The following is a 110,468-nucleotide window of genomic DNA, read 5'->3' as shown; positions in this document are numbered from 1 at the left end:
GTTATGGTTTAATTGTAAGTTAATTACACAACACATTGTATGCTTGGGTTTCCAACTTGGCACCTCTGCTCTAATTTGAATCAATTATTTTAATGCTTTAACATTAATTGTTTACGTGCTGCTGTGCGTTTTGTTGCCAACCTTACTTTGCTACCTGACAACTTTACGGTTTTTACTTTTTAATTACCGTTTATATTTTTAGTTTTTCCCTCACTCAACTTTTTCACTCTGGACGTTTTATCTGGACATGGTTCGTATCTGGACAGGACTTCCAACAGCCGAAGCTAAGTAGTAACATTAACCTGTTTAGGATAGAGGGCAGTATTTTCACAGCCGGATAAAAAACGTACCCGATTTAATCTGGTTATTACTCCTGCCCAGAAACTAGAATATGCATATAATTGTTTGATTTGGATAGAAAACACCCTAAAGTTTCTAAAACTGTTTGAATGGTGTCTGTGAGTATAACAGAACTCATATGGCAGGCCAAAACCTGAGAAGATTCTATACAGGAAGTGCCCTGTCTGACCATTTCTTGGCCTTCTATAGCCTCTTTATCGAAAACAGAGGATCTCTGCTGTAACGTGACATTTTCTAAGGCTCCCCATAGGCTCTCAGAAGGCGCCAGAACGGGGAATGATGACTCTGCAGTCCCTGGGCGAAAAACAGTAGGGCATTTGGAAAGTGGTCGATCTGAGAACAATGACACGGGCGTGCGCGTGCATGTGAAGAGTCCATTTTACATTTTCAGTGTTTGAATGAAGACAAGGTCTCCCGGTCGGAATATTATCGCTATTTTACGAGAAAAATCGCGAAAAAATTGATTTTAAACAGCGTTTGACATGCTTCGAATTACGGTAATGGAATATTTTGATTTTTTTTGTCACGATAAACGCCGGCGCGTCACCCTTCGGATAGTGTCTTGAACGCAAGAACAAATGCAGCTATTTGGATATAACTATGGATTATTTGGAACCAAAACAACATTGGGTGTTGAAGTCCTGGGAGTGCATTCTGACGAAGAACAGCAAAGGTAATCCAATTTTTCTTATAGTAAATCTGAGTTTGGTGAGTGCCAAACTTGGTGGGTGTCAAAATAGCTAGCCATGATGGCCGGGCTATCTACTCAGAATATTGCAAAATGTGCTTTCACCGAAAAGCTATTTTAAAATCGGACACCGCGATTGCATAAAGGAGTTCTGTATCTATAATTCTTAAAATAATTATGTTTTTTGTGAACGTTTATCGTGAGTAATTTAGTAAATTCACCGGAAGTTTCGGTGGGTATGCTAGTTCTGAACGTCACATGCTAATGTAAAAAGCTGGTTTTTGATATAAATATGAACTTGATTGAACAAAACATGCATGTATTGTATAACATAATGTCCTAGGAGTTTCATCTGATGAAGATCATCAAAGGTTAGTGCTGCATTTAGCTGTGGTTTTGGTTTTTGTGACATTATATGCTAGCTTGAAAAATGGGTGTCTGATTATTTCTGGCTGGGTACTCTCCTGACATAATGTAATGTTTTGCTTTCGCTGTAAAGCCTTTTGGAAATCGGACAGTGTGGTTAGATTAACGAGAGTCTTATCTTTCAAATGGTGTAAAATAGTCATATGTTTGAGAACTTTGAATTATGACATTTTGTGGTTTTAAATTTGGCGCTCTGATGTGTCACTGGCTGTTGAATAGTGCGGGACGATTTCGTCCCACCTACCCTAGAGAGGTTTTAACATGATGCCTTCTAATTGCAGTCGCTGTACTCATAATTTACAGGAGAACGATCGCCTTACGGGGTCTGAGACGCCGAAGCTTCCCACCATTAGCTCTGACAAATTGAAAACCCTAGTCATTTGCGACTCCATTACCCACAGTATTAGACTTAAAACGAATCATCCAGCGATCATACACTGTTTACCAGGGGGCAGGGCTACCGGCATTAGGCTAATCTGAAGATGGTGCTGGCTAAAGCTAAAACTGGCGAGTATAGAGAGTATAGAGATATTGTTATCCACGTCGGCACCAACGATGTTAGGATGAAACAGTCAGAGGTCACCAAGCGCAACATAGCTTCAGCGTGTAAATCAGCTAGAAAGATGTCGGCATCGAGTAATTGTCTCTGGCCCCCTCCCAGTTAGGGGGAGTGATGAGCTCTACAGCAGAGTCTCACAACTCAATCGCTGTTTGAAAACTTTTCTGCCCCTTCCAAAAATATAGAATTTGTAGATAATTGGCCCTTTTTCTGGGACTCACCCACAAACAGGACCAAGCCTGGCCTGTCGAGGAGTGACAGACTCAATCCTAGCTGGAGGGGTGCTCTCATCTTATCTACGAACATAGACAGGGCTCTAACTCCCCTAGCTCCACAATGAAGTAGGGTGCAGGCCAGGCAGTAGGCTGTTAGCCAGCCTGCCAGCTTAGTGGAGTCTGCCACAAGCACAGTCAGTGTAGTCAGCTCAGCTATCTATCCCCATTGAGACCGTGTCTGTGCCTCGACCTAGGTTGGGCAAAACTAAACATGGCGGTGTTCTCCTTAGCAATCTCACTAGAATAAAGACATCCTCCATTCCTGCCATTATTGAAAGAGATCGTGATACCTCACATATCAAAATAGGGCTACTTAATGTTAGATCCCTCACTTCAAAGGCAGTTATAGTCAATTAACTAATCACTGATCATAATCTTGATGTGATTGGCCTGACTGATACATGGCTTAAGCCTGATGAATTTACTGTGTTAAATGAGGCCTCACCTCCTGGTTAAACTAGTGACCATATCCCCCGTGCATCCCGCAAAGACGGAGGTGTTGCTAACATTTACGATAGCAAATTTCAATTTACAAAAAAAAACAAAAAAACATTTTCGTCTTTTGAGCTTCTAGTCATGAAATCTATGCAGCCTACTCAATCACTTTTTATAGCTACTGTTTACAGGCCTCCTGGGCCATATACAGCATTCCTCACTGAGTTCCCTGAATTCCTATCGGACCTTGTAGTCATAGCAGATAATATTCTAATTTTTGGTGACTTTAACATTCACAAGGAAAAGTCCACAGACCCACTCCAAAAGGCTTTCGGAGCCATCATCGACTCAGTGGGTTTTGTCCAACATGTCTCTGGACCTACTCACTGCCACAGTCATACTCTGGACCTAGTTTTGTCCCATGTTGTGGATCATCCTATTTTTCCAACTTAATTGAGGAAAATAAGAACAATCCAAAATTTATTTTTGATACTGTCGCAACGCTGACTAAAAAGCAGCATTCCCCAAGAGAGGATGGCTTTCACTTCAGCAGTAATAAATTCATGAACTTCTTTGAGGAAAAGATCATGATCATTAGAAAGCAAATTATGGACTCCTCTTTAAATCTCAGTTGTCCTGAGTCTGCACAACTCTGCCAGGACCTAGGATAAAGGGAGACACTCAAGTGTTTTAGTGCTATATCTCTTGACACAATGATGAAAATAATCATGGCCTCTAAACCTTCAAGCTGCATACTGGACCCTATTCCAACTAAACTACTGAAAGAGCTGTTTCCTGTGCTTGGCCCTCCTATGTTGAACATAATAAACGGCTCTCTATCCACCGGATGTGTACCAAACTCACTAAACGTGGCAGTAATAAAGCCTCTCTTGAAAAAGCCAAATCTTGACCCAGAAAATATAAAAAACTATCGGCCTATATTGAATCTTACATTCCTCTCAAAAAAAATTGAAAAGCTGTTGCGCAGCAACTCACTGCCTTCCTAAAGACAAAGAATGTATACGAAATGCTTCAGTCTGGTTTTAGACCCCATCATAGCACTGAGACTGCACCTGTGAAGGTGGTAAATTACCTTTTAATGGCATCAGACAGAGGCTCTGCATCTGTCCTCGTGCTCCTAGATCTTAGTGCTGCTTTTGATACCATCGATCACCACATTCTTTTGGAGAGATTGGAAACCCAAATTGGTCTACACGGACAAGTTCTGGCCTGGTTTAGATCTTATCTGTCGGAAAGATATCAGTGTGTCTCTGTGAATGGTTTGTCCTCTGACAAATCAACTGTAAATTTCGGTGTTCCTCAAGGTTCCGTATTGAGACCACTATTGTTTTCACTATATATTTTACCTCTTGGGGATGTCATTCGAAAACAATGTTACATTTCACTGCTATGCGGATGACACACAGCTGTACATTTCAATGAAACATGGTGAAGCCCCAAAATTGCCCTCGCTAGAAGCCTGTGTTTCAGACATAAGGAAGTGGATGGCTGCAAACGTTCTACTTTTAAACTCGGACAAAACAGAGATGCTTGTTCTAGGTCCCGAGAAACAAAGAGATCTTCTGTTGAATCTGACAATTAATCTGGATGGTTGTACAGTCGTCTCAAATAAAACTGTGAAGGACCTCTGCGTTACTGTGGACCCTGATCTCTCTTTTGAAGAACATATCAAGACTGTTTCAAGGACGGCTTTTTCCATCTACGTAACATTGCTAAAATCAGGAACTTTCTGTCCAAAAATGATGCAGAAAAATCAATCCATACTTGTGTTACTTCTAGGTTGGACTACTGCAATGCTCTACTTTCCGGCTACCCGGATAAAGCACTAAATAAACTTCAGTTACTGCTAAATACGGCTGCTAGAATCCTGACTACAACCAAAAAATGTGATCATATTACTCCAGTGCTAGCCTCCCTACACTGGCTTCCTGTTAAGGCAAGGGCTGATTTCAAAGTTTTACTGCTAACCTACAAAGCATTACATGGGCTTGCTCCTACCTATCTTTCCGATTTGGTCCTGCCGTACATATCTACACGTACGCTACGGTCACAAGACGCAGGCCTCCTAATTGTCCCCAGAATTTCTAAGCAAACAGCTGGAGGCAGAGCTTTCTCCTATAGAGCTCCATTTTTATGGAATGGTCTGCCTACCCTTTTGAGAGACGCAGACTCGGTCTCAACCTTTAAGTCTTTAGTGAAGACTCATCTCTTCAGTAGGTCCTATGATTGAGTGTAGTCTGGCCCAGGAGTGTGAAGGTGAACAGAAAGGCTCTGGAACAACGAACCGTCCTTGCTGTCTCTGCCTGGCCGGTTCCCCTCTCTCCACTGGGATTCTCTGCCTCTAACCCTATTACAGGGGCTGAGTCACTGGCTTACTGGTGTTCTTCCATGCCGTCCCTAGGAGGGGTGCGTCACTTGAGTGGGTTGAGTCACTGACGTGGTCTTCCTGTCTGGGTTGGCACACCCCCTTGGGTTGTGCCGTGGCGGAGATCTTTGTGGGCTATACTCGGACTTGTCTCAGGATGGTAAGTTGGTGGTTGAAGATATCCCTCTAGTGGTGTGGGGGCTGTGCTTTGGCGAGGTGGGTGGGGTTATATTCTGCCTACTTAGCCCTGTCCGGGGGTATCATCGGATGGGGCCACAGTGTCTCCTGACCCCTCCTGTCTCAGCCTCCAGTATTTATGCTGCAGTAGTTTATGTGTCGGGGGGCTAGGGTTAGTCTGTTATATCTGGAGTATTTCTCCTGTCTTATCCGGTGTCCTGTGTGAATTTAAGTATGCTCTCTAATTCTCTCTTTCGCTCTTTCTTTCTTTCTTTCTCTCTCTCGGAGGACCTGAGCCCTAGGACCATGCCTCAGGACTACCTGGCATGATGACTCCTTGCTGTCCCCAGTCCTGGCCGTGCTGCTGCTCCAGTTTCAACTGTTCTGCCTGCGGCTATGGAACCCTGACCTGTTCACCGGACGTGCTACCTGTCCCAGACCTGCTGTTTTCAACTCTCTAGAGACAGCAGGAGCAGTAGAGATACTCTCAATGATCGGCTATGAAAAGCCAACTGACATTTACTCTTGAGGTGCTGACTTGTTGCACCCTCGACAACTACTGTGATTATTATTATTTGACCATGCTGGTCATTTATGAACATTTGAACATCTTGGCCATGTTCTGTTATAATCTCCACCCGGCACAGCCAGAAGAGGACTGGCCACCCTTCTGGGTTTCTTCCTAGGTTTTGGCCTTTCTAGGGAGTTTTTCCTGGCCACCGTGCTTCTACACCTGCGTTACTTGCTGTTTGGGGTTTTAGGCTGGGTTTCTGTACAGCACTTTGAGATATCAGCTGATGTAAGAAGGGCTATATAAATACATTTGATTTGATTGCAAGAATCAGCTCTGTGTATTGTTAGTTGCATATGGTTCATTTTAGAAACGTGTTTCATTTTAGTGTCAGAAAATGGTGATGCCTATGCTCACTACCTGGCTAGACCCAATGACTTATATATACAGTGCATTTGGAAAGTATTCAGACCCTTTGACTTATTCCACATGTTTTTACGTTACAGCCTTCTACAAGTACCCCATAATGACAAAGCGAAAACAGGATTTGTAGAGATTTTTGCACAAAAATACAAAACAAATGTTTTTTATGTAAGTAATCAGACCCTTTGCTAGGAGACTCGATATTGAGCTAAGGTGCATCCTATTTCCATTGATCATCCTTGAGATGTTTCTACAAGTTGCTTGAAGTCCACCTGTGGTAAATTCAATTGATTGGACATGATTTGGAAAGGCACACACCTATCTACAGTACCAGTCAAATGTTTGGACACACCTACTCATTCAAGGGTTTTTCTTTATTTTTAAGATTTTCTACATTGTAGAATAATAGTGAAAACATAAACTATGAAATAACACATATGGAATCATGTAGCAACCAAAAAAGTGTTAAACAAATCAAAATATATTTTATACTTGAGATTCTTCAAAGTAGCCACCCTTTGCACAGTCTTGGCATTCTCTCAACCAGCTTCACCATGAATGCTTTTCCAACAGTCTTGAAGGAGTTCCCACATATGTTGAGCACTTGTTGGCTGCTTTTCCTTCGCTCTGCGGTCTTACTCATCCCAAACCATCTCAATTGGGTTGAGGTTGGGATATTGTGTAGGCCAGGTCATCTGATGCAGCACACAATCACTCTCCTTTTTGGTCAAATAGCCCTTACACAGCCTGGAGTGTTTTGGGTCATTGTCCTGCTGAAAAACAAAAGAAATTCTGACTAAGTGCAAACCAGATGGGATGGCGTATCACTGCAGAATGCTGTGGTAGCCATGCTGGTTAAGTGTGCCTTGATTTATTTAGAATTCACTGACCGTGTCACCAGCAAAGATTCCCCCACACCATCACACCTTCTCTTACATGCTTCACGGTGGGAACCATACATGCAGAGATCATCCGTTCACGTACTCTGCGTCTCACAAAGACACGGCGGTTGGAACCGGAAAAATCTCATTTTGACTTATCAGACCAAAGGACCGCTTTCCACCGGTCTAATGTCCATTGCTCGTGTTTCTTTGCCCAAGCAAGTCTCTTCTTATTATTGGTGTCCTTTAGTAGTGGTTTCCTTGCAGAAATTTGACTATGAATGCGTGAATCAGGCAGTCCTCTTAACACTTGATGTTGAGATGTGTCTGTTACTTGAACTCTGTGAAGAATTTATTTGGGCTGCAATTTCTCAGGCTGGTAACTAATGAAGTTATCCTCTGCAGCAGAGGTAACTCTGGGTCTTCCTTTCCTGTGGCGGTCCTCATGAGAGCCAGTTTCACCGTAGCGCTTGATGGTTTTTGCAACTGCACTTGAAGAAACTTTCAAATTCTTGAAATGTTCCGCATTGACTGACCTTCATGTGTTAAAGTAATGATGGACTGTCGTTTCTCTTAGCTTTTTTGAGCTGTTCTTGCGATAATATGGACTTGGTCTTTTACCAAATAGAGCTATCTTCTGTGTTCCAACCCTATCTTGTCACAACACAACTGATTGGCTCAAATGCATTAACAAGAAAATAAATTCCCCAAATGAACTTTTAACAAGGCACACCTGTTAATTGAAATGCATTCCAGGTGACTACCTCTTGAAGCTGGTTGAGAGAATGCCAAGAGTGTGCAAAGCTGTCATCAAGGCAAATGGTGGCTACGTTGAACAATCTCAAATATGAACACGTTTTTGGTTACGACATGATTCCATATGTGTTATTTCATAGTTTTGATCTTTTCACTATTAATCTGCAATGTAGAAAAACTTGAATGAGTAGGTGTGTCCTAACTTTTACTGGTACTGTATAGGTCCTACAGTTGACAGTGCGTGTCAGAGCAAAAACCAATCCATGAGGTGGAAGGAATTATCCGTAGAGCTCTGAGATGGGATTGTGTCGAGGCACAGATCTGGGGAAGGGTACCAGAACATTTCTGCTGCATTGAAGGCCCCAAAGAACACAGTGATCTTCATCAATGGATGAAGTTTGGAACCACCAAGACTCTTCCTAGAGCTGGCCACCGGGCCAAACTGATGAATAGGGGTTAAGGGCCTTGGTCAGGGAGGTGACCAAGAACCCAATGATCACTGACAGAGCTCCAGAGTTCTTCTGTGGAGATGGCAGAACCTTCCAGAAGGACAACCATCTCTGCAGCACTCCACCAATCAGGCCTTTATGGTAGAGTGTCCAGACGGAAGCCACTCCTCAGTAAAAGGCACATGACAGCCCGCTTGGTGTTTGCCAAAAGGCACCCAAAGGACTCAGACCATGAGAAACAAGATTTTCTGCTCTGATGAAACCAAGATTTAACTCTTTGGCCTGAATGCCAAGTCTCACATCTGGAGGAAACCTGGCACCATCCCTACGGTGAAGCATGGTGGTGGCAGACCCTAAGCACACAGCCAAGACAACGCCGGAGTGGCTCTGGGACAAGTCTCTCTAATTGTCCTTGTGTGGCCCAGCCAGCGCCGAGACTTGAACCCGATCGAACATCGCTGGAGAGACTTGAAAATAGCTGTGCAGCGACGCTTCCCATCCAACCTGACAGAGCTTGAGAGGATCTGCAAAGAAGAATGGAAGAAATTCCCCAAATACAGGTGTGCCAAGCTTGTAGAGTCGTACGCAAGAAGACTCAAGGCTGCCAAAGGTGCTTCAACAAAATACTGAGTAAAGGATCTGAATACTTATGTAAATGTGATATTTCCTTTTTAAGTAAATTTGCAAACATTTCTCCAAACCTGTTTTTGCTTTGTCATTATGGGGTATTGTGTGTAGATTGATGAGGGAAAAAAACTATTTAATCAATTTTAGAACAAGGCTGTAACGTAACAAAATGTGGAAAAAGTCATGGAGTCTGAATACTTTCCGAATGCACTGTACACTAGATGACTAATGGGCTGCTGTTTTGAAGCCACCGCGGCTCCTTGGAACTTCCCCACCGTGGCCCAACATTTTTTTTTGGAAGCAATAGAGATGCATTTATTGATTTGTTTTTGCACATTTATTTTATTATAGACACCTTAATGCCGTGTTGTAATGGTGCCTCTGGAAGTGGGTAACCAAACAAAAGTGTGACTTTCATTTGGTTACATTTTATATGTCTAAAATCTCCCAAATGGCCTGCCCAGCGAAGGATAGGTTATATGAGGAACAGTGGTATACAACTCTGAATGAACTAAAATTATAAAGCCCATGTTGATAATTCAGTCAGGCCAACCTAAGCTACACTGTGCAAATAGGCTAATAGTAGGCCTACTATTGAAACAGATAAATGAGGCTGTCAACTGAGTCAGAAATTCACCGGTTTCTGATTCTTCTCATTTCTTTCAGGGTTTCGCTCTCAAAGTCACACTTTTGTAATAGAAAAACGATCAAATTGGTTGTTCTAAACCCATAACAATATTTAAACCACATCAGGAGACCACTTTTTAGGTTTGCAAAATTTTTTGGTTTGCAGAGTTTCTGTAGCACATGAGATGAAGTTTTCAGTGGTGGAAAAAGTACCCAATTGTCATACTTGAGTAAAAGTAGAGATACCTATATTATCACAATTTGTTGTCGCATCTTTAGCTCTTCCCTCTTTCTAAATTTCGAATGGATATTTCCATCAGAATGTTGGAATGGATTTTCAGTCCATCACTCCACTAGTAAACCTGAAAGCATAGTCAACAGGATTGGGTGAGTACTGGGTGGGATGTGCTCATCAGGGCTTGCATGGAAACACCACTGGACAGAGCCACGCACCACCATATTGCTGGTAATGTGTCTGAGACCCCCAAGGACTGTTTCTCTCTGTCTCTTTCTCTCTCTCTTTGCAGCCCCTGGTCCAATGCATGGTCCCATCCCCTCATTGTCATTTAAATCCCTTAATGGAGGAGCAACCGTGAGCCACCGGCACTGCAGTGACTTAGCATGATAAATATCATTCACTTCTGTTTGACTTTAATCAAATTGAGTCACTTCCTTTACAATAAGCAGTGGAATGCACACAGAGATCATAGCTTCATATTCAGCTAGGGGGCATGTTTTCAAATGTGGTCCCATCAGACTGAACCAATATCTAAGAGAAGGACTGTAAATCATAATTCTACCTCAAAGACTTTGTTGCTATGCTTTGTGTGTCTCAAGCACTTTCTGTGTCTCAAGAAATAGTTGAATTAATTTGTCATTGTTTCCAGTCTGCCACAGTATGCAATTTGTTTATCACATGCAGAGGCTTTGGCCTTTAATTTTAGATGGGTAATGCTGTCAACCAGGCCTTTCCACATGCTCCCACATGCCTCACTCTGTGGCCCTGTCATGTGAGGTCAGCTCTGTGGCCCTGTGGGTACCTGGGACCACGGCCCGGGGGTGCAGCTGTGACTCCAAATGTGAGTTCAGTCCGGCTCACCCCAGAGAGAGCTCCAGGCGCCAACACTGAGCATGCAGGGCAGGGAGAGAGGCAAAAGGCTGTGCTCCAGACAAACATGCCTGCAGACAGACAAGAGAGTCTGAACCTAAAGCTTTTTTAAAAATTATTATTACTCAATGCTAAACGTGACTATTTGGCATGTAAGTAAGCTATATTATAAACTGGGTGGTTCGAGCCCTGAATGCTGATTGGCTGACAGCCGTGGTACATCAGACAGAAAACCATGGGTATGACAAAACATTTATTTTTACTGCTCTAATTACGTTGGTAACCAGTTTATAATAGCAATAAGGCACATCCGGGGGGTTGTTGTATATAGCCAATATACCATGACTAAGGGCTGTATCCAGGCACTCCATGTTGCGTCATGCTTAAGAACAGCCCTTAGCCGTGGTATATTGGCCATATACCACACCCCTTGGGGCCTTATTGCTTAAATATACCACCATGAACCACTGGGTTTCTTTATGCTCAGCAGTTAAGCCTACAGCCTAGATAAAGCAAAGGAACTGATAGGGGAAGGGAACTGACCAGAAGATAATGTTAGATTGGCAGACAAAAAAACAGACAGACATTGATAATCAAATTGATCTATATGCCAACTACTACTAATAATGATCAGATAATTACAATGGATCTAACACCCATAGAATATTTATCCAGCCAATAACATCAGCAAATGCCTCCCAAGGTGCCTCCCCAATCTCCCCAAGGTGATTGTGTTTTGTCAGCGCATTGACTTTTCCCCGGGTAGTCGGGGCACCTGCTACTGCTTCATTGTTACCATTGATTACCGGTTTCAAGACGTAAATAAATACACAAAATAAGTGTTGTAAGAGCACTAGCCAATTCATCTTGGTTTATCAGTGGAGAGAGGGAAAGAGACAAAGGAAGGCAGGCAAGTGGAGGACACTTCAACCTTGGAGGCAGCAGCAGCCCCAACCTCTGACAACCCAACCCCTGCTATTAGATTAGAATGTTTTTTTATTATTTAACTAGGCAAGTCAGTTAAGAACAAATTCTTATTTTCAATGACGGCCTAGGAACAGTGGGTTAACTGCCTTGTTCAGGGGCAGAACAAGAGATTTGTACCTTGTCAGCTCAGGATTCGATCTTGCAACCTTTCGGTTACTAGTCCAACGCTCAAACCACTAGGCTACCTGCCACCCCAGGTATGGCTTTCTCTCCCTATTCTATTCGGTGTCTTGATTAATTTCCTTTCTGTTGCAGTCAGCAGGTTTTACTGGATCCAGCATGAGACACCACGCGTGACCCAAGCTGCGTGTAAGAGACACAGTCAGAGCCCTGGGGTCCAGAGTATTATCAGCAGTTAGCGATGTTCTGCACAATGTCAGGAGATGTTCTTTCTGTCGTTACCTATGAAACATATTATACATTATTATGTTGTCATTTCTTTAGCATTAAGCTGTTTCTTTTAACTGGTATCTTGTAGATACCTTATCATTTGTTTTGTAAAGGCTGAACTTGTATAATGTAAGCTACTAAGCTAATTCATTTCAAACCATCTTCTCTACTTTTTCTCTCTGGTTCCTCACAAGGCCCTCCTTTCGGTTTGCAGATGTTGTTCTGCAGCATCTTTCACATGCAGTACAGCATGAGAGTGATAATAGACTGCTGGGAAACCACCGTTCAGATCCAATTAATAATGTGTTTCAGGAACACCCCCTAAACACAGAATGTCTGTGTGTCTTTAAAAAGTCTTCACACACAACAGTATACTTACATCAGGCATAGGCTATGGTTATTTTAACTAGGCAAGTCAGTTAAGAACAAATTCTTTTTTACAATGACGGCCTAGGAACAGTAGGTTAACTGCCTTTTTCATGGGCAGAACGACAGATTTTTACCTTGTCAGCTCGGGGATTTGTCCTGCAACCTTTCGGTTACTAGTCCAAACGCACTAACCACTAGGCTACCTGCCGCCCCACTACCTGCCGCCATACAGTAGATATATCTAAATTTTTCCTGGATTTACTTCACTCACGGTCAATAATGTGACCGGAATTATTTAAATATTGAAAAAAATCTGTCTACAGACAGAAACAACATAACACAATCGAAGTCATATGGGTCTTACAAGCAATGGAAAAACAACATTGGGTGTGATACGGTGGGAATTTGTGTGTCTGAGCAAGTGTGATGTCATTAATGTTTGTTGAAATGTTTGTAAATGTTAAGTTGTCTATTGTTTTCGTCTATGTATGCTTTTTGTTGATTTTCAAATACAATATATTAAAAAAAAACTGTGACCAGAAAGCAAAGCTAACTTAGTAAATCTGTTCTAGAAGTCAAATCTGATCATTTCCTTCAGTAGAAATCAAATTAGTCTGTTAATTACAAGTTTGGAAATAATGGCAGTGGGGGACTTTAAGAGACTTCTGGGAGTCTCAGATGACACGAGTGATAAGAAGCCATTTCACAACGTCAGCTTAATTTTCCTTAGTGATATTTATTCCCAGAAAGGCACTCACTTCATTTGATGTAATGTTTACACAAAAAAAGACTGAGCAAGGAAAATCCACTCTGGTTCTTAGAAAGGTCATTATCATGGTAAGCCATTTTTATGATAGAATACAAGAAATAGAGGTTACAACCAGTACTTACATTATTCATTATCAGGATTACAAGCTTTTCAGTCAATCCAATATGTATTGTTGTTGTTATGAGTGAGCCTAAGTTCCGACCAGCATCTGTTTCTTCTTTGACTATGCAGAAGACCAGAGGGACCAAAGACAGAATTCAATGTTCCACCGTAGAGGAACATAACTAGACTACCAAAAATCCAATAATCATGTGTTCCCTTATTAAATAATGGAGAGGCTAGCTCATTCATACCAAAAACCATTATGTAATTGTGTTTGACAGAGTAAAAGTTGTTACCACCATTCACATAATTAGTGTTTTTGATTACTGAGCACCCACTGGGCACAGACGTCAGTCCAACGTTTAGTTTCGAAATCATTTTCATTGGATTTAGGTTAAAAGTTGAGTGAAAAAATACGAAATTCCCTTACGTTGATGACTTTTGCAAATCCCAGCAAGTTTTTCACGTTCATTCAATAACATCACGTAGATTTTTTGGGTTGAAATTACATGGAAATAACATTGATTCAACTAGTTTTTGCCCAGTAGGTAAAGCTTTAGGAAGCACATCAATGACAAAAACATAGCAAAGGACCAAAAACATTAGTCATCTGTAAAGTGGCTAAACCCATATGGTAAAGTTCCTGCCTCAGTATAGGTAAATGCAATACTTGATCTGATTGTGTGAGAGAAAAACACTAACACATGTAGCGTATGGTGGACAAATATAATTGTATTCTCTTTTACTGTGAAAAAAAAAGGATTGCAGAAATTGATATTACATAGATACTGTACACAGACATGCTGTGTAAAATACAATTAATAAAAAACATTAAATTCATAATCAATCTTAAATGACAGAATAAAGTAACAAAATGTCACACTAATAAATTGTTCCTATGATGTGCAGAATGAACTGGGTCCAATGGCCATCAAAACCTCATCAGTAAAAGTAGTTTAAATTGAACCGTTCCTTTTGAGATCAGATTGACCCCAGCCCTTAAAATCCCTTAATTGTTTCTAGTTCCACTAACAGTACAGAGTGAATTCAGTACATTTACTTTAGTTAAAATTACAACAAACAGGACAGCTCGCCCTGAGCTTTCAAGTTTTTAGACTTCATTTTGACTGCATTGGAACACCAATGTTGTTTCAAAATCATATACAGAGTGTAGTGTAGGGGTTGTTTGTTATAAAATATGAGTAGATTATCTTTGGGCTATATTTCAAAACCAATGTAGGAATAATTGTTGACAGTTTATTTCAGTAAATTCACACATTGTATATTGATCCAATTCCCCCTTAAGTCATATTTGTTGCAATCCGTTCATCAGCCTGGGCTAAAAGTATAGCTTGTGTGAAATGAATAAGTAAGGTTCAATATCATTGGTGAAGATTTCACTAGGACGGAGCATATTTCGTTTTTTACCCAAGGACTACAGAGATTCAAATAACCAACTCATCTTATTTGAATCAGCTGTGTAGTGCTCGGGCAAAAAAACAAAACGTGCACCTAGGGGGGGCCCCAGGACCGGGTTTAGGAAACCCTGCACTAGTTCACTGGGTTACTTGCTCACATAAGCCTTGGGTAAAAAAGAGAAGCTATCCCACATTGCGTCTGCTTTTTTGTCGGTTGGGGGTGGGGTGGGGTTGGATCGGAAGTAGGGTGCTCTGAAAAGAAAAAACAACAAGGCACAATTTGAGACATCAAAATAGGGACTTTTCTGGGGCTCAAGCTCTCTTCCTTCCAACATTCTATCGTTCTCTCTTTCTTTGGCCTCAGCATTCGTCTGCATACTCTAAATTCGTTGAGCTGGTATTGCCCTCCTTCCTCTCGCCCCCTTCCTCTTCCTCCTCCACCTCCATCTCCTCCACCTCTTCCTCCTTCTCCACTCCCTCCTCCCTCCTCCTCTCCATCGCCTCACAGGCCCTCCGCACGTCCTCAGGAATGTTCCTCTTCAGGTCGCGGTTCTTGTGTCTCTTGGCCAGCTTGGTGAGGGAGCGGAAGCGGAGGTTGAAGAGATTATCCTCTGACGAGGCCTGCTGTGTCTGCTCGCTGCCTCTCCGCTGGTCATAACAAAGATCCCCTGCCCCTTTCGACCTCAAGTTATTCAGCTTGGTGTCGATGCTCTCCTGGGAGGAGGTTTTGAAGCGGCCCTGGTCCAGGCTGGCAAACACAGCCCTCTTCTCTAGGGAGAGCATGTCCAGGGAGTGGGCCCTCTGTTCCAGGCCCAGCTGCCTGCGCTCCATGCTGCGGATGGTGGCGGCCCGCTGCAACTTGTCGTGGATCTCCACACTCAGCCGCCGCCGCGTCTCCCGGAACTCGGCACGCACGTTGGCCTTCCACTCAGCCGCATGGACCTTGAACTCCCCCACCTGCAAGTACACAAAGATGGAGAGTCATTAGAGACAGGAGGGTGGAAGGGGTGCATTACATCAGTTGTTGGATCTTCTACAAATTCCCCTTCAGACAAAAGCCTAGCTCCTTCCATGGAAAGCCAATACCACAGTATCCATCCATATTGTATGTACAGATAAATAGCTTAGTAAGCTCACTATTAACATGTCAGCCTGAACACTAATGACTGCATCTCTAACCACTTCTCACACACAGCTGTCTCTCGGGAGTGTCTCAAGGGCTCCAGATAGGGGCATCAACAAGGCATAATAGCAAAACAGACACGGAAGAAAGGTGGGTAGGGTAGGAGATGAGTCTAGTAAGGAGTGACCTTTTAGTTTCCACTGCTTTAGATAATGTAATGACAGGCAGTGTAATTTAATGAGCAGCACCCACCTCCTCTTTGGTCTTTTTGGACAGCACTCTGAGCCAGTCTCCAATCATGCTCAGGACAGCTGCGAAGTAGGCCAGGCCCACCAGGATCCAGAACCAGACCAGAGGCTTGTACCACTTCATGTACTCGATCTTCCGATCCCCACCTGGAACAACAAAGGAAGAGTTGTTACATTGCATGCCAACTATTGGATTATGTATGTATGTATGTATGTATGTATGTATGTATGTATGTATGTATGTATGTATGTATGTATGTATGTATGTATGTATGTATGTATGTATGTATGTATGTATGTATGTATGTATGTATGTGCCTGTTACCATCAAGTTATTGTCAACAATAAAACATTTACCACCCCAAAAATATTTTCATTACAGACAGATTAGTAGGACAAGGAAAGGTTCAGTTTGACAAACACAACATTTGTAATTGGGTTTTGAAGAGACTTTATGTTATATCAGCATTATTTTTGCATTATTCTTGCCATAATATTCCCCAAGATAAGTCTTCCTGAGATATAATTACCGGCAGTCACTTTTAGCATCATTATTCAAGGGATTATCAATGTAATGCAGACACAACAAAACACAAGCAAATAAAACCTTGAGTTGATGGAGAATCCAATGGATAATTTCAGACTAAAGTCACAGTTCATAAACCTGTTTTACCGTAACACTATCATACCTGCCACATAGTCCCCTATGCCAATCGTTGATAGCGTGATGATGACAAAGTAGATCGCATCCAGAGTCGTCCATCCCTCGATGTGTTTGAAAATTACTGCCGGGATGCCAACGAAGACTATGCACCCGGCTATGATGAAGAGTATGGTGGAGGTGACTCTGATTTTGGTCTGGCTGATCTGTTTGTGTTTTTGCTGCAGTACAAACAAGACATGGTCAGAGGACGACAGTAAGACAACAATTACAAAGTTGTCAAAAAAAAATAGAAGAAAGTTAGCTATACACAGTACATTTCTAGCTAGAAGACACTAGGCTTCAAGAGATGCTGTTTCATCAATTACTTAATGTATCAATACCCATTAGCCAAAACACTCCAGAGCACCCCAGGCACCAAGAAAGAAAACCATACAAAACCACCCTTCCATTGATCCAGCAGGAAAATCCTAATTCCCAAACTCCCCTTATGTCACAGAAACTCAAGTCCCCAGGGGCTTTCAGAAGTCTGAGGAGGGGCTTAGCTCTACATTTTGGCTTTTAGATCCCAATAAACAAGATTACATGGACAGGGATCAGCACTCCTACTCTGAGATGCTTGATACATACAGCCTGCTCACAGAATCTCAATCAGGTCCTGGCCCTCTACCTCCCCTGCCCCCACACTCTATCAAACACCTCTGCCCTCACTACAAGGACCACATCGTAATCTCAGCCTAAGCTAGCCTGACTCATGTGTTGACTCCTTGGGGGGGGACAAGAGTCCAAAACCATTCACTGAACCTAGTATAATACCTGGATAACAGACATAGCTTTTACAGGGATGACTGTGTCACCCTGTAATCACCCTATTCATTGTGCTGTTCACAGTGAATGGGGTGATTATAGGTTGGAAGTAATATCCCTGGTTTTCACTGTGGGTAGCATATTGGTTTACGAAAAATGTATCAAGCCCTACAAAAATGTCTATTAATTATAATAGAATATTTTCAAATGTCCTGTTGCTGCAGGATTATGTTCCTGCTGTAGCAAACAGGCTCCAATCAAGATCCTATATCTGTATATAACATGCCCCAAATACTAATTTTCAAAGACCCCTTTCTTCACAAAATAAGTAATCAAACATGGTGTGTCTAAATTAATTTGAATAAACGTATTGAAAGTTAACTACACTGCTCAAAAAAATAAAGGGAACACTTAAACAACACAATGTAACTCCAAGTCAATCACACTTCTGTGAAATCAAACTGTCCACTTAGGAAGCAACATTGATTGACAATAAATTTCACATGCTGTTGTGCAAATGGAATAGACAACAGGTGGAAATTATAGGCAATTAGCAAGACACCTCCAATAAAGGAGTGGTTCTGCAGGTGGGGACCACAGATCACTTCTCAGTTCCTATGATTCCTGGCTGATGTTTTGGTCACTTTTGAATGCTGGCGGTGCTTTCACTCTAGTGGTAGCATGAGACGGAGTCTACAACCCACACAAGTGGCTCAGGTAGTGCAGCTCATCCAGGATGGCACATCAATGAGAGCTGTGGCAAGAAGGTTTGCTGTGTCTGTCAGTGTAGTGTCCAGAGTATGGAGGCGCTACCAGGAGACAGGCCAGTACATCAGTAGATGTGGAGGAGGCCGTAGGAGGGCAACAACCCAGCAGCAGGACCGCTACCTCCGCCTTTGTGCAAGGAGGAGCAGGAGAAGCACTGCCAGAGCCCTGCAAAATGACCTCCAGCAGGCCACAAATGTGCATGTGTCTGCTCAAACGGTCAGAAACAGACTCCATGAGGGTGGTATGAGGGCCCGACGTCCACAGGTGGGGGTTGTGCTTACAGCCCAACACTGTGCAGGACGTTTGGCATTTGCCAGAGAACACCAAGATTGGCAAATTCGCCACTGGCACCCTGTGCTCTTCACAGATGAAAGCAGGTTCACACTGAGCATGTGACAGACGTGACAGAGTCTGGAGGCGCCGTGGAGAACGTTCTGCTGCCTGCAACATCCTCCAGCATGACCGGTTTGGCGGTGGGTCAGTCATGGTGTGGGGTGGCATTTCTTTGGGGGACCGCACAGCCCTCCATGTGCTCGCCAGAGATAGCCTGACTGCCATTAGGTACCGAGATGAGATCCTCAGACCCCTTGTGAGACCATATGCTGGTGCGGTTGGCCCTGGGTTCCTCCTAATGCAAGACAATGCTAGACCTCATGTGGCTGGAGTGTGTCAGCAGTTCCTGCAAGAGGAAGGCATTGATGCTATGGACTGGCCTGCCCGTTCCCCAGACCTCCAATTGAGCACATCTGGGACATCATGTCTCGCTCCATTCACCAACGCCACGTTGCACCACAGACTGTCCAGGAGTTGGCGGATGCTTTAGTCCAGGTCTGGGAGGAGATCCCTCAGGAGACCATCCGCCACCTCATCAGGAGCATGCCCAGGCATTGTAGGGAGGTCATACAGGCACGTGGAGGCCACACACACTACTGAGCCTTATTTTGACTTGTTTTAAGGACATTACATCAAAGTTGGATCAGCCTGTAGTGTGGTTTTCCACTTTAATTTCTAGTGTGACTCCAAATCCAGACCTCCATGGGTTGATAAATTGGATGTCCATTGATTATTTTTGTGTGATTTTGTTGTCAGCACATTCAACTATGTAAAGAAAAAAGTATTTAATAAGATTATTTATTTCATTCAGACCTAGGATGTGTTGTTTAAGTGTTCCCTTTATTTTTTTGAGCAGTATATAACCAACTTATCTCTGAAAGCATCATGTGCTTATGCAGTTCCAGTAAATCCCCTGTACATAACAAAACCCAAAGTTCTCAAGTAATCCAATTTACCCTGTATATCTTCTCCACCCTCAAGACGCTCTTGACAAATATGGTTCCTAGCTGGTCTCCGATGCCAGCCAGGAGGAACCCAAACAGCGGGATGCCAAATATGGCGTACAGGATGCAGAAGATCTTCCCTCCCTCCGTGCTGGGTGCTATGTTCCCGTAACCTGTCACAGTGGTGTTTTGTTATGTAAAGCCTGTGTTATATTCCTGCAGGTGGAGGTCAGAGGTAAATAAGCACTAAGAGAGGAAATAATCAGGTTGGGCTCAGAGAACATGACATGAATTACAACCTGCAGTGAATGGAGAGACAAAACAGGGCAGGGATGACTAAGGCACAGCTTCATCTAAACCAGCACGGTGGGATGTGTGTCCCTCTCCAAAGTGAGAGAAGCAGTGTAATTGTGTAAACAGATGAAATGGTATTCATATGTTCTGCTAAAAAGACAACCTGGTGCCACTGTTCCTTCCCACCTCCCGACAGGATGCTATTATCATCAGTAAATCATATACTGTGAAGACACACACACACAGACATTAGCATAAAGTACATCCTGTGAATGACGTTTGTTTTATCCATTTCCCAGCAAGCTCATGATAAATAGCACACATTGCAATACAGTAGTGTAATGCTGACAGAACTGCACTTGAATTAGCGAGTCACAGCACCCGTAGGTTACCTCATAACTTTCACGTCAAAGTGATATTGCTTTATTCTACTCAGTTAAGAGGAGGAAGTAATGAGTTAGTAGGTTGGTGATGGAGATTACCTATCGTTGTGATCACGGTTCCAGCAAAGAAGAAAGCACTGCCCAGATCCCAGTGACTGGAGTTGTAAGACGTGTCTCCGATCGGACTGACTCCTGCACTGACAGCGTCTATGGAATGCTAACAAAGAGAGAAACAGACAGAGAATAGGGTTGGTTATTTTAACTGGTAGGCTACACAGCAATTCCATACAGTTCAATGTGTAGTTAATCTGCTTAAACATACAAATGATGAACAAAATGAACCCAGAATCAACCACAGTCAAGCTCTTTGATATCTTGGCACCAATGGAATAACCTGTGTTGTCTTTGGTCTTTCAACACATGCTACATACAGTAAAGAGGACAGTACCATGCCACACTAAGCCCTCAGCTGATGGAAAGACAAAACCATACGCCTAACATGTGTCTTGACTGCATTTAATTGCCACTATAAACTCATCATGGCGTAAACGGCCGCCCCCATGTGTGCCATACACAGCATGGGTTATGCAATGTACTTGAGAGCGAATGACTGATGATTGTGCCAATCTCTTCAGATGAACCTTGAAGGTCACCAGTGGCAGGAGGATGTGTGGTGGGGAGGGAGAGATGGCCGGATGGAGGGGGGGGGGGGGGGGGGGGCACTGAGGAGTTAGGCAGGACAGGGTGGGGTGGTGTTCAGGGTTTTCCACTGTCCAGATGGCTAGCTGTGTGCTTGTGGCGTGCAAGGCAGGCAGCAGTCGAGGTCCGCCCCAGCACTTCTGCACTGCTGAACATGCCAGGTGTGTGAGAGTCAGAGTCAGTAAATCTGACGGGTTGGGTACCCACTGTCCGGGCACAGGGCACATTCATAAGGAACACTTCCTTTGTAATAATTACTATCAGGGCATGGGCTTTTTTTCTGAGTGGTGGATGAAAAATGGCTGCATAGCAAATGTCTGATTAGTCCATAATATCAACAACATTAATGTATCACAGTCAATACTCACACCATGCAACCCCATACTTAGCACATTCTTACAGGAATGCCAACTTCCTCTACTACAAAGACTGTTCAAAGTGTTTGGTGGTTTGTTGTGTGTGTGTGGCCAAGCTTAAAATACTAGCGTTTTGGCATTTCCTCCTACACTCAGCGAACGTCCGAGGAGACAGTCACCTACAGGAAGACTTTTATATTTTGTTCTCTCTCCGATCTCAGGTCTTATTAAGTCCCTGACTTTTTTCTTCTGCTCTATGTCAGAGGCAGAGCATTAACATTAGAGAACTACAGTCTCCTACTGCCTCTCATTGTCTCCTTAATCTGTACTGTAGCAAGTATCCAAACAAAGTAGTACATTATCTACATTTTCTCCATTATATAATCACAATGTTTATGTGCGTTATACAATAAGGACTTATTGTAGAAATTAAACATCTTTTTATATTTCCCTAAGGAACTTCAAATTGCCTTAGAATAAACTGCACTTCTGCTGAAGTAGAGCTATTTCAGAAGAGGGAATCGTAGATTAGAATGAACAATAGAATGAAATTGCCTCAGCACTTGTAGCCTTCTTGATGGGAAAATACAAATACAAGACCAACCCATGCCTGCCTAGTAAACACCTCCTCACTTCTCCTCCATGCTGTCAGGTGGTAGTGATGAGCACTCCCTCATGAATATGGATCCACCTACCCTGCTGTCACATATACAGAGAGAGACGGAGTAAACAGCACATCTTCAGCAGAGGAGCACGACTTTCTACACATCATTGCACATGCCCTCTAATATATATGCATGTGTTGGAAGTAAGAAACAGAACATTATGTACGGTGTGTGTATCTAATTGGGCTGCTTTCAGTATTAAAAACATAAATACCCAGTTTATTCTATAAACCTGATTACCTGGATTGCTACTACTGCCCTTTGGCACCAACATATGTAATCATGAAGTGCTTTAAAAGGCTGGTCATGGCACACATCACCTCCATCATCCCAGACACCCTAAACCCTCTCCAATTGACATACCGCCCAAACAGATCTACAGACAACGCAATCTCAATTGCACTCCACACTGCCCTCTCCCACCTGGACAAGAGGAATACCTGTGTGATAATGCTGCTCATCGTCTACAACTCAGCGTTCAACAACAAAGTGCCCTCCAAGCTCTTCACCAAGCTCGGGACCCTGGGACTGAAAAACCTCCCTCTGCAATTGGATCCTGGACTTCCTGATGGGCCGACCCCAGGTGGTGAGAGTAGGCAACAACACCTCTACCATGCTGACCCTCAACACGGGAGGCCCCCAGGGGAGTGTGCTCAGCCCCCTCCTGTTTACCCACGACTGTTGGCCACACACGACAAAAACTCCCTCATCAAGTTTGCTGACGACACGATGAAACAGCCGGTGATGAGACAGCCTACAAGGGGGAGGTAATAAAATTGGCAGTGTGGTGCCAGGACAACAACCTCTCCCTCAACATCAGCAAGAAGAAGGAGCTGATCGTGGACTACAGGAAACCAGGGGGGTGCACACCCACATCCACATCGAGGGGGCCAAAAAAAGGCATGGCGGTGCCTCTTCTCCCTCAGGAAGTTGAAACAATTTGGCATGGCCCCTCAGATCCTCAGGAACTTTTACAGCTGCATCATTGAGAGCATCCTGACTGGTTGTATCACCGTTTGGTATGGCAACTGCACCGCCCGCGACCGGAAGGCCCTACAGAGCAGTGAAGGCTCCTCAGAGTAGGAAAGGGAGGACCATACTAAAACTATACTAAATATATTCACATCACCAAATAATTTATTAAAACACAATGTTTTGCAATGACGGTCTACAGTAGCCTTAACAGCACTCTGTAGGGTAGCACCATGGTGTAGCCGGAGGACAGCTAGCTTCAGTCCTCCTCTTCAATAGAAAACCTAGGAGGATCATGGTTCTCCACCCCTTCCATAGACTTACACAGTAATTATGACTAGGGCTGTTGCGGTGACCGTATTACCGCTACACAGGCGGTTACGAGTCATGAAGGCAGTCAAATTCCACGTTACCGTTTAGTCACGGTAATTAGGCTTTTTCAAGCTCTGATGCTGCTGATAGTCATTAGGAGCCTACCATACTTGCTAATGGCCTGGTACTCAGCACTCTAGTGGTTAGAGCGTTGGGCCAGTAACCAAAAGATTGCTGGATCGAATCCCCAAGCTGACAAGGTAAAAATCTGTCATTCTGCCCCTGAGCAAGGCAGTTAACCCACTGTTCCCCAGGCACTGAAGACATGGATGTCGATTATGGCATCCCCTCGTACCTCTCTGATTCAGAGGGGTTGAGTTAAATGCAGAAGATACATTTCAGTTGAAGGAATTAAGTTGTACAACTGACTAGGTATCCCCATTTCTCACTCTATTGTCCCTCTAATCACTCTGATATCAATGCAAATGTAATCGAAAATCTAATCAAACACTTCACGAGAGCCCATGAGCTCATGATGCGCAACATTTCTATAGGCTATGCAATTGCGCGACAAAACAGAGTGATGGCCTCTTAAAAAGAGGAGGATCCCATCAGCTTTCTATAGGCTAGGCCTACTATATTTATTTCTCAACTTTCCTAAAATTAAGCAGATTGCTTATCTTTACAACAGGAGTATAGCCTACCTGGCTGGCATGAAAATTAACCACAGAAGAAGTGTCCTCCATTCACTATTTAAGTGCACACGTAGTGAGTAGTTGACTCAAAGAGAGACAATAGTTGAACAGTTTTGAACAAATGAATATCTTCAAAAATGAAGGAGAAGCAAGCTATAGCTATATTTCGTTGTATTTTTTGTAAAATTTAACTTAGCTAGTGAATGCAGCTAGCTAGTTTAGCCTTCTCAAACACCCGGCTCAAACAGAAAGGAATGCTATGTTAGCTACTGTAGATGGCTATGGCTATCCAACACTGGAACTCTTCCAAGTCAAGGTAAGCATTTTGGTTTTATTAATTTATTGCCACCGGGGCCCATTGGTGTAACTGCTAAACTGCTTGCTGCCTACACTGTACTGCATGATTGTAGCGGGTTTACTAACGCATTAGTTCTAGTAGCTACGACGATGTAGGTAGGCTGTGTGTAGCACGTTATTGGTTATGATATATTTGGCTTGGAAAGTTTTTTTCGCCTGGTCACAGAAAGCTGATATGTTGTGCACTGAAGTCCACAAGCAAAGGGAAAAGGTTCAGAGGAGGAGAGCACGTAGATGTAAGAATGAATAGTACAATGATAAAAAATGATCATGCTGTTTGTATGTGGCTCCTGTGAAAGTTCACTGTGTTTGCGTGTGATCAGGGGTGTATTAATTCCGCCAATTCTGTTGGAAAATGTTTCTTTAACAGAAGTTTGTTGAATAGAAACTTTCGTTTGCAACTGTTGGACTAAAGATTACACCCTAGATCAGCTAGATGCAGACAAGAGTGTGCAAGGCGTTATTGAATATGTCACTGTCTGTCACCTTGAGTACTCAAAACTTTCTCTCAGCCTGTGTACCTACGTTGTGCATTTTCAGTCAGAGGCTAGGTTGTAGCAATATCATGTAATAGCCTAAACCTATTGATATTACATTGAGCTGGGTATGAATGACAGTCATCCAATATGCTGTAATAGAAATAAAGCCATGCTCATAAAAAACTATAATCATCCTCCCTCATTTTAAACGTCACCGACCGCCACTGCTACAGAGGGTGGTGCGGACGGCCCAGCGCATCACTGGGAGAGAGCTCCCAGTCATCCAGGACATACATGCCAGACGGTGTCTGAGAAAGGCCCAAAGAACTGCCAAAGACTCCAGACACCCGAGACATGGACTGTTCTCCATGCACCTGTCCGGCAGGCGGTACCAGTGCATCAAGACTCAGACAAACAGACTCCTAAACAGCTTCTATCCCCATGGCCATACGACTGTTAAATCACTAACAACTACTGCTCTTTCTCTCCCAAAGGCTATCCACACTGACACTATGCCCATCCACAGGTCTCTCTCTACCTGCTCAGGCACAACCTACGCTGCTGCTAATATGATTATTGATTAGATGTATTACTCCATTAGGCTGCTGTCCATTGATTATTACTATTACTACTGTTGACTGAACAAAGTTTACTCCAATGCTTCCCACAGTTGTGTCAAGTTGGGTGGATGTCCTTTGGGTGGTGGACCATTCTTGATACACATGGGAAACTGTTGAGCGTGAAAAATCTAGCAGCATTGCAGTTCTTGACACACTCAAACCGGTGCGCCTCACACCTACTACCATATCAAAGGCACTTAAATATTTTGTCTTGTCTATTCACCTTCTGAATGGCACACATACACAAGCCATGTCTCAATTGTCTCAACGCTTAAAAATCCTTATTTAACCTGTCTACTCCCCTTTATCTACATTGATCAAAGTGGATTTAACAAGTGACATCAATAAGGGATTATAGCTGTCACCTGGATTCACCTGGTCAGTCCATGCCACTCCAGTATCCCTGCACACTGAATAAGGTACTGGCACTGACCTGTATATACTTGCATTCTTAAGTTACTTTTACTCTCATTGTAGTTCTTGTGTGGTTTTTATTCTTACTTTTATTTGTATTCTATTTTCTATTATTATTATCTATATTATTATGGGGTGGCAGGTAGCCTAGGGGTTAAAGCGTTGGGCCAGTAACTGAAAGGTTGCTAGATCGAATCCCTGTAATGGTTGTCTGGAAGAGGGAACCAAGGTGCAGCAGAGGATGTGTTCATCATTAGAATTTTAATTCAAATAAACAAGAGAACACTACAAAATGAACAAAAACGACAGCAAACAGTCCTGTTAGGAAAATACTCAAAACAGAAACAATTACCCACAAAACCCAAAGGAAAAACATGCTCCTTATGTGTGACTCCCAATCAGCAGCAACGAGCTTCAGCTGTGCCTGATTGGGAGCCACACACATGGCCCAAAACAAAGAAATACCAAAACATAGAAAAAGGAACATAGAACTCCCACCCAATGTAACACCCTGGCCTAACCAAAATAAAGAACAAAAAACCCCTCTCTATGGCCAGGGCGTTACAATCCCCGAGCTGACAAGGTAAAGATCTGTCGTTCTGCCCCTGAACAAGGCACTGTTCCTAGGCCGTCATTGTAAATAAGAATTTGTTCTTAACTGACTAGCCTAGTTAAATAAAATTATTATTATTATCTATATTGTTATTATCACTGCATTGTCAGAAAGAGCTCTCAAGGTAAGAATTTCAGTGTACTGTTTTACACCTGTTGTATCCTGTGCACGTGTTGAATAAACGTTGAAACTTGGATTGGTTGCATAGGGCCGTAGGTTTTGATAGCATATGATTGAACATGCCGTTTTTAGGATAACTTGTACTGTACTCCAATGAATCTGGACATCACCCATACATCACAATATAGGATAGAAATTCATATGTTTCAAGACCAAACGCGACAACTACATTTTCTCCCAGTATGTCTGAATATATCATGTTCAGATTTACGCAATGCTGCCTTATTAGGGATAAAGCATAAGGCAACACTAACGCTGAGGTTTAGACTCTCAGTGTGACTAATGATACCGGTGCTGTCCAGGCTAAAACAGCAGTAGGTTCCACTGCCCAGGTAAGTCTAGTTGTCTATTTCCCTGCTTCTCTTGACTAAGCCAAGATCCACTTCACACTTGAGCAGTTGAATATATACACCAGGTTATTGTAAAAGAGAATGTATTCTCAATCACCTATCATGGATAAATAGAGGTATGAAGAAAAAATATGTGCAACAAAAGAACTGACCATAGACAGAGGAAGCATAGAGGAAATAGATTCCTTGAGAGCACTTCCCTTGTTGTTAGCAGCACAGTCTGGAATATTATCTCTGTCCAGGTTTTACTAACAGATATTATTGTTCCCCTCAGACTAAATCCTTATACTAATTCCATTCTCAGTTTAATTCTAACAGTATTAGGAATGATGTGGTCATTGAAGTAAGATTTAAAAGGTTTCCATAGGTCCACTGTGCCTGGCAGAAATAGATTGTCCATAACTACATGTTCCTCAAGCAAGCCTTCCACCAAAGGAATTCTGGATCTATAGGTGGAACCACAGACGGAAAGATGAGTTCCCCCTCTCCTTAAACGTGCATTACAATCTCCACATCATTGAATTTAGGGTAGTGCATCAGTGAGAGGCACTCTATATTATAGAGGCTCAAAAGGTTAGACATGAAATGTCTGGTTTTAGCTCTGTCAGCGCAGCCTGAGTACCTCAGGACAACATTTGTTTTATTTTTTTATTTCACCTTTATTTAACCAGGTAGGCTAGTTGAGAACAAGTTCTCATTTACAACTGCGACCTGGCCACGATAAAGCAAAGCAGTGCGACACAAACAACAACACAGAGTTACACATGGAATAAACAAACATACAGTCAATAATACAATAGAAAAGGTCTATATACAGTGTGTGCAAATGAGGTAGGATAAGGGAGGTAAGGCAATAAATAGGCCATAGTGGCGGAATAATTACAATATAGCAATTAAACACTGGAGTCATAGATGTGCAGAAGATGAATGTGCAAGTAGAGATACTGGGGTGCAAAGGAGCAAAATAAATTCAATAAATAACAGCATGGGGATGAGATAGTTGGATGGGCTATTTACAGATGGGCTATGTACAGGTGCAGTGATCTGTGAGCTGCTCTGATAGCTGGTGCTTAAAGTTAGTGAGGGAGATATGAGTCTCCAGCTTCAGTGATTTTTGCAGTTCGTTCCAGTCATTGGCAGCAGAGAACTGGAAGGAAAGGCGGCCAAATGAGGAATTGGCTTTGGGGGTGACCAGTGAAATATACGTGCTGGAGCGCGTGCTACGGGTGGGTGCTGCTATGGTGACCAGTGAGCTGAGATAAGGCGGGGCTTTATCTAGCAAAGACTTATAGATGACCTGGAGCCAGTGAGTTTGGCAACGAATATGAAGAGAGGGCCAGCCAACAAGAGCATACAGGTCGCAGTGGTGGGTAGTATATGGGGCTTTGGTGACAAAATGGATGGCACTGTGATAGACTGCATCCAATTTGCTGAGTAGAGTGTTGGAGGCTATTTTGTAAATTACATTGCTGAAGTCTAGGATCGGTAGGATAGTCCGTTTTATGAAGGTATGTTTGGCAGCATGAGTGAAGGATGCTTTGTTGTGAAATAGGAAGCCGATTCTAGATTTAATTTTGGATTGGAGATGCTTAATGTGAGTCTGGAAGGAGAGTTTACAGTCTAACCAGACACCTAGGTATTTGTAGTTGTCCACATATTCTAAGTCAGAACCGTCCAGAGTAGTGATGCTGGACGTGTGGGCAGGTGTGGGCAGCGATCGGTTGAAGAGCACGCATTTAGTTTTACTTGCATTTAAGAGCAGTTGGAGGCCACGGAAGGAGAGTTGTATGGCATTGAAGCTCATCTGGAGGTTAGTTAACACAGTGACACATACAATCACTATATAAATTATTCACTTTTCCTCTTTGTCTTCCTGATTAATTTTAGTTCTCACAAAACCTCCCCTGGATTAATCAACCCGCTAGCTACATCATTCAAGCTGTATGGTTTGATGTCTGTATGATGAAAGGAATACATTAATGTGACAAAAGAATATCTGTACTGGTGGACATTTGATTCTCTGCATGCTTAGTTAGCACTGGTTTTAACCCTACATTAAACCTACATATCATTAGAGATATTATTATCCAATCATTCCACCTGGATTTAACCTTGAACCTCGGTTTAATCAATTGTCTATTGCTAATCAAATTAATCAGTGACTAGTGCCACAAACAAGTAGTGACTGCAACTATACCAAGGGTATTGTAATGTTTCAGGAGTGTGTTAATGCCTGCAGGAGGAAACGCTTGAGTAACTGGTAATAGAACAACCCATTATAGCTGGGCTGTAAATTACAGCTTTTCTACCCGATAAAGACAAATAATATATTTACTATAAAAAACAACTGCCTGTGGACAGTATAACATTAAAAAGCTCTATTTCAGAGCTAAAGCTCTTAGATAAGAAAAACAACAGGTCTTGACTGGAGTAGATGACACCATGAAGTCCCATTGTGCCAAACACACTGAGTCTTACAAACCCTGCCAGGCACTGCCAATTAGGCCCAAGGTCCCAGTGGGCACACAGTGGGTGGGCAGCAGACACACATACAAACACACGCGTATTCTATGCTATTCTACGGGATCTTAGTCACTTCATATTTACATATCTGGCATTACTCATCTCATATGTATATACTGTTTTCTATACTGTTTTCTATACTGTTTTACAGTATCTCATTCACTTAATAATGTTTACATAGCTTGCATTACTCATTTCATATGTATATATTGTATTCTATACTGTATTCTATACTATTCTACTGTATCTTAGTCCGTTCTGCTCTGACATCGCTCGTCCACATGTATATAGTCTTAATTCATTCCTACTTAGATTTGTGTGTATTGGGTATATGTTGTGTAATTTGTTAGATATTACTGCACTGTCAGAGCTAGAAGCACAAGCATTTCGTTACACAACATAGCAATAACATCTGCTAATCACGTGTGTGTGATAAATACATTTACATTTTAGTCATTTAGCAGACGCTCTTATCCAGAGCGACTTACAGTAGTGAATGCATACATTTCATACATTTTTTTTTCTGTGCTGGCCCCCCGTGGGAATCGAACCCACAACCCTGGCGTTGCAAACACCATGCGTTGCAAACACCATGCGTTGCAAACACCATGCATTGCAAACACCATGCATTGCAAACACCATGCTCTACCAACTGAGCTACAGGGATGGCCAATCTGGGGTGAGGACACAAACAGCAAATACAATTTGATTTGATTTGATACATGCACGCACACACACTCTTCTCGAAATTGCCATCTCGCAACAGACGCCCCTGTCAAACAGCATGACAACAGTGAGACACCGAAAGCTGGGCTACTGCCCATGGCCATCAGGATGAATGATGGCTGAATGATAGGCTTGACACAGCACTAATGGCTGGGCTATAGAACCTGTTAGGGGAACAGATAAATCCCAGTCATATTGATGGAGTGCTTGTTTTAAGGATGCACGCCCCACAGGTCATCTCTCAAGTGGGCACAGTTACTACTTTTACTGTAACCTCCTTTTGCTGAGCTTCAGACATGGATGTATCTGTCAAATGAAGGCTAATGTCTAGATGTGACTTGTTATAGAAGATGGACATTGTTGTAGCATTGGCAATCATTAAATGTCAAGACTGTTATATTATCAAATCAATTCTCTACAGTGAGGGAAAAAAGTATTTGATCCCCTGCTGATTTTGTACGTTTGCCCACTGACAAAGAAATGATCAGTCTATCATTTTAATGGTAGGTTTATTTAAACAGTGAGAGACAGAATAACAACAAAAAAATCCAGAAAAACGCATGTCAAAATTGTATAAATTGATTTACATCTTAATGAGGGAAATAAGTATTTGACCCCCTCTCAATCAGAAAGATTTCTGGCTTCCAGGTGTCTTTTATACAGGTACCTGTCCACAGAAGCAATCAATCAATCAGATTCCAAACTCTCCACCATGGCCAAGACCAAAGAGCTCTCCAAGGATGTCAGGGACAAGATTGTAGACCTACATAAGGCTGGAATGGGCTACAAGACCATCGCCAAGCAGCTTGGTGAGAAGGTGACAACAGTTGGTGCGATTATTCGCAAATGGAAGAAACACAAAAGAACTGTCAATCTCCCTCGGCCTGGGGCTCCATGCAAGATCTCACCTCGTGGAGTTGCAATGATCATGAGAACGGTGAGGAATCAGCCCAGAACTACACGGGAGAATCTTGTCAATGATCTCAAGGCAGCTGGGACCATAGTCACCAAGAAAACAATTGATAACACACTACGTCGTGAAGGACTGAAATCCTGCAGCACCCGCAAGGTCCCCCTGCTCAAGAAAGCACATATACATGCCCGTCTGAAGTTTGCCAATGAACATCTGAATGATTCAGAGGACAACTGGGTGAAAGTGTTGTGGTCAGATGAGACCAAAATGGAGCTCTTTGGCATCAACTCAACTCGCCGTGTTTGGAGGTGGAGGAATGCTGCCTATGACCCCAGAACACCATCCCCACCGTCAAACATGGAGGTGGAAACATTATGCTTTGGGGGTGGACAACTTCACCGCATCAAAGGGACGATGGACGGGGCCATGTACCATCAAATCTTGGGTGAGAACCTCCTTCCCTCAGCCAGGGCATTGAAAATGGGTTGTGGATGGGTATTCACGTCACCCCGCTCCTCCGCACACTCCACTGGCTTCCAGTTGAAGCTCGCATCTGCTACAAGACCATGGTGCTTGCATACGGAGCTGTGAGGGGAACGGCACCTCCGTACCTTCAGGCTCTGATCAGTCCCCACACCCAAAGAAGGGCACTGCGTTCATCCACCTCTGGCCTGCTCGCCTCCCTACCTCTGCGGAAGCACAGTTCCCGCTCAGCCCAGTCAAAACTGTTCGCTGCTCTGGCACCTCAATGGTGGAACAAGCTCCCTCACGACGCCAGGACAGTGGAGTCAATCACCACCTTCCGGAGACACCTGAAACCCCACCTCTTTAAGGAATACCTGGGATAGGATAAAGTAATCCTTCTAACCCCCCCCCCCCCCCCCCAAAAAAAAAATATATAGATGTACTATTGTAAAGTGGTTGTTCCACTGGATATCATAAGGTGAATGCACCAATTTGTAAGTCGCTCTGGATAAGAGCGTCTGCTAAATGACGTAAATGTAAATGTATTCCAGCATGACAATGACCCAAAACACACGGCCAAGGCAACAAAGGAGTGGCTCAACAAGAAGCACATTAATGACTTGGAGAAGATCTGCAAAGAGGAGTGGGACAAAATCCCTCCTGAGATGTGTGCAAACCTGGTGGCCAACTACAAGAAACGTCTGACCTCTGTGATTGCCAACAAGGGTTTTGCCACCAAGTACTAAGTCATGTTTTGCAGAGGGGTCAAATACGTATTTCCCTCATTAAAATGCAAATCATTTTATAACATTTTTTACATGCGTTTTTCTGGATTTTTTGGTTGTTATTCTGTCTCTCACTGTTCAAATAAACCTACCATTAAAATTATAGACTGATCATTTCTTTGTCAGTGGGCAAACGTACAAAATCAGCAGGAGATCAAATACTTTTTTCCCTCACTGTATGTGTAATTATTCCGTATGTGATTAAACTAATCATGTAACTTTAATTAACTAGGATGTCGGGGTACCACAGGAAAATGTTTATAGAGTCTCTATTTCCTGAATTAACTCTTCAGATATTATCATATCTTATCAATTACAATCTTCTATCAATGTATTATTACCTCATCAATCTCATTCCTGAATGTTGCAAACCATTGGATATCTGCACGAACCCTAGCATCAAATCATGAATCAGCGATATACAAATTGGCTTAATTATTTATTTACTAACTAATCAATCACAGAAGTACATAAACACACACACAATACTTATACATTGGTTACTGACATGATACACCGAAAAGTCCCTAGTGGGCTAAGCCATTATGACAGCTTGGTAGACAAAGGAAAGGGGTGGGGCCAGCTCAGGAGCGGAAAACTCAGAGTGGAACCCCGTACATACACTACAGTCATGGAAATGCTTATACTTTGAATATGAACAACCGCTCATTCGAAAATAAATGGCAATTTACATATTTACGAGTGTATGCCTTTGTTATCCCTCTCTGCGATTGCCGGTCCGTCTGCTGGATAGACTGTTGACAGAAATCTCTGGTTTGTCCACCAGAGATCAAAGTCTTTCGGAGATGTAGCTTGTTATAATGGATACGTCATTATACCATTAAGTACCATTAAGCCGTTCGACTGGTTGCGTTTACCAGACTAAAGTACTTAAACAGCTGCAGCCTGAATAATTGTTCTGTAGTTTGTCGATTTCTTAGCCATTTCAAAGTGGGAATGATCTCCACGTTCTCTGATCTTGTCCTTTGGTAGAGTTGCCAACCATTTCAACATGTAGCAACAGCTCCGTGTTTTCTTGTCAAATGTACATTTTGTCAGAAGTGGTTTTTATACTGGAGAAAAGGGGGCGTTCCATGACACCCATGTAAATGTCTGTGCTCACGGGGGCGTGGCCACTGACTGATCATAAGTTACTATCATTTATTTTATACAACATTCAGATGCAAACCCCATAATTGAGAAGTGTATACAAACAAAGAAACAGTATTGTGTATCTCCTGTCCTTCATGAGGTCACCAAATGAAAGAAACTCGACATGACTGTTCCTTAAGTGTCCACGGACCACTCCAACTGCTTGGAATACAGAAATACTGTTCAATTATTCAACCTTTTGATGTCCAAGTGTCTCTCTGTGTTAACAAAGGGATTCTCAACTTTCATTTCGGCAGAGTGGGGAAAGGATTTTTGGTATTTACGACAGTCATAAACCTGTGGTGGGAGAGAGAGAGAGGGGGGGGGGGGGCTATGCTCCTCACCCAAAGGGGCACGTCATGACAACATGTACTGGAAATCAATGCATTTGGTTTGCTCTGTCATCAATTAAGGAGTGACTCAACCTAGGGCTGTGGCGGTCTTGAAATTTTGTCAGCCGGTAACTGTCATGCAAATGACTGCCGGTCTCACGTTAATTGACCGTTAATTAACATAAACACGTTTAGCATCTCCAGGCCTCCACACATACAAGCCACTGATGTGCGCATTTTGACATTTTTTTAAAGGTATTTTTAATATACACCATCACAATAAATCCATGATTTATTTTAGGCAGGTATAAAGAAACATTATGATATGAAGAAAATGTATTTCAGAAGAACAAAATAGCATCTTTTGAGTCAGTGAGTACATGTATGTTATCTGGCTATTTGCCATGCCATTGGCAGTCTAGGCTGTAGGCTAGTTCATTTAGCAGACAATATATTTTTATAGTGAGAAGAATATAATTCAACTTGGATGAATAAAACAGAAAGGATATTTTTCACATTCCTTAGTGAGGTGGCTATGTTGAGCATAAAGGTGAAAATTTGAAACAGGTCCTTTTTACAATTAGTCTATTTGGCATCTTTAGTTGTGAATGACACAAACCTTAGAATGTCTTAAAAATCTAAACACATATGGGTTGCATGATGTGCCTATATTGATTAATTTAAAAAGTCACAAAAAAAGCTTGCGCTCTGTTCCTTGCGTCAGGCTGCACACGCTGTTCTCTCATCAAGTGATAATACTCTCACCCATGAGACTATTCTCAATTTAATCTTGTCTTTACTAATATGTGAAATTAGTTTGGATTTATAATGGGCCATTATCAACTGGAGAGGACAACGGGCAGGGGAAAAAGACATGTCATCCATATGCACTGGAATAGCGAATGGAGGCTGCGCTTTCCCATTCTTCCTTTTTCAATCATGCCGGGTAGGCAATGTGCTTAATATTAGCAGCTGAGAAATATATATAGTAGCAGCTGGGATCCTCCTCTTTTTAGTGGCAACCATCAAAACATTCACACGGGATTGCATATAGAAATGTCTAGCTTAGAAGAACCCTTATTTCACACCATGCATCAACCACTGTTTGAGTAGTAGCCTTTGCTGCATGACAGGTGATATTTCGCCCAAACTCTGTATGCCATGGGCTCGCCAACCTTGTTCATACAGCTACCCAGTGCTTAATTTGTTTAACCAAGTGAAATCAGTTCAGGAACATCGATAGTATAACTTTTTTTTTTACAACAAAACATATTTCATTAAACTCTTACAGCCCCTCTCTCTGCGCGCTCGATGAAGGAATGAAGGAGAGAGAGGAGGAGATGGAAACGCATGGCAGTGAGATATTCTGTAGCTAAATGTCAGCCTATTACTTTTGAAAATATGACTAGTCTATTCAAAATCAAATACAAATTCACTATAGTTGTAGGCTAACTCTGTATGCGGGCCAGCACAATCAATGAACCAACAGCATCACCAAGGCCAAGCTCTCCCTGTGGCTCAGTTGGTAGAGCATGGTGTGTGCAACGCCAGGGTTGTGGGTTCAATTCCCACGGAGGGCCAGTACAAAAAAAAAAATGCATGAAATGAAAATGAAATGTATGTAGTCACTCTGGATAAGAGTGTCTGCTAAATGACTCAAGTAAATGCCTATAGGCCTAAGTGGTAGGCTACTAGGCTATGTGTTGTGTAACGGCACAATAATTATTTTAATTCAGGCTTTTTTTCAGCCTTGGGCTCATAGGCCTATGCATACAGTATGCATAAGTTCTAAAATGCGTATGCATGTCCTACATGCGACATCTTAAATGCTTTGAATCAATCATCACCTTAGAAATATTTGGCCATTATGTTGTGTTTTTTCTTTGATACAAGATCCACATATCATTTGCATTAACGTCAGAGGGATTAGAGGGACAATAGAGTGCTGAGTACCAGGCCATTAGAGTCCTGCCGATCGTTAGCGAGTTGGGTACTACAAATGCATCAGCCCCATTAATGTACAGATCCCATAGGAGGAGGAGATTACCATGATGCCAACGGTCACGTGTAATTTGACTGCAGTCATGACTCATGACTGCTGGTGTGGTGGTAATACCACACCTGCTGGTGTGGTGGTAATACAAAATAGCCTCCAACACTCTCCTCAGCAAATTGGATGCAGTCTATCAAAGTGCCATCCGTTTTGTCACCAAAGCCCCATATACTACCCACCATTGCGACCTGTATGCTCTCGTTGGCTGGTCCTCGCTACATATTCGCCACCAAACCCACTGGCTCCAGGTCATCTATAAGTCTTTGCTAGGTAAAGCTCCGCCTTATCTCAGCTCACTGGTCACCATAGCAACACCCACCAGTAGCACGCGCTCCAGCAGGTATATTTCACTGGTCATCCCCAAAGCCAACACCCCTTTGGCCACCTTTCCTTCCAGTTCTCTGCTGCCAATGACTGGAATGATTTGCAAAAATCACTGAAGTTGGAGACTTATATCTCCCTCATTAACTTCAAGCATCGGCTGTCAGAGCAGCTTACCGATCGCTGCAGCTGTACACAGCCCATCTGTAAATAGCCCATCCAACCTACTACCTACCTCATCCCCATTATATATATATTTTTTTCTGCTCTTTTGCACACCAGTATTTCTACTTGCACATCCTCATCTGCACATCTATCACTCCAGTGTTAATTGCTAAATTGTAATTACTTCGCCACTATGGCCTATTTATTGCCTTACCTCCTTACTTAATTTGCACACACTGTATACAGATTTTCAATTGTGTTATTGACTGTACGTTTGTTTATCCCATGTGTAACTCTCTGTTGTTTTTGTCGCACTGCTTTGCCTTATCTTGGCCAGGTCGCAGTTGTAAATGAGAACTTGTTCTCAACTGGCCTACCTGGTTAAATAAAGGTGAAATACATAACAATAAAAAATACGGTCACCGCAACAGCCTTGACTCAACCTCATATTTCCAATGTATTCCTTTATACGGAAGCAACAAAAGCAAAATAGCACTTCTTCCAAATCCTAGATATCATTTGGATACTATGGCATTCACAAATAATCTCTATAGTTGCTCAATACCATTATAAACCACAGGTAATGCTGGGTCAGCTGTAGATGCTGCTGGCTGATGCTGCTGCTTATTGGGAAGGTCTGTGACTGGCGGCCCATGCAATGAATAATAGATTCCCAATGCTCTCCGCTGGGTCAGATGTGGATGCAGCTGGCTGATGCTGCTGCTGCTTATGGGGAAGGTCTGTCACTGGCAGACCGTACAATGAATAATAGATTCCCAATGGAGGAATCTAGGAACACCATGCTAAAGGTTTTTTTATGTCAACACCTCCTTCAGGAAATACTACACAGCAGTTGGTTAGTTAGCCTGTTTCCATTCCTCTTAAGAATATCAGCCACTGCAGAAATAATGAAAAAGATGATACTCCACTTATCTGAATGTAACTGGGTGTGGAAATAATATAAATAAAGCGGGCAAAAGAAAGACGGGCACTCCGATATTCACTGGAGCAGCGTTGATTCTGTCTTTGGGGTCATTTACTACCTAAAAGCTGAGACTAATGAAGAACCTATTCAGGAAGAGAAAAGTGAAGCTTGCCTCTGCTATTCTCATTCATCACGTGAATTACCTAGCATGGCTCCTGGGCTTGCTTGTTGGCTATGTCATATGTACAATTGAAGTTGGAAGTTTACATACACCTTAGCCAAATACATTTAAACTCAGTTTTTCACAGTTCCTGACATTTAATCCAAGTAAAAATTCCCTGTCTTAGGTCAGTTAGGATCACCACTTTATTGTAAGAATGTGAAATGTCAGAACAATAGAAGAGAGAATTATTTATTTCAGCTTTTATTTCTTTCATCACATTCCCAGTGGGTCAGACGTTTACATACACTCAATTAGTATTTGGTAGCATTTCCTTTAAATTGTTTATACTTGCGTACATTTCGGGTAGCCTTCCACAACCTTCCCACAAGTTGGGTGAATTTTGGCCCATTCCTCCTGACAGAGCTGGTGTCACTGAGTCAGGTTTGTAGTTCTATAGGATTGACTTTGTGATGGCCACTCCAATACCTTGACTTTGTTGTCCTTAAGCCATTTTGCCACAACTTTGGAAGTATGCTTGGGGTCATTGTCCATTTGGAAGACCCATTTGCGACAAAGCTTTAACTTCCTGACTGATGTCTTGAGATGTTGCTTCAATATATCCACATAACTTTCATACCTCATGATGCCATCTATTTTCTGAAGTGCACCAGTCCCTCCTGCAGCAAAGCACCCCCACAACATGATGCTGCCACCCCCATGCTTCACGGTTAGGATGGTGTTCTTCGTCTTGCAAGCCTCCCCCTTTTTCCTCCAAACATATACGGATGGTCATTATGGCCAAACAGTTCTATTTTTGTTTCATCAGACCAGAGGACATTTCTCCAAAAAGTATGATCTTTGTCCCCATGTGCAGTTACAAACCGTAGTTTGGCTTTTTTATGGCAGTTTTGGAGCAGTGGCTTCTTCCTTGCTGAGCGGCCTTTCAGGTTATGTCGATATAGGACTCGTTATACTGTGGATATAGATACTTTTGTACCTGTTTCCTCCAGCATCTTCACAAGGTCCTATGCTGTTGTTCTGGGATTGATTTGCACTTTTCTCACCAAAGTACGTTAATCTCTAGGAGACAGAACGCGTCTCCTTCCTGAGCGGTAGGCTGCCTGGTCCCAAGGTGTTTATACTTGCTTACTATTGTTTGTACAGATGAACATGGTACCATCAGGCGTTTGGAAATTGCTCCCAAGGATGAACCACACTTGTGGATATCTAAAAAAAAAAATCTGAGGTCTTGGCTGATTTCTTTTGATTTACCCATGATGTCAAGCAAAGAGGCACTGAGTTTGAAGTTAGGCCTTGAAATACATCCACAGTTACACTTCCAATTGACTCAAATTATGTAAATTAGCCTATCAGATGCTTCTAAAGCCATGACATCATTTTCTGGAAATTTCCAAGCTGTTTAAAGGCACAGTCAACTTAGTGTAGGTAAACTTCTGACCCACTGGAATTGTGATACAGTGAATTATAAGTGAAATAATCTGTCTGTAAACAATTGTTGGAAAAACGACCTGTGTCATGCACAAAGTAGATGTCCTAACCGACTTGCCAAAACTATAGTTTGTTAACAAGAAATTTGCGGAGTGGTTGAAAACGAGTTTTAATGACTCCAACCTAAGTGTATGTAAACTTCTGACTTCAACTGTATGTTGGGGTTTGGTTGGATTCACATAAACATGCAGCCATAGCTTGTGTTGAGGGTAGGGTCAACACACATAGACCCTTGACCTTGTCTCAAATTACCGTAACGACTGTCTGTTTCCAGGATAATAACAAAGATCTCAGCAGACACTCACTAAAACAGTGTGACATATGCAGTTTCATCAGTTGAAAGTGAAAAAGAGCTGTCTAAGACAAATAACCTTACATGATCTGACATACGATATCCCCATTATGTTTCTGTTACATTTTCTGTGTTACAGCTGTATGATCCAAAAAGGCACTATCTAGAACCTAAAAGGGTTCTTCAGCTGTCCCCATAGGAGAACCCTTTTTGGTTCCAGGTAGAACTGTTTTGGTTCCAGGTAGAACCCTTTTGGGTTCCATATAAAACCCTTTCCACAGAGGGTTCTACATGGAACCCAAAAGGGTTCTACCGGAAACCAAAAAGGGTTCTACCCGGAACCAAAAAGGGTTATCCTATGAGGACAGCCGAATAACCCTTTTGGAACCCTTTTTTCTAGGAGTGTACTGCCAGCTGAATCAACAACCACTACAACAGCACTGATCTCCAGTCAGCTCTTTCCATTATCTGACTCCTTCATACTTCACCATTTAGCTCAGTCAACTGCAGCAATAGATCTCAAACAATTTTCTAATCCCGGTTCTTTGCTTGTCAGATGTAGGGATTCATTTTTGGCCTCAGTAGGCCTATTTTTAGGTGTGATTTTACAGTACAGACATCATGAGAGCACTGTAATGGTGTGAACTGGTTTACTGGTAGGATAAAAAAAAATACTCTGGGATTTTCTGCTTGTTATTTGATTCAGTTCTGGCTCAGGAATTGGCGGTTTTGGAAGGTTCATGAGCCTACAGAGCAAATTGTGCAGTGTTAAATCAATACTTAAAGAGTTACCTCAGATAACATATGGTCCCACTCTATGGCATGTAAAAAGTACTCTGATGTTAATGTAACACAAAAATAGCACACATGCCAATGTTGCTCAAATTTAACACTATGGGGTAATTAACATTCCCAGTGTTATTTCTACTCAACACTAGCATTAATCTTGAGCAGGGCTCTCCAACCCTGTTCCTAGAGAGCTCCCATCCTGTAGGTTTTTGCAACACCAGTTGTAACTAACCTGATTCAGTTTATCAACCAGCTAATTATTAGAATCATGTGCACTAGATTAGGGTTGGAGTGAAAACCTACAGGATGGTAGCTCTCCAGGAACAGGGTTGGAGAGCACTAATCTAGAGTTAACTCCCATTAGTGTTATGGAAAAACACTTAAGAGTAAATGGTTTGTTTGAACACTATATGGGTTAAGCCTCATTTGCATATTTCCCATGGTGCCTTTCCGTTTTGAGTGCATTGTAGAGTTACCACCCATGACTGTATTTGTTAGTGACAGAGACATTCTTTAATTTTAAAGGCCTGTGACTTCACCAATTGAGTACCTAGGTGAATATTATAATAAAATAAAAAAAACTTTATGACATTACAATAATAATTTATAACATTTTTATGTGGAACTTTTCATAACAATCTCAATCCCAAAAGCAGAAAACAAACAAGCAATACAGGTCCATCATCATGAGTAGCCTAGCTCAAGATCAGGAACCAGGTAAAACAAAAAAGCTATAAGGCCTTACTTTGAAGGCCTAGTTTTACTCTACCATAACGGCCTGATTGTTAGAGTGCTGCAGCGATGGTTGTCCTTCTGGAAGGTTCTCCCATCTCCAAAGAGGAACTCTGGAGCTCTGTCAGAGTGACCATCGGGTTCTTGGCCACCTCCCTGACCAAGGCCCTTCTCCCCCGATTGCTCAGTTTGGCCGGGCAGCAAGCTCTAGGAAGAGTCTTGGTAGTTCCAAACTTCTTCCATTTCAGAATGATGGAGGCCACTGTGGTCTTGGGGACATTCAATGCTCCAGAAAATTTTTGGTACCCTTCCCCAGATCTGTCTCGGAGCTCTACGGACAATTCCTTCGACCTCATGGTTTGGTTTTTGCTCTGACATGCACTATCAACTGTGGGACCTTCAACAGACAGGTGCGTGCCTTTCCAAATCATGTCCAATCAATTGAATTTACCACAGGTGGACTCCAGTCAAGGATGATCAATGGAAACAGGATGCACCTGAGCTGAACTTCGAGTCTCATAGCAAAGGGTCTGAATACTTATGTAAATAAGGTATTTCTGAAAACTTGTTTTTGCTTTGTCATTATGGAGTATTGTGTGCAGATTGATGAGGAAAACAATGTATTTAATCAATTTTAGAATAAGGTTGTAACGTAACAAAATGTGGAAAAAGTCAAGGGGTCTGAATACTTTCCGAAGGCACTGTATAGCCATTAACACTACATTCAGAATTTCGGTTCAATTTCGGGTCCAATTGGTAGGTATCAGTTTCAGTACATCTTTCATATTAGGTGAATATACTGAGACTACATTCCTACCTAGCCAAACTATATGGCTTGAAGACACAGATGAATGTTTTACACAATTAACTAATGTCTGATACATAAACAACGCTCTCTTTCTACAGCTTGTTGTTATGTTTAAAGAAATATGAACTCTGCTATGACCAGTGACCACCAGCTTGTTTTCCTGATTTAGCGACGTGTAGCCGCCGTTAAATAGCAACAAATCAATACACAGCCTTAATTATTCACAGGATCAGGCATAAAAGGAGATTTTCTAGAGGTCCAGCTGTTACAACTTTTTAGGTAAGGCTGAATTTCTTACCCAGACGATCACCGATCCAGTTATTCCCCCAAGTCCTTATTGTTTCTCTGCTGACAGTTTTGTAACAGATGACTGCTGGTCGATTGTGTCACTTACCATGATGCCTGAAGTGAATGTACATGATGTGTAATTGTGCATTATACTGGCTAATATTATGGTTACACTCTTAGACTTAAAAAAAAATTAAATAAAAGGGTTCTTCAACTTTCCCCAGCGGAGAACCCTTTTTTGTTTCCTGTAGAACCCTTTTGGATTCCCTGTTGAACCCTCTGTGAAAGGTCTTCTCCATTTTTTACCTGGAACCAAAAAGGGTTCTCCAATGGGTTCTCTTATATAGGGACAGCTGAATAACCCTTTTAGGTTCTAGATAACATCTTTATTTTTAAGAGTGTACTGACTCAGGCCCTGGGGGTCTTAATTGTGCTTACTGTAGGAAGGATGGCTTGACCATAGAATTAGGAATTATAGTACAAAAATATTAATTCAATAGGATGTCTGTGGACCTGACCTGTCAGTCTGCACATTACATTTCCTTATCAATTAGAACGGCACACAACCACTCACTTACATTACTGACTACATACACCATTGTTAACTGTATATAGTTAATAAATATGTTTTTGTTATTCCTTGATCTCTGCGTTGTCTTTTTGTTACAGGCTACAAGCCGGTTTGTGACAAGTGGGGGCTCGTCCAGGATTATAAGGTTTGTTCCTAGATATTTTGGTGGATAGTGTTTTATTAATGGGTAATGCTAATTGGGATGTGCTTTGGTAGGTATTCACTGCATAGTCTTATAAGTGTTCGGTATAGTGCCTTAGAGACGCATCAGTGATTTTTGGTTGTCCGGTGATGTCATCAAACGGTGCGTTGAATGGAAAAGTATGCCAGTAGGCCTACTACTAGTGAGTGTTGAGCTAACTGGTATGAGTATTTTGTTTGGGAGGAAATGTGGCGTTAGGTGCTTTATTTGAATATTTTTATTTAAACTGGTAGGCCCAGTGTTGGTTGCCTTTGTTTGTTTGATAAATGTGCCACTGCGGTGGCTAGTTGGTTGTGTGCTGCATTGGAGAGAGTAACATTCGTTAGTTTCCAGGCCCCTGCCCAGGCTGGAAACTTTTCCTCTACTTGCTGTTGGGACATTGGTCCGAGGAGGTTAGTACAATCTGCTGAGACTGATTCGGGGAATAGTGTTTTAATTCGGGGAATAGTGTTTTAATTAGGGGAATCGGTTTGAACACGCTGTCAATTCCATTGCATAAACTGATGTTGGATTCTTAACTGGTGAAAGGTGAGGTTGTTGTAGGGGTGCGTCCTTCGTTGCCTGTTGAGGGTATCGACGTTATCCTTGGGAATAACTTGGCTAGTGAGCCTGTATCGCCTGTCGTGTCTTCATCTCTAATGGTTTCCACTAAGCCACGCAGAGGTGTTCTCTGCGTACGCGTGACGGGTTCCATGAGCCGTGGCGACTTGGTCACTGCGCCGGCTAATGATGATGTTACAAAAAAATCTGTCACTACTTTCCCTGTTATTCCGTTATCTGTGCCCCGCTCTGATCTAAACAAGGAGCAGCGGGCTGACTCTACATTAGAAGAGTTCATTACCAAACTGTAGCTGTGGAACAGTTGGGAGATGTCACATGGCTATTTTCTCCAGGCTGATGTTCTGATGAGAATGTGGGTGCCTCATAGTAGTTTTGTGGGGGAGGTTATTAGTTTGGTTGTTGTTCCAGTTAAGCTTCCTGAGTTGGCGTTAACTTCCCACGACGATGTTGTTTGACATCTGGGTGTGAGGAAAACCTACAGTTGCATACTGAGACATGCTTTTGGCCTAGGTTAAAGAGGGATGTTTCTGCCTTCATCAACCTGTAACACCAGTCAATTAACGGGTAAACTTAATCAAGCTATTAAGCAGGTACTGCTGTTTCCTATTCCCGTACTCAGCCAGCCTTTTGAGTATCTGATTATTGACTGTGTTGGTCCTCTGCCTCGTTCTAAGAATGGTAGTAGTTACTTGTTCACTGTGATGTGTCAGACCACTAGGTTTCCTGCTGCCTATCCTCTCTGGTCTATGACGACTAAGTCTGTGCTAAAAGCTTTGACTCAGTTTCTCGCTGTTTGGAATCCCTAAGGTTATTCCGAGTGACCAAGGTTCTAATTTCACCTCTAATCTGTTTGGTCAGGTTCTCCAACAGCTCCATATTAAACACAATTTGGCGCAGAGTCAAGGACCGCTGGAATGTTTCCATCAAACACTTAAGTCTTTGTTGAGAGCTTATTGTACAGAGATGGAGGAGGGGTTGCCTTGCTTACTGTTAGCCGCCAGGGAGGTTTCACAGAAGAGCACAGGTTTCAGTCCAAATGACCTAGTGTTTGGACATAGTGTGTGTGGGCTTCTAGCGGTGCTCCAGGATGACTGGAAGTCTCCTGAGCCGCCTCAGTCCTTGTTATCTTGTGTGTGATTTCTGGCGACGCCTGTACACCACTGGTGAGATGGCTAAAGAGAAGCTGTCATCTTTACAGGGGAGGATGAAAGGCATATTTGATCAGCGAGCTGAGCCTCGTCACTTTAGTCCAGGTGACCAAGTTCTTGCTCTGCTGCCAATTGTTGGTTCTCCTTTTCAAGCCATATTTCAAGGTCCATATACGGTTGTGCACCAGTGCACTGAGCAAAACTATCTAGTTGTCACTCCGGAATGGAGGAAAGCGCACCAACTGTGCCATGTAAATCTGCTAAAACCCTATTATGCACATTCCTCTGGGGCCGAACTGGGAGTCTGCAGAGGACGGTAAACCTGTTCTTTTGGCCGGTACTGTTACATTGCTGGGTTCTTCTTTTTGTCATGCTAGATCCGTGCATGGTGAGGAGGATATCCCTGGTCCTGACGATTGCGTACTGCAGGGTAGATTGAAAAATTCAGTCACTGGATGTTTTGGATAGCCTTCTCGCTCATCTACCAGCTGATAGGCAGGACGAGTTGGTCGGTCTGATTGAGTTTTCCAGTTGTTTTCTGATACACCTACACGTACAAACTTAATAGAACATGATATTGACGTTGGGGATGCTGACCCCATCTGTCAGCGGTTCTGTAGTTTCTTCAGAGAAACAAAGAACGCAAAGGTTGCTGAGGTCTGGGGAAGATGAGGCTGGCTGGGGTAGTGTTAACCAGGGCAGTAGTTTGTTTGGTTGGTGTGGTGTTCCGAGGTCCTTCGTGGTCTCCAGTTTTATGGGAGGGGGTGTGACGACCCTCTCATTCAGTCTGACGAATTCTTTCTCTGTGCTCCACCGATTTGCCGTATTTCTTTTGTATTTCTTTTTTTACATTTATAATTTTTTTTAATTAAGCATTCAGTTAAAAACACATTCTTATTTTCAATGACGGCCTAGGAACGGTGGGTTAACTGCCTTGTTCAGGGGCAGTACGACAGATTTTTACCTTGTCAGCTTGGGGATTCGAACCACCTGCTTTACATTGCACTCCACAAGGAGCCTGCCTGTTACGCGAATGCAGTAAGAAGCCAAGGTAAGTTGCTAGCTAGCATTAAACTTATCTTATAAAAAACAATCAATCAATCAATCATAATCACTAGTTAACTACACATGGTTGATGATATTACTAGTTTATCTAGCCTGTCCTGCGTTGCATATAATCAATGCGGTGCGCATTCGCGAAAAAGGACTGTTGTTGCTCCAACGTGTACCTAACCATAAACATCAATGTCTTTCTTAAAATCAATACACAAGTATATATTTTTAAACCTGCATATTTAGTTAATATTGCCTGCTAACATGAATTTCTTTTAACTAGGGAAAATGTGTCACCTCTGCAACAGTCAGGGTATATGCAGCAGTTTGGGCCGCCTGGCTCGTTGCAAACTGTGTGAATACTATTTCTTCCTAACAAAGACAGCCAACTTCGCCAAACGGGGGATGATTTAACAAAAGCGCATTTGCGAACAAAAAGCACAATCGTTGCACGACTGTACCTAACCATAAACATCAATGCCTTTCTTAAAATCAATACACAGAAGTATATATTTTTAAACCTGCATATTTAGCTAAAAGAAATCCAGGTTAGCAGGCAATATTAACCAGGTGAAATTGTGTCCGTTCTCTTGCGTTCATTGCACGCAGAGTCAGGGTATATGCAACAGTTTGGGCCGCCTGGCTCATTGCGAACTAATTTGCCAGAATTGTACGTAATTATGACATAACATTGAAGGTTGTGCAATGTAACAGGAATATTTAGACTTAGGGATGCCACCCGTTAGATAAAATACGGAACGGTTCAGTATTTCACTGAAAAAATAAACGTTTTGTTTTCGAGATGATAGTTTCCGGATTCGACCATATTAATGACCTAAGGCTCGTATTTCTGTGTGTTTATTATATTATAATTAAGTCTATGATTTGATATTTGATAGAGCAGTCTGACTGAGTGGTGGTAGGCACCAGCAGGCTCGTAAGCATTCATTCAAACAGCACTTTCGTGCATTTTGCCAGCAGCCCTTCGCAATTCTTCAAGCATTGCGCTGTTTATGACTTCAACCTATCAACTCCCAAGATTAGGCTGGTGTAACCGATGTGAAATGGCTAGCTAGTTGTGGGTGCGCGCTAATAGCGTTTCAAACGTCACTCGCTCTGAGACTTGGAGTAGTTGTTCCCCTTGCTCTGCATGGGTAACACTGCTTCGAGGGTGGCTGTTGTCGATGTGTTCCTGCTTTGAGCCCAGGTAGGAGCGAGGAGAGGGACGGAAGCTATACTGTTACACTGGCAATACTAAAGTGCCTATAAGAACATCCAATAGTCAAAGGTACATGAAATATAAATCGTATAGAGAGAAATAGTCCTATAATTCCTATAATAACTACAACCTAAAACTTCTTACCTGGGAATATGGAAGACTCATGTTAAAAGGAACCACCAGCTTTCATATGTTCTCATGTTCTGAGCAAGGAACTTAAACGTTAGCTTTTTTACATGGCACATATTGCACTTTTACTTTCTTCTCCAACACTTTGTTTTCACATTATTTAAACCAAATTGAACATGTTTCATTATTTATTTGAGGCTAAATTGATAGTATTTATGTATTATATTAAGTTAAAATAAGTGTTCATTCAGTATTGTTGTAATTGTCATTATTACAAATAAATAAAAAAATCGGCCGATTAATCGGTATTGTTTTTTTTTTGATCCTCCAATAATCGGTATCGGTGTTGAAAAATCATAATCGGTCGACCTCTAGTCAGCAGGGTGTGTTCCCATGCACTGCATGAAAATAAGTGTTTACGGGTATTTTATTACCTGTACACATTCAGTGAAATTTGACGTGAGCGGTAATTTCTCAAATTTGTGTGCAGATTGCTGCACACTCCTGACCACGCACTGACAAGTATTTCCAGGATCGTACATTCTTGATTACACATTAACAAGGATTTCTGGGATCATATACTCATTATTGGGCATTAACGTAATGACATTTTCGGGTGTGTAAGCTGCATGACACTCGCGCTTGCAAAGGGTTGTCACTAGTAAAAATTCATGAACATGTTCTGCTTTTTAGTCTTAATTTAAGGTTAGATTTAGTCATAAGGTTAGCCGTGTGATTAAGGTTGTTTAAAGTCATATTTTAATAAAACTTGTAGAAAAAGGCAGGGTTTAACCATTTGTGGCTGTGGTAACTAGTGATAACCCTTGGAAAGAGGAGACGTCATAGCGTCACGTAAGTACACACCCGACCAACTGGCTAGTACCACTGACGTTGGGGCGGGAATATTTGAATTTCAGTGTCAGTTAGCTAGAGAGATCCACTCACTGTCTTAGCATAATTCTTTTAGCACAGTCTTTCAAAATAAATGTCAAGCCTCTCCGCAATATTAGCTGTTCTTTCAATTATTTACTAGCTAGCTAATGTTAGTCAGCTGAATGAAGTACCAGATATTAATAAACATATTTTATCAAGCTAGCTAGCTACTTTGTGTGAAGCAAGCAGGAGTTTAGGGGTAAGAGTTGTTGCTAGCTAATGTTAGCTAGCTAGGAGTCAAACGTTATTGTTCATCAGGGAGTTGTTTCATTTCCAAGCTAGTTAGCTAAGAAAGTTAGCTGGCAAAGCTAGCTACCGATAATAACCCTGACTAGCTAGCTAGTTCCTAACTCATATCTCATGACTCATGGACACAGCTGGAGGAATTATAATGAGCTACTAAAGCAGGATTGCAAATGTAATATGGATATAAACAACCCTTTTTTTACATTTCTCTAGCTGGGCATCTACGTAACTCATCATACATATATGTACCTTTGCACTAATGCTGCACACCCAGAACTTTGTAGATATGACAATACCCAAGTCCATTCACTATAACAGAATTGCTCCAGAACATAGAATATAATTGGAAAAGATTAGTGTTCATATGAACAGACCAATACTTATAGTAAGCACATGTTGACCCTAAGAATTCTTTGAGGATCCCATGATCATCTATCATAAACAGATCCCATTATCTGCCAGATCACATAAATTATTAATTCACCATAACCATCACTATTCAACGTCCCAATGATCCCTTATGAAAGTCAGCCACACACGCACGCACATACACTACATGGCCGAAAGTATGTGGATTTGGCTATTTCAACCGCACTCGTTGCTGACAGGTGTATAAAATCGAGCACACGGCCATGCAATCTCCATAGACAGACATTGTCAGAAGAATGGCCCATACTGAGGAGCTCAGTTGGCTGGAGTGGTGAAAAGCTCACTGTCATTGGACTCTGGAACAGTGGAAACGCGTTCTCTGGAGTGATGAATCACACTTCACCATCTAGCAGTCCGACGGACAAATCTGGGTTTGGCGGATGCCAGGAGAACGCTACCTGCCCGAATGCATAGTGCCAAGTGTAAAGTTTAGTGGAGAAGGAATAATGGTCTGGGGCTGTTTTTCATGGTTCGGGTTAGGCCCCTTAGTTCCAGTGAAGGGAAATCTTAACCCTACAGCATACAATGACATTCTAGACGATTCTGTGCTTTGTGGCAACAGTTTGGGGAAGGTCCTTTCCTGTTTCAGCATGACAATGCCCCCGTGCACAAAGCAAGGTCCATACAGAAATGGTTTGTCGAGATCGGTGTGGAAGACCTTGAGTGGCCTGCACAGAGCCCTGACCTCAACCCCATCAAACACCTTTGGGTTGAATTGGAACACAGACTGCAAGCCAGGCCTAAACGCCCAACATCAGTGCCCGACCGAAAAAATGCTCTTGTGGCTGAATGTATGTAAGTCCCCGCAGCAATGTACCAACATCTAGTGGAAAGCCTTCCTAGAAGAGTGGAGGCTGTTATAGCAGCAAAGGGGGGGACCAACTCCATATTTATGCCCATGATTTTGGAATTTGATATTTGACAAGAAGGTGTCCACATGTAGTGAACCATCACCACCACCAACACTCACCTTGATGAGTGCCTCCAGTTCAGCAGGCATTACACAGCGATGCCTCTGCAGGAACAAAGCTTTCTCCAGAGTGATGCTGTCCTTCTGGTTGCTCTCGAAAGGCTGCTCCAGGGCCCGGAAGGCCAAGCCGCCTCCCACCAAGTAGGCCACCACCACCACAAACACCGCCACCACCGTCTTCCACTTCATCACAGAGTGGAGGGCCAAGAGGTCACCGGTGGTGTCCATGCTGGCCACCACGCTGGCGGAACGGGAGGAGACGGAGAGCCGGGGTAAGGGACAGTGGCCGTTGGCTCCCTTGGGATCACAGCCCATCGGGTTCTGCATGGCCGCCACACTGGCCTGGACAGGGCTGGATTGGACCATCCCTGACTGGACCTTCTTGGGAGGGACCAAGTTGGTTTGGACTGCCACTAACAGGAGGAGAGAGAGTTAAAGTGTTAGCAAACTATTGTTTAATTAACCTCTAGGAATTTAGCTTTTTAGTTTGTTATTACAGGGCATTTTGACAATGTTGTCATTGACCTTACCTGACCTGAATAATACTCAAAAACAGTAAAAGTTCAAGTATGGTGCATTGTCCTCTGCAGTTCTAGACATTAACGGAGAGGCAGATGGGATAACTGTATTCATCTATCGGAGCAGACTTATGATTGAAGCCATTAGTGTAGTACTCAGCCTGCAGCCCTGGACTGATGCCCCATTCCACCCTAGGGTAGAATAGCGTTTCATCGCTCTCTCTCTGAGATCCCAGCAGGCCATTGCGATATGTAATAATGTTACCACAGTGAGAATAGTTTTGTATTCAACCCTCGATTCTAATTTCCACAGCCGTATCTAAATGGCATTATGCGGTGGGTGTTTTGATATCAAGGGAAGGACAAGTTGTTGTTGACACACAGAGACACTAAGAACCTTGACGAGAGTGTGCTTAAAAAATGTATATGCCTTCCTCTCCAAAAGCAGGATTCAATCTCTCTAATAGACAAGCGTGGCCCGTAAAAGAGGGGGATAACTGCCACTGGGTCATTGCTTTGCGAATGGGGTGTGCAATAAATGCATGTGAATGGGGAGGGGGGTGGGGTGGGGTCACTCAAGGTGGGGGATTGTGTCAAGGAGGCATCCATATTTAGATCTCCTCCTATAGGAGATTGTTCTGACTGAGCCCCAGGGGGGGGGTGGGAGGGGCCTGGCTGGGTTTCACCATGATGCAATACCTAACACTCTGTTTTTAAAAAGAGCTCATTGTTCATAGGGAGGTGCTTCTTTGTTTAATTTGAGAGATTGACTGGCTATATGGCTATGTAACGTGCTAGCTCATTTTTTATTTATTTTTAAAGTGACACAATCTAAAAAGCCCCTGTCAGTATTCTAGAAGCAAATCTCTTATTGTACTAAAGATATGTTTGTGTAATTGAAACAAGAAGCATTGTTTGCAAGATATGTCATACTTTGCATACTATATGTAATGTATTCATTTAATACATATCTGGGAGAATATGCGTAATTTGTGAAGAATTGTATTTTTCTACTTAAACTGTAGACTTTTTGTGTATTTTACTGTATTATACATTTACTACACTACCACATACAATGTTCCTGGAACAACTGTCTAGCATCCTTCAGTATGAACACCAACACAACCTGTCATGAAGACTCAAGAACATCAAGGAAGTTTCACTCACTTACAGGGATCGAAATCATGTTAGTCCATCCTTTGACATGGATCACAGCTTAAATTGATCAAAACAAACTGTCATCAGGATGGGAAGACACAGCCGGAGATTCACCAACATCAACACCAACATGGCCACATTGAGTTACCACATTACCGGTGCCTAGGAAAACATTTTCAAGCTATTTTTAGGACATTAAGGGCAGTTTGCCAGACACAGATGAAGCGTGGTCCTGGATTTAAAACTACTTTCGATGACGATTCCCCATTGAGCTTTCTTTTTAGTCCAAGACTAGGAGTTCGGGAAGCCGGCCCAAGAAGACTAACTTCACAATTAAGGAATTCACAATGAACTTCTTAGGGTGGGATTATTTTTAGGAAGACATTTGGTGTAATATTTTCAGACCTGCAAGCTACAGAGAGGGGTCTGCTGATGGACATTATAGAACCTCCAACTCTACAGCCCACCCATTCAAGTGTCTGACTCCTCGGACAAAACCATGAATTGGTTTGCATCGTTTGTGATAAATGAGTGGAATGGAATAAATGGGCACTACAGTTTATCATACTTGGATGAGTACTTTATGAAAGGGGTTGAGCTATTTCTCTATCACTAAATCTGCATCTGTCTAAAAATAGCCATTCAATTCCAATCACAAATGGTTCCATCATTATTAGCATAACTCATGGTTGTAATGGCGATCTAGATTTGAAACCTACCGTGGCTTTGAAATGAATATTGTGCTCCAAGTTCAGCTTTCACAAAATATATAATAGTATTCAAAGCACTGAATCCGCCTCCTGTTGAGTTCCATAGTTTCACAAGATTTGATTATGCAGGAGAGTAGGCTAACGCTTTTATCCAATACATTCCTCCTCCCCATCTTCCACCCCTCTCTCTGTCTCTCATCCAGACGTTACCAGAGGAATACAAAGTTGACAGGACAAAAATAAGTGTGATGTGATGCACTGGAGGATCTTCAAAGAAAAGCTATATTAAACTGCATGGATTATAAAGATGATTTTTTTTCTTGTGCTCATGTTGGTAAATCCTGGATATGATGATGCCATCCACAGGCCATTATGATGATGATGATTGGTGATCATGATATGATAATTTCATACCTCCTATCCATGTTTACAAAATAAATATCTTATACCGAGCCACACAAATTGCAAGTGTTAAATCTGACACCTAAACTTTTTGTATACTGTTGTGGCACAGTAGCCTGACGACTCAAACTCAATTATTCCGCTGCTCTGTCGTTAGCTCAAAGAATAGTAGAGCATCCCTATATAGTTTCCATTATGGCGTCTGTGAGCACAGGGGGCAGCTCCATTGAGGCAAACTCCATTTTGAAGTAGTCGATTTTCTTCTTCACGATTGGCTGATTCCTCCTGATGACCCAGTTGGACATGACTCCAACGGGGTCATTAAGAGGGATCAGCCAATAAAGTTGGAAGTTGTACCCAGTTGACTACATTAAAATGGTGGAAGCCCTCAATGGCGTTGCCCATGCTAAATCGGCCTTTTGGCCACTAGAGGCCTCTATCAATCTCTATGCGTTACATACTTTAGTCTGAGACTGCCATCACTGAAGTCATTTGTGGTGACGAGAGGCGTTATACAAAACAAAAAACAAAAAGTCATCAGCAATTGGATTGTGCCTAAACCATCAGAAAATCAAAGCCAATGACGAATTTTCAAACCAGCGCTTTACCCACGTGTTCTTGCTCTGGCCGAATCCATCGGTTTCTGGACCAATCAGACATCCCCGAATGTGTTCGCATTCCTTCGGTAACCTAACATAGCAGGTGTAAAAGAAACGCCTGAGCGGCGTTTAATTACTTCTGATCTTGACGAACCAATCCAGTAAATGTGGAGGAGGAGTTATGACGGAGTGTAGCTTTATTAATGTCCAAAAGTGGAAGTTGTGTCACAGGTTCTCCTTCCATTTCCCCTGAAAACCAGATGCTCAACCTATGTTCGAGTCAATGTCTTAAAGGGATACTTCGGGATTTTGGCAATGAGGCCTTTTATCTACCTACCCAGAGTCAGATGAACTCGTGGATACTATTTTTATGACTCTGCGTGCAGTTTGAAGAAAGTTGCACTAGCGCAATTGCTTATTTGTGTTAGCGTAATAACTGGGAGTCTATGGGTATCTGATTGCATGCTAGCAGATACCCATAGACTTCCAGTCATTAGTTAGCATTGGATCCCAAAACCTACCTCTAACTTCCTTAATACTGGATACGGAGTCATAAAAATGGTACGAACGAGTTCATCTGATTTTGGGGGAGTAGATAAAAGGCCTCATTGCCAAAATCCTGAAGTATCCCTTTAAAATAAAACTGTATTCATCACATGCGCTGAATACAATAGGTGTAGACCTTACAGTGAAATGATTACTTACACGCCCTTAACCAACAATGCAGTTTTAAGAAGAAAAAAAATATATATAACAAATAAGGTAGAGGTAAAGTGACTATGCATGGATAATAAACAGAGAGTATCAGCAGCGTAAAAATGGGGGGTGGGGACAATCCAAATAGTCCGGGTAGCCATTTGATTAACTTTTCAAGAGTCTTATGGCTTGGGGATAGAAGCTGTTAAGAAGTCTTTTTGACCTAGACTTGGCGCTACAGTACCGCTTGCCGTGCGATAGCAGAGAGAACAGTCTATGACTAGGGTGACTGGAGTTCTTGGCAATTTTTGGGGCCTTCCTCTGACACCGCCTGGTATAGAGGTCCTGGATTGCAGGAAGCTTGGCCCCAGTGATGTACTGGACCGTACGCACTACCCTCTGTAGTGCCTTGCAGCCTGAGGCAGAGCAGTTGCCATACCAGGCAGTGATGCAACCAGTCAGGATGCTCTTGATGGTGCAGCTGTATAACTTTTTGAGGATCTGAGGACCCATGCCAAATCTTTTCCGTCTCCTGAGGGGGAATAGCCGTTGTCATGCCTTGGGGTGTTTGAACCATGATAGTTTGTTGGTGATGTGGACACTAAGGAACTTGAAGCTCTCAACCTGCTCCACTACATTACAGCCCCGTCAATGAGAATGGGGGCGTGCTCGGTCCTCTATTTCTGTAGTCCACAATCATCTCCTTTGTCTTGATCACGTTGAGGGAGAGGTTGTTATCATGGCACCACACTACCAGGCCTCTGACATCCTCCCTATAGGCTGTCTCATCATTGTCAGTGATCAGGCCTACCACTGTTGTGTCATCAGCAAACGTAATGATGGTGTTGGAATCGTGCTTGGCCATGCAGTCATGGGTGAACAGGGAGTACAGGAGGGCACTGAGCACGCACTTCTGAGGGGCCCCTGTGTTGAGAATCAGCGTGGCAGATGTGTTACCTACCCTTACCACCTTGGGGCGGCCCATCAGGAAGTCCAGGATCCAGTTGCAGAGGGAGGTGTTTAGTCCCAGGGTCCTTAGCTTAGTGATGAGCTTTGAGGGCACTATTGTGTTGAAAGCTCAGCTGTTGTCAATGAATAGCATTCTCACGTAGTTGTTCCTTTTGTCCTGGTGGGAAAGGGCAGTGTGGAGTGCATTAGAGATTACATCATCTGTGGATCTGTTGAGGCGGTATCCAAATTGGAGTGGGTCTAGATTTTCTGGGATAATGGTAGTTGAATGTGTTATTACTCCAACCTTTGTGAAAGTGAAAAACTGACAAGTTTTCATTTTTGTCAAAACCAACTTTATATTGACGTATTCCCTTTGATTTGCTGGCCTGTACATGTGCAGTTCAGCACGAGACTGCTGTTAGACCTGATTTGTGTTTCTGCACATGAGCTTAGCTAGCCAGCGTTGCCATGGCATCACCTACAAGCGTGATTGGGCAGTTCTATTGGAGAAGCAGTTCATGCATATCTTCATACTGTACTGTCTTTGGATCAGCCAATTAATTACACTCGTGAGCAAACATTCCAGAACTGCAGGTGGCAGTAAATCACCAACCTTGGCTTTATACCTGTTCAAACAACACAATATACAGGTGGCAGTGTGCACCCTTTCAGTTTCTTTGCGAAGTCATTTAAGTAGTAGAAGAAAATGTACTACTTCAAAATGGAGATGGCCTCAATGGCACCGCCCATGCTCTCACATACGCCATACTGGGACAGATACAATGATGCGATGTCTAACATAAGTCTATGATCCAGACTCATTGTGGAGAAGAAGCTAACGTCCGTGGGCGTGGCGTAGCGTTTGGCTGGAACAAGGAGTCTGGGAAGCCAGGCAAGTGGCACAGTGGGAGGCCAGAATATTGATTTATTCAGCCTAGCAGCTGTAGATGGGGAAACATCACATGAAAGGAGTCTGTCTGTGTGGGTTCAGTATGGAGATTAAGAGTGGAGGATCACATTCAAATACTGAATCAGATAATAGCATGCGGAATGTCAGTAGAAAGGCTCTCTCTCTGCCCAGTAATTCCCAATTGGCCTGAACGACATCTCCCCAGCAGCTGTCCTATCCCCGCCTCTATCTATCCCTAACGAAGAGCACACTGTAGCCTACCACACAGCTGAGCACGTAAGGGATGGAGAAGAAAGAGATCCACTCCCAACCACCTGGCGTCATAAAAAGCACATTGCATGATTGTAAATGACATTAAAGCTCCTATTTTAGATGAAATAAACACAAAATAAATCATTTGAAAGAAAGGCTATAGCACATATTCACAATGTAACTAATTTTGTCCAAGTCACACAGTAAAGATGCTGAGACAACTGTATACCCAGGTTCTTCAGTCAACATTGAACATCCTTGCACAAAGCCATCATTATACAAGCTCCACTTTTAGAGTAAAATGTACATTTACTAACCTTGTTGTTCGGGGTCCAAATTGACTTGTTTTCTAGGGTTTTCCAGTGGAAATTTCATAGCTATTGTTCTTCTCAATAAACACAAAGACCATAGATCTGCTCAATAGCGCTTGAGAAAATGTACAAAAATAAAACAAATGTGCCAGCACCCTTGTCACAAATATGTGTTACTGTTGCTTAGAATGGCATGATAAAATATACCCGAAAAGTAAGGCGAAAATGTGTCTGGAGCAATGACATGGTCTGAAGCCATAGATGTAGCCTATCCTTCTTAGCTTGACATGGGCGGGTGCACCCCAGCGGTTGATCGTAATGAGGTTTATGTATGTGTTCTGTCTGTCGCACCACTCAGGACCACCCTATGGGCTACAACACATTTCACACGCCAGTCCACTTGAAGAAGGCTCGGAACAGAAGTGGACAACGAACGCACTTAGAACAACGAACTTCACACAAGGATGTGGATGTAACCCCAACAAAGGAAGAACGACGTTTCTTGGATAATAGTCCATCTCTCCATCAATGGACGCTTTTCTAAAAGTATTAATGATATTACCACTAATACTGTAGGCTCATTATATTCATGCTAATTAACAAATGTCTAAATGGTTTACTTACTATTTTGTGCCAGGGAGGGATAGCGCCTATCCGCCTTTTTCAGTTAAATCCCCACTCCACTCCAATCACGATTGGGTACCGGCGTGTAGGCACATGGCGCGGAGTAAAAGTCTTAAATGAATTAATAAATTCAAGCATAGACAACAACAAAAAACATGACATCATCCGATGTTGGAGAAATCATACATAATGTATCAAAATGAATAGCCTACCTCGAGACCAGTAATCTGTGCAATACTGTCACTATGCCCCTTAAAAAGATGCCATTAAATCTTGTGATGTGTTATTTTGAGGTTCTAGATAAACAGCACTTATTTTATAGGGATGCTTGAAATGCATTTAAGATACAAAACGCACTTTCAGTCAGTAGGCTACACTTTGTCTACAAAAAAATGAAATCAAATTATTGTTATTTTTGCAGTGGATCGGCCTTGCAGAACGAAGCACTGTGCCACTGGTATGTTAATAACATCAAAATGTCCTATGATTTGCATATTATGTTATGTATTGAATTATGCATTTCAGTAGTATAATTGCATATCATTCAACCACTAGTGGACACTTTTTTAAAGGAATTAAACAAACAAATGGATAAATCATAATTTAATTTAATTCTGATACAGTTCATTGAACATCTCACTGTTGTTAACAAATGCATAATTATCCAGAGAAACCATTACAATGGTATTCCACAATGAGAAAAGTGCACCTCCAGAAACACTCGGCGGCTGTAGCTGCTATAGACTATGCTTTCCCCAAGAACCTTCAACCAGTTCTTATGATAGACAGCTGTCTGACTTTAAGCTGAAATAGAATTGGCATACCAAGTGTAAAAACTGTCTGCAAGGAAAGCAAGCCATTTGTTGGTGATATACTATCGTAGTCAGCCTATTGTGGGCATAGATTTGTGAATAAATCAAATCAAAGTTTATTGGTCGGTCATACAGTTTAGCAGACGTTAGTGCGGGTGCAGCGAAATGCCTATGTTACTAGCTCTCAACAAAGCAGTGAAATGTCAAAGTGCACAAATACAACATTTTTTATACATAAACATAAATCAAGAAATGTCGTAACGAATCCAATTAACAACCCAAATAGCACTAACAGTAATCGAAATGCAATCTACACGTATACAGACAGGATGAATTTACACAAGATAAAGGAAGAATGATATGTACAGCAGTAGATATATTACAGTGAGCTATGTCAAGAATCCAGTATATACATAAAATGTGGTGTGTATAAACAGTGTAGGCCTAAGCCTAACTAAAAATCAATGTACAGTAGTAGAAATACAGTATGTGAAAGAAAACAATATTCAAATACACAGTACAAAACCCCATTGCAAAATTAGAGGTGAACAACTACTAGAGCATGTCAGAGGACATTACTCAGAATTAACACATCTGCATTTAAGAGGTTAACAGGAGGGTTTCTGCCTGCATATAGCCTACCATATGTCAATGACATGTACACATTGAGGATAGATTGTTGTACACAAAGTTGTCATTAATGCAAAAGTATGGCTGACATGACACTTGTCCCTATGGTTCATGTACTTAACATTTAAATATGTATGTTTTACACAAGTATCTACACTGAGAGTACAAAACATTAAGATCACCTTCCTAATATTGAGTTGCACAAATTAAGAGTTTTGCCTTTAAACACTTCAAGAGCGATATTTCAAGCTTGAGGCTCATAAATGATCGCTACTCAGGAGTCTGAGAGGAAATATCGAGCAAATTGGTAAAAGTAGAGAACATTGCTTTATGATGTAAGTGGGCTGCCCAAAACTGCCAACACTCCAGCCTTGAGGGAGAGTTATCTGTCCCACTTGTGTACTTCACCACACAGCTGTAAAATAAATCATAATACTTTGCTCATAATGGGCGGTACTGGGTCAAAAGGTCCCTTAAACAAAACAAGGAACATGGCAGCAATAGCAATATGCTGTTGACAGCATGTTCCTTTGACCAAAGAGTACTCAAAATAGTGTTCATCAGATTCTCTTTTTTTCTTTGTGTTTGGAAAAGGGGTATTTATCACCTTATCTTTGATTGGCCATTGCTGTTGAGAGAGACCATTTACTGTAAGTGTGTGATGTCATGTCTGGCATGACCCCATCTATTGACTACTGGTATAGGCCTATACTGTTAATGGTATGGGATAATTGCTTCAGTGCATTCAGAAAGTATTCATACCCCTTGACTTATTCCACATTTTGTTGTGTTACATCCTGAACTCAAAATAAAACATGCTTTTAGAAATGTTTGCTTATTTATTGAAAATTAAATACAGAAATATCTCATTTACATAAGTATTCACACCCCTGAGTCAATACTTTGTAGAAGCACCTCTGGCAGCGATTACAGCTGTGAGTCTTTCTGGGTAAGTCTCTAAGAGCTTTCCACACTTGGATTGTGCAACATTTGCCCATAATTGTTTTCTAAATTCTTCAAGCTCTGTCAAATTGGTTGTTGATCATTGCTAGACAACCATTTTCAGGTCTTGCTGTCACGTCCTGACCAGTAAGGGGTAATTTGTAATTGTAGTATGGTCAGGGCGTGGCAGGGGGTGTTTGTTTTGTGTGTTTTGGGGTTTTTTGGTTCTAGGGGATTTTGGTTCTAGTTACTATTTCTATGTTTCTTTTTCTATGTGTGGCCAAGTATGGCTTCCAATCAGAGGCAGGTGTCTTTCGTTGTCTCTGATTGGAAGCCATACTTAGGCAGCCTGTTTTTTCCTGTGTTTTTGTGGGTGGTTATTTTCTGTATAGCCTGTGTGCCTTATGGAACTGTTTCGTCCTCTGTTTATTTTGTTTTGAGTGTTCTTTCAAATAAAGAAGAAAGATGAGCACTATACCCGCTGCATTTTGGTCACCGTTCCTTGACGCCCATGACACTTGCCATAGATTTTCAAGTACATTTAAGTCAAAACTGTAACTCAGACACTCAGGAACATTCACTGTCTTCTTGGTAAGCAACTCCAGTGTCGATTTGGTCTTGTGTTTTAGGTTATTTTCCTGCTGAAAGGTTTAGTCTCAAAGTACTCAGTACAACAGGGCTGCTACAATAATTCAGTGGTTACAACTTACATGCAATTTTCACTTCTCACAAATTACCTTGCTAGCTGTCTGGAGACAATTGCAGCGCTGCCATGTCTTTCCCTCTCTGTCCTGTGGCAGGAAACACAGTAAAGCACCACCATCTTGTAGGAAACAGGTGGAGGTGCATTCTCCAGAGTCATAACTGCTACAACCAATCAGAGCACACAAATAATGAATTCAACCGGACCAGTTCCAAATCACATGATTACAGTAATTCACTGAGGCTCCTCCACAATGTTCATGTTGTCCGATCCACTTTGACCATGTCAGACAGGGACAGGAAAAAGATGTCAGAAGTGAATGCAGAGTTTGAAAGGAGAAGTGCATCGAGTAGAGTTGGAGAAGAGGAATGGACAACAGTAGTGTCGAAGAATGCAATGAAAAAGAAAAAAAGCTACGATACTTGAAGGTTTATAGATTATAGTTTATTGGACAAGGATTTGTTTCTTGTTGGGATGCGATTTTTTGGATGAGGATATTTATCTGGGAAATCCATTCAGGGTCTCGAAGAGGGTAAATCGGTTGTTGGGAAAAGTTAAGTTAATCAGAGGGACCAGGAGTGGGCTTTTCAAAATCTGATCAAAATCCAATTTTATTCGTCACATCCTTCGTAAACAACAGGTGTGGACTAATGCTTACTTGAAATGCTTACTTCCCAACAATGCAGAGAGAAAGAAAAGTAAAACACGTAATAATAAAAGTAATAATAGATACACAATGAGTAATGATAACTTAGCTATATACAAGAGGTATCAGTACTGAGTGGATGTGCAGGGCTATGAGGTAAATGAGGTAGATATGTACATATAACTAGGAATAAAGTGACAGATAATAAACAGTAGCAGCGTATGTGATGAATTAAAAGATTTGTGCAAAAAGGGTCAATGCAGAGTCCGGTAGCTATTTGGTTAACTATTTAACTAACTATTTAGCTGTCTTATGGCTTGGGTGTAGAAGCTGTTTAGGGTCCTGTTGTTTCCATACTTGGTGCATCGTTACCGCTTGCCGTGAGGTAGCAGAGAGAACAGTCTATGACTTGCGTGTCTGGAGTCTTTGACAATTTTTAGGGCCTTCCTCTGACACCGCCTGGTATAGAGGTCCTGGATGGCATGGAGATGTACTGGCCAATGTTCCCTCTAATTTTGTTTGGCACTGAGCAAATTTCAGGTCTGCTGAGCGCAAACTTGAATGTTGTGGAAATTCTGTGTAACTTCCAACGCACGTTTACTGTGAACACTGAGGCTGTACCCGCTATAAGTTACAGTTTTATCAGTGGCCAAGTAGGCTACTGTGGCTATTTGATCATAATGTAGGCCTACCAGAGTGGCCTGAAATCGATCACAAAATTCAATAAGAAAAAAATCGCACATAGGCTATATGACCTGATTTAGTTAATCATCGTTGTGTACATTCACAGACAATGACCAGTTACGGCGGGAACAGTTGAGGAAAGATGCCAGCTCTGAGAGAAGTCCTCAGTCAGCCCACTCACATTCACAGAGGTTGGATTAAACCCTTCAATCCTGGAGGCACATATTGCAGTATTATACAATATAGTTAGGAAAAAAGTGTGGTAGAATTCATTGAATTTTGTTGCTGTTAAATAGAGTATGAATAGAGGAAATCAAAAAATAAATAATTCAAGAGCAACTAGCACAAATGAAAGACAATGCAAGATCAGCATCCAATAGAATTAGAAGGTTGAAGTGGTGTATGGCATGCTAAGAATATGATAGACAAGAAGTAGGATTGGCTAGAATAGAGACAAATGTGATTGATCTGGACGCAGTGCCAAGTTCTTGCCATAAGGTATAGGGGGAGAGGACTAAGGCAGCATCCATCATATTGACAGCCTGGTTTGTCTTAGAGTAGCAAGAAACAGCATCCAATAAAAATACTCTTTCAAATTGAGAGAGGTGAATTACACTAGCTGTGCTGCAAGGTCAATATTATTGAAGTGACTAATATTTCAGACGCAGAGTAAACAACTCTGGTCTAAATAAGGAAACGAACACCAAAACTCATTAACAACGAACAAGTCTTGAGCAAATTATACTTGTAAATGTTTAGAAAGCTTCATTAAACACATGGAGACTAATTAAAGCGGAATGAATTGTTCACTCTGTTATTATAGGGCATGAGTGCTCGGACACAGACGATGAGTCCCATACACTGAATCTGTCAGCATTTGGACAACGAAGCAAGGGAAACAGGAGCAGAAGCAGTGATCACTTCAGTTCCTCATACAGGTACGGTTCATACTGGTTTCAGACTGTATTTGTTGTGTTTTTAATGCTGTGCTTTCTGTGAAGAAGTATGTATTTTGTCTTGATTGTTGTCTTCTTGCAGGGTTTCACCAGAAATAATGAAATCTCCTATCATGAAGAGGGTTTTTTTGCAGAGTAAGAATGATTTTTTTAAAACTTTTAATTACTGCTTTAAAAGCTTTTATAAATATAGGAGAAGATGGTAAAGTGTGAAATAGGCAGCTAGATATAATAAATTCATGATCACTTCAGAGCCCTAGCAACTCCTAGCATTCTCACCTACAGTACATAGTTTCCCTGTAAAGTAACCATTCCGGCTTATAATTATTTTCTCTACAGGTAGAAATAATTAACCTTGAATCTATTGCTAATGTAACAAATGAGATATTGTCCAGGGGCCTGTACTCTGACAGGTACACTACATGACGAAAAGTATGTAGACAGCTGCTCATCGAAGAAATCGCATTCCAAAATCATGGGCATTAATATGGAGTTGGTCCCCCCTTTGCTGCTATAACAGCCTCCTCTCGTCTGGGCTTTCCCCTAGATGTTGGAACATTGCTGCGGGGACTTGCTTCCATTCAGCCAAAAGAGCATTAGTGAGGTTGGGCACTGATGTTGTGGAGCGATTAGGCCTGGCACGCAGTCGGTGTTCCAATTCTTCCCAAAGGTGTTCGATGGGGTTTAGGGCAGGTCTCTGTGCAGGCCAGTCAAGTTATTCCACACCGATCTCGACAAACCATTTCTCTATGGACCTTACTTTGTGCATGGGGGCATTGTCATGCTGAAACAGGAAAGGGCCTTCCCCAAACTGTTGCCACAAAGTTGGAAGCACAGAATAGTCTAGAATGTCATTATATGCTATAGCGTTAAGATTTCCCTTCACTGGAACTAAGGGGCCTAGTCCAAACCATGTAAAACAGCCCCAAACCATTATTCCTCCTCCACCAAACTTTACAGTTGGCACTATGCATTGGGGCAGGTAGCGTTCTCCTGGCATCCGCTGCTCCAGAGTCCAACAGCGGCGAGCTTTACACCACTCCAGCCGACGCTTGGCATTGTGTGTGGCTGCTCGGCCATGAAAACCCATTTCATGTGCTGACGTTGCTTCCAGAGGCAGTTTTGAACTTGGTAGTGAATGTTGCATTTTTACACACTGCGGTCCCGTTCTGTGAGCTTGTGTGGTCTACCACTTCGCGGCTGAGCCATTGTTGCTCCTAGATGTTTCCACTTCACAATAATAGCACTTACAGTTGACCGGGGTAGGTTTAGCAGAGCAGAAATGTTACGAACTGACTTGTTGGAAAGGTGGCATCATGTCACGAGGCCACATTGAAAGTCACTGAGCTCTTCAGTAAGGCCATTCTACTGCCAGTGTTTGTCTATTTTATTTTTATTTAAAAAATGATTTAACCTTTATTTAACTAGGCAAGTCAGTTAAGAACAAATTCTTATTTACAATGACGGCCTACCAGGGAACAGTGGGTTAACTGCCTTGTTCAGGGGCAGAACAACAGATTCTTACCTTGTCAGCTCTGGGATTTGAGCTAGCAACCATTTCGGTTACTGGCCCAACGCTCTAACCGCTAGGCTACCGGCCGCCCCGACTATGGAGATTGCATGGCTGTGTGCTCTATGTTATACACCTGTCAGAAACGGGTGTGACTGAAATAGCCGAATCCACTAATTTGAAGTGGTGTCCACGTACTTTTGTATGTACAGTGCATTCGGAAAGTGTTCAGACCCCTTGACTTTTTCCATATTTTGTTATATTACAGCCTTATTCCAAAATGGATTCATCAATCTACACACAATACCCCAAAATGACAAAGCAAAAACTGTTTTTTAGAAATGTTTGCAAAAAATACTGAAATATCACTTAAAAACAATATATATCATAAGTATTCAGACCCTTTACTCAGTACTTTGCTGAAGCACTTTTGGCAGTGATTACAGCCTTGAGTCTTCTTGGGTATGATGCAACAAGCTTGGCACACCTGTATTTGGGGAGTTTCTCCCGTCCTTTTCTGCAGATCCTCTCAAGCTCTGTCAGGTTGGATGGGGAGCGTCGATGCACAGCTATTTTCAGGACTCTCCAGAGATGTTCGATTGGGTTCAAGTCCAAGCTCTGGCTGGGCCATTCAAGGACATACAGAGATTTGTCCTGAAGCCACTCCTGCATTGTCTTGGCTGTGTGCTTAGGGTCGTTGTCCTGTTGGAAGGTGAACCTTCGCCCCAGTCTGTGGTCCTGAGCCCTCTGGAGCAGGTTTTCATCAAGGATCTCTATGTACTTTTCTCCGTTCATCTTTCCCTCGATCCTGACTAGTCTCCCAGTCCCTGCCACAGCATGATGCTGCCACCAGGTTTCCTCCAGCCGTGACGCTTGGCATTCAGGCCAAAGAGTTCAATCTTGGTTTCATCGTACCAGAGAATATTGTTTCTTATGGTCTGAGAGTCCTTTAGGTGCCTTTGGGCAAACTACAAGCAGGCTGTCATGTGCAATTTTACTGAGGAGTGGCTTTCGTCTGGCCACTCTACCATAATGGCCTGATTGGTGGAGTGCTGCAGAGACGGTTGTCCTTCTGGAAGATTCTCCCATCTCCACAGAAAATGGTCACCTCATTGACCAAGGCCCTCTTTCACAGATTGCTCAGTTTGGCTGGGCGGCAAGCTCTAGGAAGAGTCTTTGTGCTTCCAAGCTTCTTCCATTTAAGAATGATGGAGGCCACTGTTCTTGGGGACCTTCAGTGCTACAGAAATGTTTTGGTACCCTTCACCAGATCTGAGCCTCGACACAATCCTGTCTCAGAGCTATACGGACAATTCCTTCAACCTCATGGCTTGGTTTTTGCTCTGACATGCAATGCCAACTGTGGGACCTTATATAGACAGTTGTGTGCCTTTCCAAATCATGTCCAATCAATAGAATTTACCACAGGTGGACTCAAATGAAGTTGTAGAAACATCTCAAGGATGATCAACTGAAACAGGATGCACCCAATCTCAATTCCAAGTCTCATAGCAAAGGGTCTGAATACTTATGTAAATAAGGTAATTCTGTTTTTTAAACATTTCTAAAAACCTGTTTCTGCTTTGTCATTATGCGGTATTGTGTGTAGATTGATGAAGAATTGTTTTCTTTAATCAATTTTAGAGCAAGGCTGTAACATAACAAAATGTGGAAAAGGGGAAGGGGTCTGAATACTTTCCGAATGCACTGTATAGTGTATGTCACTTTTATATTAACTGTTTTTCTCAGGACATGAGAGACCTTGTAGCCAGCACCTCATATGATATTAATTCTGGGCTATAAATCCCAAGTGGTGTTACTCGTAATAATCCCACCTCATGAAACCTGTAATACTTTAAACAGGGGAATAATGAAGTTGATTAACTGGTCTCTGTGTCCGTGTGAATATGAATGTGTTGTTACACCATGTAGGTATTCATACTAATTTCTTCTCCTTCCAAAGGGTCTTAGAGCAGTTGTTTGAACGTCATGTGGACAAGAACAAACATTGACTAGATGAGGTGTGTCTCGACTTTACATGGGCATCTGCACTGGCAGCTTTATTGTGTTGTTGTTTTTTACACTCATGCTACATACAAAATGGCAAAAAGAAAATCAAACAAGCTGATACGTTCTGTACATGAAATTAGAGATCTGTCAGAGAATTACTCAGTCAGAGCCAGTGAACTTTTTTCAATAACTTTGTTTTTGTTATTTTTAAGGACAAAATGCGCCATCTACTGGAGACTCTGCGCAATGACTTGTAAAGTCCAGCGAACACACCTACCTGTGGTGCAGAGCCTGAGACTGGTGAAGAGACAGAGACTGACCTTCTTCATAGTCATCTGCAGTGTATGGAGTCTCTAGACAGAGGATTACCATCAGAAACCAAAGAGGACAATTACCTTTTCTCTATGCATAGTTTAGTAACAAGGACAGTGGTGGGCTGGAGAATGTCGTTCCATTGCCACCGTTACATGGTAGCCCTCCTCCTGAGAGGACTGACTCTGTGTCTGTCAGTTCATCTGATGCTGATGAAGGTACAGAGGGCCTTGATGAGCAGGGTCATGACAGGGAAAACGGCTGTTGTCTTTCACTTGGTGAAAATACCCCTCTGCCTCTTGAGGACCACAATCAACCTAGAAGACAATCGTGGTGGACTGTCCAAAGAGCTGGAAGAGTCTTTCTACGTGTCCAATGCAACTGATTTCCCAGCGCCAGGAGTCACGGAGAATATAAACACTCTAGCCTCTTTCAGTGATGATGAGTTCTGATTTTATTTGTATTTTAAGGATTAGTTTAATGAGCTTTGAAGTCAAAGGATGCTATTTTCGCTACGAGCAATTTGATATTGAGGTTTTTGAATCTCGAATGTGTTTTATAAATGGAAGCTGTATATTTCATACTTTTTGTAAATGCCCATTCCTGTTCTGGACACTGTATTGCCATGGAGATTTACGGTAAAAAGTGTTGACCAATATGTATTTCGATTATTGTTACACAATGATGAGAATGAACTAGACCAGAAATGTAGCCTAGTTAACTGTGCCCTTTGCTGTGACTGCCTAACAGTGTTGTTCATGTTTACAATAAAATGTTTTGTTATGTTGTTATGAACCGCCTCCTCTTTCATCATGCACTCTGCACAAAAGTCAACTTGTCTCAGTTTTGTCCTAGTGGGAGGGGTGTGTGCGCGTCTATTTTCATCCAGCAGTATCACACTATTTTACAGCAACCTCAGCTGGCATGAATAAATGAGTAAAGTAAACGGACAGTTCACAAATGAGTATAACATGAGCATAAATCTAGGTTTTCAGTGTACGGGGCTGAATAACGTACGTCGTAGGCAGGGTGGCAGCTGTCTCATTCTTGGCATTTTCCCTGCCTGGCATTCCAGCTGTCTGATGTCATTGCCTCTAAATCTGCTGTGTATCACGCCGCTGTTGAAGAACTACTCAAACCTTTATAAAGAAATGCAGCCGTTGAAACTCATACAGGACCTCAAGAAAATATTATATTTCATGTAAATGTTCATAGTTTTGTTTGTCTATGTAAATCAAAATAATACGAAAACGGTTGCGTAAAAAAAGAGTAGAATATAGATCCGCGGATGTAGAGATTCAAACACACTTGTTGCTCTTTCCGCAGGAAGTGAAGCACGTCGTTAGCTGAGTTGGTTTTCTGGATGCAGCTTCTAAACTAAACCTTTTCGATATTTGACATAACTATCACCTATAATGACTGGCGGCAGCTTTGGATATGCACAATTTACAAATGGACTAATTTGCTTTTGGCGGACATCAATAAGGTAAAGATGCTAATGTCAACTATCTGGCTATTTGCAGGGATTTTGTTATGGTGATGGAGATCCCATTTTGACGCTGACGACGTTAGCTATGCTAACCTGCAAGTTAATTAGCTAAAGTTAGTGTACTGCAGGCTTTCCCAAACGTTTGCCCTAGCACTACACAGCTGATTGAAATAATCAACGTTTGATGAGTTGGTTATTTGAATCAGCTGTGTGGTGCTAGGACAAAACACAAAAAGTGCAGTCGGGGGAGGGTGGCAGGACCGAGCTTGGGAAACCATGAAGTAATTTACTGGATAGTACAGTACGTTTAAAAACTGTCTTTGGTTCTATGTTTAGGCTTTTTGGGGAGCATATCTGTTTTATAACCGTATAGTTAGCTTTGTTTAAAATAGTGTTTGTTTATTTTTTATGTAACCCGAAGTAATTTGTTGCTTCAACTTGATGGCGTTAATGAGCTAACGTTAGCTAACTAAATTAACACGGTTAATTTAACTTTGCTAGTTGGACTAGTTAACTAGTTAACTAACGTAAAAACAAAAATGCTCATATCTGATGAAGACTGTCCGTCTCTACAATATATAATGTATTGAACATTGTCATCTAGTATATTGGCTATTAGCTAGTAAAAGTCGTTGTCTTTTGTAACAAACAACTTTAGTTTACTAGTTAAATCTGGACTGGAGCGCACTGCACTGTCTATCAACATCCAATTTTGATCTCTGTTATTCCAGTGTAATGGAAGTGTCCTACAGATAACTTTGGGATGGAGAACCATTAGCAAGCTACTGGTACAGAGTTATTTGCAGCTCATTCAATAATCACTCGACTGTCTGATTTGCACCAAGAAATTAGATGCTCCCTGTCTAGCTAAGTGGATTACCAATAAAATGGGTTGTTTCATAAAGGGCATCTGTTTTATGTTCTGAGATTGGTCACCTCTGCCAGTGGTCACTGGTGGTCAGGGATTGCAGGCTTTTGTTCCAGCCACGCACACTACATAACTGAATCAACTTATCAATGTTGAACATTAAAATCAGGTGTGTTAGTGCTGGGTTGGAACAAAAGCCTGCACCCACTGTTGCTCTCCAGAACCAAAGTTGGTGATTCCGAATAACATGTCATATAGTATAATACTGCTTGCTATGTTGTTTGTCATGAAAATGTTATCTGGAATTATCAAATAATTTATATAATCTCATAACAATTTGTCTCTCTGTTTTCACAGGGATATATGTATCCAACTCATGGATGGCCTCTTATCCACTACATTTTTGATGGGCAAAGTTTAGAGACAACGGGACATATATTTCTGGATCAAGGAAGTACTCCTTGCCAAAGGACTTTGAAACATGCCCTTGCCATTCGGCTTAAAACTCAAAAGAACTCGAAGGTATACTGTCTCAAGCAAGAGCTGTCTGGTCACCCGCATTCAGTTGCTCAATGGTGAATTTGTTGAGTTTACTCTTTCTGTGGAGAGCACCGGCCAGGAATGTTTGGAGGCAGTTGCACAGAGACTTGAGTTACGAGAGGTATGTATGCTCAAGATGACTGAAACACTGATGGTTGTCGTTTTGTTCGTGATTACTCTTCTCAAGTGGGTGGCTGTTTAGGCTAAAGTTATCATGGCCTATGATCTGTTCTCCAACAGCCTACCTGATCGTCCTGTCATTATAAAACAATCAGAAACCTAGAACCTATCCTATTGTCTTGAGGGTATGGAAAGAATAATTTGATTCAGCCAAAGGCATTCCACATCGACCTAGTCATTCTTCAATCACGTAGGCCATGCATGCACCGCTCAAGTGGACCCACCTCTGCTGTGGACACAGTGGACACACCTGTGCTGTGATTCAGTATGCATCTGAATCAGACTCGGTAGCTAGGTTTCACTTTAATTGGCAACAGAGTTTCATGTGAATGTTCTCGAATCCGCATAAAGAAAATATTGTGTGCTTGCATATGTCTGTACTTTGTGTAGCCATTAATGATGATGCTAATGATACTCATCTTCTGGTAAGATGGAAAGGCTTTCCAAAAAAACTCAATTCAATGTTAGCTATAAAGTAGCCTAAGCATACCTGGCAGAATTTATATCATGATTATTTACATAAATCCAGTGGCCATTTGTTTACGGCTGATCCCATTTAGTCGACTGGTAAATTGTTTGGTCGATAGACTCAGTGGACTAAACCATTGTGGAGGCCGCGGGGATGGCACACCACTATCACCAGTACATTTACCGTTATTTCTCATAATTTCTCATCTACAATGTTTGTTTGGTTATGGTCATTTCTGTTAATGTATTCAATTTATTATTATTATTTTGACAGTCTTTTACTGTTCTCATTGTCAGTGGACACGTTGTTTGCAGAGCTCAAAAACCTATGCTATACTTGTTAAAAACAAGGTTTTGGTTTATGTCATTCCATTTACGAGTTTTGCCAATTTATTAATTGTCTTTTGTTTGGAGTTCTCCTGTCAATGTTGAGTAAGGATGCGCACCTGATTACGCATAGAAGTAGGCATAGGCTACTTGGACTGTGTGCAAATGTAGGGCTATAAATGTGCCCATTTGGGATCTGATAGTATTTCTGATTGTCTTAACCCACCACAACTAATGAGCTGTGGAGCATCTCAAAGTAATTTTTAATTAATCTCAAACAGCAAATAAACTGTCTGTTTTTACATCCATTGACAATAGTTCCTCAGTGTAGACTATTTGAAAAATCTTTACAGCTCAATAACCACTCTGCAAAATAAAACAACAATGCTCTGATCCAGTGGAAACTTCATAAAATAGGCCTACCTGATTACTTCTTATCCCTTGCTCAAATAGCCTACAGCTGTGTCTGACCCGGAAACTCTGAGGGCCCAGAATATTTATACAGTGTTGCTAGTTTTCTAGCACCAGACCAAGTTGATAGTTGATACAATGTTTCAAGTTCCTTGCAGACAGGCCATGCTTAGCCAATGTGATTCATAGGATATTTTCTACCTGCAGTCTGCAGTGTTTTTATTTGTTGGCTTTATATATGATATTTTTACATAGTTGGCAATAGAAGTTACTTTTAGATTTGAATCATTTTCATTTAGTTCAAATTTTCATTAACAACACGACAATGGTTTTGAGATGCGAAGACGTTATTAAAAATGAAACTGTTTGAGAATGTGCATATGAAAACCAGAACTGGCACGCAGATTGGTAGAAACGGTAAGATAAATTGGCACTCGACATGAAACAGGTTTGTGTAGCCTACCTGCAACTTCAGGAGCGTAAAGGCAGAATCTGCAAAGGCCAGTAGGAGCGGGAGGAGGATGGTCGGGTACAGGTTTTTGTTCTTCTGGTTGTCTTGATCTCTGGCTCCCTCCTTGAGTCATTTGTCTTAATTATTATCAAACAGTGCCCTTAAAGCATCGCTCAGTGCATATAATTGATTTTATTAATGTCTATAAATGGAAAATACACAACAACAAAAAACGTAGACCAGTCGATTGATTGGAAGAATAGACGACTTTGCAATCACATGAGCGCTACAGAAACTTCTCTCGGCAACTACAACCAAAAAGTCTAAATTTCTTTATATTTTTCCCAGACCTCAAAAGTAGTCTCGTTGTTTAAGCATTGTTGTGGACTTTGAACATCCAATTTTGTTTTTCTATTCTAAAAGTGTGATTTCTTTTTTAGAGCTTAAACCTGAGAAGAAAAAACAGAAACCTGGAAAACAAAACAGAACTGAATTTAGGGAAAAACTAAATGGATCAGGCCTAAAAATTAGATTTTATAGGGCCTTATATAGGAAAGGACACTGAAATAAATCTATGGTCACATGGTTGAAGGATCTGTTACCATGCAATATATAAAAGGAAGATAGAAATGCTTTCAAAATCTGTAGGCTAGTAGCCTATGTTTTGGTCGGACTATTTTGCCATCAGAGAATCTCTAGAATATTCTCTTTGTTGGAATGTCTTGATTCTCTCACAGACGTTGATGATCTTTACCATGAACTTTGTGAATTGTTAGCAATGGGGGAGGGTTTAAATTGCCTAGTGGTGAATTCTGATATAAATTCCAACACTTCAAAGAGACAATTCAGACGTTGTAAATGGGTTAGCAATGGTATAATTGTAGTCAGAGCAATCACACTGTGACTCCCTTCACCATAAACGATACAGGTCAACTCCAGAACCACTGTTCATTGTGTGATACACACTGCTCCACCCCAGCAGACAGTCACAAGACTGGACAGGGAGTGGCAGCAGCACAGCAGCCTTTAACTTTATTTTGGGCTTGTGGGTCAAGATTAATGTTTCAAATGAATACAAGCTTTGTGTAGTAGTATCGCCATGGTAATGAAGGAAGCACAAACATATGAACTATTCTATAATTTAGCATAGGAAATTTAACCTAAGCTATTGTCATTGTAAACCAAAATACCATATTACTGTTATTTCATTAACAAGCAACGATTTCACAATCGCCTCATCTTTCAATAGTCTGCTTCCAGTTTCCCCGATTTAAAGCCCCATATTTCCTTTCCTCCCCCCACCAGATAACGTACTTCAGCCTATGGTACTTCAACAAGCAGAACCAGCAGCGATGGATCGATCTGGAGAAGCCCCTGAAGAAGCAGCTGGACAAGTACGGCCTGGAGCCCACCGTCTACTTCGGAGTGGTCTTCTACGTGCCCTCCGTAGGCCAGCTGCAGCAGGAGATCACTAGGTCAGATATCCGCTTAACACAGAGGGACACTAGACACTCATTCAGGTTGCTTCTCATGCCAAAATGTTGTCTCCATGTATTTCTTGGGTAACTCTGAGCCACACAGTTCCCACCATATTGATTTCATCTATCCATTCCTATTGGATCAGTCAAAAGTAGTGGAATGTAATGCATGTGTGTCCTAGATGCCAGAGGATTTGCCATACTCTGTATGCCATAACACTTACTGAGCATTGAGCAACTCAGTCCAGTAACCACTTTTTTTCCCCTGTGTTGGCACCCACTACAGTATGACATCACATCTCACTGACCGATTTGAATGGAGGTGTCAAACCAAGTCATGTTTTTCTTCTGTCCACACCTTGAGATTAACCAACTTCCTCTACCTCCCTACAGATATCAGTATTATCTCCAGTTGAAGAAGGATGTTCTCGAAGGCCGAATCCCTTGCTCCATAGAACAGGCCATCCGCCTGGCTGGCTTGGCAGTGCAAGGTAATGTGAATACTGAACACTGGCTCTGAATGTGACAATGGGAAATTAAACTCAGTACACACTTATCTACTGATGGGGTGACTGAGGATTGCCACCTGTTCAAACTGTGGTGACAGGTCAGGTCCTGCCGTAGGTGGCCACAGCAAGTGTTTTGCACCACACTCACACACTGCTGTCATGTCCTGTTGTAAATTCCACAGCTCATGCTTTGTTGAACCTAAAGCTGGTGACGGTACACCAATGCAACAGGAGTGAAGTTGTTAGAGTAAGGTTTTGAGGATCATTACTGAATCTCAGCTCGGGACTCGTCAGAACTCTCATATGATTTCAAAGCATACCTAGGGAAAATGTGAATTTTAAACTTGAATATTTTCAGTTGCTATTCAAGAGAACATCATTGTCTCATTGTACAACGTAAGGCCATTTTCTACTATCCTAAGGAACCTTGTTTGTATAAAAGCTGAGTCGAGTACTTTATTTGGGGTTAATTGAGCTTTTCACAAGTCTGTTAATGTAGGACACTTAACAAGCACCATCAAGCCCAAACCAACCTGTAAACTTCCTTTGCATGAGTTTCCAGCTTGACATTTCTGGACTCCCACTTTTGCCCAGCCAGAAGAATCTCAAACATTACTGGCAAAGTTATATCAGGCAGTGCAAGTTACTGGCCTAGGTGTTAACATTGCACAGCAACTGAGATCACTTACTGGTGCAACCCAGGTCCAAACTATTGCTGCCCAAACTGCATAGCAAGCTAGATCAAAATAGCATCCCAGTAATACTAAAAGCTTTAAGAAACCTCAAGTGTTTGTTGACTTAAAAAAAAAGCCCTGCTAAATTTGTTTTTGGTTTTTGCTTGGAAGATGTTGGACATGGTCTATTTTTACCTAGCTGCTGAGGTTAGGGCTTGTAGGGGCCTGGCCGGTAGAGCCGTAGCTAGCATGGCTAATGCCTGGGATACTGAACATAGCTGTGAACATAGCTGGCGCGCAGACAGAGATTGCTGTTAACGTTGGACCACTACAGTTTCAGGCATTAAAGCAATCCTGTGTCATAACACACGGGTCCCCTGCTTTTCTAAAATAAGCGTCATACCATTCTGAAAATCCATGGACGCTTTGTCTGCCTCGCACTAACTGCAGAAATAGACACATTTGACTTTTACCTATTTAAATAAATGTTTGTCAGGTTTTCACTTGTATTCACTGCTAGGAAAAATATTACTGTAATGTTATGTATTCACCCAGTGTACTAAAATTAAGATTGTATTTTATTATTTTCTGTTTCAGCTGACTTCGGAGACTTCAATCGTTACGATTCACAGGAGTTTCTTCAGAAGTTTGTGCTCTTTCCTATCGTAAGCAGTTTCTTTCTTTTCTCTATGGCTTTGCGTCTCAAAGTTCTTGTTTTACGATCTATAGTCATCTGTTCATGAATGTGCACAATGTAATCTAGGTTTCCCCATCTATTCATAGGGCTGGATCCAGGATGAGAGAGTACTGGAAGAGGCCACTCAGAAAGTGGCTGTGCTTTACCAGAACTACAGGTGAGAAATCTTCAGATGTTACCACATCAGATTTTCCATCTGTGGAAAAGAAGACATGCCTTATATTCTCCACAGGAACCCCCTTCACATCTCCTAAGGCTGACATTCGCAGTGCCTTTTAATTGAGTCCAGGTTCGATCCATGCAGTGGGCCAGTCCATGGTGCTTCTTTCTCATCTGGCCTCAGCAGGCCGAAAATAAACCCATCTGACCAGGGGTCCTCAGCTCTAATTTACAGTCAGGCAGATGGATGAAAAGCCCCAAGCCGGCCTGGCACCAAGCCACCTCCAAGGCCAGCTGGTTTTCATTCCGTCCATCCCAACCTGCAGTTTTCCAGCCTTCTGCTCACCCCCCCCCCCCCCCCCCCCCCCATATGAACTGGATAGATGGATGGAAAAAGCTGTTTTGGGCCCCAGCTACAGGGGAGGGAGGTGTCAGGTTAGGGGGGGGGGTGGGTTTTGTAGTTGAGGTGAGGAGTTGATGCTTGCCTCAATGTTGTTGTGTATGAAATGGTTTCACTGCTTTGTGTGTGCCAAACGAAGTGCAGTAACACAGATGAACAGAAGATGGAGGTGATGGGGGATAGCACATAGCAGCAGCTGATCTTGCTGGTGGTTGAACTAGACTGACACTTTCAGTTTGAGATAAGGGTTGTCAGGGCTCCAGACTGTGACCCATTTCGTTGCGTTTTGCTACCCTTTGACTTGGCTGTGCGAGTAAATGTTTTAATTGGTTGCATGGGTACGAGCTGCACATTCTACATTTGTATTTATTATGCGTCCCCAGTATTTCCTGCCAAGGCAGCAGCTTCTCTTCCTGGGGTCTAGCAAAACTAAAGCAATTTTAAAAACAATAGTTAGTAGTTTTCACAACACATTGTGTGACCTCAGGCACAAAATCTATGTGTACATGTGTGTATTGCGCGTATGTTATCGTGTGTGTGTATGGATGTCTGTGTGGGTGTCTCTTCACATGCCCAACTGTTCCATAAGGTGTCTTTTTATCTGTTTTTGCATGGGTGTCAGAGCTGTGTGCTAGTAGTGAAGTCAATCTCTCCTTTACTTTGAGCCAGGAGAGATTGACATGCATATTATTGTTAGCTTTATTATGGACAGACCTCTCCCGAACTTAGCTAATGTTGCATCAATATGTTTTGACCATGACAGTTTACAATCCAGGGTTACTCCAAGCAGTTTAGTCTCCTCAACTTGTTCAATTTCCACATTATTCATTACAAGAGTTAGCTGAGGTTTAGTGAAAAATGTATCACATGCAATGCTTTTTTCCCCCCCCAGGAGGCTGTCTGAGTTGACTGATCCATTGTGGAGGCCGTGGGGATGGCACAGTCCATCAGTCTAAGACATGTGCAACTGAAATTGTATATGGTTATATTATTTAAGGACAATAGTGACAGCGAATAAAAATATTATTTTATCACCAATGCGTTTTCTCCTGCGGATAGTGGTCATTTTCCGCGGTTTTGAAACGCATTAGTGCATTGAATTAGCGCCTTTTCATAGACCATGTTGCTATGTGCATAATAGCAAAGTTAACCAGCATATTGGTGTTGAACAATGCGGCGGAGGCAGCAACGGCGTTAGAAGGCAAGAAAACAGCCCTAAACTTTTTTTTGACACCGGTTTGTCTAAACAAGTGAGGCGAGAGGAAACCCCAATTTAATTAGGTCTATAATCAATAGCCTAACTGTTCAATTTGCCTGGCTTTATAAAATATCCATATACACTACCGTTCAAAAGTTTGGGGTCACTTAGAAATGTCCTTGTTTTTGAAAGGAAAGCAACATTTTTGTTTATTTTGAAATGACATCAAAATGATCTGAAATACAGTTTAGACATAGTTAATGTTGTAAATGACTATTGTAGCTGGAAATGGCTGATTTTATTATTTTTATTTTTCATTTATTTTTATGGAATATCTACAAAGGCCTACTGAGGAGTGGCAGGCCCCGGTGCACAACTAGAGGACATTAGTGTCTAGTTTGAGAAACAGACGCCTCACAGGTCCTCAACTGGCAGCTTCATTAAATAGGACCCGCAAAACACCAGTCTCAAGGTCAAGTCTCAACGTCAACAGTGAAGAGTTCCTCTGTCCAGTGTCTGTTCTTTTGCCCATCTTAATATTTTATTTTTATTGGCCAGACTGAGATATGGCTTTTTCTTCAACTCTGCCTAGAAGGGAAATTCATGATTTGAAATACAATCAAGCATTTTAGTTCTAAAATAACAAAGCGACCACTGAATAATTACCGTAAACAATAAATAGGCCTAAATTATTCCATTTCGGGAATTGCATTCAGTAATGAATGCGACTGTTTAGTCTTTGCTGTAATAAAGGCTTTACAAAAAAAGTGTTACAACGGACTCTTTGGTACGCTTGTAATGTATTTAGTGTTTACATTGTTCCCAACGGTCAGAAAAAGGATATTGTAATCTAACAGCACCTGTTTGGCGCACAATATGCACACAGAACTTGCGCCTTACCTCTTCTTTTTTTTTTCTTGAATGCCAATATTTTCCACAACTTGAGAAATTTATTCCACACATCTGACTTCCCCTTTACTTCTGGATTAACCAGTAAACTTTCCCGGTTTCGTGTTTGTCACATCCTCTGGATCAATTGTGCTGTCACGTGTTACATATCAGAGTTTATTTATTGATGTGATTATGATATGCAATAGGTCAGGCCGTATTGGTCACGTGCATGCAATGCGTACATGTGTCACATAAATAGAGCAAGGGTTGAGGAAATGGGAATGTTTTTCCTAAACAACTTTTCAGTCAGAAATTGCTGTAATTTATGTTGCCACTTCAGCAACTAAGTCAGCCACCAACCGATTGGTCGAAAGAACAGACGACTCTTGGTCAAACAATATTGTTTTTTGTCCGGGACGGCCCTAATCCTTGTGGTTCCTGTAATGGAAGTCTCTGCCCTGTGCCTGTTCCGATGGAGCTTGCTTTGATGCTGTGTAGAGCGAGCGACTCACTCCCTCTCCGCCGGTCTCAGATTGTAGGCAATATCATTTAACTCAATTGCGGGGAAAATACAGCCTTGGAAGCAACTACTGTCATCACTGTTGAAGAGTTTCTCAGCTTTCTGTAGGCATGTTTTCTTCTTCTGCTAATGGAGCTCTATAGAAACTATTTTACAACCAAGATATTTGATATGGCTTTGAGATATGGCGCACAAGAAATGTGCATTGTCCACTGCAAGTGCATGGGACTCCATTGAGTAGTAGGCTACCACAGCAATGTTTTTATTTTATTTTTTACTTTTAGATTAATACGTGGCTACCGTCAGTGGGTATTATGTTTAGAGTTAGCGATCTAGCTAATGTGTTTGGAGTTTCCACTTATTCAGGTAGTGAATAAGCCCCAAAAAAGTGATATTAGACAAATGTAGACAAATGTATCTTTATTGAACAAAAGACATGGTTCAGCAATGGGCTCACTGTGTCACCATCAGGAATAATTGGGCACATTTCCCTAAGATGAGCTACTTCTGTACTGTTTACCACACTTGCCAAATCAGAACTCAAAATCAAACTGATCATGCAGTGTAATATCCGTTTGTATTTTGGACCATTTTTGAAGGATGTTTACAACTTTCAAATGTATTCTTCTGCAGCACCACTAGTCCGATCGATTTTTCAAGACTTTTGCTATTAGCCAATGAGCGTGCATGAATTTTAGATTTTTACTGTCCAACAGCACCACCATGGAGCCAAACTGAACCGTACTTAACAGGTTAACCAGGCTCATATCCCTGAGCATGTGTGCCAAATTTCATCACTCTGAGTCAATCCGATCAAGCGATTATAAACGTGTCCATTATAGCGCTACTGTGTGGTTGAGCTGAATGTGCTTAGATATGTTGAGTCTTGACAGTGTTTGTGACGAGTACCAAATTTTGTTACAATGCTAATATCTGTGTCGGAATTAAATGCGTTTGTGCCAGACCACACCCACGTGATTGTTTATTGGTCAGTAGCCAATGCTTGAGATGCTATCCTGGAAAAAAGTAATTTGTGAGAGCTTGCTCCATCGATGCCATGTTTTGTACAGATCAGTCATTTGGTGCCAGAGAAGTAGTGTTTTTAAGTAACTGTTTTTCACAATTCTAAATGGTAGAAAATCCATCATGGTGTACCTTATGGGTCCTTGAGGCACACTTGTTCCTTGTGAGGAGAGGGACCGATCTACTGAATTTCAGGACTCTAGCTCAAACAGGGTGAGGGGTGTGAAATGTAAGTTTGCATATTCAATCACTTGTTAGTGCCACCATATTGCATGATAGGGTGTGGCCCTCGCTCCTTTACCGTCATGCAAAGTTGTAACCTGACCTCGGCCTTACCATCTCACAGGAATATGCATTTTTATCATCAATCGGCAGAAGAAGGAAAATAATAATCGACTGCAATAAATACAATAGGGTTTCACCAGCTACGATGCTGAAACCCTCAAAATGATGGGGCCCTATTTTAACAGTAATATAACGATAACCTAATTATCAGCCCAAAATTCGCTGGAATCATGCATTATTCCTGCATAGACATGTTAGATGAAAACTTATTTCTTGAATACAATCTCAAACAGTAGTCTAGTACACCTTTTTAATAAAGCACTTTGAATTACTTTATAATATGATTCCTTATTTTTTCTATTGTGTCATGGAGCGATATCATGGGTTGGTGCCACCAGCTGAAAGAGTTAGTGGCACCAGTGCCAACAGGGGAAAATGTTAGTCTGGAGCCCTGGGTGTGATGTCATGAATCCTGTTTCAGAATGTGACCTAAGTATGTGTGGGTTTGTCTGTGTACTCTGTCTGTGCTGGTTAATGGATGTTGGTGTCTCCATTTGAGTCTGTCTGCTTTGGACATGTGTATTGTTTAACTTCCATGTGTGTTGCCGTGTGTGTTTCTCTCAGGGGGTTGCCTGCCCCAGAGGCTGAGATGTTGTACATGCAGGAGGTGGAGAAGATGGAGGGCTATGGCCAGGAGAGTACCCCAGCCAAGGTAACACAGCTACACCAACCTACAGAACCTGCTCCACCAAAGCCTTACTGCACTACTACATTGCTATCCAGTCCTATTGACTTTCGGTCAATACCTCTATTTTCAACATTATATATGTGTGAAGACATGAATCAAGGGACAGATGGTTTTTCAGTTCAAAATGCAGTAGATGCAGGTGCTGATCTTCTGGAATATATTCATAGAAGGATAAATATAGCCCCCCCCCCCCCCCCCCCCCCCCAGCACACAGGACAAAAAAGCTCAGTGAGGTCCACATTTTTCATTAGTTATAGTTCTTCCATTTAATCCTCTTGTCTCTTCCCATCCCCACAGGACAGCCAAGGCACTGATATCCTCCTTGGGGCCTGTCTGGATGGCATTTTTGTCAAGCACAAAAACGGCAGGCCACCCCTTGTATTCAAGTAAGACAGGAAAGAATTTAGTTTCTTTTTATATACAATTTTTACAGTAATCCCCGAGGCCTGCAATATGTTCTGCTTCTAAATATGAGCTGTCGGAATAAAAGCCTGTCTGCTATTTGTGTACATGAAGCAGTAATTGTATTAGATCCAATGACTCAGCATATTGAGTCTGGTTCAGTCCACAGCTAGCTACTATTCTTAGATGGCATGGTTGTCTCTGGCTATTTTGGATCAGATGGGATGTTCTATAGTTGGGGTCAGGGTTTTTTTCTGACCATGTGACCTGGCAAGGGGAAACTCAAGGCCTCAGATCAGGTTACATGACTTCAATTTACTAAAAACCTTCAATTTTACCCAGAGGAAGTTTCATTTTGTGTAGAATATCCCAGTCTAAATGCTACTGAGAGTGTTTAATGTAAACACTTCTCTAACTATTGACTCAGATATGGTTTCTGTTAGCGTCACTCCCCTCCCACAGCAGGCTGCAGAAATTGAGGTTTTGTGACCACTGCCTCATGCTCTCCCCCCCCCCCCCCCCCCCTTCCTGTGTTTTAATGAACTGTGTAGGTGGAATGAAATTAACAACATGACTCACAATAAGTCCTTCTTTGCCCTGGAGCTGACCAACAAAGAGGAGAGCGTGCAGTTCCAGACCGTGAGTCTCAAACCACCACCACCACACACCGCAATTATCCTCTTCCCATTATACACGTTGTCCCCACACATGCACTGGAGTTCTATGCTCTCACAGTGCATGCTGTGTGAATGTGTATTGCCCTTTCTAGATAAACATGTGATCTTGTGTGCTTGTATGGCGGTAACTATGCCACGTGCGTATAAGGTCAACACCCGCTGGCTAAAGCCCCATTCAGTTGTATTTGGGTCGGTGAATGAGTAGAACACCACCACTAGTCCAGTATACTGAATGTCTAACGCTGTGAATGTTTTCTTTCCCCTCTACAGGAAGACCTGGAAACCTCCAAATATGTGTGCCGGATGTGTCTGGCCAGGCACAAGTTTTATAAGATCAACAAGAGCAGCCTGTAAGTGTCACTCTTAACAATTCTAGCCCAGTTCCTGTGTGTGTGTTCTCTCATTCCTGTCCCCTCTCCTCCTCTCTCCAGAGAGGAGTCTGACCCCCCTTCGCCTTCTGAGGGCTCCCAGAAGTCCATTCTCACTCTTTCCTTTCCTCGCTTTCCTTTTCTGCCTTCTAACAAGGGGTGAGCAACGCTGTCCGCAGCCACCGCCCACAGTGCAGGTCTCTTCAGAGAGCCTCCCCTAAAAACCAACCAGAGGCCTACAAAACACCCTAGCTACATTCAAATGACACCAATCCTCTCATCACCACCTTTTTAGGTTTTCAATGTTTGGGCGAAGAAAGACGTATACAAATAAAACAAATCTTAAGAAAAGGAGTTCTCTCCTGGATATTGCTTGTATCTTTCACTGCGATAAAGGGAGATTTAATTTTACAGAGATGATCTGAGCTATTCAGCCTCCTTAAAACTACTTCCCTGAGTCCCTTTCAACTTGAAAGAAAGCCTTTTTGTTTTTACTACCTGTGTTTCGTTTTTATGTTCCTGTTCTCAGCCAAACCCAGCCTACTGCTGTGAACCCGGTGAGACGCCGATCCTCCACCAGGATGTCTCTGGTACGCTGCCAGTGAACTGCACACACACACAAAAACACAATTTTTCTCTCAAACACACACACTTTCCCTCTGAGCTATGGCCGGTGGAGCGCAGCACATGACAAACGTCAGACTCTGGCCAGTGCTTCAGCACACTTAGATTTGTGTGTAATTCCATGCTGTTGGGCTGCATGAAGATCAAGTGTGCAGTAACTAAATCGTGTTGTTGGTTGATCTCCCTCTCTCTCTCTCTGTGCAGCCAAAGCCCCCGCCCTACATGTTGCCCCCGCCACAGATGCACTACAATGGTCACTTCACTGAGCCTTACACATCCTCACAAGGTACCTATAGAGTTAGGCCTGACCTTACCAAGATCACTGGTGTTTTGTCTCTAATTTCAACCTGCACCATGCATCTATCTGAGCCCTAATGAACAAACAGAAGAAGGTGAATGTCCGCTCGCTGCCTAGTCATGCAACAATGCTTAGATTAAAGGGTTATTAAAATGGATATGTCCTTCCTATGCCTGTAGTTGTAAAATACCTTGTCTTTGTCCTTTCTCTCAGACAACCTGTACATGAACAGTCAGCACGGCTACTACTACCACTCCCAGACCAGCCTGGACCGCTCACCACTCGAATACGGCAACAGCGGCGGTGGGAACGGGCGGCTGCGTAACGGCAGCGTGTACAGTGCCCACAGCACCAGCTCCCTCACCAACCCCCAGCACTACATGCAGCCCTCGCCCATGTCCTCCAACCCCTCCATCACAGGAAGTGACATCACCCGGCCCGACTACGTGCCCTCGCACCGCCACAGCGCACTCATCCCCCCCTCCTACCGTGCCACCCCGGACTACGAGACGGTCATGAGGCAGAAGAACCGGGGAGGTGGAGGGGGCATGGTGCATGGCCACGAGCACCGCCAGAGCCACTCCATGAGGAACCTGAACATTGGGAACTCGTATGCCTACAGCAGGCCGGACCCCCTGGTCTACAGCCAGCCGGAGATCAGAGGAGAGCATGGTGGAGGAGGAGCGCACCACCACTACCCCTTCCATCTCAACTCCAGCTTCCACAGCCCCTCGCCATACCCCTACCCCACGGAGAGGAGGCCGGTGGTGGGGGCGGTTAGTGTGCCCGAGCTGACCAACGTCCAGCTGCAGCAGGCGCAGGAGTATCCTGCGGCCAATATCATGAGGACCCAAGTGTACCGCCCTCCACCCCCCTACCCATACGGCGCCCACCCACGGCCCGCCAACAGCACGCCGGACCTGTCTCGCCACCTGTATGTGAGCAGCAGCAACCCGGACCTGATCATTACGCGGCGCGTTCACCACTCGGTCCAGACCTTCCAGGAGGACAGTTTGCCTGTAGCCCATTCCCTGCAGGAGGTATCCGAGCCCCTGTTCCTGGCTGGACCCCCACAACACCACCCCCACCAACACAACGCACACAAACGCAACTCCATCGAGATTGCCGGCCTGGCTTACAGCCTGGAGGGTATGAGGGTCAAGGAAAGGACTGTATCTGCCTCGGCCGCAGACACCCCCCCTCTGGCCCCACATGGCCCCTCCTCAGGCTCCCAGCTCAACGTGTTCCTGGAGCGGACCAAGTCAGAGGACGGGGGGGAGGGGAAAGAGGACGTTCGCTACGGCCACAAGAAGTCCCTGTCAGACGCCACCATGCTGGTGCACAGCAGCGAGGAAGAGGAGTTTGAGGATGAGAGCGGACGCCACACCCCCCAATCCCACGATGCACTATTGTCCGGGCCTGACCCGCAGCAGCTTCTAACAAATCTGGGCCAGATTTCCCTGGAGCCCCCGCCCGCATATCCCATTGGCTCCTTCCTTGACCCTGTCCTGTCTGGCCTCCCGGCCTATCAGGTGCACCCACTGATCCAGGAGGCTGAGTCACTGTACCTGTTTGAGGGTGGGCAGACTGGCAGGATGGTGCCCTCGATGTCGGATAGTGACATCAGTGGGCAGAACAAACCGAAGACCAAGAAGGATTTCATCAAGAAGAGGCCTGTGTCAGACGTTCCTGCTGGGAAGAAACCCATTGATGGCCTGCCTCCTGCCGTGAGTCATACACCGTTTCCTCTGCCATAGTAGCCCCAGTCTCCACTGCCTTACTCGCTGCCCAAACATGCCTCTGTATTTAGCATTGTTTTTTAAAAGCACATTTGACTACTATGTCTGACTAGAGGTGTCAGTGTGTCTTTCATTGTTCAAGGAACAGCTGTTACCCAATCTTCATGGAGACTATTTTTAATTTCTGTCAGTTAAGATACATTTTTCCTCTCAGCTAAAATGTCTGACATTTGAATGATTGTCATTCACATCACAAACTGTCACACAACACAATAGTGGAATATACCGAAGGCCAGAAGTGGGCCATGTTCATTTCAACCTCCCGAGTGGCGCAGCGGTTTAAGGCTCTGCATCTCAGTGCTAGAGGCGTCACTACAGACCTTGGTTCGATTCCAGGATGTATCACAACCGGCTGTGATTGGGAGTCCCATAGGGCGGCGCACAATTGGCCCAGCGTCGTCCAGATTAGGGTTTGGCTGGGGTAGGCCGTCATTGTAAATAAGAATTTGTTCTTAACTGACTTGCCTAGTTAAATAAATGTAAAAAACAAACTCACTGGTCAGGTGAATAAACCTGTGACATCACAATCACTCCTAAACTCACTGACCCACCAATGCAGGGGTATTCTGGGTAGTTTCATGGAGGTTGGGGGACCGATTCACGATGACACCTTGTGCACCTGTAGCTGAAAGGAATGTTGCAAGGCGACCTCAGTAGCTGGTTCGGTCGCATTCCATGGGAAAACACGCCACCAAACCAGGCTGGGCCATAACTGCCCCTCCCCTAACTTCCTTAGACATTCGGTCAACTTGAGTCATACTCACTCTTTCTCTCTCCCCTCTACCTCTCTCTCTGTCCTCCGTCACAACAGGGCATGAAGAAGCGGGCTGAGCTGAAGAAGATGGGTCCTCTGAAGGTGGCGGCCCTCAACGGCCTGACCCTGTCCAGGCTGCCCATGCACGAGGGGGGCAAGGACCAACCTGAGAAGGCCTCCAACGACGAGAGGGTAGGCACTGGCAGTGGGCAATGCTCTAGACTAGTTTAAAGGTGCCCACCAGGGAGTAATGCGTCCCCTAGTTCGGCGTAATTCCTGTACTAGAGCAAAATAGTTATGTTTCCACCTCAGAACAATGACGCAGGCTACTTATACATATTTACGAATTGGGGGTGGGATAGAACGTTGTGGTGAATTCCACATTGAGTGGAGAAACATCAACAAATGGGGAACTGACAGCTGTCAGTGTAGCTAGCTAGTATGCTAACCTTATCTAGCTAGCTAAGGTTATCTGTTGTTGCCGTTTGTTTTTTGCTACACCATATTCAAAAGATTAGCCAGCTGGTTCTGGAGCTGGATTTGTCATAAGCATTTAGGGAAAACTTTGCCACAGACGGAAATCAGTATCTTTGACTTTGCCGTCTATTGTTATCTCAAGTTTTTGCATCTTCAATAAGAGCCATGTATTTTTCTACATTGTAATGGGCACGGTGCAACCTTTTGGTAGGTAGGCTGCTGGCAGGCTTCGGCTGCGGTACAGCAAAGCCAGTCAGCCCGTGCTCATGGTCCTCACAGGGGAAGTGAAATGATAGGCTACAGCAGTGGTCACCAACCGGTCCATCTCCGTCGTATGGTCCATCTCCTAGGCAATCCTAGTCGATCGCCAAACATTTCCATAAACACCCAACGATAAAGCCTTGCGTTCGTGTTTTTATTTATTTGTTTTGCGCTGTTGGCGGTAGGTGCACCCGATTCAGCTGCCAGACATGCCGGTAGGCGAAGTGTTCCCATTTCATGTGTCTGAAGGTACAACCTCTGCCTTCCCAGAGGGCCTGGAGAGCAAATCAAGTGCACTATAGGCCTACCACTGGCCAATCGGATGGCTCAGATTACAATGTCTGCAGTAACATAGGAGGTGTAAAAGAAAGTTAAGGCATAGTTGACTAGAGTGAAACTGTCAACAAATAAAGCAAAGAGCTGCTGTTTCTATGAGTGAGTTCATGTTTAAGTTCTTACTCAGCACTGTCAACACTTTATTCAACACTTTACTCAACACTTTTATAAGCCATAAAATGTGTGTTCTTCCTACTTCCATTGGCGCTACAACCAGCACTGCAGGTGTAATGAATGAGTAGGAAAGTGTATCGATAGGTTTGCGTTTATTATTAGCGGCTTGGGTCTTTTTAATACCTAGAAATATTTCACTTTCTCTGTTCATAGGAGTAGCAACATGAATTTGTGCATGAGGCAGAAATAATGCAGTGCGACTCAAGTTTCACCATCAGCGGGAAGACGGTGTCCCTTTTTGGTCAGTGTCAGTAGAGAAAAGGACGGACAGTGAGAGGCGGACCCTCAGTCTGCTACTCTCTCCCCCTCCGCTGAGACTGACCATCAGATGCAGGGACCATCAGCCCAGTAAAATAAAAATAAAAAGCACATTATTTAAATGTATGCTCACTCAGCTGTGCCTCAAGTAATACAAAAACAGAAAATGGTCCGAACAACAAGCAAAGCCGATATGCAGTGATAATGTATTGGGTCTATAGCCTACTGCACAACCCTCATTGCTACAGTATTGTTTTTAATAGGTTAATCTTGCATAGGCTTTAGAAAATCAGAGCAGTAGATCTCGGCTTGCATTTTGACACAGAAAGTGATTTTGACTCAGCAAAGGTTGGTGACAGCTGGGCTACAATGACTTTGATCATGATGCTCATTGCAAATGACATGTAACACCCTGAGCGCATCAGACACGAAATACAAATATAACAGCACAACAAAATAGGTAAACAAGTTCCTTTAATTTTCTTTTGCGGGTGCCTTTTCATTATAGGATCGATACTTGTGGTTTAGCTGCACCAATTTAAAGCAGTGAACATGTAGTGAAGCAAGACTTTAATGGGGGTAGGAGAACAGGGTTACAAAATGCAATCATATCAAGCTATTATTATACCATTTATAAAATAGTCATGAGTACAAAACATTAGGAACACCTTCATTTGCCCTCAGAACAGACTTAATTTGTTGGGGCATGGTGTCAAAAGCATTGCAGTTCTTGACACCTACTCCCATACCCTGTTCAAAGGCACTTCAATCTTTTGTCTTGCCCATTCACACGCTGAATGGCTCTCACACACAATCCATGTCTCAATTGTCTCTAGGCTTATCCTTCTTTAGCCTGTCTCCTCCCTTTCATCTACACTGATTGAAGTGCATTTAACACGTGACATCAATAAGGGATCATAGCTTTCACCTGGTCAGTCTGTCGTGGAAAGAGCCGGTGTTCCTAATGTTTTGTACTCTGTCTATATATTTAATACAGACTCGCGCAGAAATAAGTGAAAATTACTAATTATCCAATGGATTTCAAGTTTTCACCCCCTATAGCTCAGTGTAGGCTAAGACGGAAAGGTGTTTGGCTCAGAAAAGCTGTTTGGCTCAGTCGCAACTCTGAACTTTGCTGGTGTTTCTGATTTAATAAACAATGCCATGCTTGTAGGTGGGCACATTAGAAATGAAACCCAGCCCTTAAAGAAACAGACATGGCTCTACATTTGCATAGTTTACTTGGGACGTGTAAGTGGTTTCGATTACCAGGTGATCAAGCAGGCAGAGTAAATGTTGTCTAAAAGAATTGCTGTTGGGAATTTTCTAACATCTATTGTACATCCAGGTCACCTGTATTCAAAGGGGTGTTTTACATCATGCATTATATAAGCCTTTATTTAAGGAGATCTAAACAGTACCGTAGTTTAAACAGAACAAAGGCGTTGAATGATACTGGTGACGTAAATAAATAGGAGAGCAGGTCTACCAAGTAAATCTTGATGTTTATCTGTTTTAGTAGAAACTCCTGCATGTTTTAGTGTATCTTAAGTAATATGTACTGTAGGGCTTTTTAAGTCTTAATCACATTTCACCAGTGACTGATATGTTTCCGTCTCATGCACACCAGATACAGCTACTACATGTTTCTAACCATCAGGAAAATGTACTTTCTTCTTGCATACTTACTCACAAAACTATAGCTTTTCAACTCCATACCTGTTTCCTATCTAGAAGCTGATCAATCCGATGTGTCTTACTGTTTCTCTCAGTGTAAGGTGCTGGAGCAGCGTATGGAGCAGGGCATGGTGTTCACAGAGTACGAGCAGGTGGCCAAGCGGCGTCCGGCAGGCGACTGCAGCATCGCCCAGCTGCCGGAGAGCGGCGAGAGGAACCGCTTCCAGGACGTGCTGCCCTATGACGATACGCGTGTGGAGCTGGTGCCCACCAAGGAGAACAACACGGGCTACATCAACGCCTCGCACATCAGGGTAATGTTAGACTACATACACCATATGCTTAAATATATTCTCTAAAATGTTTATTTCAAACAGATTTTTCACCTTAATCACAATGTAATATAAACTATCTCATAAAAACAAATGTGAACGCACAAACCTAAACCATATGAATTAAGAGCAACTTGGTCGAAAAGCAAAAATTGCTTTTTAATGTCGTCAGTATTTTCCATGTAGAGTACATTACTCAGTGTTAAATCTGGAAATAGTGAATCCCATGGAGAAGGAACAGAAGCATAATCTTGAACTATGAAAACATTATCCCACTTACTGTAATAAATGAATCAATATAGAGTTTTTGTTATTAACATCCAGAAAGAAAAGGATGAATTTAGGTTAATGTAGAAAACATCCCACGTAGGTCAATATGAAAGTAGAGGTGTGAGGCCTACGGTTGGTTTTGTGCCATAGCCCTTCAGTCCTGGCTCTGGGGTAATTCTCTTATTATTATCCGTTCTTGTACCAGGTGTAGGTGCCGTTGGTAATGTCAGTCAGAGTGCAGGTGGTGCTACAGGTTAGTGTCACTATCTGACTCTTGTTCACTTTGGCAGGAGCTCTGCTCCCCAGCAGAAATGAATGAAAAAAGCTCTGACAAAGAAAACACATTGCAGCCACTTCAGGAGAGTGGAGATCTCTGTGGCGTTTTATAGCACAGTAGTAACTGTCTGTAGAGTGTGGCCTGATCTAGAGGTTGTCCGTTCTTGAACCAGGTGTAGGTGGTAATGTCAGTCAGGGTGCTGCTACAGGTCAGTGTCACCTTCCCTCCCTCTGTGGCAGGAGTCAGCTTCACCTGCTGGTCTGTGATGGACACAGAATCCAGGTTGATCTGTTATTAGTCTGAACTCATGAGTGTTACTTTTTCTCTCAGCTCTGGGATTATCAGGGTGCAGTCACTCTTGTTATCCCTACGGTTCTCCACGTGACCTGCATATGCTGAGTCCTTGCTCAAACCCTCCAGTCTATTAAACCAGAATACTCTGGTGACCTTAAGACCACTCGGATAAAGTGCATTCGGAAAGTATTCAGACCCCTTGACTTTTTCCACATGTTGTTACGTTACAGCCTTATTCTAAAATGGATTCAACTGTGTTTTTGTCCCTCATCAATCTACACACACTACCCCATAATGACGACACAAAAACAGGTTTAGGCATTTTTGCTAATTTAAATAAAATTAAAAATTACATTTACATAAGTATTCAGACCCTTTACTCAGTACTTTGTTGAAGCACCTCTGGAGTCCTCTTGGGTGTGACGGTACAAGCTTGGCACACCAGTATTTGGAGAGTTTCTCACATTTTTCTCTGCAGATCCTCTGTCTCTGTCAGGTTGGATGGGGAGCATTGCTACAGGTCTCTCCAGAGATTTTAGATCGGGTTCAAGGCTGTGCTCTGGCTGGGCCAATCAAGGACATTCAGAGAATTGTCCCAAAGCCACTCTGCGTTGTCTTGGCTGTGTGCTTAAGGTCATTGTCCTGTTGGAAGGTGAACCTTCCCCCCCCCCCCGTCTGAGGTCCTGAGCGCTCTGGAGCAGGTTTTCATCAAGGATCTCTCTACTTTGTGCCATTCATCTTTCCCTTGATCCTGACCAGTCTCCCAGTCCCTGTTGCTGAAAAACATCCTCACAGCATGATGCTGCCACCAACATGCTTCCTCCAGACGTGACGCTTGGCATTCAGGCCAAAGAGTTCAATCTTGGTTTCATCAGACAGAGAATCTTTCTCATGGTCTGAGAGTCCTTTAGGTGCCTTTTTACTGAGGAGTGGCTTCCGTCTGGCCACTCTACCATAAAGGCCTGATTGGTGGAGTGCTGGAGAGATGGTTGTCCTTCTGGAAGGTTCTCCCATCTCCATAGAAGAACTCTGGAGCTCTGTCAGAGTGACCATCGGGTTCTTGGTCCCTGTTCAGTTTGGCTGGGCAGCCAGCTCTTGGAAGAGTTTTGGTGGTTCCAACCTTATTTCATTTAAGAATGATGGAGGCCATTGTGTTCTTGGGGACCTTCAATGCTGCTGAAATGTGTTGGTACCCTTGCCCAGATCTGTGCCTCGACACAATGCTGTGTCGGAGCTTATGGACAATTCCTTCGGTTTCAGCTCTGACATGCACTGTCAACGGTGGGACCTTATATAGGCAGGTGTGTGCCTTTACAAATCATGTCCAATCAATTAAATTTACCTCAGGTGGACTCCAATCAAGTTGTAGAAACATCTCAAGGATGATCAATGGAAACAGGATTTACCTGAGCTCAATTTTGAGTCTCATAGCAAAGGGTCTGAATACTTATGTAAATAAGGTATTTCTGTTTATTTTTTATACATTTGCAAAAAAATCTAAAAACCTGTTCTTTGCTTTGTCATTATGGGATGTTGTGTGTACATTGAGGAAATGTTTTTATTTAATCCATTTTAGAATAAGGCTGTAACGTAACAGTGGAAAAAGTCAAGGGGTCTGAATACTTGACGAATGCACTGTATGTGTACGTCCAAGTCAGGTCCCCTGTTGAGCCCTTCAAGGCGCATACTGTATGCTCTCATGATTGTCACACTCCAGTCGCTCTGACCTTGTATATCACTGCAACACACACAGATTATAACAACATTGAATTTAGTATTGTAAGACCTATTGGCTCATACTGACATTTGGCTTTTTTTATCCACACATTTATTAGTAGTTGCTGAGTGTGAATGACAACCACAGATAAGCATCACTCTGTGAGGTGTGAAAGATGACTACTAAAATGACAAGGCAGTTTAACAGACACTGAATACGTCAGACCAGAAGAAGATTTAGAGTAATCTTTATTTTATGCCGTTTTAATGTCTGTAGAATAGGTTGAATAACAACAAGCTACTAAAGCAATAATGCATGAGGGGGTGTGGTGTATATGGCCACTATACCACGGCTAAGGGCTGTTCTTAGGAACGATGTAAAGCGGAGTGCCTGGATACAGCCTTTAGCCGTGGTATATTGGCCATATGCCACAAACCCCCGAGGTGCCTGATTGCTATTATAAACTGGTTACCATTGTAATTAGAGCAGTAAAAATACATGTTTTGTCAAATCCAGGGCATACTACGGCTGTCAGCCAATCAGTAATCAGGGCTCAAACCACCCAGTTTATAATTGTTGTTATTCAACAAGGGCTACTGCAAAGCTAAGAATGAGACCATAGGCTACCTGCAAGAGATGAAAGATGACCAACACAGTTCCTGCTGTTCTCAAGGGCATGTTGCATCTCCCACTCTGTAGTTTTAGAAACAAAGTTGGACAACAAAAACAGTATCACTTCTGGATTCATTACTTTATTTCATGCTGACTTATGAGTCCAACCAAAGGATTTAGCCTCTTAATCAAGTCCCTTAACCTCTATGGTCTAGGTGGGACGCTAGCGTCCCCCCCGTGGTGCACTCCATCAACAGCAGGTGCATTTCAAGAGCGGCAAATTTGAATCCAAATAAATGTCAAAATTCAAATTTTTCAAAAATACAACTATGTTACACCATTTGAAAGATAAACATCTCCTTAATCTAACCACGTTTTACGATTTCAAAAAGGTTTTACGGCGAAAGCATAAATTTAGAGTATGTTAGGACAGTACATTTACAAGAGTTGTGTGTAATGTTTTGTCAAGTCAAAGACAGGGTCACCAAAACCATAAAACCAGCTAAAATGATGCACTAACCTTTTACAATCTCCATCAGATGACACTCCTAGGACATTATGTTAGACAATGCATGCATTTTTAGTTCTATCAAGTTCATATTTATATCCAAAAACAGCGTTTTACTATGGCATTGATGTTGAGGAAATCGTTTCCCTCCAATAACCGGCAGTCAAGTCAGCGTAACAAATTAAATAATTAAAATTAGAAAACATTGGTAAAATATTATATTGTCATTTAAAGAATTATAGATTTACATCTCTTGAACGCAATCAACTTGCCAGATTTAAAAATAACCTTACTGGGAAATCACACTTTGCAATAATCTGAGCACTGCGCCCAGAAAAATACGCGTTGCGATACAGACTAGACGTCATGTTGGGGAGATCTAAAATCGAAAATACTATGTAAATAATCCATTACCTTTGATTCTCTTCATCAGATGTCACTTCCAGGTATCACAGGTCCATAACGAATGTAGTTTTGTTCAAAAAAGCTCATCATTTATGTCCAAAAATCTCCGTCTCGTTAGCACATGATGTAAGCCAGCCGGACTTCTCGTCATGAACGAGGGGAAAAAATATATTTCCGTTAGTTCAAACATGTCAAACGTTGTATAGCATAAATCATTAGGGCCTTTTTTAACCAGAACATGAATAATATTCAAGGTGGACGAATGCATACTCTTTTATAACGTATTGGAACGAGGGTACCCAACATGAACTCGCGCGCAAGGTGTCTAATGGGCCATCATCGTTCCATGGCTCTTGTTCGGTCAGATCTCCCTCCAGAAGACTCAAAACACTTTGTAAAGGCTGGTGACATCTAGTGGAAGCAATAGGAAGTGCCAAAATATTCCTAAACCCCTGTGTTTTTCAATGGGATAGGTTTAAAGTCAATACAACACATCAGGTATCCACTTCCTGTCAGAAAATGTCTCAGGGTTTTGCCTGCCAAATGAGTTCTGTTATACTCACAGACACCATTCAAACAGTTTTGGAAACTTTAGAGTGTTTTCTATCCATATATAATAAGTATATGCATATTCAAGTTACTGGGTAGGATTAGTAACCAGATTAAATCGGGTACATTTTTTTTATCCAGACGTGCAAATGCTGCCCCCTAGACCCAACAGGTTAAGACGGAAAATCGTTATTGTCTTTACCGGAGATAAACAACAAAGAACGAGCTCTCATCCACGCGCATGGAAACACTACAGCCAAAATGGGAGCCACTTAGAAAAACTTCTAATTCTAGCTCATTTTTCCAAAAACCAGCCTGAAACTCTTTCTAAAGACTGACATCTAGTGGAAGCCCTAGGAGAACTGCAATCTGGGAGGTTTTCGCCTTATAATAAAAGTGACAGCCATTGAAAACAGTGTTAGGCTGAATATTTTTTGGGGGGATGGTTTGTCCTCGGTTTTGCCTGCCATATCAGTTCTGTTATACTCACAGACATTATTTTAACAGTTCTAGAAACGTTAGTGTTTTCTATCCAAATCTACCAATTATATGCATATCCTAGCTTCTGGGCCTGAGTAACAGGCAGCTTACTTTGGGCATGCTTTTCATCCAGATGTCAAAATACTGCCCCCTAGCCCAAAGAGGTTAATCAACTGTTTTCAACAGTGCATTGTCCCATTGGAACTTCATTTGAAAAGGACCTTGAAGCCAAAACATTGATATTTAAAGAAAATATTTTATCCTTTTGCCCCAATTTTTCTACTCTTATAGCAGCACAAAACACAACGTAAAAGAGCATTACATTGAATAGCATTACTGCACCCAGTAATTTAAGTCAATATTTTCAGATGTAATCAATCATACTTAGTCAGAATGTAAGGTATTTTCAGGGTCTTGTATGTTAACTTACTGACAGTGCATGGGAACAACAAGGAGGTTATGTGGTGTAGGATTGACACATCAGGTGCCAAAATATACTGAATAAAAATATAAACTCAACGTGCAACAACTTCAAAGACTGAGGTACATTTCATATAAGGAAATCAGCCAATTGAAATAAATGAATGAGGCCCTAATCTATGGATTTTACATGACCGGGCAGGGGTGCAGTCTTGGGTGGGCCTGGGAGGGCATAGACCCACCCACTTGGCAGCTAGACCCACCCACTGGGGAGCCAGCCAATCAGAATACGGTTTTCCCCACAAGGGCTTTATTACAGACAGAAATAGTCCTCAGCACAGTAATAAGTGCTGGATGTAAAGTCACTACCTCCAACTGTTGACTGTCACATCCTAAAAAATAACATTCCTATAAATGCTCTTCATCCCAGATTACTGCTGATGGCTCGGGCATCTGTGCAGACATTGTCTCCTTGATAATCATTCCTTCCCCAGGGCTGGGTAGGGTAATGAGCAGCATGGCATGCATGCATACCTGCTGTGGCTTTAGATGGAGAACACAGATAGTGCCTTTATTGCTTAATGAGGTCACTAACCATATCTCTCCTCTGGCTTTTCCTAGATTACGGTGGGCGGAGACGAGTGGAGCTACATCGCCTCCCAGGGCCCTCTTTCTAACACCTGTCTGGACTTCTGGCAAATGGTGTGGGAACAGGGTGTGGCCATAATCGCCATGGTTACAGCTGAAGAGGTGTGTGTGTGTGTGTGTGTGTGTTTGTTACTTCTGACAGACATAATAAAGATCAGTTTAAGTTGTTATTGAATGTCCTCAGATCTAGCAAGCTCTGACGAAGGCCGTGAGGCCGATGCGTAAGCTTATTAAATATCAGTGATACTATCAAGAGCAGTGTGCGGTTTCGTTTTTCCTTCACTCAGATCTAGCAGTAACATGACCCTTTGACCTTTCTGTAGCAGGTTTCTCAGCTCTATCCTTCTGGCTAACCTTTAACCGTTTCCTCTAACCCCCTTTGCAGGAGGGTGGCAGGGAGAAGAGTTTCCGCTACTGGCCACGGCTGGGCTCTCGCCACAACACGGTGACATACGGACGCTTTAAAATCACCACGCGCTTCAGGACGGACTCGGGCTGCTATGCCACCACGGGCCTGAAGATCAAACACCTGCTGACAGGCCAGGAACGCACCGTATGGCACCTGCAGTACACAGACTGGCCCGACCACGGCTGCCCCGAGGACTTCAAGGGCTTCCTCTGTGAGTGGATCGGTTGAATTGCAGATGTCACGTGTATTCAAACCAGGAATTCACTTTACGATTGTAAATCTATATTCCAAGGGAGAGGTCGAGAAGGCACTTCCAGTCTAATTTGAAGGGGTGATTAATTGGCACGTTGTTGTAAAATCCAATTTTTTCATTAAAAGTTTGGTTAATATAATAAATCATTTATCTATTTTTTTTACCCAGCGTACCTGGAGGAGATCCAGTCAGTGAGGAGACACACCAACAGCACCAGCGACCCAAAGAACACCAACCTACCCGTGCTGGTCCACTGTAGTGCTGGAGTGGGCCGCACCGGGGTGGTCATACTCACTGAGATTATGATCGCCTGTCTGGAACACAACGAGGTAAAAAAACAAGCTAACGTCTACATGTATATTACCATTACAGTAGTGGTCTACTGGGCTATATAGTGGGATCTGCATATTGCCATTACATTGCTGGGCTATGTAGAATGCCTAAAACATTCTGTAAAGGTTCATGCTTCTCTTTGTTTTATGTTAGGACAGCGTGAATCATGTCGCCAGGCTTGAACCCTAGTCTATTCCATCAGTAATGCAGGCATTGGTCAGTTTAGATCAGGGATGAGCAACTGCCGGCCCACGGGCCCCCCTTTTTAAGGCCCTTGGATCTATTTCCCCCAAAAACAAATAATAATTTGATTTCATAAACTTACTGTTGCGAGTTAGACTAGTAAAATACACAAAGTGCAATTTTGAAATTTGGTTGTGCGTCAGCAGTTTTTCTCTTATGTCAGCAGTCACTGATAGTCAATTGTCGGCTAACCATTTATTGATTGCTAAGTTAGTTTAGGGCCAGCTATCTAAACATTGTTATCATGGTCGAATTACCGGCCGGGGGGCCCCCATTTTGATTTTGTTAGTCTCAATTAGATCTATTAAAAACTATGGCAAAATTGATAGAATTACAGGAATTTAGCTGTAAAACAGCTAATTTTCCTCTCTGACCCATGGAAAAATGAGTAGAATTGCATTGTTAGCTATAAATTTGCTAAATCTCTCCCCCCCCCATGGCAAAATGTATAGAATTGCTGCGAACTTGCCTTAAAACTAGTACGTGTTCTCTACAACCCATGGCAAAATAGAATTGTACAAAATTAAAATGTAAAACATTTCTCTCCACTGTCATTAAAATGTTTTGCTCGCAATGGGGCGCAACTGCGGCCCCTCATTATGAGTTCAGATTTTTTGTGGTTCCCACCCACATCAGTTGCCTATCCCTGGTTTAGCTCAATAGGCCCCTGAACAAATCCAATAACATACTCCTTTTTTAAAGTGTCTGTGTCCTGTTTCCCCCTCTTTCCTCCAGATGCTGGACGTCCCGACCGTCCTGAACATGCTCCGGCAGCAACGCATGATGATGGTGCAGACCATCTCACAATACACCTTCATTTACAAAGTTCTTATCCAGTTCCTTCGCAACTCCAGGCTAATCTAAGCGCAAACCTCAGCAGCCCCCCCCCCAAAGGTTTGTGTCGGCCACGAGGAGGCATCTGTGGCCTTTAGCTCCAAAATGGTGGTGCTGGTGGATGGTCCTTTTTCGAAGTGTTAATGGAGGCGAGACTGCGATAAAACTTGACAATGAAAGGATCGCATGACTTTGTGCGTGTCCGCCTCTTGAAGAGTATTATTAAGATTTCACTGTAGGATTTTTTTACACTACACAATTACTGACATGAAACCCAGCACTTGAAACCCAGACATGAAACCCAGCACTCTGATTATTGTATATCAATATCATTAATTACAGATATTTGTTTATCACAGATTTTAGTTTTGACGATTTGTGTGCTGTGCTGGATGATGGTCTTTATAAAGAAGGACTTGACTAATGTTTTGATTGAGAATTCCTGGAGGAAGTTAAAATCACACTTTGATTACGTTGGACTACTGTTTGTTGTCTGCTTGACCGTGGAAGATGAGAATGGCCACTTTTTTTAAATGAAGGGCATCTTTGGTGAACTGCACTTGTATCTAAGGAGTATAGATGTGTTACCATGTCTCTACTGTGGTGGTTTAGGATTTCTCCTTTGATCTTATTTGACCTAGCAATAGGCCTGACACTAACACTATGTATTGATTTATAAGAGGGGTTCATTTTATGTTGGTACCACAAACCTCACGTTGGGGAAAACTGGGTATTTGTAACCAAAGCGCTAAAGTCATTCAATAGCTACACACATCATGTTGAGTTATTCAGGTGTCTACCAAAGAATCTTTACTGTTAAACACAAACACACATTGAGGTATTTGGACATACATGGAATTGTCCACCTACCATTGCTTTTCCAAGATGTTAGACTGAACATTAGCCCCCCCCCACCCTCAATCTGTCTCTCCCATATAGCACTATACCAGATGTAATGTGCACTCCGCAGTTGAAATAATAAGTGTTTTTCCCGCCACTGTTTTGGTAAAAAGCTGAGGAATGGGGCTGGAGAAATGTAACCACTCTCAAATTCATAGACAGAGTTATGTGTGCAAGGACTGACCATCCATGATATCAAAATTATAGTTGGAACCATGTTTTGAGGCTATACAGTGTCTGTTTACATTGGCTTCAACATTTACTTTGTTTACAAACATTGGAGTAAAACAAGCTTATATTTTAAATTCTGATGGGATACGACAGTTGAACCAAGCTCATGATGCATTTATACGTTTTATATTCAAGAATCAATGGGCACATATTCATTTGTAAGTTAAAAAAAAATGGATGTAGTAACTGCAGATTAACCCTTAAGTACATTCCATTCTAACTGATGTGTGCCTAAATGGTTGGTGGGATAAGACAGTTTCAATTGAAAAGGGACATGCGGTGCATTCGGAAAGTATTCAGACCCCTTGACTTTTTCCACGTTTTGTTACGTTACAGCCTTTTTCTAAAATTGATTAAATATATTTTCCCCCCTCAATCTACATACAATACTCCATAATGACAAAGCAAAAACAGGTTGACATTTTTGCAAAGTTATAAAAAAATGTAATCACATTTACATACACTAAGAAAATATTAAGATGGGCAAAAGAACACAGACATTGGACAGAGGAACTCTGCCTAGAAGGCCAGCATCCTGGAGTCGCCTCTTCACTGTTGATGTTGAGACTGATGTTTTGAGGGTACTATTTAATGAAGCTGCCAGTTGAGGACTTGTGAGGCGTCTGTTTCTCAAACTAGACACTCAAATGTACTTGTCCTCTTGTTCAGTTGTACACCGGGGCCTCCCACTCTTTCTATTCTGGTTAGAGCCAGTTTGATCTGTTCTGTAGTACACAGCATTGTAAGAGATCTTCAGTTTCTTGGCAATTTCTTGCATGGAATAGCATTCATTTCTCAGAACAAGAATAGACTGACGAGTTTCAGAAGAAAGTTCTTTGTTTCTGGCCATTTTGAGCATGTAATTGAACCCACAAATGCTGATGCTCCAGATACAACTAGTCTAAAGGCTAGTTCTATTGCTTCTTTAAGCAGAACACCAGTTTTCAGTTGTTAACATAATTGCAAAAGGGTTTTCTAATGATCAATTTGCCTTTTAAAATTATAAACCTGGATTAGCTAACACAACGTGCCATTGGAACACAGGAGTGATATTTGCTGATAATGGGCCTCTGTACACCCATTAAAAATCAGCCGTTTCCAGCTACAATAGTAATTTACAACATTAACAATGTCTACACTGTGTTTCTGATCAATTTGATGTTATTTTAATGGACAAAAAATATATATTTTCTTTAAAAAACAAGGACATTTATAAGTGACCCCAAACTTTTGAACGGTAGTGTAACTATTTAGTCAGACCCTTTACTCAGTACTTTGTTGAAGCAGCTTTGGCAGCGATTACATCCTCGAGTCTTCTGTGATGTGACGCTACAAGCTTGGCAGAGTGACCATCAGGTTCTTGGTCACCTCCCTACGGACAATTCCTTTGACCATGGCTTGGTTTTTGCTCTGACATGCACTGTCAACTGTGGGACCTTATATAGACAGGTGTGTGCCTTTTCAAAGTCATGTCCAATCAATTGAATTTACCACAGGTGGACTCCAAGTTGTAGAACCATCTCAAGGATGAACAATGGAAATGGAGCTTAATTTCGAGTCTCATAGCAAAGGGTCTGAATACTTATTTAAATTACATATTTCTGTTTTTTATTTAATACATTTGCAAACTTTTTGAAAACACATTTTTCCGCTTTGTCATTATGGGTTATTGCGTGTAGATTGAGAGAGGAAAAAATGATTTTATCCATTTTAGAATAAGGCTGCAACAAAGGGGGGGTCTGAATACTTTCTGAATGCACTGTAGGTCAGAAAGCGGTTTGTAAGGAGGTAGGTATTGAGACATGGCCATTGATTTGATTACGTCAGTCATATTCATGTGTATGAGATGGAAAAAGGTTTGAGAAATGAGGCGGAAAGGTTTGGTTTGTAGTGGATGATTTACATATTTAGCCGTTCAGAGACTGAACGCTGCTGATCCATGCTAATTTAAACACACGGAATGTGTTTTAAAATGAGTGCCATAACTATTGAGGAAATACCCCTTTACAGCGAGCTTTCTTTTATATCTGGAAAAAAAGTGCCTACATATATATTTTTTAACTGTAGAAATCTGCATTGAAAGGGCTTTATGTATTGCATATATGAAGGAAACAACACTGATGGAATTTGTGTTGTGAATGACAATCTTTAAATTGCCATTTTTTTTCTTGCATCGTTCGTATCAGTTTCTTTTGACATATAGTACCATGAAGTAGTCTGTTCTACTCATCTTATGGAGAAATACATCTGTGACGTGTTCTATGGCCCTCTTCACGAAGGCAACATCCCAATAGTAACAAATTGCTTCCTTTCCTTGTCTCATTTCCTATGAGTGCTAAAATTGAAAACTTGATTGGGTTAAATCTTTTTAATGTCACCTATGTTCACGGCCATGATCAAAAAGAGGCAAGGAAAAAAGCAAGTATTTGATGAGAATTCAGACCTACACATTCATTGGGAAGCACTAATCATATTTTGTCATCCTGTTCACTAGTTGTGCTTGGTATGTAGAACTAAGTACCATGCTCATTAGTGTGACGAGGTGTATGTGTCAGGGCTGTATTACAGATGTGTTTAGTGGAATCTGATTGGTTCAGAGTATCACTGGCAGCAGTTATCCTGGGCACAGGGCTTGTTTTCACCCCAGTGAGACATTTGGACCACCTCTGCTACAGAGAGAGACACATCCTGTAGTTAAAACAGGCCTAACCTCTGACAACCAATACATGCTGGACCAGAGTTAAGACCCTATCCTATATATCAGGTCAAATTGGTTCCCAAATGGCACCCTATTCCCCACTGTTCCCTACATTACTATTGGCAGGGGCGCATAGAGGCTCTTTTGAAAAGTAGTGCACTAGGGAGTAGGGTGCCATTTTTGGACCGTGAGCTTTTTGCTAGCCTATAGCCACAGTACCTGTAAAGGGATAGTTTTTTTTTTTTTTTATGAATTGCTGTCAGAATTTCAGAAAGTATTTTGACTGACATGTATATCCTTATGCGGATCATCTGGTCAAAGCAGTCTATCAGGAATGATGATTCAAAAGCAGGTTCCAACATTGCAACCAGAAGATTTTGACAAAAGAGTAGTATTCTCTTCCAGAAAGGTGGGTTTGATAAGGCTTGCTTTAGAATGAGAATGGAATTTGTTTAGGTGTGAAACTGTTTAAACGTTTACCATATTTATTAGATTGAACTGGAAAAAACTCATAACCCTGAAACTGAGTGGACATTGGTTGGCTTAGAACAGAACTGGATTTTAAAGGCCCTTGTACATGCTGCTTCAATTTTTTTTTTTTTTTTAAGATCATGCTGATTATTGATTTGAGTCTTATTACTTTGTGGAAGTTGTTACAGAATGTAACTCATTTGTGACTGAGGCTACAGTTTTGCCCATATCTGATCTCCTAAGGATGTTATATACCGGTTTGCTATGCTGTACACATTGTGAAATCCTCAGCTTTAAAGCACCATGTTGTTGTAACCAATTTAGACCTATTACCTGTATAAAATGAAGGACAAAAATGAATTATTCCATTGTAAAAAATATATATATATATTTAAAGGAGTCATTTCTGCTAAGATTAAGTATTTGAAAGTATTGAGACTTTTGTAAGAAACAGCTGCACTCATACGATATTTTGTTTTTGTGTTCTCTGGAACTCAGACCATGTACATCCTGCCGACTGCTGGACATATAGGAAAGTGCATTTTTTTCATCATGGTCACATCAGCACCAGATTGAAGACTACCGTCATTTACACTACACACCATTTACTTTTATGCCATATACAATACATGGAAATATAGCTACTCTGTTATTCCAAATTATATTTTATTTTACCTTTTATTTAACTAGGCAAGTCAGTTAAGAACAAATTCTTATTTTCAATGACGGCCTAGGAACAGTGGGTTAACTGCCTTGTTCAGGGGCAGAACGACAGATTTGTACCTTGTCAGCTCGGGGATTCGAACTTGCAACCTTATATGGGGCGGCTACGCTGCCGCCCCATATATGAATAGCCTAAGTAAATAAATCACCGTTTTCTTAGATTAAAACAATAGCTATTGATTGAACATTTAGGGAAGAGGGAGGGACAGGCCTAGTGAAATGAATTGAGACTGCATTCACGGTCAACGCTGCATATCGGCTCAATCAGAAATGACCGTTACATTTCAATCACAGAATTTGTAACGCTTCAGCTTTATAGATTGAATAGAGTTAGAGCGGTATTTGAACTAAGGCTATCGCTGCATCGAACTTAAAACATGTTTCTTTCTCTTTGAAAGAGCGGGGATAGAGTGCCATCTGAAACCATTAAATGCTCATTGTCGGACTTTTGACTATACTTCGGCACGGCAGCCACCCTTTTGCGCTCAGACGAGTAAGCGGCTAGTACGTTGCAATTAACTTTAGTTAACTATTAACACAACAATAATAATTACCTAATACATATAGGAGCAGTCATCATAGTACATCAGGATGCATAACTGCAACGCGTTTCGACAACTAATCTTTCTCAGGCAGCTTTGTGGACATGTCTCTAGAAATAGAGGTGGGGACAACCCGACAAGTAAATGTCACATGACAGGTGGACCTAAATAACTAGGCTATATACAAAATCAATATACATCACGTCAGTGTAGAGGCAACATGAAAAGTACATATTTAAAAACCAAAAAAACGGCACAGGAATGTTGTCTATACAAAGGACGTGCATAAAGCTATCAAAGCTGCGTGCAGAAAATACAGTATATGCATTGGTGCGTAAAATACGTTGTATAAAAAAACACAGAAGCAGGCACACTGGCGATTATCAAAAACTCAGAAGAATGAAATACATAAAAGGCTATATACTGGTAAATCTAGGAAGGACTATGTATACCAGAGTAAACAGTTTAGCTCTAGTTGTTTGTTTAATCCTTGGGTGGGCACAGGATCCTGAAGGTGGCTCCACCAATTCCAGCACTGAGCTGGCCTGCAACGTCCCTTCCTGGACTATGCTATACAATACAAAAGTATGTGGACACCCCTTCAAATTAGTGTATTTTGCTATTTCAGCCACACCCGTTGCGGACAGGTGTATAAAATCGAGGACACAGCCATGCAATATCCATAGACAAACATTGGTAGAACAGCCTTACTGAAGAGCTCAGTGACTTTAAACATGGCATCCTTCCAACGAGTAAATTCATCCAATTTCTGCCCTGCTAGAGCTGCCCCAGTCAACTGTATGTGCTGCTATTGTGAAGTGGAAACATCTAGGAGTAACAACTCAGTGGTAGGCCGCACAAGCTCACAGAACAGAACCGCGGAGTGCTGAAGCACATAGGGCGTAAAAATCCTCTGTCCTCGGTTGCAACACTTATTACTGAGTTCCAAACTGCCTCTGGAAGCAACATCACAAGGACTGTTCGTCTGGAGCTTCATGAAATGGGTTTCCATGGCCGAGTAAGATCACCATGTGCAATGGCAAGCGTCGGCTCCAGTGGTGTAATGCTCGCCGCCATTGGACTCTGGAGCAGTGGAAACGCCTTCTCTGGAGTAATGAATCACGCTTCACTATCTAGCAGTCCGACGGACAAATCTGGGTTTGGCGGATGCCAGGAGAATGCTACCTGCCCCAATGCATAGTGCCAACTGTTACGTTTGGTGGAGGAGGAATAATGGTCTGGGGATGTTTCTCATTGTCAGGGAATGGGGAACTAATCAGGATAGAAGAGAAAATGAAAAAAGCAATGTACGGGAAAGTCCTTGAGGAAAACCTGCTGCCCTCTGCAAGAAAGCTGAAACTGGGAAGGAAGTTCACCTTTCAGCATGACAATGAAGCACACAGCCAAAGCTACAGTGGAATGGCTAAATAATAAAAAGATAAATGTCCAATTGAAAATGTGTGGCATTTCTTGAAGATTGCTGTCCATCAACGCTCCCCAAGCAGCTTGACCTAGCTTGAACGGTTTTGTAAAGAAGAATGTTCATATTTCCAAATCTGCAGTGCATTCGGAAAGTATTCAGACCTCTTGACTTTTTACACATTTTGTTATGTTACAGCCTAATTCTAAAATGGATTCAATTGTTTTTCCTCATCAATCTACACACTACCACATAATGACAAGGCAAAAACAGGTTTTTAGACATTTTTGCAAATGTGAAGAAAATAAATACTGAAATATCACAAAAAAATATATATATCATAAGTATTCAGACCCTTTACTCAGTACTTTGTTGAAGCACCTTTGGCAGCGATTACAGCCTTGAGTCTTCTTGGGTATGACGCAACAAGCTTGGCACACCTGTATTTGGGGAGTTTCTCCCATTCTTCTCTGCAGATCCTCTCAAGCTCCGTCAGGTTGAATGGGGAGCGTCGCTCCACAGCTATTTTCAGGTCTCTTCAGAGATGTTCAATCGGGTTCAAGTCCGGACTCTGGCTGGGCCACTCAAGCACATTCGGAGACTTGTCCCAAAGCCACTCATGCGTTGTCTTGGCTGTGTGCTTAGGGTCGTTGTCCTGTTGGAAGGTGAACCTTCAGCCCATTCTGAGGTCCTGCGTGCTCTGGAGCAGGTTTTCATCAAGGATCTCTCTGTACTTTGCTCTGTTCATCTTTCCCTCGATCCTGACTAGTCTCTGAGTTCCTGCCGCTGAAAAAAATCCCCACATGATGCTGCCGCCACCATGCTTCACCGTAGAGATGGTGCCTGGTTTCCTCCAGACGTGACGCTTGGCATTCAGGCCAAAGAGTTCAACTTGGTTTCATCAGACCAGAGAATCTTGTTTCTCATGGTCTGAGTACTTCAGGTTCCTTTTGGCAAACTCCAAGCGGGCTGTCGTGCCTTTTACTAAGGAGTGGCTTCCGTCTGGCCACTCTACCATAAAGGCCTGATTGGTGGAGTGCAGCAGAGATGGTTGTCCTGCTGGAAGGTTCTCCCATCTCCACAGAGGAACTCTGGAGCTCTGTCAGAGTGACCATTGGGTTCTTGGTCACCTCCCTGACCACAGCCCTACTCCCCCGATTGCTCAGTTTGGCCGGGCGGCCATCTCTAGGAAGAGTCTTGGTGGTTCCAAACTTCTTCCATTTAAGAATGATAGAGACCACTGGGTTCTATGGGACCTTCAATGCTACAGAAATGTTTTGGTACCCTTCCACAGACCTGTGCCTCCGCACAATCCTGTCTCTGAGCTCTACTGATGATTCCTTCAACCTCATGGCCTGGTTTCTGCTCTGACATGCACTGTCAATCTGTGGAAACTTATATAGACAGATGTGTGCCTTTCCAAATCATGTCCAATCCATTGAATTTACCACAGATGGACTCCAATCCAGTTGTAGAAACATCAAGGATGATCAATGGGAACAGGATGCACATGAGCTCAATTTTGCGTCTCATAGCAAAGGGTCTGAATACTTACTTAAGGAATTTCAGTTTTTTATTTTTAATACATTTACAAGAATTTCAAAAATTCTGTTTTCACTTTGTCATTATAGGTTATTGTGTGTAGATAGAGGTTTTTACTGAATTATTTAATGAATTTTACAATAAGGCTAACGTAACAATGTGGAAAAAGTCAAGAGTTCTAATTCCTTTGCGAATGCACTGTAGGTGTGCAAAGTTGGTAGACTTACAGTGAGGAAAAAAAGTATTTGATCCCCTGCTGATTTTGTACGTTTGCCCACTGACAAATTATCAGTCTATAATTTTAATGGTAGGTTTATTTGAACCGTGAGAGACAGAATAACAACAAAAAATCCTGAAAAACGCATGTCATAAATGTTATAAATTGATTTGCATTTTAATGAGGGAAATAAGTATTTGACCCCCTCTCAATCAGAAAGATTTCTGGCTCCCAGGTATCGAGCTGAGATTAGGAGCACACTCTTAAAGGGAGTGCTCCTAATCTCAGCTTGTTACCTGTATAAAAGACACCTGTCCACAGAAGCAATCAATCAATCAGATTCTGAACTCTCCACCATGGCCGAGACCAAAGAGCTCTCCAAGGGTGTCAGGGACAAGATTGTAGACCTACACAAGGCTGGAATGGGCTACAAGACCATCGCCAAGCAGCTTGGTGAGAAGGTGAGAACAGTTGGTGCGATTATTCGCAAATGGAAGAAACACAAAAGAACTGTCAATCTCCCTCGGCCTGGGGCTCCATGCAAGATCTCACCTCGTGGGGTTGCAATGATCATGAGAACAGTGAGGAATCAGCCCAGAACTACACAGGAGGATCTTGTCAATGATCTCAAGGTAGCTGGGACCATAGTCACCAAGAAAACAATTGGTAACACTACGCCGTGAAGGACTGAAATCGTGCAGCGCTCGCAAGGTCGCCCTGCTCAAGAAAGCACATACATGCCCGTCTGAAATTTACCAATGAACATCTGAGTGATTCAGAGGACAACTGGGTGAAAGTGTTGTGGTCAGATGAGACCAAAATGGAGCTCTTTTGGCATCAACTCAACTCGCCATGTTTGGAGGAGGAATGCTGCCTATGACCCCAAGAACGCCATCCCCACCGTCAAACATGGAGGTGGAAACATTATGCTTTGGGGGTGTTTTTCTGCTAAGGGGACAGGACAACTTCACCACATCAAAGGGACGATGGACGGGGCCATGTACCGTCAAATCTTGGGTGAGAACCTCCTTCCCTCAGCCAGGGCATTGAAAATGGGTCGTGGATGGGTATTCCAGCATGACAAGGACCCAAAACACTCGGCCAAGGCAACAAAGGAGTGGCTCAAGAAGAAGCACATTAAGGTCCTGGAGTGGCCTAGCCAGTCTCCAGACCTTAATCCCATAGAAAATGTGTGGAGGGAGCTGAGTTGCCAAACGTCAGCCTCGAAACCTTAATGACTTGGAGAAGATCTGCAAAGAGGGAGTGGGATAAAATCCCTCCTGAGATGTGTGCAAACCTGGTGGCCAACTACAAGAAACGTCTGACCTCTGTGATTGCCAACAAGGGTTTTGCCACCAAGTACTAAGTCATGTTTTGCGGAGGGGTCAAATACTTATTTCCCTCATTAAAATGCTAATCATTTTATAACATTTTTGACATGCGTTTTTCTGGATTTTTTTGTTGTTATTCTGTCTCTCACTGTTCAAATAAACCTACCATTTAAAATTATAGACTGATCATTTCTATTCAAATACTTTTTTCCCCTCACTGTATTTCAGCAATCACAGATGAAATTGCTGCCAAAGGTGCTTCCACCAAGTATTAAATCAGGGGGATGAAGACTTACAAAACTGAAATATCAGAACTGGATATTTTTAACATATAGTTATTTTCTCACAACAAAATGTTGAAAAAGTTCAAGGGGGTGTGGACTTTTATAGGCACTGTAATTCCAGATCAATTTTTATGATATAATCACTGAGATTAATGTTGTGGCTATGACAGACAATGTATTCCCCATAACCTTATTCTTTCAATAAAGTTATTGTTTTATTAATATTATATTACTTGTTTCCTTATCATATGTAAGACTAAATGCTATTTGTTTTGATGCAGATGTTTTTTTATTTACTATCCAGATAAGAAAATCTGATCAAGGAATATTCCATAGAATTTTTGAAAAATAACATCGGTCACAGTAAAAGGTATTTCTATTCTGATTTCAAATGTTCAACACTTATAAAACAAAGACTCAATATGCTCTCTTTCCTCATCTTCATAAAAAAATAGTGGGAATGGCAGTTTGGGAAAAGCATAGATTTTTGTATAAGAAGCTTATTTTCACAGGTTATTTCTTGACTGATTACAATTGATGGGATGCCATATAATTTCAAGGGGCTGTTTCTCAGCTTTCAAAAAGCGTATCATGTTTTTATATATGGTTTTCCACCAGCAAAGTATACCCATTAATGAACGCAGAGGTCTTGATCCAGCAAGAAATGGAACATTTCGCTCAGGCTAGAAAGGGTCAACTCTGAAAACATTATGTTCCATTGTCTTACATGGTATCTGGATATTTTCATATAACAATGTTACACATACCCAGGCAGTTAACAGAAAATCTTGCATATTGCGTCTCAAACAGCAATGCTGTAAGTGTCATAACAAAATAACATAGTATCCAGAAAATGCTACTGATATGAAAACATTGTGATGGCAAAAATAGTAAAGAAAGTCAAAGGAAGTTGGAAACATTCATCATTCAAATGACTGGAAATTAAGGCTCCCTGAGTTCAAAACTGGAATCCTGGCTTTGACACTGCCAGTCACTGACACAAATTGATTAATGGCTCGAAAAATATACTTTGGTTGGTTGAGGGCTTGTCAATGGTAGCCGTGGCGTTTCCTAGTACCAACCCAACAGTAGGACAGTGGAGAGGGAGAAGAGGAGAGAGGAGTGGGCCAGGGAAGCTCCACTGCTGCCACCAGCTGAGGTGGCAGGGGATAGGAAGGTTCCCAAATTGGCAGCCAGGAAGTTTTGGAAGTGGGAGGTTTTGGTGAAGACTTGGATAGGGGAGGTGCGGGGACCCCCGCTCCAACGTGCTTTGTTGGTGCTGTTATTGCTAGTGGTGTTGCTACTGCTGTCGACAGTCAACACAGCAGTCTGGAACCATGAGTTGCCATGCTTACACATCAAAGGACCACCGGCATTACCCTGTGAGTAGAAGTACACTAGGGTTAATATGGTTATAATGTTATGTGCTTATAACAACATGTTGCAAGCTAAATAGTAAGACAGATGTGTACTCAACCTGCAGTAGTGTCACAGCTCCGGTGCAAATGTTGTCCGTAGACGAAACATTCACACATTCCACCACAGAGGTCTGGAACTCCTGCAGAACTTCCTCAGCTAAGGAGAACGAGAGATGGGTTTATTACTTATCATACCTACACACACGGTCCCGTCTGGAAACAATACCTACACTGTAAAACATTTCCTGTAAAATGAACAAACTTAGTGGCAGCAATTGGCCAGAAAGGTACTGTACTTAATGTTACAGTACAGCGACTGTAATCCATTTAACGGTACCAAAAAGTTACTAAAATCTAATTTACAGTACCAAGTCAGTTACTAATTTACAGTACCAATTATAATTACTGCATATTACCCAGTGTTATTTGCAAGTTTTCATTTTGGTCATTTAGCAGCGCTCTTGTCCTTATCAACTTACAGTCGGTGCAGTCAACCAAGGTTGATAAAAAAACATCACAGTCATAGCATGTAAACGTTTCTATAAGCTACTACTGAAAATGTGGTTGTAGTTAAGGATATACTGGTCTTTAAAATAATTGTAATTACAACAAGATATCTTATGATGATATCTCCGGATAGTACCAATACATTACTGAGATATTCACGGTAACTTGATGCCAGCTTCCTGTAAATTACTAAAACGCCAAAGTAATGAAACACAGTACAATACTGTAAGGCACTGTAAATCAACTGTAGGAAAGTAATTTTTACAGTATTTTACTGTAATTACAAGGGATTAGAGTAAGCAGATTGGCTGCTAGGCATTTGTATATTACAGCATATTAAATGAGGCCCAGAGGCCTAAACAAAGGCTTCCAAACTGGCTGTGATTACAGGGCAAAACCGATCAAATGGACAAATATTAAATATTCAACCATTAAAGGTGACCTGCTGTCACTCTGATCTGTCCTCTATATACATTTAAATTGTTAGGGAACTACTACCACATATCACTTAAATTAGTACAGGACTCTCACTAATGGGTGAAGCAATTATAGCCACTTACAAGGCACAACCTTAAAATATGTTCATGAGATAGTGATGCATTCCCCTCCAGCAATGAATAATAATTTATTACCTTTGTAAAGAGCTTTTCATTATACAGAATAATCTCAAATTGCCTTTAAAACAAAAAACTAAATCACAGGGCAACTAGAACAAAGAACCCAGCTGACGCTACAAGGGACAAGGACACCAAGGAGCTTCAGCTATCAACAGAATGACCTTCCTTAACAAAAGTCTTTGGACCCCTTTCAAAGGAGCTCAGAGTCTGTGGTGCCTTCAGGTGGTCCAGGAGGGTATTCTAGAGGCTCGGGATGGTCGAGCTGAAAGCCCGATTTCCCCCAAGGAGCAGAGCTTGGTCCTAGGGGCGTGGAGGAGTAGGCCATCGCTTGACCTGAGGGTGCAGGTGGGGTTATGGTATTTGAGATAAGAAGTGGGATATCCATGACTACGCTGGAAAGTCAGCTAGAGGGTTTTTAATTAAATCCGTAATGAGACTGGGAGCCAGTGCAGAGGTGCCAGGATGGGGGTGATGTTTCCGCACTCTCACCAGGATCCTGACAGTGCTGTTCTGGATGTATTGGCGCTTCTGGAGACTCCTGCCAGGGATCACAATGAAGAGTGTGTTGCAGTAGTCCAGGCTTGAGGAGATAAAGGCATTGATGAGCTTTTCTGCATCAGACTGAGTCAGGATGGGACGGAGTTTGGCAATGTTCTTGAAGTGATAGAATGACACTTTACACAGTTCTTTGACGTAGCTGCCAAAGGTCAGGGAGGAATCAAGCTTTGCACCCAGATTGGAAACTGAGGGGGAGGTTCTGTCCTGCTATTGATGAATGGGGGACCTGGTGGGGGGTGCCAACAAGCAGGGCCTCAGTTTTTCTGCTGTTCAGTTGAAGGAAGTTTTGCTTCATCCATGCCCTTATCTCCTCAACGCAGGTGTTCTGACAGGCATATGCATCAGACGGACTTGGGGTAGTTTTTACATACAGCTGGGTATCATCAGCATAGCACTGGAATGAGATTCCATTCCGGCTAATGACACGACCATGTACAGGATGAGCAGCATGGGTCCAAGAATAGATCCTTGTGGGACACCGCAAGTGACGTGGAGGGTCCAAGACCTGGATGCAACGGACCATCATTAACAGTATGCTGCATTAAATATACAGCAATACAGTAATTTATTATTGAATTGTATTGAAAAACTGCAATTGCTAATAGTGAATCCAGTGATATATTACAGCATATGAACTTACTGTACACTCACTGGCCAGTTTATTAGGTACACCCCGTTTGCTCCTTCAGACAGTAGTCACATGGCTGTGGCTTGCTATTTAAAGAAGGCAGACAGGCAGAGCTACTGTTCAATTCAACGTTAGAATGGGCAAAACGAGTGACCTAAGCGACTTTGAGTGTGGTATGATCGTTGGTGCTAGGTGCGCCGGTTCCAATATATCAGAAATGGCCGGCCTCCTTGGCTTTTCACACATGACCGTGTCTAGGGTTTATCAAGAATGGTGCGACAAACAAAAAACATCCAGTCAGCGGCAGTACTGTGGGCGAAAACAGCTTGTGGATGAGAGAGGTCGAAGGAGAATGGCAAGAATCGTGTAAGCAAACAGGCAGGCCACAAACAGGCATATAACAGTGCAGTACAACAGTAATGTGCAGAACGGTATCTCGGACTGCACAACGCGTCTGTCCTTGTCACGGATGGGCGATTGCAGCAGACGACCATACCGGGTTCCACTCCTATCAGTTAAAAACAAGAAGTGCCTCCAGTAGGCACATGATCACCAACACTGGACAATTGAGGAGTGGAAAAACATTGCCTGGTCTGACAAATCCCAGTTCCTGTTGCATCATGCTGATGGGAGAGTCAGGAT

General features: G+C 42.4%; 3 protein-coding genes across 6 annotated transcripts in view; 1 reads left to right on the top strand and 2 right to left on the bottom strand.

Moving 5' to 3' along the window:
* Positions 1-13,150: 13,150 nt before the first annotated feature.
* On the bottom strand, positions 13,151-56,795 carry kcnk10b (potassium channel, subfamily K, member 10b). Of its 2 annotated transcripts, none has more exons than XM_014193592.3 (7): positions 56,530-56,795; positions 49,399-49,811; positions 20,384-20,501; positions 19,620-19,780; positions 16,784-16,976; positions 16,099-16,241; positions 13,151-15,680 (listed from the first exon to the last, which is right to left on the bottom strand). In XM_014193592.3, coding segments are annotated over exons 1-7 (1,626 nt in total). In that variant the 5' UTR covers positions 56,531-56,795; the 3' UTR covers positions 13,151-15,083. The 2 variants fall into 2 exon arrangements, with proteins under 2 accessions (XP_014049067.2, XP_014049056.2); XM_014193581.3 differs by lacking the exon at positions 56,530-56,795 and adding an exon at positions 55,912-56,411.
* Positions 56,796-66,844: 10,049 nt separating this feature from the next.
* LOC106601406 (tyrosine-protein phosphatase non-receptor type 21) lies at positions 66,845-100,399 on the top strand. Of its 2 annotated transcripts, XM_082973744.1 has the most exons (20): positions 66,845-67,220; positions 68,449-68,752; positions 71,774-71,943; positions 72,340-72,437; positions 73,727-73,794; positions 73,913-73,983; positions 78,927-79,014; positions 79,348-79,436; positions 80,004-80,091; positions 80,400-80,479; positions 80,561-80,656; positions 81,027-81,087; positions 81,326-81,407; positions 81,633-83,146; positions 84,030-84,164; positions 87,251-87,469; positions 93,641-93,769; positions 94,053-94,287; positions 94,498-94,658; positions 95,641-100,399. In XM_082973744.1, the coding sequence occupies exons 2-20, from the start codon at positions 68,573-68,575 to the stop codon at positions 95,767-95,769; spliced, it is 3,693 nt and encodes a 1,230-aa protein (XP_082829870.1). In that variant the 5' UTR covers positions 66,845-67,220; positions 68,449-68,572; the 3' UTR covers positions 95,770-100,399. The 2 variants fall into 2 exon arrangements, with proteins under 2 accessions (XP_082829870.1, XP_082829871.1); XM_082973745.1 differs by lacking the exon at positions 80,561-80,656 and having other exon boundaries at positions 66,848-67,220.
* A 5,965-nt stretch (positions 100,400-106,364) lies between these two features.
* The window catches only part of LOC106601420 (polyserase-2), a 23,934-nt gene continuing 19,830 nt past the window's right edge, over positions 106,365-110,468 (bottom strand). For both annotated transcript variants that reach the window (XM_014193631.3, XM_082973746.1), the window contains exons 9-10: positions 107,576-107,673; positions 106,365-107,478 (exon numbers count right to left, since the gene is read on the bottom strand). In XM_014193631.3, the coding sequence (XP_014049106.1) occupies positions 107,170-107,478; positions 107,576-107,673 (407 nt within the window). In that variant the 3' untranslated portion in view covers positions 106,365-107,169. The remainder of the gene's footprint in view (positions 107,479-107,575; positions 107,674-110,468) is intronic.

Source organism: Salmo salar, chromosome 01, assembly GCF_965601325.2.
Source record: "Salmo salar chromosome 01, fSalSal1, whole genome shotgun sequence".
Classification (NCBI taxonomy): Eukaryota; Metazoa; Chordata; class Actinopteri; order Salmoniformes; family Salmonidae; genus Salmo; species Salmo salar.
This window is presented reverse-complemented; position numbering and strand designations above follow the sequence as displayed.

Excerpts from the sequence above, each read along its gene's own strand:
- kcnk10b (XM_014193581.3), bottom strand. The coding sequence starts at position 55,969 with ATGAAATTTCCACTGGAAAACCCTAGAAAACAAGTCAATTTGGACCCC. Across the intron at positions 16,242-16,783 it reads CATAGGGGACTATGTGGCAG|GTGGGGATCGGAAGATCGAG; the intron begins GTATGATAGTGT and ends TTGTTGTTCCAG. Across the intron at positions 15,681-16,098 it reads CCAAAAAGACCAAAGAGGAG|GTGGGGGAGTTCAAGGTCCA; the intron begins GTGGGTGCTGCT and ends GTGTACTTGCAG.
- LOC106601406 (XM_082973744.1), top strand. The coding sequence starts at position 68,573 with ATGCCCTTGCCATTCGGCTTAAAACTCAAAAGAACTCGAAGGTATACT. Across the intron at positions 84,165-87,250 it reads AGGCCTCCAACGACGAGAGG|TGTAAGGTGCTGGAGCAGCG; the intron begins GTAGGCACTGGC and ends TGTTTCTCTCAG. Across the intron at positions 87,470-93,640 it reads TCAACGCCTCGCACATCAGG|ATTACGGTGGGCGGAGACGA; the intron begins GTAATGTTAGAC and ends GGCTTTTCCTAG.